Source organism: Elgaria multicarinata, chromosome 8 (genome assembly GCF_023053635.1).
Source record: "Elgaria multicarinata webbii isolate HBS135686 ecotype San Diego chromosome 8, rElgMul1.1.pri, whole genome shotgun sequence".
In the NCBI taxonomy this organism is placed as follows: domain Eukaryota; kingdom Metazoa; phylum Chordata; class Lepidosauria; order Squamata; family Anguidae; genus Elgaria; species Elgaria multicarinata.
This window is the reverse complement of record NC_086178.1, coordinates 80,701,368-80,845,546: the sequence shown is the minus strand read 5'-3', so window position 1 is coordinate 80,845,546 and position 144,179 is coordinate 80,701,368. Positions and strand designations below refer to the sequence as shown.

General features: G+C 41.3%; 1 protein-coding gene across 1 annotated transcript; it reads right to left on the bottom strand.

The window, feature by feature from the left end:
- Window positions 1-89,851: 89,851 nt before the first annotated feature.
- LOC134402239 (gamma-aminobutyric acid receptor subunit pi-like) lies at window positions 89,852-136,314 on the bottom strand. Its single transcript, XM_063131604.1, has 9 exons — window positions 136,262-136,314; window positions 129,904-130,007; window positions 121,748-121,815; window positions 119,269-119,486; window positions 117,237-117,319; window positions 108,714-108,851; window positions 99,555-99,707; window positions 95,428-95,621; window positions 89,852-90,160 (listed from the first exon to the last, which is right to left on the bottom strand). Exons 1-9 carry the CDS (start codon window positions 136,312-136,314, stop codon window positions 89,852-89,854), a joined length of 1,320 nt encoding a protein of 439 aa, XP_062987674.1.
- Window positions 136,315-144,179: the final 7,865 nt, after the last annotated feature.

The following is a 144,179-nucleotide window of genomic DNA, read 5'->3' as shown; positions in this document are numbered from 1 at the left end:
AAAACAGTTTGCTTGCCATCAGAAAGACAGAGATGGAGCCAACCTAGCATCTCATGTCAAGGAGTTCCAGAGCCTGGGAGTAGGGTGACCATATGGAAAGGAGGACACAGCTCCTGTATATTTAACAGTTGTATTGAAAAGGGGATTTCAGCAGGTAAAATATAACTGTTAAAGATGCAGGAGCCCTGTTCTCCTTTTCATATGGTCACCCTACCTGGGAGCAGCCATTGAGAAGGCCCTCTCTCACATCTCCACCAAACATGCCTCCATGTTTATTATAAATACTTTGTTTTTCATATATTAATATAAAACAAACAAAACAAAAAATACATGCCACAATGAAAATTTTCAATGAAGGTACCAGTAAGATATGACATACTTAAATAGAACCAGACACTCTGTTATGTAGGATGAGCCAAATTTGTGCTGTTTCTATTTCTGATGCTCTCTTTTGATTGTCCAGCTGTTTTTGCTATTTGGTTAGGCTCCTTGCCTATTAGATTTTAGATTTATTTTGCCAGTTTTTATTTAATTGTGAATTTAAAGTAATATTTTCATTGTAAACCACCTTGGCAGCCATTACAATGAAAAGGCAGTTACAAATGTAAGGATTAAATTAAAATAATGGGTGTGCCAAAGGTCAAGGATTTGTGCTAGACATCAGCCTCCATTCTCCATGCCTCACTGGAAAGGTTTGAATATTACTATGCCTGCCACGAAGCAATCAAAAACATAGTCAAAAGATAAGAGTCATTTTAATAGATCATTTCACACAGTCATTAATGTTAATATCAGGTTGGGTGCTGACTTCAAGATCATCCCCGAGCCCCATTTAGAAAATATTTATGTTTTAAACTATCATACAGTTGTTTGGATATATGTACATATGAGAATTATTCTGATCCACAAGTTCAAGCTTTTGTCTGCTGTCTAATATAGTAAACCGTTATGTTTTACTGACTCTAATATTGACATTTCTACAAATATCAGGACCCTTACAACAATAATGCACTGCTTTGCCCATGTAACAGCCAACTGCTGCCAATTTTATTTGCCTACTCTTAAGTTCTGGATCCATAAAATGCTCCACATGCAATCTTCAACAGATGTGCCAACAGTATGCAGCAGCATTTGGAATTTTAGAGAACGAAGAGCAGAAGAGAAAGCCCTGCATGGACTTATCAGGACAAAATCCTATCCTTTTTGGCAGGAAAAAAGGAGGCAAAAACCAGCAGCTCCCCTAATTGCCCCCTAATTGCCTGCAGTCCCAAATACCATAAAAACTGTTTCTGCTACTGCATTCTGGCAGAACAGTTTGTTTTTGAGTACTAGTATAATAGTTTGCACATTGTCAAAAAGAAGTCAGCCAGGTGTTTCACATTGTTTCCACTGTGCCCCAGTGATTTAAAATATTGTAGCCAGTTTTCTCCATTAGTACTTAATTTAGAACCCCATAGGTAAATAAAATTTGATGATTATACTTCATCCATAATGCTCCAAGGCTGGTATAAGACACACACACAAAATGACAAAAAGCAAGTCATCTACTTTGATTATTCATTATTTGAATGTTCCCTTAAAGACTTTTTGTAACAGTGCCATGCAATCTTCTCTTCACCTTTTTGGTTGAAAGTAGCCACTGTCCCTGGGCAAAAAGCTGACCAGTAACTGCATCATTCTGCAAAACCAAATACCGTTGGCGGACTTCTGCTGAATCTTTCCGTTGCACAAGTATAGTGCACAACTGCACTTGTGGAAAAATAACTTTAGTTGGATTCTCTTTTTGCGCAATGTTTGGTACCTAATTTCCAAGCTTTGATGTGGGCCTGGAAACACACACAGTGGTGCAGAATTGGTGTAACATGGTCTGGTCATCTAGCCCCAACAAAGATGCAAGCAGACACATTCTATACCAGGTGAAGTTTCAGACTCATCTTCAGAGGCAACCCCGCATAGAACTTATTACAGTAGTATAGTCTTGATGTAACTTGTGTGTCCATAACTGAAGTTAGGTCTGCTTTCTCTAGATAGGGTCACAGCTGAAGTTTGCAAAAGTTCTACCTGTGCTTCCATAGTCAGCAATGAATATGTCAGGGGGGGAGCTACTTCAGGGGGAGTGCAACCCCATCCAATACTAGTTGAATCCCTCTATCCAATTCAGCTGATTTCCCCATGCAAAGTACTTCAATCTTGTATGGATTGAGCTTCAGTTTCTTCACCTTTATCCATCCCCAAACCACTTCCAAGCGCTTATTCAGGAGTTCCATTGCCTCCCTAAGATTAGTAGGTGGGAAATGAAGGTAGAGCTGCTAGACATCTCTGTGTTGGTGACATTGCACACAAATCTCTGTATAATTTCTCCTAGTGGTTTCATATAGATAGTTAGCATAGAGGCCAAGATGAAACCTTCTGTTACCCCACAGACTCAAAGCCATGGGGCAGAGCAGAAGTCCCCAAGCACCACCTTCTGAAACTGACTGGTCAGATAGGATCAAAGCCATGATAATATGATGCCCCCTTAACCCAGTCCAGCCAAATGATACCGAAGAAAAGACTGGCAGACTCTAAAATCAAAAAGGGCAAGATACAGAATACAATAGTAACCCTCAATCCTCCCAGTTTATACAACCTTTTCCTCAGGTTGTAAAAGATCAAAATGTATCCGTAGCAATAGGACCAGGCAGTATCCTAGCTGCATCCACCTCTAACTCTGTTTTTAATCATGTCCACTTGCGTTCTCTCATATTCACTACAGGTTTTCCACCAATCTAATGTTATTTGAACAGACTTCTGCTTGCACAGTGGGCCTGTTCAGACAACTCACTAAGGGCGCTAACCCTTTTGCAGCAAATGGTTAGTGAGTGTGTTTAAACTGTGGTTATGTAGCCACCATGGTTAAGAACGGTTCACATAACACACTAAGCCATAATGTTTAGCTCAAAGGGCTTAACCACTGTGGTTTAGAGTGTCATCTGAACAGGGTCGGAGAAATTTTTTATTCTCTTCCTACCCCTTGCAGCCCTCCAAATCTGCTCCAGAGGATCCCTGAATCCTCCAAGGCAGATGTGGAAAACGCACAGGGAGTTGTGGCAGGGGAGAGGATTTGATCCACCAGCACTGCCTGTTCCACTGGCAGAAGGACACCATTGGATACAGTCCATGGTGCTTTGAAGGATGAGTGGACTGAATACATGAAAATAAGTAATTTGTTTCAAGTGAATATACTAAAAACTGGATTAAGCAAGAAGAGAGTTCAATATCTAAACATTATAGCATCATAAAGCCAAAAAATACATGCACTACTAGATGTTTAGTGATCGGGATTTCCTACATCCAACAATGTTTTGTAAACTGCAGCTTTGACAAAATTCTCAAGAATTCTCAGCCACAGGCAGCATTAATAACAACATTCATTATTTCGATTTAATTAAGATTAAATAAAATTGTTAGACCGTAGAGAATGGAGCTTGCTGGACCACAGACATGAGGAGTAACTGTCTATTGAATTTTAGATTTCATCTGCATGTAGAAAAGTTTGCTTTCCTGGCTCACAATAACAATATTTCCTGAGGGGAAAAATTCCTTGTTTTACATTGTTTGAATATGTTTGGTAGCATACTGCATTTCCTGTGGCCCTAGCGTGGGATAGGAGAAGCTATATATTGTAAAAGAGCTCAAGGGTCAATGACCCTTCATCTTTTTTTCCCATCCTGGATAGAGAAAGCAATTGGTCACTTCAGCTGACAAGGCTCAGCAAAATGAAGGCAGATGGAGTGCAGTCACTTCAGTAAGGGATATCCTTAGCAGGAGGAGAAAAGTGCCTGCAACATAACAGTTCTGTTAAGACCAATCAGATCCTGATCAGATAAGGAGAGAATCAAGGTGGCTCAAAATAGGAATCCATGCTGTTAGGTTCAGTCCAACTACCAAACTAGAGACCAGAGCTGGAAGTAGACAGAAAATGAAGCAGATAACTGAGACAAGAAGCAATTACAGGGAGCAGAGGACACCAGACTAACAGGAATATAGAAACAGAGCAAAACTGAGAGGGGTGAATGTCACCAAGACAACGGGTGATAGAAAGTAAGTTCAGTGAACAGTAGAGCAACAAGAATAGAGATGGCAGAAAGCAAGAGGAGATCAAATTCTTAAATAAGGAAAGAGTCAAGATGTAGAGGTGGTGAAGAAGAAAAGTGTAATGGAAAATGTCTTAGGCGCAACCACAGTAAAATTGGGGAAACAGCAACAGATGCGCACTTTCAAAACCGTATTTGGATTGAATCAGCTGAGCCAATCATGTACCAGCTGGTTGTTGAAATCTAGAAGAAACCAGGAAGAGAGTTATGAATCAGGAAGCACCCAGTTTGAAGCTCACCTCTGCCATGAACTCATGTGTAGCCTTAGGCAAGCCACTCTCTTCCTGCCTCATTGCCCCCAGCTGCAAAAGGGGTGGGTAGGATGGGGATAATAATACTGAGTTTCCTTGCAGGGTTGTTGTAAGGATTACAACTGGATAAGGAATGTGAAGTCCTTCCAACACTTTCTATACAAATGTTAAGTATTATGTGGACAGTAGATTATGTGTGTAACAAGACAGTGGCTGAATCTAGAAATCACTAGATTTTTCCCAAGTATCAATCCAAATAACAATCAAAATAAATCAGAGAACGGGTGACTGCATTCAAAACCAAAATATTGTCTAACTAGTCAATTACACTTACCGTAAGGCAGTCTTCCCCAAAGTGGTGTCCTCTCATTATTCCCAGCCAGTCAGGACACCGTCTAAGCCAGTGGGTTTCAACATTTTTTGCTCCATTCCCCCCTTTCACCATTGAATATAATTCCCCCTTTCCCAAGATAGTCTAACTCAAAAGGTGCATTCCAAATAATATATAATATTGAAAATCTTTTATGTATTTTTCTATATTAGTCCCATTTAAAGGGGCAACGCAAAGCATGGCCCCTTTTACATTCTCAGCTCCCATGCTTTGCGTTGCCCCTTTAAATGGGAACCTTGAAACTTCTAGGATTGCGAGGGAGGGAGGGAAAAGAGAGCAAAGGCCTGGCTTTTGCAGACAACATGACACTTTTCTGGGACGTTTTTAATAAAGTGTAGGAAGACATAATCTACAGGACATCATACTTGCTGAATAGTGGTCTCAATTCCCCCCCCCAGAACCCTAAAATCCCCCCCGGGGGGAATTCCCCCCTTGTTGAGAACCCACTGTGACACGCAGACAGCAGCCAACCTTTGAAGCAATACTGAACACAGACAGACATTGCCATGGGATATCATACTCACAAACTCACAGCTGTTAATGAAGGGTATTATCACAAACAGAGTAAAATGGCACTGCCCTTTATCTCCAGAAGTCAGCAAGTTCTTCTTCCACCCACAATCCAGGAAGTCCTTCTGCCAGTCACAATCCATAATAACATGTTCACAGTCCTAGCCTGGGACAACGTAGGATTGACAAGTCTCTCATAGGCATTAGGACATGTCATAGCCTCAGTGGCAGTTCAGTACAGAGAAACTGGACCATTTCTTCCAAAATCTGCTCTACTATGCATTCCAAAACATATGCAATAAACTGTTTCCACAGAAGATGAACAGCTTCCACCATAAGTTACTGATGAACAAATATAACCATACCCTTTGGTACTCAAAAGTAGCCACAATGAGAGCTCTGAAGCAGGAGAAGTTGCATGGGACTATAATCTGCTTTGAGTGCTAGCAAGACAGGTAAATACAGAAAACAAGGAAAACCTAGGCTACAGACTGGACAGGATTCAATACATGTATTTATTTACTTATTTACAATATTTCTTATACCATTCCCTCTCTGAGGATTTCGGAGAGGTGAACAAATAAGGTAAAAGAATTAAAACAGAATACAACACATTAAAATTCATTTTTAAAAGAAACAAAGTGCAAATAAAACCATGGCTGGTCATTAAGGGAAGGGTTTCCTGGAAAAACAATGTTTTCAGGAGGTGCTGGAAGAAATACAATGCTGACACCTGCCTGACTTCCAGAGGCAAGGAATTCCAAAGGAAAGGGGGCACCACACTGAAGGTCCTTTTCCTGGTCGGCTCCAAATGGACCACAGGTCCTTGTGGGACCACCAGGAGCATGTGTACAAAAACATATCTGAAGGAAGGTGTGAGCATTACCTCCCCACCACCAATGCACCAGCTACTGAGTTGTTCACTGTATCAGAAATTCTGACCCAGTCAGAGATGACCAGAAGAGAACTACAACTGCAAAGTACTGGTGTAGGGACCAAACGCTGTACACAAAAGCCACAGAAAACAGCATGGAATAAGGAAGACCAACACACCAATGCTATCCTAAGAATGGGGCATTTCATCCAATCTGTAATGCCCTGTCCATCCTAGTGACGTGCTTTCAGGATGCTCATCTCAACGATATATGCAAAGAATCAGGAATTTTTGCAGAAAACTATTCAGCTAAGTCCTTGATGACAAGATGTGTCATCATGGGCTCAGGGTGTACAAATGCATCTATGGAGCTCTTATGAGACTGCCATAGACAGAGGTCATTCTTTGGACTCATGAGAAACCCTGAGAGAAAAGTCAGACATTGATCACGTTTTGAAGAAGGTGATGGCTGAGGACTTGTTCCAGAACAACTTTGAAAGCCTAAGTCTTCTCTGACTTGAGCCTGTAGAAAACATTCTTACAATGCCTTTATGGAAGGAACGGAGAACTACAGTACTTTAGATGTCATATGTTGACATGATGGGCAACGTTTTGTTTGCCCTTCTGCATGCTTCTCATCACAGGAACTGGAATTGCATCTCTATTTCATTAGGTAAATGGGGAAAACTGAGAGGAAGGACGTAGTATCAAAAGAATCAAGAGGCTGGTGGAGGTGTGGAAGATCAATGATTTTAGGAAAAAGGAGGGAATTTCCAAAGACCAGAGAAATACAAAGCTTCGCTGGGCTTTCTATCTTAGCCAAATAGATAGATCTGCAAAAAAAATATGTTTGCATAAAACATTTTCATTGGATGGCTATAATCTTTTTTTTAAAAAAGTACCACCTTGGGATACGTACAATGTATTATTGACTGTGCTAAATATTAACAATTCAGCCACAGTCTGTTCAACTGTATCTTCCAATAATGCAAAGGAACAAAATTAATGCTAAATATATTTAAGTATATTTTAAATACTTTTACAATATCATGCATAAATATTCCCCATGAAGTTTCAACTAATAAAAAAATAATATTTCTTGAGGCTACTTTCTAAAGCACAGTCTCTGCATTCTTCTGAAGTGGTATACCAACTGCGCCCTTATCTGGACAGAGATGGCCTAGCTACAGTTATCCATGCTCTGATAACCTCTCGTTTGGATTACTGCAATGTGTTATACATGGGGCTGCCTTTGAAAACGGTCCGGAAACTTCAAATGGTACAAAACAGGGCAGCACGGTTACTAACAGGGACTGGCCGACAAGACCACATCACGCCAGTCTTTTTCCAGCTTCATTGGCTGCCAGTCCAGGTCCGGGCCCGATTCAAAGTGCTGGTATTAACATTTAAACCCCTAAACAGCTTGGGGCCAGGCTATCTGAAGGAACGCCTCCTCCCATATGTACCTGCCCAGACCCTAAGGTCATCCTCAGGGGTCCTTCTTCACGAGCCCCTGCCAAAGGAAGTGAGGCAGGTGGCTACCAGAAGAAGGGCCTTCTCTGCTGTGGCACCCCAGCTGTGGAATGAGCTCCCTAAGGAGGTTCACTTGGCACCTACATTATATGCTTTTAGATGCCAGGTGAAGACCTTTTTATTCTCCCAGCATTTTAACAGTCTATAAATAAATTTTAACTTGGTGTTTTAAATTCGTAATTTTGCATTGCTGCTGTTTTTATCTGGTTGAGCTTTTATATTGTATTTTATATTATGGTTTTATACTGTTGTTTTATACTTTGAATGTTTTTAATTTTTGTGAACCGCCCAGAGAGCTCCGGCTATAGGGCGGTATAGAAATGTAATAAATAAATAATAATAAATAACACATGGTGCAAACTTCTCAGTTAAGATGTGCTCTTAAGCACTAATGACGTCTATCAAAAAACAGACGGCAAAATACCATATTATTATAATAATGTTAGTCATTAAACATACACTGCAGCAGTTACTTGTATTACCAGTGTTAGAAATAGCTGTTGTCATAATTCAACACAACATTTGCATTACCTCTATTTTGTTAGATTCAGTAAGATTATATCTACAGTCTATCACTTAATAAACAATATATGTAGTAACAAATTAATCATCCAGTGGAAACGGCTTCCTTCAAATGCTGTTATCAAAAAAACCCAAAATGCTTTTGAAAACCAAACTGTTAAAACTGCACAGTTCCCATTTCTAGGGACATGAATTATTAGTCAGAATGGCATGCATGGAGAATATTTTAAACAAAGTTCCCTTTTAAGCATCAATAAGAAAGAGCAGCTGCTTAATCGTCTCAGTTGGGTTCAACTGCCAGTGCATGTCTTTAATTTATGTGGCACTCACATTCAACAGCCCAGACAATCATAAGATGTACAGCTTCTAAAACCTGTTAATACAAATCAAGGCTGAGGAGTTCTCTCTTGACACTCACCCACAAAATAATGGCCTACATTTGCAAAGCATCTAGCTACAGTTAGGCTTAATCCTGCTGTGTACATTTGACTCAATTTTAAACAGAAACTAAACTATGGTCTTCCTTTCCCTTATTACACCAGTCACATCAGCTGACTAAGTATGCTCCATAAGCACACACTGGTCATAAAGTGTATGCTTACGTGTGACTACTAATGTACAATACAATTGTAATCCCCATAGATAAATGCAGGGGTGCAGCTAGCTTTGAGGGGGTCCCAGAAAAGTTGCTTGCCGTGGGGGTGGGGGTGAGGCTGCCACTGCCACCTGTGCAACCAGCCCCCACCCCTACTGCCACTGCCACCCAGTCCTCCTTCCTTTCCTTCCTTCCTTTAAAAAACAAAATAAAACCTCAGCAGCAGCAACTCCTTTTCCTTGCCTGGCGCACCATTTCAAAAGTAACAGGGGTTATTTTTTTTAACTTATGCTTTGAGTAGCAGTGATCTGAACCAATCAGATACTGCCTTTGGGCTGCCATGGCCAATGATAGCACAGGAACAGCAAAGGGACAATCTTTATGTTGCTCCCGTGCTGTTATTGCTTGTAACCCCAAAGACAGTATCTGATTGGTTCAGATCACTGCTATTCAAATTATGTTTAAAAACTTTACTTCCAAAATGGTATGCTGTGGGGGCTTAAGGCTCATCTCCTGGCTGCTGCGGGCTTCATTTTGCTAGCTCTGGGACCGGGCCGAGCTAGAAGGAGACAGAAAGGGGGTCATTTGGAGGCTCTCTGGACCCCAAGGCCCTGGGCCTGTGCCGCATGGTCAGGCCCTGGCTGTGCCACTGGACAAATGTGTTAGTCAATGGCAAAAACAGCTTTTATTGGCAAATATTACTGTCCAACACAAAGAGGGCTTTCCACATTCTTCCTAACCATTTGCCAGGGACACACCTGTCTGCAACATGGAAGCAATAATTCTACCATATCAGTTATTTGGTGGTAGTGATACAGTTGTCAATATACCCATCAGAGACCAGTTATTTGCTGATGCAACAATTTGGCCAGTCTTGTTTTCCATGGAGATATCATCCCAAGAAAAGAAATCTTTATTTATTACCAGCGCATTGGAGATTTTATCACTGGATAAAATGTTTTTTTATGATTTTAAAAATATGTTATTGCACATTTCTTTTCCTCACCCCTCTAGTCTCAGTTTGTTCAAACAATCTGAGAAGTTATGTTCCGTATGCTGCAGCTCTTTCTCTATGGGCCAATAAAACTGAATGGAAGCAGGCAATGTCTACATCGAAATGCTCTTTCCCAGGTCTTCCATGCAGCTAGAAAAACATATCTATGAACTCTGATGTTTGTGCTTTTTATCACCAATTTCTGCAGCTGGCCAAATGTCACACAAGTTTAATTTAATTCATCATAAACACGTTCTCTGCAGAAAGTATTTGACACTCTCAATCAAACTGTCAGCTACATGGTCAACTACTGAAAAAGGCATTTCCCCTTTTTTCATTTACTTAGATTCTTGTTTTAAATCCTGGCTTGTTTGTTTAACTGTTCATTTCAAAGAAATTAGAACATGCAAACTACAACCCATATTATCAAAATATGAAAGAACTAATTTAAAAGGCCCAAAGGGATTTCTAAATGTGAAAATGTATAGTGAAAGTATTTGTCTTTTTCATAAGGCATTGAACTTTTGAAAAAGTAGTATTATTTTGGATAGTTCTAAGTGTCAGCAAATGTACATTACTATTTGCTTCACTTTCATCTTAGTTAGGAGTTCAATTGATTTTCTCCATCATTATTTTTCTATAAGTGCACTTGCTGCGTATTATAGCAGCCCTATGATATAAATGATACCATAATATAACAGCCCTATGGTATAACAGGCCTATGGTATACCTCAAAAATGGTATACACTTTTATAAGGTAAATATGCCTGAAACTGCATTTGTGAACATGCTTATTTGAAACTAAGTTCAACTGAAATCAATGGGTTCCAAGCAAAAATTGTTTAGGATTGGAATTTGAAGAGATCTGCCATAATGACTCTGTTTGCTTTTTAGGATGAAGCAAAGAAAGTATATTCTACATGTGATTTTTCCTAGAAGTAGCAGAAACTCATTAATGGTTGGAGAAAACTCACGTGTAGCACGAACCGGTGCATATTTATTCAGAAATAAGTCTTATTATGTTCAATAGGATTTTCTTCCAACTAGGTATGGAAAGGATTGGGCTTCAGTCTCAATGTAGATGTCTTTCATATTGACATGCAAGTCAGAATGCTCAGTTTTTTAGATAATAAAACCACAGAAGTAATACTAAAACATACATACAGTGCTGTATGGAATATTTCTGAAAAGTTGTAGTTCAAAATGCAGTTAGCACATCTGTGCCTTAATGAGGAAGAGACTCCCAGATGAATAATAAGAATAGAGTAATTCAACAGCTTTCATAAAAGTTAAGCAACAGAACACAGAGCACATCTGTATATACTCCACAGATGTTGTAAATTACTATCTTTTCCAGTTTTCTCCCTAAAAAGTGTTGACTTAAGAGAAAAGTTCAGCAAAGACTGGAAATTTTCACAGCATGAATTGTCAACAAATAAATTCAGCAGTACAGGATCAGTTGGGTAAAGGTATGATTTAGGGAGCAAAATCATACAGCTGGTAACTCTTCGGTCCATTTTAAGTAGATTACGTTAACCTATTCTTACAGTTCATTCAAGAATCCAGAAGCTTTAAAAATGTGGGACTTTCTTCTGAATGGACAAGCATTGGATAGCATAAGCATCCTGTTGAAATTAGTAGTGTACATTCACTTAAATTCTAACACTTTCACTTAATTGAGCTGTAGCTCAAGCTGTAAACTTGGCATATCTATCAACAAGACTATACTGCTATTGAATTTCTAAGTACTTTACCTTGTCTGTGAACTGGATCACTCTGCTAATTTCCAATCCAATCCTAACCACATTTGCTTAGAAGTTACATCCCTTTGGTTTCAATGACTGACTTCCAAGAAAATATACTTAAGAATACAGATTCATGTATTCACATCTTCATTTTTGTTATGCAACAGGCAACTGTAGCTCAAAGTGTATTTAACATATCAAAGATGATGCTGGGTCAGAAAAAAATGAAAGTTTGTGGCAAAATCCAAACAGTTAACAATCTAAAAATATAAACAGTATATCTCATTTCTCAAATCCAGTTAAAGGAAGGCCATCAATTTCAGTAAACAGCCCTTATTATGCAGTGCATTTTTGTCTGTTAGCTTTAGGGTCTGAAATTATCCTCTGTCAGATTTAAAGATGCCTCAGTTGATATAATCTGTATTGTGGAAGTATTATTTGCAAAACCACTGGGCAAGGCAGTGTGCAATTTACTTTACAGTACACATTGCTCCCCCAAAAGCAAACAAAATGCTACAGAGAGTTTCCAGAAAGGGAGGAAAAATCAGACTTCTAGTAGACAAGCCCTTAGAAAGAAAGGAGACTCTGAGTTCAAAAATCACAGTCTGAACTGAACTGTCCATCATTATTTGTATTTCTGAAGATGCCGCAGGCAATTGTTCATTCCATTCCTCTTTCACACCAAAACATTACCTACAGAATCTCTTCCTGTCAAAGTTCTTTAACAGGGAGGCAAAAGACAGTGGACTTTTTAGGACATGCTGCACTCAAACTTGGCTTAGCCGCTCTTTGTTAGGTGAGCTTGTCATTTCCCAGCTGGAAAGGAAACATGTCATTTGGGGAGTCAAAGTTTTCCTGTGACCCAGAGAAAACTAGATCCTTGAATCAGAATTTAGGATGTGATTGGGTAAGAAGGGGCTCCAGATCTTTTAGGATTGGCCCGGTCCTCCTCCCCACCACTTTCTTATGAACCCATAATTTCCATTAAATAGATCCATTCTGCTGGGTGAAATGCAATGAACAGGTCCTTCTTATTGGCTTTAGTTAAGTCCTTGTGTCTTACATCTTGGAAGACTGGACTCCACTGCTCAGAGTTCGGGCCCCTGCAGCCCTCTTCCGTCTGTTCCAGACCCTGGACAGCTGGATTTCCTTTCAACACTCCCCCCCGCCGCCGCCCCACCACAGTCCTCACAACTAAACCTGCACAAGCTGGTTTAAGCGTTAAAAGACCGCACGCCTTAAACACACTGCCTTGCAACTGCGTTCCATTGACATCAAGGGAACTCAATCCGATACAGTTTGTCCACATGTCAGGGGCTTCTATGAGCCCATTCTCTAGCCAATCCAACCACCCGGGGCGTGAGCTCAGAGGGCTTCCAGAACCTGCCTCCAGCGCCAGAACTCCATTTTAGAACCTGGGAGAAACCAGACGCTTGCCTCTGACCATGCGCAGAGTGCCTGCTCCCGCCATTGGGGATTATCACTTCCCGGGTCCTGCAGGTAGCCTAGAGCTCTGCCCCAGCGGCCCGAAGCGCCCCCGCGTTCTTGCCTTTACTCACAGGGACACGGTGCGGTTGGGCAGCAAGGAAGGCTGCAAAGTTTCCACCAACTCTCCTCCGCTGCAAACAACTTTGATGCGGACGGTTTGCCGGCCGGGTCCCTTGGAGCGCTCGGCGGTGCAGAGGCAGCTGTCAACGACGAGGTCCGGGCAATTCCTGTTGGCTACCGAGAGTCCCAACGCGGCGGCGGCCGCCACCAAGCAAAGGCAACAGCACAGCCCGTGCATGGCGAGCGGGGGTGGCGGCGGCGGCGGCGCGGTGGCTCTGCTGCGTTTGGGTGGCTGAGGAGCAAAAGGCGGCGGCGGCGGCGGCGGCGGCGGCTGTTGCTGCTGAGGCGCTCATGGCATGGTCGGCGCGCACAGCCGCCCGCTGCAAGCCAAGGAGGCTCGCTGTCCACCACCTCCACCACCACGCCTCCTCCCCGCTGCAGCGGGGCACGCACGGGGAGGCGCCCCCTGCCCTGGCAGCGCCGTGTCCCGCAGCCGTGCCGCTGGGCGGACCCCACCGAGAGAAACTGTCCCCCCTCCGCGCCCTGTTTGCAGCAGGACGCCACGCCGCCCGCCTCGCGGCCACTCGCCCGAGTACTGCTTCCCCCGCCCCCCCTTAAATTACATATATATATATATTTATTAAAAGTGTCGCTGAGGAGAGAGAGAAATTGGCCGCGCCTCCTCCCTTCTCTTCCCTCTCCCCCCGCCCCCGCCGGGGGAATATCCCGCCAGGAGGTGGCAGCAGCTGATGTCAGTCCGGGCGTGACCCGCCCCCAGCCGAGGCCCGCGGGCTCGGCCAGGTGGCGAGAAGGACGGCGGCCACCTCCGTTGAGCGGGGCTGGCCACGCCACCACCCGGGTCAAATGCCGCCCTTCAGCCGGCTTGGTGGCGTCCGTTCCCCTGCTGCGAGCACCGAGCAATGCCCTCCGTGCCTTCGAAAAAGTCCATAGGGCTCACTCAGCAGGCGAATGAACAAGAAACCCCCTGCCCGCCCGCCCGCCACCATGTTTACACGAACAGGTATTCCTAGCCCTTTAACAATGCAATCCTATGTCTACTCAGATGTATGCCCCATTGAAATGAACGCGACTTACTTCCAGTGGAAGCACAAAAGAGGGAGATGCCAAATAGCTACAGCAAGAGCAATGTCTCCCATCTTTCCAAAGTAGGGACTGATCCAGGATCCTTCGAAAGCCGTTCAGTATCCATGCGTGCATGGTAAAAGGCCCAGAGACAGTTGGCAGTGGGAGTCCAGCACCACATCACAGCCACGCATAGCAAGAGTCTGTGGCAACGCTCCATGCTCAGCAGATATAATAGCAATAATAAAAAATGAAGTGAAGCTAACAAACTTTGAGGAAAGGTTACAATAACTGGGATTGTTTAGCTTGGAGAAAAGGTGAATAAGGTGTACAATGATAGAGGTGTACAAAATTAGGCTTGGTGGATTGTTGTTGTTTATTTGTTCAGTCGCTTCCGACTCTTTGTGACTTCATGGACCAGCCCACGCCAGAGCTTTCTGTCGGTTGTCGCCACCCCCAGCTCCCCCAAGGTCAAGTCCGTCACCTCCAGAATATCATCCATACATCTTGCCCTTGGTCGGCCCCTCTTCCTTTTGCCTTCCACTTTCCCTAGCATCAGCCTCTTCTCCAGGGTGTCCTGTCTTCTCATTATGTGGCCAAAGTACTTCAGTTTTGCCTTTAATACCATTCCCTCAAGTGAGCAGTCTGGCTTTATTTCCTGGAGTATGGACTGGTTTGATCTTCTTGCAGTCCAAGGCACTCTCAGAATTTTCCTCCAGCACCACAGTTCAAAAGCATCTATCTTCCTTCGCTCAGCCTTCCTTATGGTCCAGCTCTCGCAGCCATAGGTTACTACGGGGAATACCATTGCTTTAACTATGCGGACCTTTGTTGTCAGTGTGGTGTCTCTGCTCTTAACTATTTTATCAAGATTTGTCATTGCTCTCCTCCCAAGAAGTAAACGTCTTCTGATTTCCTGGCTGCAGTCAGCGTCTGCAGTAATCTTTGTGCCTAGAAATACAAAGTTTTCTCCCTCTATTTGCCAGTTATCAATCAAGCTGGTTGCCATAATCTTGGTTTTTTTGAGGTTTAACTGCAACCCAGCTTTTGCACTTTCTTCTTTCACCTTTGTCATAAGACATTTTTCTCCCTCTCTCATAGTATTAGAACCCAGTGCTTCTTCGCACAGTGCGTATTAAACTATGGAATTCACTACCACAAGATGTAGTGATGGCCACCAATTTGGATTGTTTTAAAAGGGGGTTGGATAAATTCCTGGAGGCGAAGGCTATCAATGGCTACTAGTCCTGATGGTTGTGTGCTACCTCCAGGACCAGAGGCAGTAAACCTGTGTGCACCAGTTGCTGGGGAATATGGGTGAGAGGGTGCTGTTGCACTCGTGTCCTGCTTGTGGATTTCCTGTGGGCACCTGGCTACCCACTGTGTGAACAGAATACTGGATGGACCCTTGGTTGATCTAGTATGCCTCGTCTTTTGTAACTTTATATATCGATACCCTCATTCTCCGTGACTGATACACATCTTACTTTACAAACACTGTCATACTTGTAACACTTACATCAGGGCTGCCAAACTTTTCCTGGGCTGGACAGTGGCCAGATGACCCCTTCCCCATCATGGCCTGCACAGGTAGAATGGCCTCAGGGGCATGGCCACACACCCTGATGTCAGTGGGCATCATCATGTCCCCTAAAGTCATTTGGTTTCCTGCTGAAGTGCCAGCTGCATGAGAATCAGTTGGCCAGTGCACAGAGGAGTGGTTCGAGTTGGATACCTCCTTCCTGTGTTGTATCCTGTCTCTATGGGGGCAGCTCACAGTGCACCAAGGGGAATCTCCCTGCATGGGCGGGGGAGGAAGGGGCTTCTGCAGGTCTCACTGGGCCTGCTGGCTGGGGGTTCAACACACTTGGCTTATAGCAAAATGTAAATACTTTTTACATAAAGTCACATTAAATATTAAAACATATCTTTTTGAGGGTAAAGGAAGAAAAGATACTCTAAAGATGTGGGGTTGGGTGGGACCAGCACCTGCAAAATGAAACAAAGAGTTTCAGGCTTTTTTTAAAAAAAAAAATAGACACAAAAAGTGAGCATCTTGAGGAGAGGACACAGTTTCCACAGTATGGGATCTGCTACAGCAAAGGCAAAATCACATGGTGATTTATAACCTGATCTTATGCGGCAGGGTCTTGCTATTTACTGTTTTACTCTGTACAGCACCATGTACATTGATGGTGCTATATAAATAAATAATAATAATAATAATAATAATAATAATAATAATAATAATTATGTGTGGTTACTCATACTGTATTTATCTCCCACTGGTTTCTATGAGTCTTACTCGCAAGGGTGTGCATAAGATAATGTGCAAAGCCTTACAGTGTGATGTTTGAAGCACTAGACAGCAGATAGTGGTAAATGAAAATGGCAGGATGTAAGGTGGTTTCAAAGGCAGCAAGAGCTTAGACCATAGTTGAGTCTTCTCCAACCTGACATCCTCTGGATGTGTTAGACTACAACTCCCATCAACCCCACCCAACACTGCCAATGGCTGTACTGGTTGGAGTGATGGGAATCGTAATCCGACACTTATGGAGGGTGCCAGGTTGGGAAAGGGCTGCTATAGATAAAGAAAGTAAAGCCATCTCAGTGAAAGAGTGAATGAACCACACATCACATGAGGGCAATATAACATTGATTCCGCTATAGGTATATGCAGATGTGCCATGTCACAGAGATATTAATGCGGTTCTATAGAATAATTAATATGTATGGAGGTGAGAGCACAAATACCTTTAAATTCATATCAGCGAACTAAACTTAGATCATTCAGTCTGAAGCGAGAATGATGTCCTATTACTTCTCACAGAAATTACTTAGCAGCTTTTGAGTAGCACCTTCTTTGCTAGTGTTGATTTCGTCACCTCATCTTTTTTTATCGTGCTTTTATTGTTTCTTACTACTTTGTTAGCCACCCTGGGAACATAAATTCATGCTGAAGGCTTGAAGTTATAAATTATGTAAATAAATAAATCTTTGAGGCATTCAAACATTTCCCAGAAGTCAATCACATCACGTTCAATATATTCAGCAAGTGTCTTGTGAAATACGTACATTACATTTGTCCATTAACTGGTAGTTGGCTGTAAGAACATTCATTTGTAGCTCAGTGGTAGAGAAGAGGTCTAAGGTATCGACTTTCTACTACACATGCACAGAAGTTGACTGTTATCATTCCATCTTAACTGGCCAGAAAGGTTCAGCAAGTACCAGCAGCAGCAATTAATAGGGGTGAGCAAAGGAGGCGGAGGTCATATGACGGGCCAGGCTAAGGGCTGGTACAGTTGTGCTGCTGGGATCTGGAATCAGATATCACAACCTGTAGAGTTTTGTTGCTTTTTCTTTTCTTTTTTACTTTAAAGCAGTGATGATAGGGTCCAATTTTGGCCATAGCAAGGGGTTCTGAGGGGAGAATTTTAACATTTTCCCCCTGCGCTGTTTTCTCTATCTCAGAAGTGTTGAACCTTTTTCAGCCCATGGTCCAAATTCCATTTTGGAGAAACCCTTGGGACCTGCATTCCATTGGTTGGTGGGACCGAAAGTGAAAAAGGGCTGGACTGGAGGCAAATGCCTGCACATTTTAGCTTAAAGCTCTTAGTAACTAAGTCTTAGGAGAGGCTGCTTTGGGACAACAGGTGGGCCAGATTTGACACACACACACCGAGCCTAACATTCTTCATCCCTGCTTTCTCTGAATCAGCTATTTACTACCAATCTTGGAGTTCTGCTGGTTGGGATGGAGACATGCAACCGGTTTAGGATGAGTTTGAGCTGTCCCTGAAGTATGGAGTTTGTGTTTATTTGTTGCTGATTTTCCACTGGATCTGGCATTATCTATGGATGACTAGGAATGTCTTTAACCTACTTCAGCTGTTTTGCCAACTGAAACCTATCTGCAGAAGGTGGATCTGGGCTCAATTCTTCATGCACTGGTTACATTTAGACTGAACTACTGTAACATTCTCTATGGGGCATTGCCGTTAAACAATTGGTTCTAAATCAGGCCACCAGATTGTTGGTTGGAGATAGGCAGTCTGGAAATTCATTTCTAGACTTAAGTTAAATTAATGATCTTAATCTTCAACACCTTAACTAGTCCAGGACCAGGTTGTCTGAAGGACTACCAGCACCCATATGAACCTGCCCAATCCTTAAAATCATCTTCTGAGCCTTTGCTCCATGGCCCATTATTAGCAAAGAGCAGTTTGGCAGGTACCAGGGACAGGACCATCTCGGTGGTGGCACCATAATTGGAATTCCCTTCCAGGGGAGCTTCACCAAAACCTGTTTTTTAAAAGCCAGAAATGTGTTTTTATCTGAATTATTTAATGAATTATTTAATGAATTTTTAATGAATTATTTCCTGATGACTCATGTAGAATTATTCCTATGCTGATGTGTTTCTACTTTTTAAAATATTGTTTGAATATCAATTTTTTACTAAAATTAATTTTGAATATTTTTGAACAATAAAATGTAAAATAATTAAAAACACATTTTAAAAGGCTGCATTGAAAAGATGCATCTTTACACCCTTTCTAAAGGCCAGGCCTTTTCGGTGTGTGTGTGTGTGTGTGTCTTTCTCTGCCTTTCTATATGTTCCATTACACAATTACTAAGTGGTGGTGCGGTATAGCAGAATTGTGCAATTACACAAGGCTTCTATAATGCCACTGAGAAAAATACCAGAATTTTCTCGTAATAAAAAAGAACAACAACATGATAATGTTTGCAAAACGCAAGAGAAGCTCTGGAGGATGACAGTGTCGTGTAAAGGATGCACAAGCAAATGTGAGTGAGGAATCATGAGTGCAAAAATAAAAGCCTCATACAGAGAGGCTTTGAGTTCAGTGGGACCTGCTCCCAAATAAGTGTGTGTCTAAGCCTTCAGATTACTGTTCCAATTGTTCTTTCAAGCATTGTACACAATGATTCACAATACAGGGAATATGCACATCCCCATTCTGAACCCTATCCCTCCAAAAGGATCACCACTTTGGATAGCTCCATTAGAGTTCCAGCTGGTTCTGACTAAAACCCAGATTGGATTCTCAGCAGCCCCAAAATCGGAGTCACCAGCCTCCACTGATTAGACGTGATGGCACAGTTCAAAATAAGTCCTGCAGCACAACCTCCTTGCCCTGATTTCTTGTTAAACACACACACACAAACACACACTTCTGGTTTATGCATTATAGCACCAGTTTAGCTATGTAGAGGATTCTGCTTCTGCTAATGTAGCCTCAGTCCATAACACTGCATAACATAAGGACTAAACAAGATGTGACATGGAAAAGCTTTGATCAGCTCTCCTGACAGCTTTTTCTTCACTTTAAAACTGCCATGGGGAGGATTTGGAAGGGCTCCACAGTGCTTGGGGAGGATGGTTGAACCCCATATAATTTCCTTGTTCTGATACAAGTACCTGGTTTGTTTTCCCCCATGTGTCTAATATCAGCTTGGAGGAGGGATTTAAAGTAAGAGAATAGTGGAGACCGAAAGGTTTAAAATAAAATAAACCTCCTCAGAACCATAGCCCCAGTTCAGAGCTTGCACAGCTGCTTTTAAGCAAAGGGAAAAAAGAATACTGGGAGATCCAATCATGTCCTACCTCACTGCTGCTTCACTCTTATCCTGTATTGTTTAAATATTTACCTTTAAGTTTTGCACTCTGATAATGTGTGGCAATTCTTTCCTGCCCATGGCTGCAATCCTGAAACGCTTCCTAAGAAGTTAAGCCCCGGGAACACTGTGTGGCTTACTACTGAATCAATATGCCAAGGACTGTGCTGTAAGACTTGTTTGCAAAGCATGGAGTCGGTTCATTTGGACCCATGGCTAGACTTTGTAACATGATACCATTTGTTATCTGTTTTTTGTAAGGGGCCTTTTCAAGGTCAAACGTTAAATGTATTTTGCAGTGATTTTGAGGTGGCCTATATGCAAGAGCAGACAGAACAGGAATGGCAGGAAGGGGGAAGGTAAAGCTCAACTGGACCCGTAAGTGGCTCAAGGCCATCAGGTCTACTGTACACTTACCACACAATTCACCCCTTTTGCAAGACAAATATTAAACACATTTGACATCACCAAAGCACTCACATGTGCTAGTCTTTTCCCTCTCTTGCGTGATTCATTTAAAAATGAAACTTCCTGCCTGGATTCCTGGAGAGCCGCTGCCAGTCAGTGTCAACAATACTGAGCTAGATGAGCCAATGGTCTGACTTAGTATAAGGCAGCTTCCTATGCTCCTACCGTATTTCTTCGATTGTAAGACGCCATCGATTGTAAGACGCACACTAATTTCAGTACCACCAACAGAAAAAAAACACCTAAGACACACCCACGATTCTAAGACGCACCCCATTTTTAGAGATGTTTATATGGGAGGGAAAGTGTGTCTTAGAATCAAAGAAATAGGGTATTTTAAAAGATTGTAAGGGCCAGTCCAAATGGCACCTCCCCACCCAAATCAAGATACATAATATCCTGAACCAGCTAAGTTGGTCATGAGACAGAAAATCTCACAAGCACTTTCCCCTATTCCTGACAGTAAAAATACTACTACTACTACTACTACTGCAAATTAAATAACTAACTATTTGCTGCCCTTTCATGACACCCACCATCTGATGCCTGAGGCAGCTGCTTCACACTGTCCAATGGTAGGGCCAGCCCTGATTAAAAACAAGCTTTTGTAGCCCTTATGCAGATAATAAAATCTCAACAGCTTTACCGTGATGCTTTCTTAAAGGAAAGTAATTAATTTGGAAGGATACATACTCCCTATACCTTCTTTATATTTGCAGCCAACAAGGATGTTGACAGTAACTTTAAAGTATATCTACATATATTCTTAAAACACAACCATTCCTCAAGGGCTTACCTCTGACTTAAAAAGTCTTACAATCTTTTGGAAACCAGCTTGAGGTTTGGGCCTTGAGTCTCTAAGGGAAGAGCGTTGTAGAGCAGCAAAAGAAAAAAAAATGTTTCACTACATGTCCTCATTAGCGAAGCGAGGTAGGAAGTGGCCATCTCAACTCCCAGTGTACAGAGCAGACTTCAAATGCAGCGCCAGGACCTCAAATGACAGAGAAACTGAGAGGGAAATCACAATTAGTGAGAGGATTAAGCCATCCTTCCCATGTGGGGGCTCCCAATGGACCCCTCAATTGTTAAAAAAAAGAAAAGAAAAAGCTGGGGAGATGCAGGTTCCCCCCCATGGAGAATGTTTCCATCTCTGCTTCCCCCTGTTTGTGTCTCCTGCCATCCCCCACTCAGCTTCACACGCTCAAAGGAATGGAAGTACAATCTGTGTCCTTCCCCCACCAACTCCTGTTCAAATAAGAACAAGAGCGACACATGATTTTAGGGAGACGAATCAATAAGGGATGAGAGACACAGCCTGTGTCTGTGATGTTGGGAGGAGCACCACCCCCATGGAGAGCAAGGGGCGTAGGGCAATGGGGCAAAGTAGGATGGGAAAAGACACACACACACAAGGATTCAGAAGCAGCCAAAGGAGTTCGCTTGAAACTGACAAGACATTTGGGTGAAACTGATCAGCTTTATGTTGTGTTGAGACCAACATGTTCCTTTGCAGTGGAAAACTATAAACTGCAAGGGTTTAAGGGAGGAAAATTTTAAAAATCATATATAATTAATGGATGAAACAATCTGATAAAAATTTGGTATACCGAAAGCCCTCCATAAGACCTTCCACTGTGCCAATTTGGATCTCTTTATCTTTAAAAATGAGGGTGCTGCTGGCCAGGAGGGTACATTTTCCACATGCTTTGAAGCAAAGACTCCGTTAAAAACACACACAGATCTAAAGAGTCTATCTCCCCTCCCCACTTCCTTTCCTCTCTCACAGTCCTGTATATATGTGGGTGAGGGTTGTTGCTGCTGCTTTTTGCTTGTTTAACTGGGGTTTAGCCAGTCCTGTTTCCCCTGCAAGGAGAGAATTGGGGATTTCAGAAGCAGGAGAAGGAAAGGTTTTCAATTGGCACACACCTCTCTTTCATCAGCAATACCACCACCCCCACTTTGAAACCACACCCACAAAACAGCACAATGAAACAATATTTGAAAATACATGTTAAAGTTTGAGTGATGTACTTTCAGATGACTGGAAGAACTGGACTTCCTGCGAACAAAATTATTTCACTATGAGGGGAGGAAAAACCGCAATCACAGCAGGACATAGTCGATGTCATCAGAGTCCTTCACAGGGAAAGCAGACTATAACATCCGCGTCATTTGAGTCCATTGCATAGAATTCGCTGCAGCAGCACATATAAGTCTGGTGGGATGAAGCCTTGTATCTTGTCTAACAACATTTTCCATTGAACCGCAATCACAGCAGGACATAGTCGACATCATCGGAGTTCTTTGCAGGGAAAGCAGACTATAACGTCCGTGTCATTTGTGTCTTTTGCATAGAATTCACTGCAACAGCACAATATAAGGCTGGTGGGATGACGCCTTTAGACCCATCTCCCAAATCTTTCCTCAACTTTCATGCTGTGAGATATGGGCTATTAAAGCTCCATCACACCAGGGGTTACACGCTCCCTACCTCGCTTCTCTGCCTGTGTTTTCCTTCCTCAGTTACTTCCTCTTTTCAAAAGAGGAAGTACCCAACGAGCATGAGGCCCATTGAGTCCGCTGTTCTAATGGCGCTGCATCTCCTGCACACAGCAGGAGAGAGCAGCAATTCCAAGTTTTAAAAAACATCAGATTTAAAGAGGGTTTTTTTGTTGCGCAAGGAAGGCCAGAAGGGGCAGAAGGCACGTGAGAGGCAGACGACGTCATGTGAGGGACCTAAGAAAACTCTGTGAGTGCCCAGTAACAAGCATGCAATAAAACACTTGTCGGATGGAGCTTTCAATAGCTGGGATGTTAGTTGCAGGGATGCTGTATGCTTCCCCGATGTTTTATTCCAGTTCCTAGTCAGCAGAACATATAGATTGGACAACCCTAGTTGACTCATGTCCAAAAAGAGGACTTCTCCCTTCCCGTGTTTTTTGTTCCCCTCTGTCTTCTTAGAGAGATAACATGAGCCCCAAACTACTTTTCTTTTAAACATCGCTTGAACCTTTTGTGCGATCTAGGGCCTCAGCTAGACCTACCTGTTATTGTGCAATGGAGGGGTGAAGATCTCGCAATGTTTTTATCATGAGATCCCCCCTCTGTTTACACGTGGCTCATGACGGCCTCAGAAGGAGAGGGCATCGCACCTGCCATTTTGGTTTTTTTTATAAAGAAACAGAAAATGCACATGAGCACTCATGCACAAAAGGTAAGGTTGTTGTTGTTGTTGTTTTAATTAATTTCCCCCGCCCCCCCCCACCCCACCCCCGATGGGTACAGAGCTCACCCCACCCCCATGTGCGGGTCCCGGCTCTTCATGAGGAACCGCAAGGAACCGGGATGAACCACGATGCCTGCACATACGTTCCACAGTCTGACATGGTGGAAAAAGCGGGCCTAAAGTGTAGGGCAAGATCCCGGGGCAAGAGAGGGATCATCCCTCCCTGATCCCAGGATCCCCTGTGCATCATATGAATGCACAGGGACGATCCCGGGGATTGCCCCGGGATTTCGCCCCATCTAGCTAAAGCCTAGAACTAAAGGCTGCTAGGCCAGGCCAACATCAAGGAACTATGTAGAAAGAAGCTTACATTGCCATTTTTGTTTTCTTATCTTTGTACTTTAATTCCCTGTGAACTTTGGTTTTCTTAAATAAATGCTATTTTACTTTTTATTTATTATTATAAGGCTTTGATTAGGGATATTTTTACACTTGTCTTGCCCATGCTACTGAGAGTTTCAGCCTCCCTTCCCGCATGCTCCCATCCCAGTGAGAACTGGTGGGGAGCACTATTAATTCTTCCAGATAAAATCAGGCAGGCATGATTGTTAACCACATAATAAAAGCAACATATAGTTTGGCCCTGAATCAGGCTGCAAGGGAGCTTCCAAATGAGGCTTTTATCCCACCATTCCCCTGGCTCATTCATGGAATTTTACACAGGTGGGTGATTTCCCCCACACACACTCATAATTCTCCTGTGTTTTCTGTCATCTTCCATGTTTTTCCTTCCCAGAAAAGAATCCGTTAAGAAGGAAAAGATGGAATCACTGCACAATGCCTTTTGATTGGTAGCACTAGGAGTCCTCCATCTGGAAGCGCCCCCAAGTCTGAGTGGTGGAAGGTGTATGGAGATTGATCACCTGTCGTCATTTTTCATCTCAGAATCACCAAGATCTTTACCTTTGCTGAAAAGGAGCAGACAGCTGTCACATTTCTCAGCTCATATCAGTCCCAGATAGCAAGAAGAATGGCAAAACACCAGGTGGGCAATGTTGAAACCGTTATTTTACTTTAACGTTTGATTTTTGTAGAAATAGGACACGTGTTTAGAAAGATATATGAAGTGAAGCATCAACTCTGTTTCACGTTTCCTCAAACCCTGGTCAGGAACACATATACACAATTAAATGCTTTTAAAAGAAATGGAGGTAGGTGTTTGGCAGGGAACTTTGTATTTTTTCATGAGTGTTTTGTGAAAGAATATATGAAAGTCACCGCATTAAAATGTATTATGCCCCATTATTTCCTAGTCTAGCTTACCAGCAAAGTTTATTTATCTCATTTTTTCTATTTTACTCTGATAATGCATTTACTGAGCAAAGTAATTGCAGCTGGTTTCTTGGCTTTGAGTTTAGATTTTAAAGAAAACTACTGTGTATGAGAGCAGTTGCTAGCCCCTTCCTACCTAAAAGGTATCACTTGTTTTGGCATTCAGTAGATGCCAAATTATTCTTTAGCTAGGGCATACTTTTTCTTTTTGAAATATTACTAGAACCAAGGGCCCCTTCTCATATGCTCCCACCAATTCTACATGCTACAGTTCCACACTACAAGGTCACATGTGTAAACAATGCTACCAATTGTATGGGTCTTTCCCACACACTAAGCATCTCCAAAGTCCCTCTAGTATAGTACTGAATGAAGTAGCATATCCCATACAGCCTTCCAGGATACGAAGGGCCCCCGCGTATCCTGGTTATATAGGGCTACTTTTCTAATAGTGCAACCTATGCATGTTTACTCAGAAGATGTCCCACTATATTGAATGGGGCTTACTTACTCTCTAGTAAGTATATTTGTAAGTGTATTTTTGTATCCACCCACCCCACAGCTAGTATCTTCTCCAAACATATGTCAACTCAAGTTTGGGATGTGTTGCACAACAGACCACAAAATAAGCACAACACATGAACATATGAAAATGTGGGATTTTTTGCCTTCACCGTGCCACACTAAGGGTATGTCGTTTTCACACTTTTGGTAGTAGCACAGAACTTGGGGTACGTGGCACAAAACAGCAGAAACATGGCACAAAATTTTGGCATAAGTTCAGAGGAGATACGTAAATCTTGATGTTTCAGTAATCACAATGCCAGGCCTAAGAGTATGTCATTTTCATGCTTTTGGTAGCAGCACAAAACTCAGGATTTGTGGCATAAAATAACACAAGGTATGATTTTACCTGTACGCTGCCCTGAGATCCTTGTGATATAGGGTGGGATACAAACGTTTTAATAAATAAATATAAATAAAATCAGTGCAAAACCTTGGCACAGTTTTATGACAATTTTCGGGGAGTTGGGTTTGTATGTTGAATGAGCTCTGTAAGGAGGTTCGCTTGGCACCTACATTATATGCTTTTAGACGCCAGGTGAAGACCTTTTTATTCTCCCAGCATTTTAACAGTTTATAAAAAAAAATTAACTTGGTGTTTTAAATTTGTAATTTTTCATTGCTGCTGATTTTATCTGGTTGAGCTTTTATATTGTATTTTATAGTATGGTTTTATACTGTTGTTTTATACTTTGAATGTTTTTAATTTTTGTGAACCGCCCAGAGAGCTCCGGCTATTGGGCGGTATAGAAATGTAATTAATAAATAAATATTAATAAATAAATGTTAACAATGAACTCACATTTGATGTATCAGTACAAAGTTGTGGGTGATGGCACAAAACGCAGGGTTTGTGTCACAAAACAGGCACAAAACCTTGGCATGTATTTGGAGGAGATAATAGTTTAGGGGAGGGGGAAGGTCATAGTTTACAGAGTCCTAAAAATGACCTTGTAAAACTATTTGTAAGTGTTCAGTATTGTGTAACTCAGTGTGACTCACTGGGACAGAACAGAATATAAAGAGAATAAATAAATACTAAAGTATTAGATTACTAAGCATTTACTTTACTCACTCAAAATGTAATATGCAAACTTGGAGCAGAGAGGGAGGACAGACGGAGAGCTCATTCTCACAGTTGAGAATTACCATACTTCTTTAGATCGCCTATGCAAGGAAATGAGGGAAGAAGCACACTAAAGTCTTGTTTTTATCAATCCTGAGGTATGATGTGCTGAGTGGGCAGGCAGCAAGGCTAAAGGCGTCACTCTGAGTTTTATAACCATAACTTTTCTTGCATGCTTCTCTTCATGCTGTCTTTGTGATACATATTCACACCAATTTGTTAAACTGCTGGAGCCTGGTTTAATATGTGAGGCAACCCCCCTCCACACACACACACAACTTGGTGTACTCCTGAAATGTTTGAACAGTACCAGTGTGGACCATAGTTACCAAAGCAGAACTATCGATAATTACTGGTCCCATGACATCAACCTTGCTAAAATAAGGAGATCTGGGGCTAGGAACATTATAGGAAGCTGCCTTATACTGAGTCAGACCATTGGTCCACCTAGCCATTGTATTGTCGACACTGACGGGCTGAGGCTCTCCAGAGTTTCAGACAGGATTCTTCCCCACTCATACCTGGAGAAGATCATTATTTTATTTATTTATTGCATTTTTTATCCCACCCTTTAGCCAAAAAGACTCTCAAGGCAATTTATAAAAATAAGAAATATGACAGTCCCTGTCCACCGCTTTACAGTCTAAAAGTGATGATACCAAAGGAAAAGGGATTGGTAGGGAGGAAGAAAAAAGCAAATTCAGGCACTAGATCCTTGGTTGCAAAGTTCAGCAAGTCATGGACGCAGTGGGGGAGCTGCTGCTTCCTCTCCCTCTGACATTGGCCATGTCTACACCAGCTGTTTATTCCAGGATAATATTAAAGTCATCCTTACCAGCCACATGATGCACAGCTGATCCGGTATGATCTCAGGTCCACCCCCACCCCCAGTTATTCAGGAATATCACTCACTGCTTTTGTCATGGTTTTTTCAGCTCTCTTGCTACACTCCCAAAGTCTGCGGCTGGTGTGCCCCCCTTCATGAAGCTTTTGCTGTTCGGCGTGAGCTCCTGGCTCAGCAAACAGCCAACCCACTACGAGGGGCATGTGCATCAGCGCATTTCATTGCTGAGTGTGTTTTTTTAAAAAAATCTCTGCACAGCAGTGCATTTTCGACACAGTGCCTATCCCCCCTTGTGTTGTTGCATGTCTGCACTGGTGCGCAGCTCTCAGGAGTTATTAAAAAAATCTGTGCCCCATAGCCATCTGCCTAGTCCCACCCACTTCCACTGATACATGTTCGGAACCGTCATCACGAGCCACACATCCTCCCGCAATGACTCTCCTTTACTTGCAGGAAACATCGGTGCTGTGTGCCCCATGAGCACAATCACGCAAGCTGGGAACCATCGCAATCATCCCTCCTCCGTTGCAGAAGGGCTGTAGGTGTAGATTAGGCCATTGTCAGCTGTGAGAGCTGGAGTGTCATCAAATGGGGCAAAATCATGTTTGCTTACCGGCACTGCTCTGACCGTGCATTTGTCCCTCATTACTTGCTCTTTGGGGAAGTAAACAATGTGCACATGGCCCATTCAGTGGGCCGTTTGATTGCGCTGCTTCTCCTGCACACAGCAGGAAATAGCGGCAACTTCCATCTTTAAAAATAAGTCGGACTTACTGCAGTATTTTTTTGTGACACAAAAAGGTCTAGAAGGGGTGGGAGGCACACAGGAGGCAGACGACGACATGAGAGGGACCTGCGAAAATCCGTGAGTGTCCGGTAATGAGCATGCAATAAAATGCTCTCCAAATGGAGCTCTTGGTAGCAGGAAGGAGCAGGAGCTATATCCAGGCATGATGCCGGGGATTGAACCAGGGAGCTTCTGCATGCAAAGTATGTGCTTTACCACTTAACTACAGCCTTCTCCCCAATGCCCTTAGATGGGAGGCTGCCTGTGAAGCCAATGTATTCTGCCCCACATGCTATAGAAGAAAGGTAGGATATAAATGTAATAAGTAAGCACCTCATCAATGTCAGGATGAGTGTTATCTATTTCTGCAACAACTGAGAGTATGTCAGGCTTTGTGTCTTACTTCTGAATTCTCCAAGTGCTGTTTTGGATTATGATTAAAAGTAATTTTAGTGTTTAGAATAGTCTTTGAGATCACCTCTTCGTGATTGGTAAGCAATGAGCAGTCTTGAAAATAGATTCAGTCACTTTCCATAGCAATAGTGTCCTCCTTCATTTTGGAGCAACATCCTTTTACAATTTTCCAAATAGGTATAAAAAGTTCCTGGAGATCATATTGGGAATTTCTTTCAACCAGTGAAGAAATTTTGCTTGCCAAAACGTCATAATTTTGCTTCCTCTGAACGATATATCATATGCACTTCTAACTATCTTTAAAATGTGCTCCGGTATTTAAATTTCAGCTCTAGGAGTCATGATGAAAACAAGTCTTTGCATTTCATCTTTGAAATATGCAAGGTTATAATTTGCTTGTGTTGTCAGCATTTAGTTCTCTGCAATGAGCTGTGTACATTTTGCTGAAATCAGCCGCCTTGAAAACAGTTGCATTATCTGTATCATTTCCTTTATGTTCTCTATACAATATAAGTTGGGCAAAAACAAAGCCATGTAATATGCTATTGCTATTTCCTTTCTGGAAGTTGGCCTTGAGATTGACATCTCTGTAGAATTATTTAAGGTGTATGAGGTTATAAACTACATTGCCACTAAATCACTACTTGGCGACACTTGTGTAAGAACTTCAGACTCTCTACTCTGTTGTAGCTTTTCACACTCAACAGTTACACTTGAATGTTGATACCTTTTTTACTTTCATCACAGAAAGTAGACTTCTTTATTAGCAGTACAGTCTAGGGTTAGACCTAAGGTTTATCCCAGGATTGTCCTGGGGTCAAACCTGTTCATCTAAGTGCCACACAGGGCATCCAGTGGTCAGGCAGGGATGATCCTGGGATAAACCTTAGGTCTAGCTACGGCCTAGATCTTTCTAGTTTGAATGGTACTTGCTGAAAATGCCGGTAGATCTCACTGTTCCCTGTTATTAAATGAACATAGGATGCTTATTGTCGGTGAGATCTCTGCATAATTTATATCGCAAGGCTTATAGGGAATCTAAATTTGTTAATTTTCCTGGACAACAATTAATTTTTTTGAAGTTTAGTTCAAATGATAAAACATCAAATTTGTGAACATCCAGTATATAAATAAGTAACACTATCAGAGCTTTATCACACCAGTGTTATACTGTGCAATCACTGTGAATTGCTGCAAAGGACTCTGAAGTTTTCCAGTTTATAATCTGCTTTTATTGTGAAGTACTTCCATGCATCCTACTTTAATTGCGCTTCTTAACCAAAAGAAGTGCAATATTTTGCTACTAGTTTTTGAGCGTATCATTTGTTGTTTTCCGAGCGGCCACTGGGGCGCAGGAGCAGGATTTGAAGAAAAATTAAACAAATTTTTACATCTGTGTAAGCTTTAAAGATAAAGACATCAAAATTGGCACAGTAATAGATATTAAGGAGAGCTTTAAGCATACCAAATTTGAATCGGATTGGGTCATCCGCTGATTTTTTATGATTTTTTTTACTTTCCCCCCCTTAAACCCATTTCCTGGTATGCAAAGGATCTAACCTCCTGGTAGCCACAACAACAACAACGGCAACAGCTTAGCGCTGCAGGGGATAATTCGAGGGAAATAGGTATATGGGATGAAGCTCTCAGTCATATCATTCTATTTTGATCTTGCTAGGCTTTAAGGATTTTTTGTTCCCTTTACACTGACAAATTGCACAGTTGGGTCTCATCTACACGAAGCAGGATATTGCACTATGAAAATGGTATATAAAATGCAGGAGCCACACCAAGCAGGATATAGCGGTATGGAAGCAGTATATGGTATGTGTCAATGGGCCCCAAGTGCATTTCAATACCACTATAAAGCAGTAGTCTAGGTCCTACCTTTTATATACTGCTTTCATACCACTTTCATAGTGGAATATCCTGCTTTGTGTAGATGAGGCCTTGGTCCATACAATTGGAATAGTATTATCACTGCTTGACTGATGTACTATATGATCAATTCGCTTGATGCTTTTTGCTGTAGATGCTGTGCTGATTTGAGAATGATGTTACATATTAATAAATCACTTATTTAGGTTGTAATCCTATGCCTGTTTAGAAAAAAGTCCTACAACTGGGGGATACTGGTAGCTGTAGGACTTTTTTTCTCTCTAAACAGGTATAGGATTGTGCTCTTAACTGCAAACTGAAATTGTAAAGACATTAAGAAAATTTAGAAACAAAGAATAGTATATAACTGATTAATATACAATAAACATTATTGCCAATAAATGTTATTATTAAAATTATAATTGGTATATGTTGTCAACAGGCAAAACACTATATTTGAAGTATACCAGGTTGCAAATTTATCTCCATATTCAATTTATGCAAGTTGGTTACTTGGAGCATTAAAAAAAACCAAAAAAAACCCAATGCAAATTGACCATTGGAATTGTAACCAGTCAGCTTCATTTACAAAATTGTACTCCTTCTGCATTTTAGCTTAGTTTTTACATAATTCATATTTTATTGTGTGTGTTTAAATATTTTATTGTAAGCTCCCTGATAAGTTGATTGAAAGGTGGTGTATAAATGTTAATTAATAAATAAACATTGGGTTGATGTTTACCATATTGAGGATGGAAGTTAATCTGTGATCAGTATGCATTTTAAGCAACTTTGAATACATTTGACCGCAAATGCCATGCTTCTAAACCACAGTGAGCAATTTTATACCTTAGTTGCTCAGCTATATGGATGTTGAGATATTCATTCAGGCTATTCTGATTTTCAGTTGCAGTGCCATAGGCAGCTGACATGCAGTCATATCCGTGTCAATGGGACATGATGAAGTCCCTGCCTATTTGATTTGGCCACGTCACAGCAAGTGCCTGAAAATTTACTTCTTGCAAACAGCCTAGCTCAAGCAGAGCTTCTTGTGTACTTACATGACTGTCTGAATGCATGGCAGCATGGCTAGGAGTTGAGAGAAGCTGACTTAAAATGGTGACTGCTAAGCTCATAGGGTCCAAGCATTAGGATAGGGTACATTTTTCTAGGGTCTGAAAACTAGGGGGGCAGGCTGCATCCTCATTACAGGTGCGGGGGGAAGTTGAGGCTAAATTGGAGATCGTGCTTGAGGATATTTACAGAAACTCAGTTCCATGTATTGATGTACCTTTTGTACAGATCTTATGAGATTTTCTGGAACCAATCAAAAACGGTGTTAGAGCAGAACAAACAACATTCTGAACAGTAATCTACTGGACACAGGTCCTTTTGTAGAACAGAGAACTGCTTATGCAGTTATAATAGGCCTCGTAGTTTGAGAGAGAGAGAAAAGATTTGTGCTTTCCCATGTGATGTACTCTTTTGTGAATGGCCAGTCCCAAAGTTCCTTGTGCATATGCAGGAGGGAGAGACAGTTAGTGGGTGACAATCACAGACATTGATCCCAGCGACAGTGAGAGCCATTTCTCCCGTCAGAACGTAAAGGTCCAAAATATATATGATTATTCTCTAGTTTTCTCTTTCTGCCTCAGACATACACACACATGATGCTACAAAGGAGGAGTCTACACCAGCCATTTATTGCAGGATTGTATCGCTGTCATCGTTAATGGGGCACATGACGTTCACCTGCTCCCATGGTGATCTTGGCTCCACCTCTCAGTTTTCCTGGAATATCCCTGACTTCTTTTGTTGCAGTTTTTCCAGCCCTCTTGTTTCCATTCCAAAGAATGTTTGTGGTTTGCTCCCCGTTTGCTGTTTGCCACAAGTTCCGGGCTCAGTGAACAGCCAAATAGCTGTGAGGGGTGTGTACATGGGTTTCAAGGTGGGCAGGAGTGGACCTGTCCACCATTGCCGCATGTTTTGCTTGACTGTCAGTGTGTTTTACTGCCAAGTGTGTGTGTTGGTTTTTTTTTTTTTAATACAATCATTTCTCTGCGCAGGAGCACATATTTGATAGAGTTCCTATCCCTTCCATATGTTGCTGCACGTCTGCACTCATCCACATGCCTCACAAGTCATTAAAAAAAATTTCTGCCCCATAGCCATGTCATCTGCCCAGCACCGCCCACTTCTGCACAAGAGGCATAACGGGGCACATGTGCTCCTGCAACGGCACTCCTGAAATTGCAGTACACATCAGTGCCGTGTGCCCCATGAGTGCTGATTGCAGAAGCGGGACACATTCGGAAGCATGCCTCTTCTGTACCAAACTGCCTACAGGTGTAGTTTAGCCCAAAGTCTATGTTTGATAAAGGGTATGACCTTATTAAATGAGATTTATAACAACAACAAAATAACTGTAGCTACTTTTTAGTGAAATGTGTATAGCTCTACAGATTTTTTGCACACTAACAGTGACTGTGGCAGAAATGGAAAAGTTTCAGGAAGCTAGTTTTCATCCAAAATTGTGGATGTTCTACTATGGGACAAGAATGGTTAAGCCACCTAGATAGATAGATAGATAGATAGATAGATAGATAGATAGATAGATAGATAATTTAAAATTAGTCCACTGACTAATTTCATTACTTTGTAATTTCATTACAAAGTAAAGGAAAATACACATGCACACAGAAATATATGATCGTAGCAGTGTAGGGACAGCAATTGCATACACCACCTAGCTATTCTGTCTGTCAAAGGTGAGCTTACAAGAAATTGTCTTTGCCGAGATAATTAACGGTTTTACAATGAAAAGGGCCAGAAAAGTAAAACTTTTAAGTACATTGTTCTACTTATAAAATGTTTACAGCTATGTTGGTTTATTAGAATGAAAAAAAAATTGCATCACCAGGACAATATTTTTATTAGGACCAGCAAAAAGTTACAAAATAGTCAGCAAACTTTGTAGGACTCTTCGGTCTGGATCTTAATTTAAACAAAAACAGATAAAAGGGTGTGTGCATTTGGGGGCATGGTAGAAAAGCCTCGGTGTGGACCACGGTGTAATTTCAGAAATGTAGAAAATATAATTTCAGAATTAAAATAGACATTTCTCTTCCATGACTCATGAGATTGCATATATGGAATGAGATGTGTGTGGGAGAAGGTCTGAGTTACAAGTTTGTCTTGGGCCTGAAAAACCATCCTTGAGCTCTGCAGTTACATGGCTACCATCTACTGAGAAGCTTGCAGGAATATGCCTTGGATATAACTCTACAGCTTCTTCTATTAATGACTTCTGGATTTGTACTGCTCATATCAAGGGGTTGATCAGAATGATATGGACAAATTGGAAGTGACAGTACAACAACCTAATTATAACAGTGTGAACAGCTGTGCAACAGTTCGAGCTAACTGCAGCATCTCCCCCTTTTTCTTCAGGCTGTTAGCAAACCACTTCATCCAATCTTTCTTAAATGTATCCTCTTCACCAAGTCCCTGCTGCCTTGACACAGGTTCATGCCCTAGATGAATCAAAAGAATCTTGACAGCTGCAATTCTGCAAGACCTTTCCCTAGCATAACATTTCTGCTATTCTCCACAACACCATTCCAAGGCCTGGTCTACCTGGCCACTTTTTTGCAGCAATTATAAGATATTGGTAATAATTCACTGGGTGCACAAACCTATGCATATTTAGACAGAAAAAGGTCTTACAATTCCCAGCATGCCCCAGCCAGGACTTTTGTAGGACTTCTTTCTGCCTAAACATGCATCAGATTGTGCCTTAATAATATTAACTAGAAACGCAGGAAGCTGCCTTATACTGTTTGTTCATCTAGCTTTGCATTGTCAACTTTGACTTATAGTAGCTCTCCAGCGTTTCAGGCAGAGGTCTTTCCCATCACCTGCTAAGTTGATCTTTAACTGGAGTTGCCAGGGAGTGGACCTGGGACCTTCTGAATGCAAAGGATGTGCTCTACCACTGAGCTACAGTCTCTCTCCAGAGAAAGAAGGGGACACAAAGCAACCATTTTAAGTTTCACAAGAAGACACAAGGCTGCCATTTTGAGATTTTTCACTTTCACAATATCTAGATATGAGAAATTTGCATGCCTAATCATGTGCACAAATACTTTATTAGAAGTGATAATACCACCATGATAACTAGTGAAAAATCCTATGCATGTTTAAACAGAAAAACCTCCTACAAGTCCCATCATGTCCCAAGCAGCATGGTTGACTGGGGCATGCTGGGAGTTGTAGGACTTTTTTTCCCCTAAATGTGCACAGGATTGTAGCCTTGATTGCAAAAACCACACTGTATTTAAAAAGATTCCTGAGCCACTGCTCCGTAAAAGGGGGGGGGGGGAAACAGTCAAAATATAAAAGAATAAAAATATTTAAAAATCAAGTTATACCAATAAAACTGTGGCTGGTCATTCAGGAAAAGCTTGTTTAAATAAAAAGAACTTTTTTGTAGATGCCAAAGGCTTTTATACTGATGATTCTGTTTAAACCTGTGGCTGTTTCCAACAGTAGGAGTAGAAGATGTCTATTGCACAAGTATTTCCAAGATGGAAAAAAGAGAATTAACAGCAATGGCATCACAGTGAGTAGAGGAGTAAAGATGAGCCTGGAGGTGGAACTAGATATTGTGAACGACATGGAGCTGCCAAAAAAAAGTAGCGAGAAAGCAAGGCAACAAGCCTTGATACACCTGCTCTGTATGTAGGCCTCTGTATGTAATTTGGTTCTTGCAAGTGGACTGCATGATGGGGTTGTAATGATGTATGTGCCTGAATGTGCTGTAATTGGAAGGAAATGCTTAACTGGAATTTCTAACTGTCAAGATGTTTTGATATAGTATAAGAGAAATAAGCTAGCTTGATAAGGAGGACTGACCATCCAGTCAATCTGACATTTCTAGAAGGGTTATGGACCATCTGTTGATAAAATATAATGAAGAAGTTTTCTTTGATCTGTCTTTGTTTTGCTTTAGAATTTTGCCAACTGTTAATTGGTTAAGATGCTGATATGTGTAAATATACCTGCTTTTCACACTGCCAGCAGAGAAGTTCTTCGTCTGCAGAACTCTCTCCATACAGCTGCATTACATTCAATAAAACTGAGTTGCCTTACAACCAGAGTGGATTTTTATCCTTGACAGTAGTATCTGTCAAGAATTGACTTAGCAGAGATTAAGCAGCAACACTGCAGCTTCAGCGTTTGATTCTTCTGCTTGGTTAGTGAGCACTGTCCCTTCAGGAAGAAAATATACTCACAACACATATAGCTTTCTTCAGCAAAGATTTTACTGAGGCATATAACGTCTTCTGTACAAAATACATCCAGCATACACAATATCACCAACCAGCATCCACCCACACCATTATTACATCTGTACAACTTTATATACATTTCATACATGGTATTGCACACAGTTTCATCAGTCCAATTTTTTCTTCTTCCAGGGCTTAACCCTCTGTGGGTAAATTTTCCAACCCTGATAGTATCTCCCTCTTCCTTGTGAGTTTCTCCATCTCACAAGCAGCAGCCAATAAAGCAGAGTGGGAATAGGGAAATATGCAGCATTAGTTGGGTTTTCCTTAACCTTCACTCATTCTCTTATGCAGGGAGAGGTGCCACTCTCAATATCCTTCAACGAAGACATCAAATTTACCCTCTGCTCTTTCTTACCTTGGTATAATTCTACCTTCACACACATAGAATGGCATCACTTTTTAAACAGTGGCTGTTTTCTTTCTGCATTTCATTATTCTCCACTCTTTGTTTTCTTATGCTTGAGCTCCTGTGGGTGAAACATCTAAACATCTAAGGTTGTAAATTGTTTAGCAGTCATCCCACTTGTTTAGCAATTTAATGAGTGTTTTACTGCATCAAAGAAACAAGGCATGTATATGCAACCACTTAAAAGGAAAATTAGGTTTTATATTTTGTTCTTATCTTGATTGTTCAAGCAAGGCCAAACCAGTTGGCTGCAGGGATCATTAATTGTAAGGATGTTAAATTTATTATGTGAAGGAAACCAACCATGATCTATACTTGTCCTAATATGTATTTTAGTAAAAAAGAAAAAGAAAAAGAAAAAGAAAAAGAGTTGTTTGAACTATATGAGATTACCATCCCAGACTAAGGCCATAGCTAGACCTAAGGTTTATCCCTGGATCGTCCAGGGGTCAAACCTGTTCATCCAGGTGACACACAGGGGATCCAGTGCTCAGGCAGGGGCGAACCCTGGATGATCCCAGGATAAACCTTAGGTCTAGCTGTGGCCTAATACATGACAAGCTTTTCATATATTATACAAAAATGTATTACATACTGGGGCCCAACTTTCTCTATTCCAAGTTCAACACTCCAGTTCTTCCCCATGCAGTGGATATTCCCCAGGGATGCTGGGAGAACTTACATGTCCTCTGTTCCATTTAGCTTGCTTATATCAAATTTCAGCCACTCTTGTTTTCGCTTTTAGAAGGTCCACTGTGGGGGAGCACTGAATCTACACTGCGGATTTCTAGCAAATTCCAGTCATACGCAGTAATGCAGCTAGATGCAACATCGAGGACAAGACCAGCAGCATGGCCCTGCTTCCCCTTAAATGTATGCTGCATCCGGGTCTCTTAATAGGCAGGGCTGGTTCCAGAGGGTGGCAAGGTTGGGGATTTGCTAAGGCCCAAGACCAGCAGAAAGCCCACAACCCTAACAATGCTACCATGTCCTAGAATGTCTAATAAGACTAGATGCAGCCTAAGAGAATTTTCAGTTTGCATTTGCCACCTCTTCTAGGTTGGACAGGGGAACTGGGGGTACTGTGCCCAAGGACTCCCCCCCCTCCACTCCAGAGCCAGCACTCATAGACACAATGTAAAAGGAAAATATAGGTGGGAAAGGAAGAGGAAAATAAACAATTTCAGGTACCAACTCACAGTGTTGGATAATAGTTATGTAATGGCCTGGTAGAACGACCACAGCAGGAGATAGTTTTATAAATCAATGAAACATTCTCATTTGCTATTTAACATGGTAATGCTCCGTGAATATTTTAACTGTTTTATTACAAGATATTTATGATTCAAGAAGCCCTAGGTCTTCTATGTATCTGGTTTTTAAAAACGCACATTATTTCGTGTTTATTTTTCTTCAAATGAATGGCGCATCCTATTTCCTCATACTTTTGGTGCCCTTTTGTGTCTTCTGTAATAGAAATGTGTTCGTATTAATGAATCGCCTTCCATAATGGAAAGAAATGGTGCACATAAGGCATTATATAAGAATCACAAAATCCTTTGCCCAAAGGGTATGATTTTTTTATGAATGTGTAAATAGAAACAAGTGTAAATAGAAGCACCTTTAGAAGCACCTTTTGTACAATAGCATGGCATGTGAAAACTCCTTTCAAATGGATTGAGTTTACCGAAGCAATATTGCTAAAAGCTACTACAAATAAATAATTTAGGTAACTGTAATACTGCAGGACCCACTCACAACAACCAAACAAGTGAATGTGTTGTCTATTGGTCCCTCTATGGGTTTTCATCTTTTGTATCGGGGTGAAGAATCACCAGAGTGCAACTATAACTTGGTTTTCACTAGTTCAACATGTTACCTATTTCTTGTATATTGTACCAAGCCTTTCTACAAAGCCATCTAAGGGTAGAACAACCAATGTTTATGACATAATTTCTGGCATGTATAATGTTTTATTTTTAGTATATCCCCTTTACCTTTTAAAAATGTACAGATGTTTAATTTAAAAAAAATATATACAGGGCATATTTTATTCCTTTTATTTATTGTTATATTCTCTTTTTTCAACCATTATAGTCTGCCCTTGAACCATAAAGTCTGAGAATCTACTCCTTTATAGCAGGATACACCCTCCTCTCTGTAGTATTTGCTCATCTGAGCTCTCTCTCTGGCCTTAGCTAGACCTACCTGATAGTCCGCGACGGAGGAGGGAAGATCTTGTGTTGTGATTAACGCAACATCCCTCCTCCGTTTACATGCGAGGCGCGACGACCTCAAGAAGAGAGATGTTGTGCCCGCCATTTTTTATTTTTAAAGGAAGAGGAGTGCACGAACACTCGTGCGCTAAAGGTAGGTGCTTTAAAAAAAATAATTTCATTTCCCCGCTCCCCCCACCCTACCACTGATGGGTGCAGTGCTCCTGAGGAGCACTGCGCCCCGTGAGTGGCTCCCAGCTCCACACAAGTAATTGCAGCAAGGGCCACACAATCCACGGTCTCAGGCTCAGCCCAAGACCATGGAAAAACCAGGCCCAAAGAGGAATGCTCTATCCCGGGGCAAGGGAGGGATGATCCCTCCCTAATCCCAGGTTCCCTTTTACATCATGTGGACACACAGGGACGATCCCAGGGTTCACCCTGTGATAAAGCCTGGTCTAGCTAAGGCCTCTGTCTCATGTTTCACAGCAAAGAAGCAAACATTTTTCTTCTCTGTTAGGTGCAGAGAGACTCTTTAGGCTAAACTTTACAACTACAACCAAGATGGGAAACAGATAGTATTGTGCTTTAGTTTTTGCTTTTTTCAGAGACTGAAAATGCAGGCAAATTATGGCCTTGCAGTGCCAAATTTAGTGTTATATTACACTGTTGCTCAACTCAGATTTCTTTTAGGATGGATGCATCTCTCCTCAGCCCACCAATGGACATTCATAGAATAGACAGTGGGCAACTACCTAGAGCTATACTTTTTCATCGTTTTGAACCTAACGACCTTGGATTCCTTCATAAAGATCTTCTTAAGCAGTTTAGTACTGCTGCAAAGTATGTATATCATGCAGTTGGAAGACTACAAAGCAATAAAATAAACAGCAGTGGGTTGATAAAATGTGTAAGACTACAACTATGTATAAATTTACTCAACAAATGTGGCAAGCAAATCTCAGTTTTAAGAAAGATATCATGCACAATGGTTTCCATTTCTTTCCTTTGTTGAAGATCTTCACATTTTTTATCAAATCTGAACTGAGTATTATTATTATTATTATTATTATTATTATTATTATTTATTTATTTATATAGCACCATCAATGTACATGGTGCTGTACAGAGTAAAACAGTAAATAGCAAATAACATTGTGCATGCATGCGCACGCACACACACTAACTAACACACCCTCACGTACACTCCTTATATAAGCCATATAATTTGTATATTAATTCTTTCATTAGACAGTGGGCTCCGAATTAGGCTGATAGATAGATGCTCCACAAGATAGATGCTCCACAAGCATATTAGTGGTAGACTAAAAAATATAATTAGTAAATTTCTTTTTTAGTGATCTTGTTATATTGCTGTGTAGGTTCTTTTTGTTGCTTTTTCTTTTAAAAAAAACTTGATTTAAAAATAAAATATAATTTAATGATTAAAAACGTCTGTGTTGGATTGAGGCAATAGGGATAAAGAAATGAATGTGTGCATCTCAATGACTTTGTCATACTATTTTCAACTGTTTAAAAAAAATGAAAAGAATAAAGCCCTGTCTACAACACAAGAGGAAGACTTAACTGTTTGAAAAGCATATACTAAAATACTGTCCTCACCAAGCAGATGTCAAGTGTGTTCTCCTAAAACAGGACATGATGTCCACAATATTGTTCATAGAAATATTGTTTCATCGGATATCTTTATCTCAATGCCTACTGCGGTATGTTCTATTCTGTTCTTGTCTGTGAACTTAAGTTTATTTATATTTAAAAAAAATCCTGCCTGATGCCAAATACTATTCAAAATAAACTGCATGGATTGTTCTGATGTTTTCTACCCCTGTGCCTTTCCTCTCCCAGCCTCATGCTAACAGGATGGACGATTAAAACATGCTATGGGGATATATCTCTGTGTGGAGGTGGAAGGAAGATAGAATATACAAAAGATGTATTTTCAAAAATGTGGAGGTGGTATTATAGAGCTTGTCTTACCATGGATACAATGTGGGACCAGAATACCTCAAGGAATGTCTCCCCTGATACCAACCTTCCAGGCCACTGCAATCTCCAGGGAAATGCATGTCATCCATGAGAGAGCCTTTGGATTCCCATTTGGCGACAACACAGAGACGAGCATTCTCTGCAGTGGCACCTACCCTGTGGAAAGAGCTCCTCTCTGAGGTACCTGGAGCCTCAGCACTGATGTGCTTTACTCAAGGTTTTCCTCAGCCATGAGCTGTCTCCTATAGCTGTCAGATTTGCAGTCTCCTTTGAGGGGCCCTAATTTATTCACTCCTCTCTACTTATGGCACACTTACCAATGTTATCATGATTAATCTGTAAAGGCCTAATAATGTGAAGATCCTGCCCTAGAGCAAGGGTGTTAATTTGATCACCTTTTGGGTCTCTGCCAGTGCTATGAATCTGTGTGGTAGGAAAAAACAGGGTGGGACCCTCCTAAACTCACACTAGTCATGTAATAAGTGCGTAGAACAGCAATCAGCCTCCAGAGTGTACGTACCGCTTTTCTAAGTATATAGTAAAAATTCTTCAATGTATTTATAGGAAGGTGGGGAGAGACAAGGATATCCTCTGAATTATTGTAGATCAAAACCCTGAGAGAGCTTCCTGCTTCCAACTGTGTAACTAGGAAACAGGAAAAGAACAAAATTGAGATTTATTTATTATTATTTAAAAAAAAGTCTCTCCAACTTAACTGTCATGTTAATGCATTTTTATTTCTATTCCCATAAAAAGTATTAAGTCTGTGGGCTCCTGCTCTCAAAAGACCTAATGCAGCCTTGTAGAATTATGGACACCAGTGCAAACATTCTGATGCCATCAAAGACTATTCTTTAGACTGCTATATATACCTGTGTAGTCAAAGGAAGGAAATTAAACAATGCAGTAAAAAAAAGTTAAAATAAATTCCATCTCACACAATGGCCAACTACTCTGGGCCCCTTCTTGTGTCATCTTTGCATTGTTGGGAGCTGCTCCACCGTGTCTCTTTCTCATGTTGCAACGGTAACGTCAGGACCCCTGGACCGTCTGGGAGAAACAATGCTCCCTCTCCCCACGCTGGCATTGCCCTCGTTTTCAGGAGGGAAGGAGGCCACTGGCATAAGAAGGAGTTGCCGTAAGGGCTGCACCATTTGCTCTGTGGCTTCCCGCATTATCTTTGCAGTATAGAATGCAGTAGCTCCTCTACTGGGATGGTAATATGAGAAGGGCTTTTAAAAGTGACAGCTAAACCCCCCCAAGTGATGTCAGGGTGGTCGTGTGTCCTACTTTACAGAGGATATTCCTCTACTTGAAGAATTGTTAGAGGACAGTCCTCCAGTTGAAGATAGCCTCTATTTAAAAAGGTGTCCAATCCAAGTCCGGTTTAAAGTCATAAGGACGCAAAGCAGCATGGGGCCTGACCTTGCCCATCAGCTGAGAGTACCTGGACAGCAACTGAGCAGACAACAGTCTTTCCCACTCTGGTGAGATATGTTTTGTTTTTAATTCTAAATTATTATTAAGATAATTATTATTTAGATTATTATTATTATATAATAATTATTTAGATTATTATTTAGATAATTATTTCTAAATTATTATTTCTAAATTTGCAGCTCTACATATAAATTTGCATGTCCAAATGTTATGCAAATTGGTGACCTCTATTCTCTCTCCTTTATTTTCATTTCTATACCTAAAAATGTAGCCAAAAGTGTCTGGGTGATTTACAAAGATTAAAATCCTTAAAAGTGCAATATTATACATAATACAAGAACAGTTTAGCTCCAAATATATAAACAGAGCAGGCACACATATCCAAACAGTATTCCATGACGTGATTATGATGCCAAATGCCTGGGAGTAGAGAAAGGTCTTAACCTGGTGATGAACAAAAATAACCGAGTGCATTGGCTCTAAACTTGAGAGTGCTGATCAATTATCCAACCAATTTCTTTATTGGCCCATTTCCCAAACTGTCTTTAATTACTTACAGTGTGGTAAGGTGTCACAGGCAGGAGCAATAAAGCAACAATATTTTGAGTGCGGTTGCCAATAACCAGGGGTAACGCATGACCTATTGTAAGATCTTCAAAACCTCATCCACTAGTTCTGTTCAGACGTTATAGTACTTCCATGAGTATGCATGGGAGAGGGGTGTGATGTTGTGATAGCAGATCCCTCTCCTATCCTGCATACATTCATTAGGATGTATGGAGAGAGCCCCATACATATTACACACAATATATGTGGGGAATGAGCCTGCTGCTGTGATGCTTCCACCTCCCCATGGTAATTTATAGAAAGCCTATAATGTCTGGAAATGGTGAATGAGGTTGCTATTCAAGCTTCTCTGGGGTGCTTCCAGATGACGCTTTTACCCAGAAACCACTCTGCTTCAAACATGGAATTTTACATGGAGTCCAGATGATTTCCCCTTCCATTTGTAACCTTCCCGCATTTTTCCACTCCATTTATTTATTTATTTATTTATTTTTCTTGACATGAAATAAGTGCACATTGCCTTTGATTGGCAACACTAGGTTCTATCCGTTTGGAAGCACCCTGGATTTTCTCTGAACTTGACTACATTGCATGCTAGTATCATTCTGGTCTCTGCCTACTACCACACCTCCGTTTTGAGCCAGTTCCATAAGTCTCAAGCAATATTTAACTGAGCAGGGACTAGTATACACTTGTGAAAAGAGGGTAAAATCTCTGCTTTGGGATTGGCTGGTTGGTTGGTTTTGCATTTTGTTCTATGCAACTTCCTTCCACTGACATAGCAACCATTACAAGAATGCACCATTCACAGTGCTGTGGCCTTTTTATTTTTTTAGCATAATAGAATTAATACAGTAGTGTCATGATATATCTGGACCAAAGAGTAAACTACATGAGGTAAACAACCATGAGAGCAACTCATCAGCCCTCTTCTGGTTTTCAGAAATCCTAAACATGCAGGGAAGATGGGAACATGTACGCTGGCCACACCCCTTCCTCTCCCAATTTCTCTGTTGATGGAAACGATCTGGAAAGAGGCTGTAGTTATGTTTGGAGCAAGAATGGGGCATGCAAGACATCTTCAGCTGAAGGACAGTGTAATAGTCCCGGTAGCCATTGTATCAACTAAGGCCCTTTCTACATCTAAGGATTATCCCAGGAAAATGGAGGGATCATCTCTGCCTGCTCCTGGGATCCCCTGTGTGTCATTTGGATGCACAGGGATGATCCCAGGACGATCCCAGGATAAGTGGCTGGTGTAGACATGCCCTAGCTCAGGCTTCCCCAACCTGGTGCCCTCTATTTGTGTTTGGACTACAACTCTCAACTGGTTGTTCCGGCTGGGGATGATGGGAGTTGACACATCTGGAGGAAACACATCTGGAGGAAATCAGGTTGGGGAAGGCTGAGCTAGCTCATCTATTGAGGCCATAGAGCAAAGGTGTGGGTGCTATATTCCACCTATCCAGTGGAAATTTAAGAAGTTTTTAAGATGTTTTAAAGATGTTTTTTGGATGTTTTTAACAATGTATATTATGTTTTGAGTATTATGTATTTTATTGTTTATTGTTGTTCCCCACCTCGATCAGAATGGAGAGTCGGGCAAGAAATAAATTATTATTATTATTATTATTATTATTATTATTATTATTATTATTAGGGAGGGGAGAAAGAGGATACTAATGACTCTCCAGGGGGATGTCAGTTTGATTAATTAGAGGCCTAGCAAGAGAGTGTGGGGCATTGTTACAAGATTTTACCCACATGTGTTTGAGTTTTTGGAAACTCCTAGACTCTTTGTAGATAGTCCTTTTGCTGTACTTTAGTGAGACTGTTTGATGCCTTGCATCTTTTTATGATAGCAGCTTTAAGAAATCCAGATACTATTTCCCACACTTATTTATTTATTTATTTAGAATATTTATATACCGCTCCCCATTGAAAAATTTCGGAGCGGTGTACAAGATAAAATGAAAATAAAAACAGAATAAAACAGTTAAATCAAAATTTAAAAGAAGCAAAAAGGCTGCATATTAAGGAAAGGCTTCTTGGAATAAAGATGTTTTTAGGAGGAGCCGAAAGGAGCACAAGCTTGGAGCCTGCCTGACAGGAGGGGAGCCACCACGCTGAAGGCTCTTCCCCTGGTGGATTCCAATCGGAGGATGGATCTATGTGGAACCACCAGGAGCAGGCCCTCGGATGACCTCAGTGACTGGGCAGGTTGGTAAGGGAGACGGCGCTCTCTCAGTTTGCACTTGGCACTTTTGAGGAACAGACTGTTTATTGTATTATTTTTAATATCTGACTAACCCAGAAAAGTTTATCTGATTGATAAACAACATTAATTGACATTGTGTTTTAATGATCAATGCTCATTTGGTAATGAGATTAATGGTAAACACAATAAATAGATAATGCTTAAAATTGGGTCCTTATTTAAGCTATACTTGTACTTGCTTCTCTTTTTTGCCTTTCTCTGCCCCCCCCCCCCGCAGTGCATATGGTCTCCTCTGCTCTTCAGCTATCCCTATTAAAGAAAATTACACCATGGCAAGGAGCCACTAACCCATAGCCCTGAGCACAAACCATCCCAATTTGCCCTCTCCATTGCTTCTTCTGAGCACTCGAACATCTTTTCTCATTTGCTGCTTGTGGCGGATACCTGCCTTTTGCTCTCTGCCCTTCAAATCAAGCTAAGAGGAAGGGCCGGCCTGCATTTGCTATGCGGCAGAGTCCAGCACCCTGGTGTAATATCAGTCATCCATGAATAGCAAAATGTTATGATGGAGGATGAAGCAAGTGAGGTAGTTAGGAGAAATTCAGTGGACTCAATAGAGACATAAATAGAAGATACGGAATTTCATTATCTCATTTATGAAGCTAACCTTAAAATATATGAATCTAAGGGTGCAATTCTGTACTGAAGAAAAGGGGATATAGGATTGAGAGGATATAGGATTCAGTGGAAGGATCCACTGTACTGAAAAAAATGCAAGATACACTCTCTCAGTAGAAATACACCAGCAGAATACCTCAGATTAAATATGACAGTGAAATGTCCCAAATGTGGCAGAGGCAGAGAACACACTTGTGCCCCTGTCGGTGACACAACTTTATACCAGCTCCAGACTTTTTGTTTGAAGAAAGATAAACCCACTATTCTTTTCCGGCTGCTATATTCAAGTCACTTCATTGCCTCAGTTTGTAATCTTGTCATTTGTCGCATGCAGCCAAATATCTTGGGCTGGGGAAAAGGTGGGAAAGGGAAAGTCACAATCAAGATTTGTTCTTGCTATAGCATCTGCTTTGCGTACACTGCGTATTGTTTACAGCTGTATAAGAAAGCAAAGTTTAAGGGGGGGGTTGCTGCTGAATAAATGTCACTTGGCAATATCGTATACATTCTAACGCATGAATGATTCTGACAGCCAGATAGTCTCTCACTATCAATCTGAGGAAATAACATGATATATAAAAGATGAACCTGTTGTAACCTTATTTATTTATATGGATCAATGGCTCATATGGAAAAGAGTTCTCCCCCCCCCAAGTTTTGTTTGTTCTTTAATCTGCAGTGTCTCTAGTTAAAGGACAGTATAGTAAATGTATGAGACAACTTCTGGGATGCTCTTACCGTGCTGTGCAAAGGTAACCTTGTATGGTTATGCCTCTCTGTTATTTGTGATCAAGTAGTTGCATGATTATTTGCAATTGAATATTTGCCCAATTGCCATGTTGCATACAACTCCGTAGGTTCCTCTTCTGATGTTCTCATGACTGATTCAGCAATGAAGGAAGATGTGCTAGAATACAATGGAGTGTCATGGTGTGCACATTTTCAGGAGTTTCAAGTAGGGATGAACGTCATTTTCACATGTATTCAAACATGCCCTTTCCCACCAATTTCTGCACCAGTCTGCAAAGTTTGATTTAGAAAATGTGCATATAAATTCATACTTACTTCACATTTTAAAGTGCATTTTAGCTCCTGGGAGAAATTAAAATGGGGATGGTGACGTCTTTTTAAAGTACAAGGCTATTTCATGGACTGTCAGAATAACTGTGCATAATGATCAATTCAATTTTACTTGGATAACTGCATTTCAAAGATGGAAAGAAATAATGAGGAATACTTCTACATTTGGTTAGACAACAAAAAACCAGAGGGACGGGGATCGTTATACTAGCATAATGCAGTGGGAGTCTGTAGTCACTCAGAATCAGCAGTCCTGCCATCAGACTTTTATTAATTTCATTTTCTCTCTTCCCCTGGAGTAGCAGCAAGCTGCCAGTCAAAAGGTTTATGATGGAAAAGACTAGGAGAAAATTAGATGAGTGGTAGAAGAACCACTACCAGCCAGATTAGAGAATACTAGACTTGGTGAATAAATAGCCTGACCTGGAATAATGCAACTTCCTTTGTCCCTATGCTGTTTGACTAAATTTATACTGTGCCTTCATAGTTGAATATAAAATGTGGTATATCTCCAGTGCTCTCACTTCTCCAAAGGAAATCAAACCCAAGGTAGTGTTGCCCATGGAACATCTTACCACTTGAGGAAGGGAGGGGACCATGAAACAATATTCTAGCAAATTTTTAACTCTTTAGAGTCTAAGCACCCACACATACACAAACCCTAATCATTCAACCCAAACTTAGAATCACAATTCTGCACCATTCTCTTGTGACAGTCCTTGGAACAGACTATGCTACGCAGATCTTCTAACTTTGTTTCTCCCACCCCCCACCCCACCTTACTCCATTTTCTCAGTGAAGTCCTATTGTTTTGTTCATTTATAGATCCTATTTTTGTTCCGTAACAACACAGCAGTGGCATTTAAAGAAAGCGACACATGCATACCTTTCAAGTTAAATTTCAAGTAAGCGGGAATAAAAAGTAAGGAGAGCTGAATAATGCATGGAACAGAGCACTTAAAAAGGTTTAAAAAACGAGATAGTGATAGTGTAGTAAAATATGATGCATAATAGATAATTGAAGGACTCTTTCTTCTTATGTGATAATTTACTAGGTTACAATCCTGTGGTGCAGTTAACAATATGCTAAAAGTTAGGAGTGGATGCTACAAAAATGTCTCCCTTAAAAAAAAAAATCACTCAGATGGGGCCCACATTAATTACAAGGAAGCATATGTGGGAGTGGGGTAAAGAATGAGCAGAACACATAGATGTAAACTCATACATTTTGGGTTAAAAGTATGAAACATGGCACATTTATACACTGACCCATACTACACATTTTTGAACTTATGCCATAAACAGAACAAGTATGTAGATTTTCAGTTTAGCTTCTCCATGAAAGAAGATAGATCATCATGATCATGTTTATTTCCCATAAATCAATTTATAGCCCTTATAGCATCATTCAAATGCATAACCTAGAGGTTTGCAAATTTATTTGGGTGTTAGTAAAGTTTGGTAATAATATAATGTCATTAATAGTTATAAAATGTTTTTTCAGAGACCGTACCTTGTCTAACAACATTTTCCAGTGAGCCACTTGCATATATATTTATTTAAAGAAACGTTATAGGATTCCATAGGACATTGTGAACACACAGTACCTTTGTTTTCTGCTTATTGTCTATGTACAAACAAAAATGAAAAGGAAGGCACCAAAACCAGGAAAAATACAAAAAGAGAAACTACTTCCCAAAAATACCAACAATGAAAGTGCATTACAGTCCAGCACGTTTTCAAATCTGTTCTGAAACACAACAGATTGCAATACATTTTCATTGTTGGCACTTTTGAGAAGTAGTTTCTCTTTTTATACTCTTTGTGCACCCATGTTACATTTGTCATCTAATTCTACTTGGACTGTACAGTCACATTGTCTTGATTTTTGTTGTTGTTTCTAAACAAACAGCATAAAAAGTTTAACAAGTTTATATCAAAATAGAAGTAGATGTGAGGGTGGATCCATATCAGGAAATGTTTAGGAATTATCATTGCATATATGTGGCAAGTTTGATTCCTTAAAACCAAAGTGCATGAATTGGTCAGTTATTTTGGCTTAACCGCTCTACTAAATATGGTGGATTGAATTAATATTTGGAGGAGGAGCCATTGGCCTCCAAGAAGAAGCCTCCCTAGGTGTTTTGCTGTTGGAGTTAAACAATAGTTAGAGACTCCAAGTCTCAGTTCTGTAACATTCCAAACTAAACAGATTGCAGTAAGCTTCATAAGAAGCTGGTATTTGTCCTTTGGTGGAAGGTAGGTTACACCTTTAGAACACTATTAAACAGGGATGAAGTGCCAAAAAAAAGAGGCAAACTACATATTATGCTGATCATGTAATTTTTGGGGGAAGGGAACGTTTAACCCTTCCCTTCCAGAGTGGTCCAATTTGCATTTAAGCCATACATGTTTACATTCAAGTAAAGAAAAAGACATGACTCAGCTATACACTATGCAATAAGTGTAACGTGTAGATTGGCTCAAAGTACACATAGATAGACAAATATACTTATAGTTTAGTTTTATACCTGTCTACTCAGAGGTAAGTCAATGGGACTTACTCCTAAGCTGCTTCATATAGGATTGCAGCCTTAACTGATTAATTCCTATTTTGATGAAGATTATGATGATGTATAACTTCCCAGAACTAAAAAAAAATAGTCTTGAATGACACACAATACAGAAATCCACGATTAGTATAATGGGAAAAATCAATATAAACCATAATCAGCTCAATAATAAAAATAATATCCTAAAAAGACAATCTAAAACAATACAATATGAAAAATGTTTACCCACAAATATAATTTCCCCCTGCTTACAGCCTAGAATGAGCACCACAAAAGCAGCCCACAATGATTGGGTCACAACTAGTTTATATTGAGCCATAATTATTTTATAGTCAACCTACTTTTCCCTTTATGTCATCTGAAAGGAGGAGTAAATTATGCAACTACACCACTGCAAATATTTCAACTGCACCATGGTACAGCACTTCAACTAATAGTAGTAATTCATTACTGTCCTAGAGAGGTGCTAGTCTTTAAACACCATTATTATCCTTTTTCTGGTCAAATTATGCATTCTATTTCACTCACTTTTATTTTCTCAAGTGGAAGATGAGTACACTAATACCATTTAAACATTAATGAAAAAGCTAAGCGAATGAACTCTTCTCGCACAGGAAAAGTTAAATTGATTTTTTTTTTAAGTGTAACAAAATGTAAAAACAAAGTATGGATGCATCAATAATAGATGACTTCATCTGTAGAATGCCCCAAAACAACCAGAAACAATTGTTTCTGGAAGGGGTAAGTTGCCCGCAGAAGCACTACATGGCAGCTACCAATGGTAGGGGCCATGCACTCCCTGGGACGGATGGATCTGGCCGCCTGCACAAGGGCACCATTAGGTCCTGCCCAAAGATTGGAACACAGTTATCCTTTGGTTTTTGCACTTCTATGAATTTTGTGATTCCCAGTTCAAAAAAGTACAAAAGTGCATAGTTTAGGATGAAATGCATAGAAAAATGTGTATTTTAGGGTAAAATGCATAAATATTAATTCAAATTTGCAGAATGATGCTGAAATGGGATGCAGAAACAGAGTGATCCATCAATCCATACTGCTAAGCTAAGTGCAGCCCACTAACTATGTATTGTGACCCACTGGAGGCTCACTAAACCTGTTTATGCTGAAAAAAGCACGGCTATGGAATTGAACAGCAGGCAGGCCACAACGTTATTTTGATTAGTATTTCTGTACCTATTTTCAACCCAAGGGCTTCCAAAGCGACTTACAAAGTAAAACAATTTGAAACCAGAATGCAACAATCAAACATCAAGTAAAACATCAACAAAACTAAACTCAAAGCATTAAAATAAAATACCAAGAAATCATTCCAGATGAAAAGCAAAACCAAATAAAATGGTCTTTGTGGCGTTACACCCCACAAGTCAGTTCCCTAATGTATGTCAGAAATTGGTAAGTCTGTGGTGCTTAGAATGTTGACCTGGGTGGGGGGAGTTAGGAGGGGGGAGGAGTGATATATAAGGGAATGACTGAGGGGATTGTGGGAGACTTTTAGGTACTCTGAGGCCATAGCTAGACCTAAGGTTTATCCCAGGATTGTTCTGGGGTCAAACCTGTTCATCTAAGTGCCACACAGCGCATCCAGCCCTCAACCAGGGGAGCGAACCCAGGATGATCCTGTGATAAACCTTAGGTCTAGCTACGGCCTTAGAGTCTTTATCCTTTAGTGCTTTAGCTCTCTGTGTGTAGAGTACTTGGGTTCTGGAGAGTTTGAGGTTCAGTATAAAGAGTGGGGTCTTTTGAGTGGGGTGTGCAGATAGACAGTTTGTGTAAAATAAACAATATTGATAATAAAATTCAAGAGTGAATGTGTGTGTGACAGGAAAGCGTGTATGTGAATAGGTGAAAGGATTGGATGAGAGGTTTCAAAAAGGGTTTTAAATGTTTTATTTTGAAACAAAGCTTGTGAACTTTTAAAATAAATTTTAATTATTTTGTTTTAACTACCACAAAAATCCCACGTGTCTGTTTGGCATTTATCATCTGAAGTTTATTCATTTAACACCCACTCTGACAATAATTCACCTCAGCACATATAATTCACAGCGCATTATTTTATTATTGAAATCCTTCTCCATTTAACCCTTTTCTCCACATAGTCTGGAGAAAGGCAGTGTTTGTCCCTCGCCTCAGGCGTATCAAGCGGTGGTGCTTGGCTTGAGCAGGGAGTGTCCACGGCCGGGCCTGTTGTTCAGAGCCTGTGTCTTGGCAGTCTTTACAGACAACTTAAAAGCCTGTAGTGGAGGAGCCACATGAACCTCCAGAGGGAGGCTGTTCCACAGCCTGGGCCCGACCACTGAAAAGGCCATGACTTTAATACTTGGCTAGTGGGCTGCGTTGGTCTTAGCGGGTCATAAATTGTGCAGGTATCATAACTTCAATACCAGGTATGCAACAAAAGCTCTTAACGGCGCAATCTTACGCATATTTAGCTTAAAAGGTCTACAACTCCCAGCATGCCCCAGCCTTTTCTCTGTCTAATTATGCAAATGATTATGCCTTTAGACAGGTCACTTAAACAAGCAAATACATTATAAAAATGCAATAAATACTAATAATAATTATGAGGAAGATTATTTCCCAATCAAACGTAAGTGAGGGCTCCATTGCTCATAGACAAGGAGCAGAGCTTCTAAACCCAAAACGTGGGTTTTAAAATTATTGCCAGAACACCCGGCATGGGAGTGAGGATGTTTAGAAACATGTTTAGATACTATGGAGACTTTTTTCAATTGCTGCTAGGACCATAGCTTTTTAAAAGTCTGTGATCCCCTTCGGGGAAATAGAAAGTTGCTTTATATCAGATCAGCCCGTTTGTCATTTTAGTCCAATATGGTCTACTATGCAGGCATTTTGCCACCTGCTTTGAGACAAAGAACAGAATCCCTTCTGTTCCACAAACAGAAGCTGACTGGTCTGGTAGATGAATCTTATTTCAATACTGGCAACAGGACAACATGCTCCACCATACCTGAACGCAGCAGTCTAGCTTAGGGGGTGCAGGACAAGCAGCACAGTGCACACAGCTGTGTCCTCCAATATCTTGCTGCTACTCCCTACCTACCCTCACTATGCATAATAGTAGAGACAGCCCTGCTACTCCGACTGTCTGTGGCTCTACAGGGTCAGAGGCATAGGTCTTTTCTATCACCTGCTACCCGATCCTTTGAACAGGAGATGCCAGGGATTGAGCATCTCCTCTTCAAAGGATCATCAGCACTACCACTGAGCTATGGCTAAAATTCATTTTTGTAAACTGGAAGCTATACAATATAAATCCAATGTCTTACAACTTAAATGAATAGCAACTCATTTGCAAATCAATTTCAAGGTCCCAAGCTTTGAATAATGCAGGAAGAATAAATTATTCAGCAGATATAGTATATCCACAATATAAGACGTTTTTCATAAAACATGTTCTTAGGAAGCAAAGTTGTCTTTACCTTAATTCTTCTGAAAATGAAAAAAATAAGCAAAATAATAGTTCAACCCTAAATCAGTGGGGATTAGCATAGGTGTATTTCCTCCAGCAAAATATAACAGCTTTTAACAGCTGCAGCTGCTTCTTGATCTAAACTACATGTTTGATAATATGAAATAAATGTTTTTACACTTTTTTCACTTTCACTTGGAGTCTAGCCTTAGATTATTGTATGGAAATGAATTTCCAATAGGAACATACAAGGTTCTCTTTCAAACAAGATTGGCTCCAAGGGCAGCATCCACAAACTCAAATAGCACTAGCAGAGCTCTGCTGAATCTTTCCTTTGTGCAAGCAGTTGCACATTACACTCGTGAAACTGGTTGTGCAACCACTAAAGTTACATCTGTGCAAGCACTGTTGCACAAACAGTTGCGCATTATGCTTGTGCAATCAGTTGCACATAACTCTTAGGAAACCAATTGCACAACAGGTCCCACAAGAGTCATGCACAATGATTTGCACAAGTATAATGCACAATTGCTTGCACAACCATGCTTGTGCAAACTTACCTTTAGATGGATTCTCCCCGTGCGCATAGTTCAGAACCTAGTTTCTGCTAGCACCACATCATTTGCATTAATGGGATGACACAGTTGGATACTGCCCTGAATGAGTTATTTGTGAAAGCATGAGATCTCGTGGTATCCAAAAGCATGATCTTGACATGTTTACTCAGAAGTAACTCCCACTGTATTCAGTGGGGCTTACTCCTTAGTAAGTTGGTTAGGATTCTAGCCTTATTGATGCCAGTCACAAGTGGGGATGTCCTTTCCGTCTGTAGCTTCTGTTGCCAACATTATTGTCATACCACCATGTCTGTTTTCATTTAGTAGTCTTTTTATGTTTGCCAATGAGCATGTAAGTCAAATTAAAATTGGCAGTTCCAATAAAATGTTGCTGTTAGGGCAATGGGAACAGAAGAGGGAACAGGGAGTCATTAGAAAGATATTAAGGAGAAGCAGTTACTAGCTCCATTGCCCGAATCTCATTGAAGTCTATGGCAGGATCTACACTACTGCTTTAAAACAGTTTATAACAGTAGTGACAACTGTTGGGGCCCAGGACACACTCCCTATATAGTCTTCAAAACGTTTTCGAAGTGTTATATCCTGCTTAGTGTAGATCTGGCCATATTACCCTATCTATATTACCCTATCTATATCTATTCATATATCTATATGAACCCAATTCCATTGAGAGTGCATATAGAAAAGATAACTTTCCCTATTACAACTAACTATTTGAGACTACAACTGCCATCAGCTCCAGGCAGTACGGTCAGTAGTAAGAAGGATGGGAGCTGTAGTCCAAAACATCAGGTTGGAGAAGGCTGCATTAAATACTTAATAAAATTCTAGCTAAAATAATTACTAATTCTATGTGTTGGATCCCAGCTAAGTGAGTTAAACTTGGGTCCCAGTGAAACCATTGTGAAAAGTTAGTTATGTCACATATCCCAATGATTTCGAGAGGAACTAAGTGCAACTAACATAGGGCGCAATGCTATGTATGTTTAGACAGAAAAATGTCCTAAAACTCCAGACATGCTGGCTGGGGAATGCTGGGAGTTGTAGGACTTTTTTCTGTCTCAACATGCATAGGATTACACCCTTAGTCTTCCAGATCCAACCCTTTATATAATATATGCACTCACATATAATTTGGAACTCCAGGTGCTTCTCAATCTACAGGGAAATATAATTGCACTCCATTGCACCAGTGACCTCCAAGTCTAGTGTATTCTTTTCTCCTGCATGGATGGGTGGCATTTTGCAGAAGTAAGTTCTTGGGGAACCCAGACAGCGTTATGTTTTGCTTCCTCTCAATTGTATCCTAGATTGCAGCCGGAGAAATGAACTAGTCCCTAGCCGCATCCTTGGTTCCTGTGATACACCAAGTTCAATGCAGCCACTCAGACTCTCCCCAAAGATAAAAACAAGCCAAAGTAGATCAAGCCGCATAAAGAAATTTGGGAAATATTTTTGCAACCAAAGCATAATTATAGAATTAGTTCCTTATTTCACTCAACGTGTCTGTCTTTTACTGAAAACAGCTATACCTTTTTGTCCCATTTTTACAGAGAGCACAAATAATATTTGCACGACAATTTCTAGGCACTAAACAAACAGAAAAATAATTATCCTTTTGATTGCCTTTCTACTATACATACAGTACATCCTTTCTTTTTAAAAGATGTGATGGCATTTCATGAATGCCCACAGGAGCACAAATTTATATCCTCTGTTATTAATTCTCTTTCACATTGTGACAACTTACTGGCTGGTTTATTAATTAGGCTGTTTAAAACAACAACAACAATTGTTTCTTTCTTGTGACTCATAAAAGCATGATGTTTTGAGTATTGCAAAGATCTGAGAGCTTCCTGGACAGAAGGAAAGAACAAAAGAAAGTGTACAATTTAGAAAACAAGGTGGTTGTTTTTTCTTACATACATCAACGCAGCAATAGTGCTTTGGGTCTATAAATATAACTAACATTATTATGCAGGACAAGTTAGGCATGCTCAAAGACTCTTAAGATTAGTGGACATTGGGTTGTATCCAGTGCTGGTTTTGGCATAGTAGAAAGCACTTCAACTCATTCAAGTTGGGGCACCCATTTTTTTCTGATCTCCTCCAACCCTCATATGCCACCACCCAAAAGATATATCTGTAATGGAATGCAGATATTCCAAAGATATATCTGTAAATATATTTACAGATATATCTATATATCCCCCAAAGATATATCTGTAATGGAAATAGGGTGTACCAACTTAAGAAAGAAGATCTATCTACTTAGGCAAAACTATCATTGGATACAATCCATTATGCTGAAAACACATATATCAAGGCCAGCAACACATGCACTGTCAGCACATATAACATTTCTCCCTTCTGTAGTTACCCGATCCATTAAGAAGGTCCAAATAGGGCTCTTGTTGCATCCCCAACAGTAGGTGATCATGGGAAGTGACACAGCTGATTTATTTATTTTATTTATTTATTTTATATACCGCCCCATAGCCGAAGCTCTCTGGGCAGTTTTAGGACTACTGGATGCCGGGAAAGGTGAAACCAACTAGCAGGAGGTAAATATGTTTTATTTTGATCATTATTTATACCAGATGCTTACATCTATATAAATAAAAATGTAAATGTTCGTTCGAAACAGACGTTATATCTCCGAAAGTTCTTCACCGATTGCTTTGAAATTTTGACACAATGTTGCATTCGAATACGCGAGCGCTGTTATGTAACTATGTCCTATATGGGGTCAAAAGTTTGTCTTAAAATCGAAGAAATAGGCCACCTCAAAACCAGTCCTGCTGATCATTGTGACATCGCCAACCAGTAGGTCAATCCACTGCCTCTGCCTCCTCTCCTATTTGCATGTTCTCTCCTATTTGCTCTTATAGGTCATTGTGACATCGCCAACCAGTAGGCCAATCCACTGCCTCTGCCTTCTCCCCTAATTGCATGTTCTCTCCTATTTGCTCTTATAGGTCATTGTGACATCGCCAACCAGTAGGCCAATCCACTGCCTCTGCCTTCTCTCCTATTTGCATGTTCTCTCCTATTTGCTCTTATAGGTCATTGTGACATCGCCAACCAGTAGGCCAATCCACTGCCTCTGCCTCCTCTCCTATTTGCATGTTCTCTCACAATTGGCTGAGTGAATATAGATGTCACACCTGTGACAGTTACACGTTCTGAAGAAAGGTAACTGCCAGGAGTTTCCACTAACCTCCTCACCGTAAAAACATCCTTTTTTAAAACCAAACAATAGGCCAATCCACTGCCTCTGCCTCCTCTCCTATTTGCATGTTCTCTCCTATTTGCTCTTATAGGTCATTGTGACATCGCCAACCAGTAGGCCAATCCACTGCTTCTGCCTTCTCTCCTATTTGCATGTTCTCTCCTATTTGCTCTTATAGGTCATTGTGACATCGCCAACCAGTAGGGCAATCCACTGCCTCTGCCTCCTCTCCTATTTGCATATTCTCTCACAATTGGCTGAGTGAATATAGATGTCACACCTGTGACAGTTACACGTTCTGAAGAAAGGTAACTGCCAGGAGTTTCCACTAATCTCCTCACCGTAAAAACATCCTTTTTAAAAAACCAAACAGTAGGCCAATCCACTGCCTCTGCCTCCTCTCCTATTTGCATGTTCTCTCCTATTTGCTCTTATAGGTCATAGAAGCAACAATCTTGACAGGACCTTTCAAAGGTGAAGATGTCCTCATTCCTCGCATTCCTATGATTCCAACAGATATGCCATTTCAATTTAAGAGATTGCAATTCCCAATTCGATTGCCGTTTGCAATCACCATCAACAAAGCTCAGGGCCAGTCTTTAGAATTGTGCGGTTTAGATCTAGACACAGATTGCTTCTCACATGGACAATTATATGTTGCGTGTTCTAGAGTCGGCAAACCAGACAATCTCTATATCTACACAGACAATGGAACAACTAAAAATATTGTATATCCACAAGCATTGTGAAATTAAACATATTAGAAACATCCGCTTTGTCTTTTCTTTCTTTTCAATTTAACCAGACTGAGCCACAGCAACGCGTGGCAGGGTACAGCTAGTAGGACATAAATTGCTGCCATTTTGATTATCCTGCTTAGAGAGAAAATAAATAACAGGTGCTATAAGCTGTTCCTACTCCGCTTTCTATTTACGTCAGTTAATTCTGCAGGCCAGTAGATTTGCTACTGTATATAAAATCTAAGATACATATCTCTTGTGCCTTAAACTGATCATGCTGCACAATCATGCAATAACAGCAAGTCAATATGTTGAGTTTCTTAAGAACTACATAGCATATGTTGTTATATTATTGTCTAATTACTTTCCCCCAACCCCAAACACAGAGGTTTTACTGATACGACAAAGGAACGAGTGCAAATATATAAATTCAGTTTTCATTCGGCACAGGGGGAATGTACTGTTATTTTGGCCTTGTCATAGGGCTAGCTTGACTTTAACCTGTTACAATAAAAATAGCTATTTGATGAAGGCTATGACAGGCACCATCTAAATCTAGACATCACCCTTCATGTCATGGAGGAATGTGCAGTATATTAAGTGTGTGTGTATGACACAATTAAGTATATATAATTGGGGAAGGGGCATAGCTCAGTAGTAAACTACATGGTTTGCAAGCAGAAGGTGACAAGTTCAATCCTTGGCAATTTCCTGGAATCTGAAACCCTAGAGGGTCACCACCAATCAGTGTAGACAGATGGACTGGTGGTCTCATGCAGTAGAACAGTATCCTGTGGTCCAATTAAAAATGAGTTCCACTGAAATCACTGGGGCATATTTCCAATGCACTGTGTCAAGGTGTCAATAAATGGTATGCAGGCAACTAGGGCGTAATGTTTCTTTCCACAATAGGTTTGTTTTTCACTTTCCTGTGGATATGTGCTAGTAATATCATCACGTGATGTGTACCCTGACCTTTCCATAATCTTCTGTTTAGTTATAGGAAGTGAGATACTACTTTTCAGCTGGACTCAATTAGATTGCATTCAGAAATGCTTTTCTTTTTCACCCAGTACTCCCTTACCTAGTCCTTTCATATTTTATCTTTATTTTCAGATATTTCTGCCCTACACCCCAGCCAATAATTTCTTTCTTTCTCTCTTTCTTTCTTTCTTTCTTTCTTTCTTTCTTTCTTTCTTTCTCATTGTGGATTCTGCAGATTCCCATATTTATTTCTTGATCAATAAAACATTGCGATACCAGTCTTTGGCTCTAAAAAGAGCCCCCAATGCAATTTTCAAAAACAAAACATTAATACAATTTTTTAAAAAAACTAAGCCAAAATAAAACAGATTTGCAAAACTAGAGAAAATTTGGATTTTGCCCACACAGACTGCAGGACCTCCTAGAAGGCCCCAGATGTGAGGAAGCACCAGTTGTCATCTCCTTCTCTATTCAGCTGGCAAGGTGAGTGGTAGGACCAGTCCCCAATTTGAACATAATTGATGCTGTTCCAAACTGATGTGCTCCATGTAATGTTGCCATTGAAGACTGTCAAGTTTCATTTGGTGAAAAATGCAAGAGCCCCTCTTCTAGTGGGAATGGATGAAGGAGCCACATTACTTCCCATGGAGACTTAACAAAGGCCTCATCTTCACCAAGCAGGATATTGCACTATGAAAGAGGTATATAAAAAGCAGAAGCCACACCAAGCAGGATATAGCGGTATGAAAGCAGTATATGGTATGTGTCAATGGGCCCCAACAGTTGTCAGTGCACTTCAATACCGCTATAAAGCAGAAGTGTGGCTCCTGCTTTTATATTCTGTTTTCATAGTGCAATATCCTGCTTGGTGTAGATGAAGCCAAAGACTTAAGCTGCAATCCGACACATTTTCCTGGGAGTAAATTTCATTGAAAACAATGGGAGTACTGAGTAGACATGTAGAGGATTGCACTGGATTTGGGGAGACCATAAGATATTTTTTTCGGTATGACTTTTGTTAATTGGTACTGGTGGTGGTGTGGTGACTTCATACTTGCTTTGTTTTATTTGCTTGACTTTCTCTATATATATTTAATTGAAGCATTATTGTGCTTTGGGATTAGGCAAGCCTAAAATCTCTAATGAAGCAATATAATAATAAGTGGTATAAAACTCTCTTTGGACATTTCCATGATTCATTGCATACCCTTTGACTGCTGTCAAGCACAACTGTATCTTTCCTAATAAAGCCAAACAGTTTTTATTCTTCGAACAAATACCTTTTGTTAAGTTTGGTTAGGAATGGGTTGGCACATCTGCAACTGAAATTTGAAAGTCACAGAACAGGATGCAATTTTTCATCAGGAGTGCAGCCAAGGGACTTGGTCCAAAGCTTAATGAAAGTGTCAGGCACAGAAATATATATTAATAAACTACCTTTCATGATCCATCTCTCTTTCATTTGACATGTCTGTTACCTGACAGAGACAACTGTCTTTTTCCTTGAACAGTTTCAGAGACCACAAAGCAAATATACCATATACATTGCAGATACTTCTCAGCAGCACCTAGTTACGTAATCTCTGCAAGATCCCAAGTACAGCCACATCATTACTCTGTAAGGGTGTTGGGTCTTCTCATTTGCACTACAAAATATCCCTCTGGAAAATAATGCCATGGCTTCTGTTTTGTACACACCTATGTTACACAAACCTCATGTGCTGACTTTTCTGCATAGACTGGATCTCCTTGCTCAAATTTGATACTGTCAGGTAACATTTAGAATCATCAGATGGGGGGAATTCATGTTTCCTTACCGTCGCTTTCCCCCCACTTCTGCCCCATGATACTTCCACTTTCTTCACACTAGTGAAGGAAGAGGAAGTAAACAATAACCAAGTGGCCTATTCAGTGGGTGTTTTTATTGTGCCACTTTTCCTGCACACAGCAGGAAATGGCAGCACATTTCGCTTCCAAAAAAAATGAATTTACCAAGGTCTTATTTGCGGCGGAAAGAAAACCAGAAGGAGCGGGAGCTGCACGGAAGACAGACAGTGTCATCAAAAGGACCCATGAGAAACCATGACTGGGCAGTAATGAGCATGCAATAGAACGCTCATCTGATGCTGCTCATTATCTTCCCCTGTGAGTCTTGGGCCTTAGCTAGACCTAAGGTTTATCCCGGGATTGTCCCGGGGTCATCCCTGCCTGCTCCCGGGATATCCTGTGTGTAATTTACATGAACAGGGATGACCCTGGGACGATCCCGGGATAAACCTTAGGTCTAGCTAAGGCCTCAGAAAACCACAGAAAGGGACAAGATCATATGCTAAATTCCCACTACTGTATATAAGGTTCTTGTTTTCCCTTGAAGTACCTTAAGTCTCTGTAAACCTAATGAGAAACAGGTTGTTTGTAGGACTGAGTAAAATTTGTTATCTCATAACAATTTGTTATCTCATTTGTAGATAGAGAATTGGAGGGGGGGATTATTTGTATTTTTACTGTACACTGCCCTGAGATCCCAATGATACAGGGATAGAACTCCTTAAATAAATAAATAAATAAATAAATAAAGGGTGTAAAAATGTCAGCTTCTTAGTGGTGGTCCTTCTTTCACCCCACCCTATGATTCAAGATATTATTATTATTATTATTATTATTATTATTATTATTATATTTATTTGTATCCCGCTTTTTGCCCAATACTGGGCCACTAGCATTTGTCGTGCCTAAATTGCCATAGGAGTGTAATAATTTGCAAGCTTGTAAAATGCCCAGAGAACTGTTGCTATTGGTAGTATCTAAATATTGAAAATAAATAATAAAAGAGCTGAATATTGCATAGCACAAAATACTATTATAATGAAAACATTCTAGATGGTGTTTTAATAGCTAATTGGGATGGTTGACCAAATTGTTTGGCGGGCGGGAATGAATTTAGGCATGTACATCTCTTGATAATATATGTCATAAGATCTACAGGCCAGTGTGGGTGATGTAAATGCTGAAAGGATAGATCAGTTTGAGTAAATCAAAAAGTGGTTTTAAGCAATCTTGGTGCTGATCAGCCCTGTTCTTGTCAAATTCATCTAAGTAAAAAAAAAAAACTTACCCAGCTACGAAACAAAATTAATTAGCGCTTCAGCAGCCAGATTATATATCCATTCTGATGTGGTTATAGCTTCACAGAAACTGCAAAGATTGTGGTGTCTTAAATTCCTTCTTTGACCTTAAAAATATGTTTTCCTTCTTTCTTGTCTTGTTTTATGCTCCTCATTGGATGAAATTAATGGATTTTTTTTCTTTGCTTTTTTTCAAAAAGAAAAAGAAAAAAAGAAGGAAATATATGTTACTAGCTAATAGGTTTTAGCTACAAAAAAAAAGTCACAATAACTAGGAATCCGGGTCTCCTGACTCTCAGTCCAACACTCTAACCACTATACCACACTGGCTCTCAATGTAACACAAACATACTACCTAAGAACACGGGACATGTAAAGACAATACACAGCTGCAAGAACACACCAGTATAGTAGACAATGACATGAGGGGTTATGATTCAGTGGTGGAGCACCTGTTTTGCATACAGAAGTTACCCAGGTTCAATTCCTGGCATCTCTAGGTAGGGCTGGGGAAGAATCCTAGAGAGCTGCTGCCAGTCAGTGTGACCAAGACTGGGCTAGATGAACCAATAATCTGACTCAATATAAGGCAGTTTCCTATGTTCTTATGAAGCCTTGGGCACATGGTAGCTGCAATGAAGGCACGCATGGTAATAGACTGCATCACTCTGTTCCCACACAGATCAGATCAATTATTTATTTTTTGAAATTATTTTTAGGCCACCTTTAAGGGTAGAAGCCTCTTGAGGCAATGTACACGATCAAAACAATACAAAACGAAAGGGAGAATCCATCTAAAATACCTCAAACACTCAGTACACAAGGGGAAAGAGAGGGACACGATGGTCCAGAACACCTGAAAAGGGGCTCAAAGCACCAAGGGCAAAGGGGAAAACTTCAGCAAGAAATAGATGCCCCTAAGAGCAAAGTGATCCGTAGAGAGGCTCGTGTGTGTGTGTGTGTGTGTGTGTGTGTGTGTGTGTGTGTGTGTGTGAGAGAGAGAGAGAGAGAGAGAGAGAGAGAGAGAGAGAGAGAGAGAGAGAGATTGAAAGAAAAAGAAAGCAAGTTATTTTGCAAACTACTTTGAGTGCACTTACAACATAAAGGTGGAATATGAATGTTTAATTAAATAAATAGGTCCCTACCTAATGTCTCTGAACAAAGTGTGAGACTGCAACAGTAGGTGAAAAGACAACTCTGATACACAACTCTGATACAACATCACAATGATCTGGTTCAATGCTGTAGCATAATATAGAAGCACTATAGCTGGGATGGCATGACATGCTGAGTTGAGTCCCTGGCCTGCCACTGGATAAAAACACTCTCAAAAGAGAAATATGAGAGGGCTCTACTGTTGGAGAAAAAGGAAGGGGCAACTAACAAAAAACAATGATCCTTTCCCCCTCCATCTCCTTTGCTGAGGGAGCTACACTGGCTGCCTATTCACTACCGGGCTAGAATTAAGGTTTTGGTACTAGAATCATAGAACAGTACAGTTGGAAGGGGCCTATAAGGCCATCAAGTCCAACCCCCTGCTCAATGCAGCAATCCACCTTAAAGCATATCTGACAGATGGTTGTCCAGCTTTGACTAGTGGTCAAAGCCCTAAACAACTGGGGATCAGGATTCTTTCCTTACCAACCTGCCCAGTAACTGAGGTCATCAGAGGACATGCTTCTGATGGTTCCATACAGACCCATGGCCTGATTGGAGTCCACCAGGAAAAGAGCCTTTAGTACGGTGGCACCCTTTCTGTCATGCTCCCTGTCCCTGGAGGTCAAGCAGACGCCAACACTGTGTTGTTTGTGGTGCCTCCTAAAATCAAATGGATTCCATGATGCGTTCCTTAACTGACAGACACCATTTATATTGGCTTTCTGTTTTTAAAAAGTATAATTATATATGGTGCTCTATTTTTTTTTTAAATTTTTTTTTTACTCTTTTACTTCTTATGTTCACCGCTCCGGAATCTTTTTAAATATGGATATACAAATTTTGTAAATTAATTAATTAATTAAATACTAGTACAGATGGGATGTGAGAGGTTTTGGAATGTCAATGGCAACACTGTTGTGCTGTTCCCTAGCAACTTGGGTGAACTCTGGCTATTGGGTGGTATAGAAATGTAATAAATAAATAAATAAATAAATATGGAAGACACACTATATTCACCCCAAAAAAAGCATTGGGGTAGAGCAGGAGTGGGCAACTTGTGGCCCTCTAGATGTTTTGGCTTACAACTCCCATCATCCCTGACCATTGACTCTGCTGGCAATGGATGATGGAAGCTGTAGGCCAAAATATCTGGCGCACACAAGTTGCCCACCCCTAGGGGAGTTCTATGAGCTGAGCTGTACTACAGGAATTAGATACGCTCGGTTTGGGCTTCCTCTCTGCCCTCAAACCACCAGTGCCCACCCCCAAAATTACTCCAGAAAGTTCAGGTATCCTTTGAAACAGTATGGGAGGTGTCATGGAGGAGACAGGGGGAACTGGTGACTATTGCCTCCACTATTCATTCATGGGAGTCTCTGCTCAATCCAAGCCTCTTCTGCAAATGGAAGGACTCTTGCCATTTGTAGAAGAGCATCTTCAGAGATAAGCCAGAGTCTCTGCCTTTAGAAGTGACACAACAGGCAAAACCCAACAAGAGCAGCTTGTAGCAAGCAAAAACATCCGATTTCCCCCTTTCCCTGCAACCTCCCAAGTTATTTCAAAGGGTTCCCGAATGACCTTGAGCAGGTTTTCCATTCACTATGAAGATATATGAATGCATCCTCTGAGAGTTGAAGTATGGATAATGGGATGGAGTGGTGGGTGAGGTCTTGATTATGATACGCTCATGCTTCATCACTTGTGCAGTGAGACATACTAGCCAAAAAGCCTTTAGAAACATTTGTGACCATGAAAGACATTTGTAATGAGACACGTCATTTTCTTAATTTTGTTCTTATTTGTCTCTTTCCTCTTTTGTACCATCTACCTCTCTTGGGCATCTACTGTGTTATGGCTACTGTAGAGTTGGCAACCTAACACCTGTGATAATTGTGACAATTGAAGAATTATATCAACTTCTGCAAGTGTGTGTGTGTGTGTGTGTGTGTGTCATTATAGCAGTCAGTATGTGTTAGATTTTTTCCCATGTGTTCCTTTTTTTTTTTTTAAAGGAAGTAATTGTGAATAGGGGCATTAAGAAGCTATAGAATTAAATCTGGCTTTGGAATGCTGCAGTGAATGACTCTGTGGGAAAACTATGTATTTCTAGCTGTGCAACAGTTGCTTTCCACCTTCAAACTCTGCCTAAAATCTGCTTCTAATTAGTCTTCTAGACAAGGCATGGGGCACGAGCCACTGGGAGCCATTCGTTGTTCTTGTGCAGTATCCATTCATTTCAATTGGAGCTGCACACACACACACACACACAAAAGACCACACTGTGCATTTTGCCCATGGTGGTGGTAATCATACAAAGACAGTTCCACCCTGATGCATCGCAACTTTATAGAAGTGCATGCAATAATAACACATTAAACTACAGATTAAAAATATTAAAAGTTGATATTAAATAATTTATCTCAGAATTCAGGTGAAAGGAAAAGTTTTTTTATTTTGAATACCATGTCTTACATTTTAAAATAATTATGCTTGTTTGCTGGTCATTAAAAATAGTGGAGGCTGGTGGCTCCAATTTCAGTGGGACGGTGCATCGGCTCCAGGTTTCAGTCAGAACTTGGATAGCACCTTTAGAGTTCTCACTGGTTCTGATTGAAACCCAGAGCAGCTTCACCACCCCACTGACATTGGAGCTACTAGCCTCCACTACAACAATCAGCCAAGCCATCTTTTGTTGTCAGCAAGTATCAGGTGTGAATCAAAAGTTAATGGATAATGCCCTGGTTTGAATGTTATGATAAACCATGGTGGGTTGTCACCATTGGTTGTTTCAGGATAGCTTGTCATGATGTCTGAAGCCAGAGCATTTTTTTCCATCATGGATTGTTTTCCACAAACAACCCACTTGGAGAACCCATTGCTTGTTTTTTGGTTATTCAGGGTTGCTTGTTGTAATATCCAAACCTGACAAAACTTAATCATGAGTTGTTGTAAAAGATGGAGAGCAAAACAACAACCTGCCACTCCTCACGATCTCTCTAATGTCGCCACCATCCTCCCTCATACCTTGTCAGTGCCCTCCACCCCATGATCCTAAAAATTTAGAAGAAAAGCCATCAGAGTGTGTCCCAAATGTGTTTTCAACCTCCTCCTCCTCCTCCTCCTCCTCCTCCTTCAATGATTATTATTAGATCTTGTGCAAGTGTGCACATTCAAAATAAAATAATGTTCATAAGGGTTCAGAAAATTATATCCATTTGGTGATCTGGTCAGAGGGGGGATTTTCCCTTCTGAGCTGGAAACCCCAATTAACCTGAGAGGATGCTGATGTAGGGAACGAGGGGATGAGGATTTCTGCTGCAAAGATGCCTCAGATATGTTCTGGAACCGGACAAGAGGACTAAGAGGGAAACAACCCATGGCAAGCTTCAGTGTGGTAAATTGTCTTTTGGGAGTAACGTGGGTTATTGATTAAACAACCAGCCCATGGTGGTTTATCCTTAGGGTGGCTTAGCATGGTGTGCGAACCTGCCCATCGTCTACCATAACTTCTGTGATCACACTTGGAAGCATCTTGTTTCCCAATTTTTGAGGTTCCATTCTGTTGAAGTAATGAGAAGCACTGGCCGAACACTGATCTAAACTAGATATGACGTTAAATGCATAATAGCATTTAATGTTTCTTAATTAATTAATTAATTAATTAAACTGTGGTTTTAAATCACCTAATAACTAAAGTTCTCTGGTTATAGCAAAACATTCAGTCCAAACATTAAAACAGAAATTAAAAACAGCACAGAATAAAACCAAGATAAAACCTGCGGCAAGGAATAAAACCAGGACAACATCATAAAACCAAATTAAAACCAGCAGCAGAATAGAGTACTTTCAAAATAACAGCCACATGAGAGTACAATCAGGATCGGGAGCACAGCAGAGAGGGACGGAGGTTAATCCTTGTCCCTAGGGTGACCATACAGAAAGGAGGACCGGGCTCCTGTATCTTTAACAGTTGTATTGAAAAGGGAATTTCAGCAGGTGTCATTTGTATGCATGCAGCAACTAGTGAAATTCCCTCTTCATCGCACATTGGGTGCCTCAATGCAATCCTTTGGATATCTACTTGGTAATCATCCAGTTGAACTCCCTGCGATAATATGTATCAACCTCAGTCGGATGCCTTTGGGCTGGCTCAAAAGGATGCAAGAATACTTGATGGTTGAAATGGTGCAACACGGAGCAGTGGCTTACATGTATAAATGAGGGCCAAAATTGCTATTTCCTCTGAAAGGAACGTTGCCACTGGCACCAATAAAAGCTTCCCTCCCATAACAAATATCAGGTACAGAATGAGGAGCATTTTCACTGGGCCTGTGGCATGGAAGGTGAGAATTAAATCCTCCTCTCCATATAGCATAGCCCCAATTCCAGCTGCCCCAACCCCAGTAGCTGCATTAACGCTGATGGCCCTCATTTATCAATTGGACTATTTTCAAGTAGATATCAAAAGGAATGCATTGTAACAGACTCACCTAAACTAGTTAGAAATACTTCAATTTCAGTTTTTAAATCTCGCTTGAAAACGTTTCTTTTCTCGGAAGCTTTTCAATCGTAGCGTGGTCATACTAGTCTATATTTTAGTTTTAATGCCCCCTACTCCAGTTGGTTTTTCTCCTCCCTCCCCTGTCTGTTACTGTGATTTTAGATTGTAAGCCATATGGCAGATGGTCTTGTTTTGTTTTATTCTGTACAGCGGCATGAACATTGATGGCACTTTATAAATAATTTTTTTAAATATATATATATAATAGGAAAGTTAAAAGCAATTCACCCAACCATTTTTGGAATGTATTTTTAATCTTAGAAAATACTTAACACCTCCCTCTTAGATGTGACCTGCCCACTTTGAATTTGTGCAAATTTTCCCTCAGCCATTTGCCATGCAGTGGAACTCTTGGTGCAGCATTGATGGACTGTGCTGATTTGTCTGTCCAGCACAGCATGTCTCAATTAGCCCATAGTTAGTGGCGGGGGGGGGGGGGGGGGGAACAGAATTTTGCATTCAAACAAAATGGAAGTGAATACTCCCTATAACCTGAATGCTGTCGAAAAGCTCCATCCGACGAGCATTTTATTGCACACTCATTACTGGCACTCATGGATTCCTCAGAGGTAGCTCACATGACGTCGTCTGCCTCTCGCCCGCCTTCCGCGCCCTTCTGGTCTTCCTTGCTCCACAAGAAAAACCAGAAAAACTCTGAAATATTTTTTAAACCGAAGTTGCTGCTCTCTCCTGCTGTGTGTGGGAGAAGCAGCATGTTCAAAAGAGGGACTGAATGGCCCTCGTACGCCTTGTTTACTTCCTGTTTAAAAACAGGAAGTAACTGAGTGTCCACACAGAAGCGACAGTAGCCAGCGTTTCTTCCAAGGTGTGATGGAGCTTCAAGACAGGGCCCTAGGAAGCTGCCTTATACCTGGTCAGACCAGACCATCGGTCCACATAGCCTCATATTTATTTGTCTACTGTGACTGGTGATGGTTTGCCAGTCCTTCCCATCATCTGCTACCTGATACTATGAAGATGCCAGGAACTGAACTTGAAACATTCTGCAGGCAAAACATGTGCTCGGCCACTGAACCTTCCCTTACGTATCTTCTGAGTGCCATATAAAAGATAGGCATGAGTTGTTAGAAGAAGCCTCATCTTTCTAATGCATCCTCATAATGTCATACATCATTCAGTTTCCATACACCGTATGTGAATAAAACCGTGTATAATTGTTGCAATTAAAATACAAATAGAGCATAAGGATTTCATAATGTCTCTTAATGTAAAAAGACGGTAGTTCATTCTGAATTTGATTAGTTTCTGGCACCATACCTGTAATTACAGTAATTAGAGCTAGGTGCAAAATGAATCTCAAACCAAGGTGAATTCATTCACGTAGAACAGACTAATCTATCTGGTTGGTGTTTTTTTAAGTACTTGTGGACTATAGGTTCATTATAAATACATGTCACATTATCAATTGGAAATGAATGGAAACCGGATGCCAAATAATTGTTTCCAACCCCCATCACTACCACAATTTCATATCTTATATCTCCATCTAGTGATCAGATACACTGCAAGCAGGTTGAATATTTATTCACTCTAATTGTTTGCTATGGATATTTAGGCCTTAGCTAGACCTAAGGTTTATCCCAGGATTGTCTCTGCCTGCTCCCAGGATCTCCTGTGTGTCATTTACATAAACAGGGATGACCCCAGGACGATCCCGGGATAAACCTTAGGTCTAGCTAAGGCCATAGTTTCCCTTCAGGAAGTACACAGTTGGCACAGAAGGCATTAACTAAACACAAAATTCTACACTTCCATTCAAAAGGGTTGTATTACCTTTCCGCCCTCCCCAGTAAATATTCTGCCCCTTTGTGATTATTTTCTCCCTACCTTCTCGCTTTGAATACATACCTTTTAAATATGCTTTAATGAACTTGGCTTAGTGTACCATCTACTATTATCCATGTGTTGTTTAATTTTAATGGCTGCTTTGTTTTAATACATATTATTTTTCTGGAGTGAAAAATATGTCTGGAGTGATAAATTTATAAATCAAGGCTTTTGTGAAACTCATACAGAAATGCAATAAAATCAAAATGAAACAGCAGCCTTGTAGCATATAATATCCCCAAGGATGAAAACTGTATAGCTAGCTTAATATCAAAGGATCACTTGGTGATATTTGTTATAAACAACCTAACACGTCAGTTCAGCCAAAACCCCAAATTTGATTTATTTAAAAAGGCAAAAATGGATGGATATATATAGAAAAACCTACATCTGGCAACTGACTAAAACTGCACACATTTTGGATCTAATACTCTTAATAATACTTTTGAGTTCAATGGGATGTTAGATGGGGCCATCTAATTCACCACTGTTGCCTTCAATAATGCTATGAAAAGGTGCCAAAGTCAGTGATTTTTTTAAAGGGCCAATGTATCTATTTCTGTTTTTGAAGTTGCCATTTCTGTTTCATGTGTGTGCATGTGTGCTCACTGTGTGATTAAAAACTATAAGCTGCTTGAGTAGACTATATAGACTCTGATGGTTGGTTCAGATGCAACATTCATTGAAGAATAAGCCATGTTTTCTTAAACCAGGAATGAGCATTAGGCCTGCACACTCTCCGTTTCCTGCCAGCTTTGGTCCTTTGATGCTGGTCTTTTTAAATCACAGTTTCTGTGAAATAGGAAATTGAACCTTAACATTGGATTCATTAACTGTGGTTTGACCCTGGTTTCAGATCCTGGTTCAGAAAAACAACATTAAGCCACAGTTACCCTTTAGGATGTACTGGCAAAATGTGAGACCAGAACTGAAGTGCAAAACTCGGCACATACCGGGGGGGGGGGGGGGGAGGAGGCAAGTGGGGAGGGGCAAGGGGAAAGTTCATGGGCCTAACACTCACTCCCAGCTTTATAAACCATACTTTATTTATCCAGGAATGTTATGTCCAAACTGGTTATATAATCTGTAAAGTGGTGAAAGATTAAAGCTAAATCATGGCTGAGCTGGTTATAGGAACAATTTCTAAGGATGAAATGTAGAGGTCATCCAAGCCATGGATGCTAATCATGTGAATAAAAAATGTAGTGAAGGTAAGAAAGAGAACTGGTAGCATCTATATCAAACAAAGCTGTCTGAAACAACCCCTGCGCTTTTTGAAGGTTATAAATATGGAGGAAGCATTGTCTGTTGTACTGGGATTTGGGAGAGCTCGGAGCTATTGATGCCTACACAGTAATTTGCAAGTGCTGATCTTTTAAGTGAAATGAAAGCATGAAATAAAAACTACAGCTGCAATCCTAAGCATACCTACTTGGGAGAAAGTCCCACTAAAATCAATGACATCAACTTTCAAGTCAAAACTTTCTCATTAACAAGAATTAGCAGGCCAATGGTTATGCTGGTGTACTCATGTTAATGCTCGGTTTCAAAATTAGAGTTTCTGGGACTCAAAGTCTATGCAAGTGATATAACCTGTGACCTGGAGGGGATAGAGAACTTTTGTTCTATGGCTTACTGTAGAATCCAAGTCTGGTTTTGGCTAATCCTCCCCCTTTCCCAACAACACCCATGCTCCATCCCACATTTTTCAGGAGGGGTCTTTGACCCTCTAAAGAGGGTTTTTGGGAGGGGCACAGGTGGCTGCAAGTGGGAGCAGTGGGTGGTAAATTCACCTTCCATGAACTTCCTTATGGTATCCTATCTTAGGATCCAAGCCTTTGTTTTTAAGAAGCCTGTATGATATCTATTGACCTTTCATAAGTATTCTGGCCTGGAATGGACTAAAAAGGTCCCTGTGAGTCAGTGGATGGGAGATGTGACCGTTTATATGAAACCTGTATGTAATATGCCTGCAGTTCCATCTATAGTTGACTCATCATACATTAGCCCTCCTGTCAGCAATTACTATGGCTGTCACATATGCTTTAAGGTGGATTCCAGCATTGAGCAGGGGGCTGGATTCTGTGGCCTTATAGGCCCCTTCCAATTCTACTATTCTATGATTCTATGATCTGTTCTGTCACTTCCCTTGCTTGGGCACCTGAAATGATGCTCATCAAAGGCTGGGAAAGCAATGTCCTTTTATTGTGTACAATATAGCATGGCAACAAAATGATGCCTATGACTCTCTTACCTATGAACCATTCCCAGCTAATGAGACAATGGCTATGTCCCCTCAAGAAATTTGTCATTCAGAACAACGGATAACTCAGCATTGTAAAAAGTGAATTGCCTGTACTCCCTATCCATTCAGACAGAATCACGGAATTATAGAACTGCCTGCAATTAAAAATATTCTCTTAAGCCCAGAAACATTCGAGAATTTATTAAGCCTGCAAAGTTCTGTACAACAGTGTGCCTTGGGAGTAATATTTTTGAAACATGCCCCTGTAACCACTTGAAGTAGGCTGTTTGGGTTGTCCCAGCACTGCTGCAAATGTCACTGCATTATTGCTCGGCATTTGGAAATCCCATAAGCTCACTCCCAAGGAGTTAATTTAAGTGTTACATTAATGATAAATCTGATAGTATGAGCACATTTAAGGGTGGAACAGGTATAGCAAGCTAAAACCAGTAGGCACCTGCTTTTCCAAGATGCTGGAAACTGAAGCTTCTACATGTTAGACATGGGTAACTAACCAGTGTGCTGTATGGCCCAGCGCCTGTCAACACTAAATAAATACCATCCAGTCTTAATTTCCCTAGCAAGCAAGTTAACGTTTTGTGGCAGACACATTATTACTTTAGAAGAAGGGCATGCTATAGGGTGTTTTTTGGGGTAAAAATACTATAAATCATTTTAGCACAGAGGGAAGAAAGAGAGAAATCATTTCCACACATAAGTAAGTTCAATAACCTCTCTTCAGCCAGTAATAAAGCCAGTTAAATAAAGACACAGGGGAAGTGTTTCAAAACCAGTTGGATGCATTGAAACGGTTCGCTCAGTATCATGAGCTATGTGTTTGTGCACAGAAGGAATTAAAAAGCATTCAAAGAGAAGGTTGGGAAGCATTCCCTTGGGAACACTTTGTGTTAAATGGTGCATTAGGGAAGTAAATTTAAAATGGACCAGGCAAGTAAATCTTTGGTGGGGTATGGGGCGTACTGGCTTACCTTCATGGCAATAAGTATCACTTTTCTTTCTTTCCTGAAAACCTAACGAGCAATCACGGTGCATTTGGAAACCCATATTGCTTGTCATCAGGGACCCCTTACAGATAGAGATATAATGCTTGGAGTGTTAGATTACACAAATTCAAGGCCAGAATTCATAAGGAAAGTATAGGCTTTTCTACATGAGACTTTTAATGTGCTGTATCTACTTGCAGTTTCATCACAGAACTGAGATCTGAGCACTACTTGAAAAGCATTTCCTTTCCTGTTTTTCCACTATATAACCTTTAGATGAAACAGTGGTATAGCAGGATAGTACAGATTCCCAAGTGGAAAAAGTGTTTTCTTTTGCTTTCAGAAATAATACCACATTTCCCCTGCTCTAAAAAAAACCTCACTGAAAATGCTGTTTTAAAACAGAAGCGTCATGACATCATCTAAAGAACCTGTAACATCATCTAAAGAACCTGTACAAAAGTGTGAGTAGGGAATAATGAATGCACAATAAGTGCCTCATGTAGAAAAGCTCTGAATGTGCCAGTATCATTTAGGAAACAAGAAATAATCTCCTACACAAATAATGGCCACATTTGCACATCAAACGAAACCATAATTTAGTCCAACATGAATGAACAGGAACAAACCATAGTGAGCCTTGGACTCATACACTCCCCCCTACTTTTTCAGTATGGTAAGAGAATGAGCTCAAAAACATCCCCTTTTGATTAACCACAGCTTGCTTGTGTCATCCACACCCACAACTGTGGATATCCTTAACTATGATTTGTTTAAACAAGCCAGCTCGAATAATCAATGGTTTGAAGTTGGCTTGTTTGCAACTTCCTATTTTTAACAGTTTCCCAATTGGACAACAGTTTACACTTAAGCAAAAGCAGAGGAAAAACTGTTCAAACTCCTCCTCCTCCTCCTCCTGTCTATGTGGGAACATTTTTGGTACTACGTTTCTGGGTTGGCAAAACTGTCACAAGGTTATTCTATCCCGACCGGGAAAATGGACTATTTTTTCATGATTTGTCTGAATACTCTCTTTGACATTTCTTACACTCTTTTTCCTTTTAAAGTTGAAATGCATCTGATCCCAAACCAGCCACTGAAATTCCGGGGAAAATATTACCTGCTTCTGCAAAGATGTCATTTTAAAAATGCATGATCCATTAACCAAGGAACGTACCCAACTGTAGTGGTATAAATCAATAAGGCTGAAGTCCCCATTGCACCATCATTCTGTCAACCTTCTCCCCCAAAATTCTCAGAGCTGTGGGATGCCTGCCAGGGAAACATAATAAAACAGTTGGAACATAAATAAATAAAATACAGTTCTTGACCCTAGAAGTTTTGGTGTTATTTTACCTTCTTCTTTAGTTTTTAATCTTCTCACTTTTTGCATAATTTCAAATTTCCCTTAACCTTCTAAGTTCTTCCTTGTTCTTCTATAGTATCGAAGAGCCCAACTGGATCAGATCAAGGGTCCATCTAGTCCAGCACTTTGTTCACACTGTGGCCAACCAGCTGTCGACCAGAAACTGCAAGCAGAACATGGGTGCAACAGCACCCTCTCACCCATGTTCCCCACGCTTCAGGTCATCAGGGAACAGCTCCCATATTCTGAGTTGCATTATATATCTGGTAAGTTTAATTTAATTAATTTTAAAAAAAATTACATGCACTGTACCACTTAGCACTCCTTCCCCTGAACGAAGGAAAGCAAAATGCACTTGCTTCTACACTGCAGACTTAGGCCGTTGCTAGACGAGGGTCTAGCCCGGGCTGATACTCGGGCTCACCCCTGTGAGTCCAGATGACACACAGGGGATCCCGGGGTCAGCCTGGGCTAAACCTTCCCTTGGCCTGGGATAACCAAGGCCAAGTTTGGTTATCCCGGCGGGAGGGCATTGGACATTGCGGGGGGGGGGGGAATCGGGGGCAGGGGGAGCGGGGAACACTTTTTTTTTTTTAAAGACCAATCTTGTTGTTGGTGTGCTCCTGCACACATGGCCCCTTTAAGATTTTTTAAAAAATGTCTGATGCAACGGGGCTTTCCCTTACCCTGTCACATGTAGACTGGGGCAACGGCCCGCGCTAGCTGCAGCGTGGGCTCACCCCTACTCCCCACCAGATTAACAGGTAGGTCTAGCAAAGCCCTTATACTAGTTTATACTAGTTCAATGGTCTTTTTTCTACCCAAAGAACTGTAATTCTGTGATGGGCCTAAGGATCTTGAGTGGAGAATTATCAATGCTCTTTCTAAATGAGAGCCAGTATAGTGGCTAGAATGTTGGATTGGGAGTTGGGAGATCCAGGTTGAAGTCCTCACTTGGCCATGGAAGCTCACTGGGTGATTTTGGGCCAGTCACAGACTCTTAGCCCAACCTACCTCATAGGGTTGTTGTTGTGAGGATATATTTGTGAGGATAAAATGGAGAGGATGAGGAGGATTATTGTGTTCCTTGGTGGAAAAAAGGCAGGATATAAATGTAATAATAAATAAACAAGGAATAAGTAAGTAAATACAATTGCTAGCATTTTAGGAATTATTAAACTGGTATAAAACATATACAAGTTTGTGAGGTAGCTAGGGTGACAGTTAAGGCAACTTGATTCAACCTTGGAAGGATACAAGGAAGTCAGTTCAAATGAAAGTCAGATCTATTTTATTGTGTCTGTTGAAAACTGTCCATCCTTTTACAGTTTGAATTTCAGTTGGTGCAGCTCGAGGATGTTGAAAAGGTGCTTGGACAGGTCCATGCAACCACCTCTGTATTGGATCCTTGCCCCTCTTGGCTAATTAAATCTAGCAAGGATGGAACAGCCTGCTGCGCCAAGGAAGTGATCAATGCCTCTCTGCAAGAGGGAGTGGTCCCGGGCCGTCTGAAAGAGGCGGTAGTGAGACCACTCCTGAAGAAATCTTCCCTGGATCAGGAAAATCTTAATAACTACAGGCCGGTGGCAAATGTCCTATTCCTGGGCAAGGTCCTTGAGCGGGTGGTTGCTGGCCAGCTTCAGACACTCTTGGATGAGACTGATTATCTGGATCCACTTCAGTCGGGTTTCAGGCCTGGCTTTGGCATGGAAACAGCCTTGGTCACCCTGTATGATGACCTATGTCTGGAGAAAGACAGAGGGAGTGTGACTCTGTTGATTCTCCTTGATCTCTCAGCAGCTTTCGATACCATCAACCATGGTATCCTTCTGGAGTGACTGGCTGAGTTGGGAGTGGGAGGTATTTATTTATTTTATTTATTTAAGGATTTTTATGCCGCCATTCAGCCAAAAAAGGCTCTCACGGCGGCTTACAAAGGTATTTCTTGACAATCCCTGCCCACAGGCTTACAATCTAAAAGACATGACACAAAAGGAAAGGGGATTGGGAGGGAGGAGGAGGAGGGGGGAAAGGAAAGGAAATTCAGGCACTACAATCTTAGTTGGAAAGTTCAGCAGTTACAGTTGTCAGCAGGAGGGAGGGGGCTCTCAGCTGGAGCTGGACCCAGGCACGGTGGAGAGGTGCCTGGCTGCTGCTTCCTCCCTCACTGGTGGCCTCTGCAGAGACAGTTGGTAGCAGGAGGGAGGGGCTCTCAGCTGGAGCTGGACCCAGGCACGGTGGAGAGGTGCCTGGCTGCTGCTTCCTCCCTCACTGGTGGCCTCTGCAGAGACAGTTGGTAGCAGGAGGGAGGGGGCTCTCAGCTGGAGCTGGACCCAGGCACGGTGGAGAGGTGCCTGGCTGCTGCTTCCTCCCTCACTGGTGGCCTCTGCAGAGACAGTTGGTAGCAGGAGGGAGGGGCTCTCAGCTGGAGCTGGACTCAGGCACGGTGGAGAGGTGCCTGGCTGCTGCTTCCTCCCTCACTGGTGGCCTCTGCAGAGACAGTTGGTAGCAGGATTACAATGATTCTGCTCCTACCTGACTGGTCGGCTCCAGAAGTTGGTGCTTGGGGAACATTGCTCAGCTCCATGGATTCTCCAGTATGGGGTTCCACAGGAGCTCTGTGCTCATTGGGGGTGGGGGGTGGGGAGGGCGAAGTGTTGTTGTTTTTTAAAAAAACACCTCACAGTTTTCACATGAGTGCTCGTGCACGCATTTAAAAAACAAAATGGTCTCCGTGATGTCACGTGCTGCGTGTAGATGAGGGTGACGATCTTGTGATTATAAAATCATGAGATCATCACCCTCTGAACCCCTCGCCTAGCCATGGCCCAAGATGGTGGGGGAAAGGAAGTGAGTATCTTGAAAGAGAGCAGGACTAGCTGAAATCCTGAACAGGAGCACTCAATACTGCAATCTTTTATTGTAGGGGGTCCCAGTTTATTTTGATCTAAATGCACACACACACACACACACACACACACACACACACACACACAGGATGGTGTAAAAGCCAGAACGGAACAGGCTGAAATAACCCCTTTATATTAAAAAAACAAAACAAAAAAACAAAACCATGCCAAAACCAAGGCATGTGCTAGAAACACTTGAGAACAATATTTTAGGACTAAAACTCTTGTAATATTATATAACTATTAACCCCATAACTCCCAGAACAACATCTGGAACAGAATGGATGGCCTGGAATGGCCACTTCTAAATGACTGAAGTCAACCAAACCCACCAGTCACACATAACTTCATGGCAGGGATGCAATAAGCACCAAAACCTCCAAATATTACAAGGGTTTTAGACCTAAAATATTGTTCTCAGGTATTTCTAACACATGCCACTGTTTTTGGCATGTTTTTTTTTTAAAAATATAAAGCAGTTGTTCCAGCCCGTTCCATTCTATTCCGGCTTTTACACTGTCCCCACACACCCCTCTTAAGTGAATGGGCAAAAAATTAAAAATCTTTATCTAAGATTATCGGGTTGTTTAAACCTCTAACAAGTCATAATGAAGGAGATATAAGCAGCAGTTAATTAGCAAGTCTCCTTCATTTGGTTTTTCTACTTTCTAATCTGTGAAGAATTACAGGGAAAAGTTCTCTCTTCACTTCTGATGCTGAGTTTCTTCCTAAGGCAACCTTGCAGATTCTCTATTAATTAGAAAATGGCAATACATGAGTGCCATTTTGTGGGCTTCTAATTATTATTATACTTCTGCCAGATATCTACGGAGTGTCTAATTCCTCCTCTACTTTTTATTTACACAGCACCCAAGTACAGATCAGGACCAGCGCATGTAGAGAAATGCCATTTAGGGCATAGCTAGACAGGGCGATATCCCAGGGTTCGCCCTGGGATCGTCTCTGTGCATTCATATGACGCACGGGGAATCCCGGGAGTAGGGAGGAATGATCACTCCCTTGGCCCGGGATATCGCCCTACGCTTTTAGCCCACTTTTCCCGCAGTCTCGGGATGATTCCGAGACCGCAGAACATGTGGCCGAGAGTTGCAGATTGTCCCGGCTCCTTGTGAGTAACCACAAGGAGCTGGGACCCAGGCACGGGGCATAGAGCTCCTCAGGAGCTCTGTGCCCATCGGGGGTGGGGTGAGTAGGGAGGGTTTTTTTTTTAAAAAAAAACCCTTACATTTTGCCTTTGAGCGCTCGTGCGCTCCTTCTCTTTAAAAGAAATGGCGGGCACAACGTCCTCTTCCTCCTGGGACATCACACGCCACATGTAGACAGAAGGAAAGATCTCACGATAACCATATCGTGAGATCTTCCCCCCTCCGTCGCGCTAGACCCGGTAGGTCTAGCCATGGCCTTAGTCCTTCCCTCCCAGAATTTGGCTCCCACTGTATGTAATGCCTTTCCAACTGAGATCAGGCATGCACTTATGTTACTTTGTTTTTGGCATTTGCGGAAACTTTTCTTTTCAGACAGCCATTGCCAGACTGTTTCCAACATTATCCATCCCTGGAGTAGTCAACCCATGTCTTACTGCAGCAGGGCTGGCTCTAGGCTCGAGGGAAGCTCTGGTAGTGGTGAGCAGCAACAATGCTCTGATTAGTGCCTGCTGGCAAGCCACCATTTAAATTTCCCACAATGCCCACAACCCTTCCCCTGCCTGGGTCTCTCTAAATGTTTGGGGCTGGAAGTTCCATCAGTCTCAAACATGACAAACGGTCAGAGAAATATGGAAGTTATAGTACAAATTATCTGTTTAGCAGCAACACTTCGTTGGGAACAGAGCAGTTACTCAGAAATGCAATATGCAACTTCCTCTGAGGGTAAGTAATTCTACTGCATTTCTGAAGCAGAATAATTGAATGATCCAGTCACACCCAGTGCAGAAACAGGGCTGAATTACTTTTTCAACACCTTGCAGAGACACTGCAGAAGACCTCCTGTTCAGTAAGTGAAGACAGAGGGTTCACAGGAGTCTTTAATTAATGTATTTCTCATGGTGTTCTACAAGTTCCTTCCACATAGTTTGGGAATTCCTGCCCTATGGCCACTAGCAACTGTAGAATATATTCTTGAAACTCGAATGTTTACATCCAGCACGGAGAGAAATGGAACTTTTGACAGCTAAATTGCATATACAAATTTGATTTGGCTACATATGCTTTCCCCAGTAATGTCTACCAAGAGCTATTTGAATAGTGTTTTTGTCTTTCCCCTGCATTCTTAAGTCCTTCCTGTGGAATATTACAGCAAACATAAGATCTCTAGAGAGGAGTCTGACTCCACTAAATAAAGATGATCGGGGTGATTATGGTGCACGGCAGCTGTGAAAGAACAGCTGGTAAAGAGGAAGGAGATATACTGGCTGTTCCAAAACAACTCAAATGTGTGTGGGTTTTAAAAGCATAAAATGAAATGAAGAGCCAATTCATGAGTGGCTGGACAAGCTTGCAAAGGTTTCTGGGTAGGAAGTGCATATTGGGAGGTCGGATATGTCAGCGAAGAGGAAACAGGAAAATGTCCAGCGTCAGTGCTGCTGCTGAAAAACCTTGATGTAGAAAAACTAGCTAAATACACAGACTATGTTTATGTCTTCCAGCACTGGTATCTCCTTGCCAATACAAATGAGAGCACACGCACAATATTGCTGAGAAAAATGTATTTCTTTGGGCAGCAGTCAACAACAGAGCAATCTAGGCTGCAGTTTAGTCTTGTTTCAGCATGTATAAGACAATGGGACTCTCCAGGGCTTAAGCTGGGCAAGGGTTTAGTAGTGGAACCCTAAATGCCACAGTTCAAATCTGGAACATGTGGAATACTACTAAAGAAAAGTGCCCTTAAGCAGGTGCAGAGTATTTTCCTATCACTGTGCCTGAGGTTAAGGCTATGAGCTTGAGATGACATAGTTCAGGCAGCCTTCGGTTCAGTCGTCATCCACACTTTAGGCATGCTTATAGGAGAGGCTTTGAAATCAATGAGGCTTATATAAGTTATGATTAAATTAAGTCAAATTTATTTCAGTGGGGCTGCACTAAGTAGGACTAAGTCTGGATCGAATCCTGACAGTACAAGGGAGTGAAAACAGGTGGCCCACATTAGACCCACAGGCAGGAACCAACACTTCAGCAGAGCCTAGGTGGGCCAGACAGACTGAACAGGCCCCCAGGACGGCTTGTCTACTGTGAGTGCCTGGGAGAATGTCTCAGTGGAACCTGAACATTAGGGTTTATTTATTTATTTATTGCATTTATATACCGCCCCATAGCTGAAGCTCTCTGGGTGGTTTACATAGGCTCAAGTTTGGGTTAGGGATACCTGGCCTCCTGGGCAGAAACTGGGGCCTCAATAGAGCCTAGCCTGGCCAGACGGACTTAATGGGCCACCAGGATGGCTTGCCTACTGGACTGGCCTGCCAGAGGAGATTCATCAACTTAACAGTCTTTTAGCATTTAAGAAAGCTATAAAGACTGATCTTTATAGGCCTATCCAGTAGAATTTTAGGATGCTTTTAGTATGCTTTTAGGATGTTTTAACAATGTATACTATGTTTTTAATCAGTATTTTATGTATTTTATACTTACTGTTGTTCCCTGCCTCAATCAAAATGGAGAGGCGGGTAAGAAATAAAATGATGATGATGATGATGATGATGATGATGATGATGATGATGTTGGGGGAATGTCTCTATAGCATGTGAGGGTTAGGGTTGAGGCTCAGGTTAGGGTTAGTGATGGAACTAGGGCCTCAGTAGATCCTTGCTGGGCCAGACAGACTGAGTAGGCCACCAAGATGGCTTGCTTACTGTCTTTGAGTAGCTGTCGCAGTGGCCCATGAAAATTAGGGTTAGGGCTCAGATTATTATTATTTACAATATGTAACACTGATTCCAGAGTGGTGAACATACTAGGTATAAACAGTAAAAGAAAGAAGATTTAAAAATCAAATTAAAATTGTTCAATACAAAGGAACCAGAAAAACACTGGCTAGTCAGTTGAGGATTAGGATTAGGCTTGGGGAGGCCCAGTTCACTGGGCAGGAACTGAGGCCTTGAAAGAGCCTAGCCTGGCCAGACAGACTGACTGGGCTACAAGGACAGCTTGCCTTCTCTGAGTGGCTGGGCTGTGGAGATGGCCCAGATTCCTGGGTAAAAACTGGGGTCTTGGTACAAACTAGACAGGCCAGACAGATTGAGTGGGCCAACAGGATGGCTTGTCTACTGACTTTCAGTGACTGGGGGGTGTCTCAGTGGGACCTGAGGCTTAGGGTTAAGGGCTGAGGATGCTCCGCTTCTCAGGCAGGAATTGGGGTCTCAAGAGAGCATAACCAGGCAAGAGAGACTAATTGGGCCATCAGGACTGCTTGCCTACTGTCTTTTAGTAGCTGGGGAATGTCTCAGTAGGACCTGAGGGTTTCAGAGATTTGGTGGCTTGGCTCTAGAGAGTTGCTGCTACCTTTCTACAGCTATTGCTTTTGGATCTAAATCAGAATTGAGCTGTACCCTGTAGCTGTCTCCTTTGATGACATCTCCGCTTTGGAATGACCTCACCATTTATGTTTTCTGTACCAGACATTTTAGCATGTTGTACTTGAAGTATAGTAACCGTATGAGTGGTTAAAATGGTGGAAGTGCTGATATGAAAGGCAACAATTCTTTTGCAGCAGGGCCCAGTATTCACCACAAACTTGATCTTAAATGTTACAAAATTATGGTTTTGCAATTGAGCACCCTAACTGTAGTTCCCAAGTAAGCCCATGAATTTCAGGCAGTTTCAGGCTGCCTAATTCTACATAGGATCAGTCTGTTGTTGTAGCCCCAGATATATTAATTCAGGCCAGCAATGAAAGTGGATTGTGGGTTTTGCTGGCACTCTTAAAGTTAACCATAGGTTTGAGTGGGTCGGTGTTGTTTCCTTAGAACCCCTTCCCATAATATCTTATTAGTGCTGTTGACTACTTTTGCCCTAGCTATGCCTGCTGTTAGGATATCAAGTGTGATGGGAAGGAAAGACCTGTGGACCAATCATTCTGCCATCATGTTCAGGCCTAAAGTTGAGTGTTGCTGCTTGTATGATGTCCTTCTCCACCTTTCCTGATTCCATGTTTTATTATCGCTTTCCCCAGCTGCTGTGCATATCTTCCTGTGGTGAAAGGGGATTTAAATATTTATTTACCCATTTAGATTTATATCCCACTGGAGGTGGATGATGAAAGTAAGGCCCCTCCCACTGCAGAACAGAATACAAATGTAACCAGTTTGTGAACTGAGCTTTGGTCAGCCCCCACAGGTAAGCATTACAATCCTTCTGAAAGGTGGACTTCAGTGAGACTGCAAGAGAAAGAATTTTGTTAAGGTGATATCATTACCTTTGGTGGTGGATCTAGGACAAGGTGGGTTTTTTTTTTAATAAGATCTTTGGAACTTTATAGAATATAAACAGTACCTTCAATTATTCTTGGGAAAGAACAGGGAGCTGGTGAAGACACTGGGGCCAGATCTACACCAAGCAGGATATAACACTTTGAAAACATTTTTAAAACAGTATATGGAACATGTCCTGGGCCCAAACAGTTGTCCAAACCATTATAAACCATTATAAAGCAGTAGTGTAGATCCTGCCTGGGCCAAATCAATAGAGCAACATGAAAGTCTGTTCTCCCTTCTTTCCAGAAGCAGTAGCAATGGTGGGAGACGAGTTTAGGGTCATCACAATAGATTCAACACTGGAGCGGCTTCCCTATTTGTCAGCCACTATATGAATGCCGCTTGTAGCTATGTGAGCTTTTAACAGATATTAATGATTCAATATGCTTTTAGCCTAAATACTAGATATTAATTCTATTCTGTGCTGGAATTATTAAAACAAATTATGTGCTATCCATTTCATCATTAGATAGATGTTCAATGAACTATTATTAAATTGTTGCTTGTGCAAACATAAAACAAAAATAATTGCTAGAACACCTCTCCGACAGCCACCCTCCTTGGCTTGGATCCAGGAATTGCCTTCTATTGACAGAAGGGCTCTGCTTACAGAAGGTGCCTCTGCCCGATTTTGGAAGATCCACCGCCCACCCCCCACCCCCACCCCAGCTCACCCCTTTCCATGGTGCCCTGACTTCTGTGCAGCATTTTCAGGGGTCCGGAGGGGCTACCATAGGGAGGAGGGGGCCAGGAAGTCCACTTCTGCCAGCCCAGTAGCTCATGCCTAAATCTGGATCCAACCCTAGCCTCCAACATTCATACTGCTCACTCCATATTCTTAATAGCACAAAGGAATGTTTGTAAATAGCAAGTACACAAACTGCTTGTGATCTTAACCCAACCAAGTTCAGTGGTTTATAAAATAAGTGAGTTTTTCTAAGGACTGTGGCACCAATGCGAGCTGTAGAACTAATTCAGTCAGATCCAATCTTTCATTCACAGTGTATATTGAGACGAGAGGTTGCAACGTTTAGTGTATCAAACGAAAGCATTTTGTTGCATCTAATATATTACAAGAAAAAAAGTCTTCAAAGACGAATACAAGATGAAAACAAACCACATCTAGAGAGCAACCGTTGATCTGAGAGCGCCCTCTTCTGCTCTGTAGAGAAAACTGTAGTTTCTTGCTGGAGCGAATTATGAAGGGACGTTTTTGGTTTTGGTTTTAAAGCCAGCCGGTGCTTTTCCTCCCATCCGTCTTGCTTTGGAAGGGAACCTTGGTTTACCTCCTCAATTTCTTATTGAGGAGGCAAACCAGGGTCTGGGCTGGAGCACTTCAGATTACGGGAAGTTCATATAAATGGATGCTCGTCTACAGAAAAATCCTGGAGAGATATTCTGGAAGGTCTCATTTACCTTTCTGTTCCAAAAGGTAGGAAGATCACAGGATTTATTGACAAGACAATGGGATTACATGAGATAATCAGTAGGTTCCTGCTTTATTGATTTACTTGGAAGAGGCCGGGAAGCTAGATTTGTGAAATTCTATCTATTCTCTGATAGTTTGTTTTATTTATTCATTTTTCTTTCCACCTTTTTTTATCTGGCCGACATCCATAAAGTGACATACAAAACAGATACTTCCTCATAGCCAACAATATTTTTATTACTAATTACTAAATAGTAGTAAAATAGTGAAGTAGTCAATATTCCAGAGCACCCATTCCTGGCATCTCTGTTTTAGGTATGAGTTTTATTTATATTTTATTTATTTATTTATTTATTTATTTATTTATTTATTTATTTATTTAAACTATTGCTTGGCTGCCTTTCAGTGCAGAAACCTTCCCAAGGTTGCATACAATAATAAAACACATAAGAACCAATATTATTTCCTTCCAAGGTCATATTGGCAACCAATATGGCAAAGAAAAAGAAAAGTGGGAAACCATGAAACTAGGGCCGTGGCTAGACCTACAGGGTCTAGCGCGACAGGGGGAGGATCTTGCAATATGGGTATCGCGAGATCTCCCCTTCTGTCTACACGTGGCGCATGACATCCCAGGAGGGAGAGGACGTTGTGCCCTCCATTTTCTTTAAAAGGAGGAGCGCACAAGCGCAAAATGTAAGTTTGTGGTTATTGTAGTTGTTTTAAAAAATCCCCATCCACCCTCCCACCCTGATGGGCACAGAACTCCTGAGGAGCTCTGTGCCCTGTGCCTGGGTCCTGGCTACTCGCAGTTACTCATGAGGAGCCGGGACAACCTGCAATGCCCGGCCACACGTTCCATGGTCTCGGAATCATCCCGAGGCTAAAAGGGTAGGGCAATATCCCATGCCAAGGGAGGGATCATCCCTCCCTGCTCCCAGGATCCCCTGTGCGTCATGTGAATGCACAGGGACGAACCTTGGGGATCGCCAGGATATCACCCCATCTAGCCATGCCCTAAGAGGCCACCAGTGAGTGAGGAAGCAGCAGCCAGCCACCTCTCCATCGTGCCTGGGTCCAGCTCCAGCTGAGAGCCCCCTCCCTCCTGCTACCAACTGTCTCTGCAGAGGCCATCAGTGAAGGAGGAAGCAGCAGCCAGCCACCTCTCCATCTTGCCTAGGTCCAGCTCCAGCTGAGAGCCCCCTCCCTCCTCCTACCAACTGTCTCTGCAGAGGCCACCAGTGAGGGAGGAAGCAGCAGCCAGGCACCTCTCCATAGATACAGAATTACAGCTAGGAGGAGCAATCTTATCCAGGGGAGAGTTGGGATTCTGTGACAGAGCAATCCCTACCTCCCTGGTCCTGCTAGCTCAATGTGGATATAGTGGAAGATGGCAGAAATTTGAATTTTCCCTCCCACTGACTCCCAACAGGAGGGAACATTTCAGGCCAATTTTGTAGGTTTATTTAGAGAATGAGCAGCTTTGAGTCTTGTGGACGTAATCTTAACCCTATGTGTCTGGATTCTGAAGTGCCCCGTTGTACACCACACACACACCCCAAAGCTGGCAGAACATCACTGGCAGAACATTTGCACCAATAGAGCTTTCCATGGATGTACTGGGAGTCCTCTGGTGCCATCGGTGCCATCCTGCCAGCAGACTTCTCTCTCCACTGGCAGAGCAGCAGCCCTTCAGCTGGCTCCTGAACAAAGATGGGATTGCTTTTTTCATCACTTTTATCCTGATAATATCTTCGTACAACTTTTGAAATAATGCTGACTAGTGTTAGATGAACATACAAGGAATAGCACTATACATACACTCTAGATTTTTTATAAGGGGGAAGTAGCAGTGGATCTTTAGTAACCCAATCAACAATGTGACATGGTTTGCTTGTGCTAATTAAGCCATCATTGTCTAAATGACCTAATTGGAGAAATGTTGGGTTATATAACAGCATTCTTCAAGGGTTGTCCTGAAAATGTTTCCCATTCCCATTTAAAATAAGCAGTTAATTAGCTCCATCAACAGTGTATAGAAGGAACTAATCTACAAAATACTTCTGCAGCTATTCTAATATTCTGCTTTCTCATTAAATGTGGTGGGCAATTACATTTCAAGAAGACTAACAGAGGTGATAAAAGAAAACTCTTTTAAAAATGGTAGTGGAATCTTGAAGTACATAGATCAAACACAAAGATGTACAAGATCACATATTTTTGCCTGGACTTAATTAATCCAGAATCACTACCCTTCCAGAATCTGTACCTATGTGCACATGACACACAAACCATGCATTAAAAAAAATGGCTTCCACATGCTGACCAGGGGATTTTTTTCCTCTGCTCATGGGCTTTGCAGGTTAATTTTAGGCCCCAAACCAAGTCTATGCAATCCTTGCAGGTTAAAATAGTAACCATGAGCCACACAAAATCAAGCAGTTTGGTACTGGAATATAGATTTCAAAGGATAAATATAAATTATAGCTTTAAATATTAACATAAAAGTTATAATTGTGTTTTCTGCTCCAGAAGGAAATAGAACTCATTCACACCCATAACAGAACACAGCTCTAATGAATGGGTAAAAAATATGTGGGCATAGTGATACTATATAGTTTATTAGCTTATACAGTATACCTGGCATTGCTTGGGCCCACTAAGATATATGTCTGCAAGGTAATCATCTTAAAGTAGTAGGCTGGTGCTAGGCCTGTGAGTTAACTTTTAAACAAATTCAATTGCCCAAGGCATGCTGGGAGTTGTAGGTGTAAGCTGAGTCTAGAATGGAATGATGGGCAGGGTTAGTGGCAGTTGGAGAAACTCAGGTAGAAGGAGACCAAAGTCAGTTAGTGAGAGGTCAGGGAAGTGGGAGCTGAGTTAGGATTGAGAGATAGTGGCCTGGTTTGCTAACTCATGCTTTATTTAATATCAGCCACTCTACATGCCAGCACTACACCGGCTAGCATGCCTTTGGTTGCCCGCTGGTGTCCACGTCCTCTGAGAGGCGTTTCCCTCCTCTCATTGCCGATGTTGCTCCTTGATAGTGTCGAGGACTAGCATCTCTAAAAAGGGGAGGTAAGCGGCTGTCAGTGGACACACTCACCTCTGGCCAAATCCTGCCAGGTTCTGCCTCGGCCTGTGCTTTTCATCCACCAAATGCTCCTTCAGTAGCCTGTACTGAAGGGTCGGGGCCAGCCCGTGTACTTCCCCCTTCATGATGCCTGTTTTTGGGCATGCACAGAGTGCCTCCCCTCCCTCCCTCTTAAGGGCGAAGGCTGCATGCACACTTCCCCCAGATTCTGAGAAAACAGTGATATCAGGATGGGTTGCCATTGAGCATGTTCAGAGTTTGGCCTCTCAAAGTCACACTGTTGTACCTATTTGATTTTAAAACCATGCATGGCAGATGGGAGGCACCGCAACTGGACGCAGCCCTTTTATGTGGGTTGTTTCCTTTTATGTGAAATTGGGTTGGCTGCTTGAGACCGACCTGAGGCGTCTGGGTTGTGAAAGGCAAACAGCAGCCATCAGCCTGTGCCCTCACAATGGCCACCAAAGGCTCATAAGTCTGGCCTCCCACCCAAAGCATGCTGGGAGTTGTAGGCCTAAGCCTAGCTGTTTTTTTTAATTAAATTCTTTAAAAATACTTCAAACCTATTTTGTTGGTTTTTAAAATTCTGGTACATTGTACAGCCAGACCTATCAGCGTGCCAAATTTCAAGTTTCTAACTCATCTGAAAGTGGGCAAACATTTCCGGACACACATCCCACATTCAGCTTCATGGGTAGAGATGAGGACTTTCAGACAGGGAGGAAATCACATTTCCTTACCATTGCTCTGTTTCCTGCTTCTCTTCCATATTTAAAATGAGCTGAATTACACAGGAAGAGGGCAGCAACCACATGGCCTGTTATGGAAAACCTCCCAGCCCATACAGTTTAATGGGGCAATGCCCTCTAGTGGGCATTTTATAGTACTTCAACTGCACATGGCAGGAAATCCTGACAAATCCCAATGTATTTCAGAAGATTCAGGGTTTCTGAGATTTATTTTTTATGGAAAAATGGGGAAAGGAACAGGAGATGCCCAGGAGGTTCATCAAAATGACCCACAAACATCTGTGAGTGGCCAGTCACAAGCATGCTATAAATCACTCATTTAAAGAAGCCCTGTATGTCAGCCATGTTTGGTCTTTTTGTTACAAACCATGGCCACAGCCATGTGGGGTGATGTTGAAAGAGAAAAGGAATATGAAATATTTATTTTTCTATTTAAGGGATGTCTAGGTTGAAATAGTGTGCCATTGTAACCTGGGCAGGGGATAGTCTTGGTAAAGTTAGATTTGGGATACCTGTGTTCAGTCACCATTAAGTCTATGGAGAAATTGAATGTCATTAGTATTTACAGAATTCTGATAAGTCATTCCAGCCATACTTTCTTTCCTTTATTTTTATTAGACATTTGTATTTATTTGCTTGATTTGTACCCCACATTTCTACAAAGAAAATTGCTCTCAAGGCAGCAATCTGTACAAAAGTACCTAGAGTGGTGCATTTTTTTTATTTACCTTCATAGTACTATCGTATCTTAATCAGTATGAGCTGTGTGTATTAACACCGTAAATTCCAAACACGAACATATTCTAATGAAAAATATATTCATTCAAACAAGTTCCAAAGCCACCTGTTTTCAGAATCAATTTCTCATATTCTGTGGCCTCATACAGCTGCTGTAAGGATGAATCAGCTAATGGTGACAGACTTTGCATATCTAAAGTGCAAAAGAAACTATTCATAATAGAAATAGGCTTCCTTTGGTACATTTATCCAGGCCAGTAGTGCACAGCCTGGACTAACCTACACCTAAGGAGTGTAGCATATTACAACAATATATAATAGCGTTTGTAGGCAATACTAATGTATATTTGCATTTGAGCCAATTTATGAATGCCTATTACTTGGAGGAAAGAATAGCAAGGGGAAAATTGAAAGTATAGGGTTTCATAGCTTTTGGTATGTAGTTTTGTTTCCGTTCCTTGGTTTTAAGATATTCTTTGCTCTGTTCTTAATTTTTTTTTAAATCAGGTTTTAATGTTCTTTTTGGAGGGTTGTATACTTCCTTGAAGGCCCTTGTTAGGGTATTTTGATACAATAATAAATATAAAACCTACAGTATTAAAATCAATATTCTGTTAGAGAAAAGATGCACACCTAAGTTTTTCCCTTAGGAAAAACACCGATTTCTGAGTAAACTTATTTGCAGGCTGTGGGAAAATGCTATGTATATTGTTGATTTTCTAGTTGGGGCCTGGATCAGGCAAATTCAATTTTATCTGGGAGACTCTGGCTCGGAGTTCTAGCTAGGGATAGGGGGCAGTTGGAAAATGACAGTGGAAGTTAACTGAAAGTTGTCAGTTTGGCAGTTGGTGGAATTAGAGAAAGTCTGCTGATTGGTGTGTGGTGTGTGAGAGAAGGAGTAGGAAAAACTGAGAAGGGGAAATAGCTGATGCCTGAATATTATGCTAGTCCTTATTTATTTATTTATTTATTATATTTCTATACCGCCCAATAGCCAGAGCTCTCTTCCCTATGTGGTAACTGTACACTGGTAATAAAAATCTGGAATAGGGAGCAGGTGGTTGTGTTATGCTGGGAGGTTTCCCTGTGTTAAGGTCTTACTAAAAGGAAGTTACATAAGCAAACCTTAAAACCAGATAAACTGACCAAGTAACCAGTAGTACAACAGGAGGAGCTTTGGTGTCAGAGGAATAATGTACCAAAGAGTTGGTTGTGAATAAATTTGCTTCAGGTGGAGGTTTAGGGAATTTGACCTGAGATGATAATGATGATAATAATAAGGCTTTTATCAGCCGCAGTGTCACGTGTAAGCAAGCATGCTTTTAAAACCCCATTATTCTCTCATGTAAGTATCCCTTTAATTAAACAAACCTGTTAAATAGTTTCTATTTAGTGTTGGTGCCTACCTCACACCGAAGCCTCTTGTAACAAACTACAAGGAGGTTTTAAAGTATTCTAAGATTGTGAAATGTAAACATTGCTTAAAATAAGGTACCCCTTAGGTGGGGTCATTTTCTGCAGAGGTGGTGGACTTAGCACTGGGATGCCCACATACCCTCCTCCCCCATACAGGCTTACAAAGAATTCTCTACCACATTGTTTGCATTCATATTTTCAAAGTAGTGATTTATGCTCTTCACTGAAAACATTTAATTGGCACTGATAAAGAGTTTCGTTACATAATATTCTTCAGGCCCTATGCATTATTGACAATGCCAAAGGGAATACGATATTGAATCTAACTGGGGGATGGGGGTGAGATAAAACCTTCTGGGTTTTATTTTTAAACATATTAACCATAGCCCAGACTAGTGTTATATACCTCTCATTGTACAAAGTTTTACAAGTAGATTTTTAAAAAGTGTTGTGCCATTCAGTAAACATTACAAACCAAGATTAACATGCGTGCTAAAAATTAGGTCCATTTAAAAAAATACAGTCATTGAACATATGACCAACAACAGATTTTATACTACAGTAGTCTTACAAATGAAAAATATTTTAACCAGAAATTCAACAGAAATATACTCAATAAAATGACAGTTCTCTTTTGATATCCTAATGCAGTGCAAAATAAAAGCTTTTCTCTTGACAAAAATCTTTTCACTTGCTATACCCATATATTTGCATGAGTTTTAGAAGCTTAAAAATACAAATAATACACCCAGTAAAAAACATTTATTATGATAAATGATAATGGGAAAGAAAGACGTGCATAATTGTCTATGTGATACGGATTTTTAACATGGAAGCAGTCAAATATACAGAAGAGTCTTTTCATCACTGCCATTGGTGAGTGGCACTTGCTGTGTTTACTTTTTTCATCTTTTCTTCCACTAGAGGTTTTGGTGACTTTGTCCGAGTCAGCCTTGTTAATCTTATCAGCTTTGCAACTGTTGGCAATTGCTGACAGGACTCCATTGATTTCCTCTTCAGCCTCTTCATCCTCCTCCTGGTAAGAAACACAGTTGGAGAGAGCCACTTTTGTCATAAATCCCATCACAAATGTACTATAAACACAAAGTTTCTCCTTGCAATTCACTTAAGTAACAGGTAAGTTATATAACAGGAGAAGGTTGCACAACCCTCCAAGTACAAGCCAACATGAAGTTAAGACTTGGTTCAGACAGTCAGCAACCCCCAAACACGTGGAGCATGTGGGGTTTCAAGTGACTCACAACATAGCAGGGACTGAACAGAAGGACAAATTTTTATAAATGACTGCCTCTGTATGGAACACCCATACTTGTGGCTCACACAATTGTGTGATCACAGCAGCTCAAAAACCACAAGCTGATGTACTCACCTCACCAGCCTTCAAATTAACTTCTATCTGCTGCTTGAATTTCTTGGAGCCCCCTAGAAATTCTTACTTCGCCTGCCTGCTTGTTTCGCATACTTTATGTAAACCATCACTTTGTGAATGCACAACCCCAGCACATTTGAACATGGGAAATCAGGGTTCAAATCTAAACTCAGCCACGAAGCAAACTAGATTGCCATGGGCAAGTCTCTCTCTCAGGCCTCATCTACACCAAGCAGGATATTGCACTATGAAAGCAGTATATAAAAGGCAGGAGCCACACCAAGCAAGATGTAGTGGTATGAAAGTGGTATATGGTACGTGTCAATGGGCCCCAATAGTTGTCAGTGGACTCCAATACCGCTATAAAGCAGTAATGTGGTTCCTGTTCTCCCCCTAACCTACCTAACCACAGTAATCTCAAGTAGTGCAATGCCATGTAAATAATAAAACCACCATTCTTTATTTCCACTATAGCTCTGAATTTTCTTTACTCCGTTGGATTGATGTTTTGGTTTTCAATATTTCATTGGTTGTTTCCTGCACTGGGCTGATCCCAGGACTATGGTCCCTATAGTCTTCTATCCTACTCAATAGAAGTAGGATACTTCTATTGAGACTACTATGGCTTATTTAAGCCAAGTGGGCTGTGCCATGTGCCAGCAGCCATTTTGAATAGTCAAAGCCCAGCTGCAGTTTGTCTTGTGATGTCATGATAATCTGGGTGGCAGGGGTTGTGCAAGGGTTAAACAACCCTCACAGCAGCAGATCGTGTTGAATATTCAAATCCTACCCAGAACGTGCTGCAGCCCAGCTGTTTTAATCATGTAAACCTGTTCCTTCTTAACAATTGTGAGTGGGTTCATGATTTCATTGAAGCTACACTCTCTGACCTGTAAACATCTCCCAACTAATCACAGATGTTTGTGGGGGCTGGCTGCAGGTAGGTACTCAATGGAAAGATAAACAAACAAAAGCCTAATACCCTAACCCTGCATACATTTCATGGTGTGAACTCAGTGCTATTTATTATAACCTTGTTGGTGTGCGGAGGATCACTAATAAATTTAATATAAATTTGATTCCACTGAAAAATGGGACATCTATATATCCCTGACGCTGCAGTGGCGGCTCCTCCTCCTCCCTCCATCGGTCAGCTGGGAGACTTGGCTGAACTAATGCGAGAGGTCTCAAGAAATTTTGAGCAAGTCTCACAGCCAGGAATCCCATCGCTGGGGCAGAAAGTGGGAGCCGCTGACTGAGAGAGGGAGGAGGCACTGCTGGTGGGTGGCTGCAAGCTGTTGGCTGGTTGGCCAAGCAGGCAGGCAGCTAGGGAGTGAGTGGCCAGCCAAGCAGCGGTGGGCCCTTCGGGTGGGAAGGGTGGAACAATTTGCCACTCTTCCCATCCTACTCCACCTGCTGCACTCGCATCCTGCGGCTTCATTATTGGGCCGGCCCTGTTCACGAAGCTCTTGGTTACAGCAAATATGTTTAGGTTCTGGATGCCAGATCTGCACTCAGATCACTACACTGCACTTTACTCACTAACATTCTCAACATGCAGGATAAGAAAAGAAAGAAAGAAAGAAAGAAAGAAAGAAAGAAAGAAAGAAAGAAAGAAAGATCGGCTTCACTTGCGATCTTCCATTACAACACAATGATTACAGTGACATTCCTTTGAAAATGCAGAAAGCTGAGAAAAGAAACCGTACTATTCCAACATTCTCATTCATTATAAAGGGAAACAGTACAAGTTATCATCTATAGATGGGCTTGTGTGCAATTTTCAGTTTACGTATCGACTTTTCAATGGTAAAAAATTGTACTAAACAGCAGGCTTATGGCACAGCAGGAAAGGATGCTGCACACATATTATTTTTCTTCTGCAGCTTTCTGAAAGTTGTTTGCAGGTGGCTGGTGCTTTATCAGATTGCTTTTAGCTCCTTGATGTTCCTTAAGAGAGAACTAAACAGTGTGTGAAAAATCCAGCATCTGGCATGGCATGGATCAGCCTATCGTTTGTATGTTACAATATCTTCTGCAAGGGAGCTTAACAAGATGTGTTTCGAGCACAAGTTTACCGACCCTATTGCCCTAGTGAAGAGAAGGAAGAGAATCTATAATAGAACTACAAATACCTATCTGCTTTACAAAAAAATCTGGAATATCAGGGGGCATTTAAAGGACTGCTGAGAGGCTCTGCGAGAGAAGAAAATTAAACTCTTTCAGATTATGAAAATCAACCTTGCCTATCAAGAGGGAGATCAACTTTTGAGTCAGTTTTGCAATAGTAATGCTATTAGCTCTGCTCTCAGTTCCTGCTCTTAAGGAGAGAATAGCAAGCAGATGGCAATAAAAAATGGGATATAAAAATCAGTTTCAGGATCTATGGAAAGCAACTGTACAACAGCTGAAACCTACAGGAAAATGGCATCTGCTCCTGCTTCTTGCTTCTATTAATGGATGTGTCTGTTCAAATTCAACAGCCCACGGGATGGAGGAAAGATGTTGTTTTTGTGGGAAAGCTATACGTGTGCAAGATGTTCAATACTTCCTACTAGAGAGTGCCAGAACATCTAGCAGGTCTGGGAATTCTTGTGCAAATACATTTTTAAAAAGGTTTATTAAGGATCCGCTGTATAAAAGCAGTGGGGATGTAAAACTTGTTTCCTCATATAAACTTTGACCATTCTTCTCTTTCTGTCACACTATGGTAATCTGGATGATCCGGGTTAATGTTTTCTCAGCAATTAAAATATATGGCCTTAGGTTTATCCTGGGATCGTCCCAGAGTCATTCCTGTTCATGTAAATGACACACAGGGGATCCCGGGAGCAGGCAGGGACGACCCTGGGACGATCCCGGGATAAACCTTAGGTCTAGCTAAGGCCTATGTCTCAAGCCAGGTCCCTAAAACATTTGGAAGTTTACTCACTTTTGGATTAAATACTGACTTCTATTTCTTTCATTCTCTCTCTCTCTCTCTCTCTCTCTCTGTGTCTGTCTGTGTCTTTTAAACTTCCTTCTTTTGTTATGGATAATAAGGGCATTGCAAAATTGTGTAATGTCTCATACTGATGCTGAAGTGCTTATGATATCATACCATGAAGAATGCTGTTAAAAGAATAACCAGTAGCAGCATGCTGCATATGCAAGCATGTCAGGGCCTTCCAAACTTTGTCAACTACATATCTCTCAGTGAACATCCGAAACAGCAGCAGAGCGGATGTATGTCTGCAAACATACTGTGAACTTATGGTGAGTAGCTCTGGCCAACAGCATATGCACAGCACTTGTCTACCATGTGTGCTTGATTACAGACATGTGTATCCTCTAGATTAGGAGTGGGAAATCTGTGGCAATGTCGGTGAACTGCAACTGCCATCATTCCAGATAATTGACCATGCTGGCTGGGGCTGATGGGAGGTGGAGTCAAATGACATCCAGAGGGCCACAGGCTCCCTGCCCTTGCTCTACAAGTCTCATGGTGTTCGCCAGGAGGCATGTAGTTGGCAAGAGGTAAACATGACTTTGCATGCGGCAAAGTCAACCAATTCAGATTGTAGGTGGGAAATGGCATTCTTCATTGCTGTCCTACAAGCAACACCCCCCGCCCCCACACACAACCATATAATATATGTAAGGGACAGTTCAGAACTAGTATGCCCCAATCCACACTCTGAAATGACACAGTTTACCATTCTGTTGCCCAAGATCCATGAGCTCCTGGGGAAAAAAACCCATCAGAAACACACTCCAATCAGGGCATGAGGCAATATTAAAAATCCATCTAAAAAGGACTGTTTTTGCTGTCTTTCAGAAAGCTGAGAGGAAAGGGGCTAGACAGACTTCTCAATGGGGTGTGCATGGCCAAGGAGGCACTGCCCTGTCTGCCCAACGATTTATTCTCAGAGAGTGGTGGGACATGGAGCAGAATGTTCCCTGAAGATCTCAGCAAATAGGAAGAATCACATGGGAGCAAGTAGGCTTTTAGCTCCGTGACCCCAAACCTTATAGGGTTTTAGAGTAAGGAGCATCACATTGAATCGGGTTTGGAAGCAAAGTGGGAACTAATCTACATTTTGTTCAGAATAAAATGCACCAAATAACAGCCCTCCTGCCACAGTTTTGCAGCAGCATTATGTACCAACTGTAGTTTCCAAACATTCCTCACAGGCAGCCCCATGTGGAGGGCATTGCAGTAGTCCAGCCAGGATGTAACCAAGGGATGTGTGACCGTGCTCAGATTTGCCTTCTCCAGGGAAAGCCTCCACTGTTGCAGCCAAAGAACTTCTAGCCACAGCTGCAACTGGCTACCAAAGAGCAATGCAGGGCCCAGAAGCATTTCCAGACTGATGCTAGACCCAAAGCAAATGCTACTTTAAAGACATGGGTAGCAGCTATGTCTTTTCCCCCCCTTTTTTTACTCTGAAACAATTTGAGAAACTATCCTGGGCACCACCACAAAATGGCTGCCATGGGAGGTGTGGCAAAAGTAACCCGCCCCAAAGACTATTTATTCCTTTATTACATTTCTATACTGCCCAATAGCCAAAGTCGTGTACAAGGCAGAGGTGGGGTCTGTACCCCAACACACTAAACAATTTCTTTGAACCCACAATGTTCAGCACTAAGTGAAACCTATTTCACAGCAATTCCAGCTGCTGGTTAGAAACTGTATTTTTTAAAAAGGGTAAAGTGGAAGGGGTAGTATGTCGGAGGGCACCAAGAAAGGTGTCTGGGGACGTAATAGGTCCTAGTCTTTCAGAAGTAGAGCTACATCAGATTAGGAATATTGGGGTAAACAGCTGCTCAACATTTGAATCTAGAGGTGCCCTCACAGCACAAAGCACAACCGACACAATGGTTGAAGAGGAGACTGAAGAAGTTGGTAGATGAAGGAATTAAACAAATACCTTTGTGAGTTTTTTCATACCAGATCGATTAAGGGTACAGAAATGAGCCACAGCATACTCCAATAAAGCGCCAAAGATGAAACTAAAGCAAATACCCAGGTAGACATCAATTGCCTTGATGAAGCAATTAGCATTAGGAAGTGATGTCCTGGCTCCCATCATAAGCGTTGTCATGGTGAGTACTGTTGTAACACCTAGAAAAAAATGAGAAACCAGAGATAACTATGCAAGACTGTCAACAATATCATATCCAGCTGCCTTTGAGTACCAGCTGTTCTGTATCTCCTCATTTATGAGTCTTTGCACCTCTCATGCCAATCTACCTCTCTTTTGAATAAAATGCAAAGTAGTTTAGAATTTGAAGAACTTGGATGACTAGAAATGAAGAATATTTTTGGCAATGTGTTCTTTTCAACATGGTAAGGACTACAGAAGACTATGGGTGGCTTCACACATCACTTTAAGCCATGGTGGCTTATTAACCATGCACAGTAGCTTATTTTGACTACTGTCACACAATTGGACAAATAAGCTACTGTGCCTAGTTTATTTCTTTTTTCCCATCACCGCTTCTCCCTCTGCAGTTCTCCCATCTGGGCAAGCAGGTATCCCAGCTTCCTTTGCAGTGGAAACCATATCCCACTGTTTCTCAAACTGCCACTACAGCATTTGCCTGTCTCTGACTGGCCCGATTCACACTATATGCTGCTTCTTCTGTCACCTGTCTCTGCTGGCTCTCCACCGTTCTCTACATGGTGTCAATCCTTTGCCTCTTCCCTGGATCCCCACCGCCCCACCCACCCTGCATCAACCCAATTCCTAAGGCCTTCCTTCCTGCTCTTGTGCCCCCTCCCACTGCCACCCTGTTTTCAAAGGAGCTGTCTGCATGGTGCCGGGTTGGTGCCGCTCTGCCACCAAACCCCACACTATTGCTGGTGCATAGCGGCGGCAAGTTGTCCTTATGAGGGGAAGCAGCATGGGCTTTCCGGCAGCCATCAGGCTCACCAGGCCCACCCCCTCCCCCTCCGTGGCTGCCAGCGACCAATAGGAGGTCGCCTTCCACCTGGGAATGCTCCTAGAGTGGCCCCAAGCAAGGACAGACCAGCAGAAGAGCCTGGCTGACCTTGCTTTAGCTAGAAAAGTCGGGGTAAGTCCCTGACTTTTCAGCCGCACATCTTCGCCTTTTTGCCCTGGGGTGGCTTCGAATCTGCACCTGCATCATCTAGCCAACACAGTGTGGATTCGGAGCCACCCCAGGGCAAAGACGATGTCAAGACAGCCCCCAAGTCCTTCCCTTATATCCAGCTGTGTGCACAAAAAAGGGGGTCCCTAAACCCTTGTGAGTTTGCAGGAATGGGGCAAAATATTATACACAAGTGGAGAGGCACCCAACACACAGCTAAAACCCTGCATGGCTATGACATCCCTGCGAAACGTGAGGATTGTACCACATGTGAAAGTCTTGGGGAGGCGCACAGATGAAAGACACTTTGGCAGTTTGCAGAGCGCTTCTCCAAAGGCTTCAAGAGGATAGTGAGGAGTACCATATATGTTATAAAAATTTTTTTGCCTGAGATAAATGTCTGCAAGTCCTTATCAAGCCTACTGTTTCTTGGGAAAGCTGAATGGACTCACCCTGACAAATTATGTGCACTGAGATTTCTGTAAGGCTGTGGCTGGTACATTCCATAATTGGTCACTTTTTATGCAGTCTGCAAAGTTTGCTCTTCTAGTTAGCTGCTTGCTTGTGTGAAACAACCCACACAGAAAGGGAAAGTTTCATTCTAAAGGGGTTTCCTTGGCTTCGTTAGAATTACCCATGGGTCTGCTTCAGAGATGTGACTACAATGCGGGTTCTTGTTGGCAACTAATTTGCAATGATAACATGCAAGCTTTTGCTACTTTTCTTGGTGCTCTTTTTTTTTAAGCAATGGTTTTAAAAATCATTCTGAGCTTTTAACTATGTATGGTGTTGTTAATATAAGCAAAGGCCACTGCACCGAGGTTGCAACTGCTTACAAGAAAAGTAGCTGCTTAGGATCTGAAAGTCTTCCTTCTCACAACTATCCCTACAGGCATGAAAGAGTGGGAATGGCTTGAAGCACTGTTTTACTCATCACGCCTCTTCCAGGATCGAGGAAGGGCTCCAGGCAAAACACAGGAGGAGAAATAGCTCTTTTTCTGAGTGAAGGCATCACACTGCCATATTGCTGCTGGCTGATTTTTTTAAAAAAATCTTCCAAGGTTCAGTGGAAAGAACCCGTTAACTCACAAATTACAAATACACCCCGCTCAAGGTGGGAAATCACACTTTCCGCAGACAAGGAGCTACTCATACTCCTTTTAGTATCAGATTTTTGTCCCTGACTGAGAGACAAAGGCCTAATCTACACTTGCAGGCCTTCCGTGACTCGGTGGGGAGAATCTCGGGCTTTCCAGCTTCTGGGATTGTCCCCAGGGTCCAAACGCCAGCGCGGCATCCCAGAAGAGAAGAGGGACATTCTGGTGTGGCGTTTTGTTTGTTTATTGCTTTAAAGCAGCCTTCCTCAACCTGGGGCTCTCCAGATGTGTTGGACTGCACCTCCCAGAATGCCCCAGCCAGTCGGCTGGGGCATTCTGGGAGTTGTAGTCCAACACATCTGGAGCGCCCCAGGTTGAGGAAGGCTGCTTTAAAAGAATGGAGACGTTGCACAATTGCGCAACCCTGGGCCAAAAGTAAGGGCGTTGTTGTCGTTTTTTAAAAAAGATAACCTTGAAATTCGGTGGCAAAAAGTGCCAAGAGCCATCACTGGGATGGCGAAAATGCTCACCCCCGATGGGCACGCCCCCGCAGAGCCCCATGCCCATTTGGTGAGCCCTGCTACTCGCGGGGAGGAGAGAGGACCTGGGAGTGAGCAGCACACCACCCATGGATCTCGGGGTTGTCCCTGGACCGCGGGAAAAATTGGGATAATTGCAGTGGCATTTATCCCGGGACAACTGAGAGGATCAGCTGTGGGTCATTTGGATGCACAAGGACAACCTCGAGTTGACCCCGAGATAAATGGCTGGTATAGACACTGCCATTGATGAGGGATGGAACACTGCTACAAGCTGCTCCCATCTGTTGAGGTAGTTTTGAGGGGGAGATGTTCCAGATTCGAAATAGCCAGTGTCTTCTCATATGAGCTTTCGTAACAGGTAGCTGGGTTGTTAGGGTAAGCACATGTTTTTCATATAAATTCTCAGATTTAATTCCCAGTCTCTCCAGTTAAGGACGCAATCTTATGGTTGCTTAGACAGAAAAAAGCCTTACAAACTCCCAGCATTCTCCAAAAAGCCATGCTGGCTGGAGAATGCCGGGAACTGTAGAACTTCGTTTTGTCTAAACATGTATAGGATTGCTTCCTAAATTATCTTCAATAGCAGGGCTGCAAAATCTATCAAGACTCTGGAGATCTAACTGCGAATTAAAGTAGAACTTGCTTATTTATATGAACCATTCGTCTGCATCAATCTGTTTCTTTATGTTTTCTTCTTATTTTTAAGATGCCATCTTTCCCACTTTTCCTTGAGATATCTTACTGAGCTTTATTTTTATGATTAATGGGTAGGACGGTTTAATATATGTCTATGGCCCCATCTTCTTTTTCAGGTAGTTTATGTCTGTATTGAAATGTCTGCTGCCTACAAGACTCCTTACGGCTCCCTAGCACATAATATACAATGACAAGAATCCAAAATATCTACTGCAAGGGGGAACCCAGAAAAGGAATGACATTGAACGCTAGCCCTTTTCAGGCATTCATTATGAAATATGTGAAGGGACTTTCAAGCATGAGTGGGCAAGTTTCTGATGCTGTTTTAATTTGTGTTTAATTTTATGTTCATTTTGTATTTTTTAAAATATATTTTATGGTTTTAATCCCTCCCACCCCACAATATACTGCCCAGAGAATTTACTGTTAATTGGTGGTATAAAAATCATGCAAATAAGAGATATTTTAAAATATGGTAATATCCTCATCCTCATCCTAATAGACAGTAATAATAACAACAATGCTGTAAATAAGTAAGTAAGTATGACATATTAAGATCCCTTTTGTGTGTAGATGTATATGTGTGTTTATTTTATTTTATTTTCTCACCTATGCAGATTCTGGCTGGAACTGATGACTGGCTTATCCAGAATGACACCCAGGACAGAACAACCAGTAAGCTGGATGGTACATATGTCTCAAGGATGAAATACAGTATGTTCCTCTTGAGCTCAAAATAGAAGACTAACTTTGGATAGCGTCCTGTGTAACAAAATGAAAGGAACATGCAACAAGCCATTTAGCGGAAAGCATTTTGACAGCACAACTTAAAGACTTTCTTCTTTATGTGCAAGTTTAATTATTTTTAAGCTTAAAATGCTTGTAACAAACTTTGCCAACTTATGAGTTCAGCAGTCATACCAATATATCATTTTCAGTTGGGGGCTGGAGACGCAGCGCTGTTAACACTTTTGGGATTAGTGCAGCTGGTTGATTTGGACATTATTTTAAAACAGCCTTCCTCAGTCTGGCGCTCTCCAGATATTTTGGACCATGACTCCTAGAATTCCTACCCATTGGTCATACTGGCAGGGGCTGATGGGAATTGAAGTCCAAAACAACTGGAAAACATGAGATTGGGGAAGGCTGTTTTAAAATAATGTCCAAATCAACTAGCTGGGCTAATCTCAAAAAATGTAAATAGCACTGCATCTCAAACCCCCAAATGAAAATTATACATATGGCATGACTGCTGAACTGGTAAATTGGCAATGTTTTGCTAAAAGTATTTTCAGCTTAAAAATAATTAAACTTGCACATAAAGAAGAAACTCGTTTAAAAACAGCGACAACCCTGCCCTGGTCTCAAAGTGGTTTACAAACAAGAACAAAATAAAATTTACCGAAGTTGCAACACAGAAGCCTCAGAAAATCACAAAACTATAACCATAAATATAACAACAAACTCATAACAAGAACACAACAGACATCCGTCACAATCTCTAGAAGGCCAGATCAAATGGATAGGGCTTATCCAAAGCCCCCAATCCAGCAATTCACGTTGTGTTCGTGCAAGGGATATTGCCAGCACAACAGGGCTTTTAACTTTGTTTTTGTTAACATCACTTAGAGCTCCTTCAGACGGGGAGGGGGGCATCATGTTCCCTTACCGTTGGCTCTGAAGCTGCAATTACATGGAGGAAGAGAGCACGAAGAAAAGCGACCATTTGGCCCATTCAGTTTAGTGGGACAGCACCCTCTAGTGGGCGTTTTATAGCAAAACCTCTCCTACACACGGCAGGAAATTGTGACAAATAACGTTATAGCTCAGAAGAGTCGTGTTTAATGAAGATTTTTTTATAATGAAAGAAATGGCAGAAGATGTAGGAGATGAGTAGGAAACGCACAGGAGGAACACAGCGTTGTTAGTCATGGGCATGTTTTAAAACGCTCATCTGAAGAAACTCTTACTCTCCCATGTCTCATATTCAGGAACTGGTTCCAGTGTTGTAGTACAGAGTAGGAGCCAGAGATGGGGAATTGCTGCTTAGGAAGAGAGTTTAAACCCCTTGCATATGGAAATCTTTCCATGTACTTCTCTGCATGAAGTTCCAAATGACGAAAGTCAAGGGGAAGAGATTGGCCTTTCTATTCATCCTCAAAGTTGGAAACTTGTATCAGAAAAGGCATGCTGGCTTGTAAAAACTAATACGACTGACTACAATACTTAGCGGGGGGGGGGGCACAGGGTCAATACAGCCACACAGCTATTTTGTAAAAAGGCTTTGGCACAAGCTGTTCTTGCTTTATTTAAATGGATGTCCCATTTGCCACTTTTAATCCTGTGCTCTGACAGCTACAAATGCTAAATATAAATACATTTTAAGAACAGGAGTTGACAACAATATCTCTACAAAAGTGGGGATTTATGTATCGTTTATGTGACCACGCAGCCTGTTTGATATGGACATTACTATCAGAAAACCCTAAAGAACTCTCAAGGATCTCTTATTATAATTTTGGCTTAGCTTAGTAGTCAGCATTAATTGTGGTCACCCCAACCACCACCACCACCCATGTTTCCCCAAGACCTTTGGCATGTAGAGTGGTCTGAGAGGCAAGGGCTTCTTTCAGTTGGGCTGGGAGTGCAGAGACAGTACGAAATGGACTTCTGCTGCTGCGAAGAGATTCCTGCTATCAATAATCTGAGTGCTAGTCCTTCTGTAGCCAAAATGGTACCACCCACACACAAGAGGAAGGTATATGTAGGGTCACGAGAACTCAAAGGTTTACAGAAGCACAAAGAATCTGGAGAAAATAAACACTAGAGAAGGATGGGGAGAGACCCCAACCCACTGAAGGCTAAAAATGCCCAGGGGCCACAGAATGCTGGCTTGCTGTGGAGGGGGTGGGAAGAAGGAAGTGGCTGGTAAGAGGAAATGGAATGGTGCGGAGTGGCTGGACTCCACACCAGACCATCTTGTTGCAAGCCCCACTTATTTCTTACAATCCTCAAATGGTGGTGCAAAATGGATTTGCGTGCTGCTAGGCGTCCTCCTTGCCAGATAGCCTGGGGCTTTCGTACCAGAGGATTTGCTTATTAGGATTTATTATTTAGTTGTGAAATTTACTGCCTGCTTTTCATGATAAAATAATCCCAAAGTGGATTATTACTACTAGATTAGATTCCAATTCACTGGTTTTTAAGGTTAAATGACCGTGATGGGAGACAGGGAATAATAAATATGTAGTCTGTCTGCCCAACAAAGAGCAATTAGGAATGGAAAGAGAAATGTGGTGTGAAAGCATTAAATATATTTTTTCTAGGGCATCTTTACTATTAATAGTAAGTTAGAACAGGAGTTCTTTCCTTTCCCCTTATATAAACAGTGGATATTCCACTTAGTATACTGCTATCTAGTAGTATTTGTTTACGTACAGACTATATTTTGTTTATTATGTATTTACCGATTACAGATGTATTTGCATAGTTTTATGTGATTTGTATAATTGTACTGAACTGTTTTTCCTGACGTTTCTTATCTTCTCTGTCTGGTAGTATTAGCATTTTCTTTTTTGTAACATAGCTTCAGCTAGTGGTCTCTCTCTTTCTCAAAGACGCACACAAACATGCTAATTGCTTATATAATAATTAAGTGGCAATAGCCTATGGCTAACAATACAAGTAAACTATATTAAATAATTTACCTTCCTGGGATTTGTATGTCCCATTTCTCATCCCATTTGTGAACTTTAAATAAAATGCTGTATGTCAGCATTTATAGAAGATGCACTTTTCTTATGCCACAAAATTCCAAAGAGAGGTGTGTGGGCAGCCTCAAAAAAGAGCATTCCATTTCCTGTCTTGAAATATGTATACAACAACTCTCCTTAGCTGTCATTATGGTTGTAGATCCTTCATAAAGTACACCACTGTGTGTTACACTTGTTATCGTCTAGTGCCTTCAAAGACATTGCCGTAAGCATGTGGTGGTCTTGATGTGAAGAAGATATCACTTAATTTTAATAAGTACTTTCAAGGTTGCTGAGTACAGATTTTATGAGCTATGGTAGGTATTCAACATGACTATTTCTTGTTGCTTATAGTGAACTATATTTGAAAGGAAGGTTGGTAATCCTTGTAAGTAAACTATTTGGGATTTAGTCTCTACCAGACTTTAAATCTATACCAAGGTTCTGTTCTGGGATCTCCTCTGAAATGCACAGTTCTCGAAACATAACCCCTTTAGCAAGATCCAGCAGGCCTGCTTTCAGGCATCGGCAGGCACCATCATGCTGTCAAAGACTGCCCAAGTTCTCAGTAGAGTCTATCGCCAACCCAAAATGCTGTCTACAGCTGCCAAACCAGTGGTTCTCTCCGCATAGGATAGCTGCTGGATTTCTTTTGCCCAATACTGAAGCCTGGGTAGCAGTGGCTGGTGTCCACTAGTTTAATCCTCCCACAATGCCTTAGAGTTCTGACACAGCGATGCTTTGGAGCAATGCTACATTGGAGCCCCAAAGGCACCATGGGAAAATTAAACTGGCAAACACTTACCGGCAATGCTTAGCAATTAGGCAAGTTTAGTTTTGCTTTGATTTAGCATTTAAACTCCAACAAATAGGGGTATCACATTGCCATTCAATAGTTTTTTTTCTCTGGATCTCTCTTTCTCATTTGTTGCACGGAACTTTGGTAAAGTTAATTCCACATTTCCCATGACTTTGGTGCAAATGACAGAAAACAAAATAACCTCTCCTAATGTTTTTATGGATAACTTCTGAACCCCTGCAAAATTCTCACCTTTGGGCACCCCTATGTTTCCTAAGGTTCCCATGTACATTGGCCAAAAAACACATTGCATAACCAACAGAAACCTTTTAAAATTATCAGAATCAAAATGGCCACTAGAACAAACAAACAAACAAAATGCCTGTCATCTATTTGGATGAATTTTAGCATGATTTGTCCCCTTAACTGGAGATTGGGGATGGGGAGGATTGCATCCCTGCAATTTTTTTCTCATTTTGAAAAGAACTTTTAAAACGTTACTGTGAATTGAAATTTGGCCATGGAAATCACTGAGAAACTATTCAAAACAAATCAAAATTGAAGTGAAGCAACCACTCAAATCAGGCTCACAATGAAGCAAAGGGTTGAAATGAGCTAACAAAACAAATCAAGCCACCACGTGTAGCAATGAAACAATATTTTTATGCTCCTGGCTATATTTCACTTGTTATTAGAAAATAGTATTCCATTTAAATTAGAACAATGGGTTCCCTCTGTGCTTTTCTAGTGATGTTTAGATGTTCTTTCCCTGAAACAGGAGAAGTAAACATGTATTTTATTTTCTGATGGATAAATATGCCCTCCCTTCTCTCTGGGCAGAGCAGCAATATGGAATTATTAGCATTCTTTGAGCATAATGGCTAGCTGAGAACAGAAGCCATGAGGGAAGCAAGCAGATGTTCGTTATATAAGAAGCATGAAGCCTGCTAATGTAGCTCTGTATTTTTAATACCTATTTCTGGGCATTTGATGTTTTAATGCGAGTTAATATGAAATCACCTCTCATAATATTTCCTTTTCCAATATTCACCATCTCTCATAATGTTTCCTTTCATAATAATGCCCTGAAAGAGAGTGAGAGCAAGAGAGCTGTATGTTCTTTGAAATAAAATCCACAGAAGTGAATTCTTGAGTCCTGAAGTACAAATTCAATAGCGGCGCTGGAAGTCCTTATGTAAAAGAAGCTCCTACTAATGTCTTGTGCAGAAGAGAAAATCTGCATAGCGTCAACAAGAAAAACATTAAGAAAATAATTCTTTAGAGCATTAAGTATATCTGACAGTTCTTCTGACCTTTAGGAGACCCAGAAGCATCTCTAGAGTAGTGATGCAGGAGGCCACATGCCTATAGAGATATTTCCTCTTCTCTATCCTCTAGCACATTGAGGTATGCAACCAGGAACATACCCTGGCAGCCTTACACTGTGCTGATCAGGCTTTGCACAAATATCACATTTTTATGACATTTGTGCTTGGGTGTTTGCCATCTTCCACTATTATGTTTAAGGTACCCTTCAGTTACTTTCTGATAGTTTCTCCCTCACCATCAGGAACTAGTTTACAAGTAGGCTCACTTCCAGATACCTATTTATTTACTGAAAAGATTTTAAAGCCGACTTCCAGAGTATATTGCCCTCACAAGGCAGCATACAGAAAATCCATGACAAAATAAAGCATATAAAACCACCAAATTAAAACCACATTGCACTTCCTTAAAAATAAGCAATAATAATTAATCAGGAGTACAGCAATTAATCAAACGTAAATTGAAATAAGTAGTCTCATGAGTCCTCTTAAATTCCTGGAGGACAAGTGGGCCCACCATCAAAAAGGCCCTGTTCCTTGTACTTTTCAACATGACATCACCTACTGAGAGCAAGGCTGCAGTCATTGATTTTAAAGCTAAGGCAGGTTCATATGAATGCAGGCAGGCTTTCAAATAACCAAGTCCAGAACTCTTTAGGGCTTTAAAGACCAGAACCAGTACTTTAAATGGAGTTCAGAAACAAATAGGTAGCTGGGTTAGCCCGTCTATAATCGAGCAGTATCCAGTGATGTCATTCCACTAACGCAAATTATGTTTTGCTAGCGTAAGGGACCTCTAGCACAACACTAATAGTGTCAGCTTGCCCAGTGGGATTCCATGGAAAACTCCTTGTGCAAGCTAATACTATTTGCACTGTGCTAGAGGTCCATTACAATAGCACAATGTAACCCACTTTAGCGGAATGACATTGTTGGATGCTGCCCTTGGTGTACTATGTTCCAACTACCTGGACCCTATAAACATTCTAGAGAGAATTATGACGACAACCAATTGGTATAGCTACTGAGAAGGAAGATATATGAACAGAGAATCTGTTAGAAAAAGATTATCAGTACCACCCAAATTTGTTTTGGGTGGTTTAGTTTGGAGGTTGTTATCTTCCAAACTGGGATGCCTGATGCTACGAGAATGACTTGTTACCACTGTGCCAACATCCCTGAAGCGTCTCCTACCATCTTTATATTGTGATGTGTACCTACAAGCCTGAGTTTTTACATTTGATCCTATGATTACATAGTTGCCTGTCATATTTGCTTTATTTTTAGAATGCATGTTTTTTTTATTCTTGAATACAAAATATAAAGGAATAACTTATTTTCTTTAAAAAGTCAGATGACAAACAGTAAAACTGACATCTTAAAAACAAATTAAACAGCATTCTGCAAATAAATGCTTGTTGACTTAAAAAGAATACTTGATTAAAATGTGTTAAGTTTTGCTTCTAGTCAATTACTTGCATAAGTATACACAAACCAACAACCGTAATGATTAAAATCAGAATATAAAGAGATTGCTTAGAAAAACAAAAGGAACATTGTTTTCCAACACATTTTTATAACGATTACATACTTTCCTTTGCTATCAATATTTACTACATTACAATACAGCCATATGCTTTACTGGTAATATGAGCCTTTACAAAATAAATTCTAAAGTTTAACACTCCCTTGCTAGGTCCATTTGTAAATAAAAGGCTTGTACAATATACTGCTGAAATTTAAAATATAGTTTCTTAAGTGCTTTGCTGTAAAAAAAACTAAAGGTCGTGTCAGCACTCCACCAAGTTCCTTCTATGAGATGAAGATATTTTTAGGCCTGGTTCGGATATAACACTAATCTGTAGTTTAGTACTATGCAAATGAACCTGCTCAAGCCTTAAGCTCAAGAGGGAGCTGGACAACTATCTGTCAGGGATGCTTTAGGGTGGATTCCTGCATTGAGCAGGGGGTTGGACTCGATGGCCTTGTAGGCCCCTTCCAACTCTGCTATTCTATGACTCTATGAAGTGCTCCCCAACCCCGGTTCTCCTCTGCTGCAAGCCAGGAAAAATGGGGCTAGAATCATTCACTTTTTGGTTTAAAATGTCAACAGTTTGTCATTGTATCTGAATCAGGAACTGAAGTTAGTTTAAACTAGGGTTTATTGGAACAAGCCAGGATCAGAAAAAAATGATCTTGGCTTGTTCCAATAAACCCGAGTTTAAACTATCCCTTGCCTTTGTCAAATGTAGTAACAAACTGCATTTAGTTTAAAATTGGGACCTGATCTTGTGGCTGTGCCAGAGGACAAAAAGGGTACAGGGGCTCATGAGTCCAAGGCTTGCTCAGGTTTATTCACATATCTGAACCACTCCTTATTTAAAAGTGCAAATTTTTCAGTATCCCTACAAATCTAATCCTATCTTTATACCACACATTCCTCACTTAAGCTAGATAGATATATGCTCTCCAGATAGCTTCGGAATAAAATACTGATCAAAGCTATTAGTCTCTTCTCAGTAGGAGAACTGTGTCATATAAGAGATGCAGTAGCTGTCCCATATGTACTGCTTTGACCTTTAAGATGTGGATCAAAGAAGCTACTGGTGGTTCCATCATCTGTTAGACTGGTGGACTCTGCAAAGAGGACATTCTCGGTGGAGGTCTCTAGGTTATGGAAACAGCTGCTTGCCAATTACTGCCTATTTCAAGATTCAGGCATTTTAAAGAAACCTTAAAATATGTCAATTCTGACAGGCTTTTGAGGTCTAACTTATTTAATTGACATTATTTAGTTTTATTGGTTGTTATATTTCATTTTATTTGGATAGCCTTTGCCTTGACAGTTTTGTATGAATATTCTTTGCTTTACGAATTTTGTATTGATATTCCCTGAATAATAAAAAATAATATACTACTAGCATAGCAGTTTAGAAATTTTGGTAAAAATAAATCTCTCATGTCAACGGTCAAGGTCCTGTTCACAACCAAGTTCATCTGAGATACAAGGAGTTTTTAAGCCTTTCTGACATCATTACAATGCATCAAAGTTACTCACACTGTGCATGGGCCTCAATTTTTAAAACAACTGGAATTTGAGGCTTCATTGCTAGACCTAGCCATCCTAAGAAATGCTAAAATGACACCTAAAATGTCTTCTGAGCATCAAAACATTCTCTGCTCTCATTGTCTCAAATGGTATTTGCTCTTCCAGCCTTTTTGTTTTTTAAAGTTTCTGCAAGAAAAAGGTTATCAAAAAATTCCCATTCTGCAAACTGTTTATACAAATATCAATTGCTACAGCAGAGCAAACCCATTATGGGAACTAGATATTCTAATTCATTTTTGTTGTCTTATATTTCTTAAAGACAATGATAAATTAATACAGCTAATCTGAAGATATATCCTGCTAATCTCTCTTACTGGAATATTTATTCATCTATATAATGCCTTATTTATTATTTATTATTTATTTATTGCATTTCTATAGCGGCCAATAGCCAAAGCTCTCTGGATGGTTCACAAAAATTAAAACCATCAAGTACAATTCGAGGTATAAAACAAACCACAATATAAAAGTACAACCAGGATAAAACCGAGCAGCAATGCAGAGATTTATACAGATTTAAAATGCAGATTTAAAACCGCAAACTTAAAAGACTTTCTTCCATGACCTCGAAATGGCATACACAGAGTTTCTGGGCAGTCTCCTATCCAGCTACTGACCAGACCCAGACCTACTTGCTGGCCGCTACATTGTGTGCTTTCAGACCATGCCCCAACAGTTTTACTATAAGCAACCACAAAACAAACAGAATAAGAAGAGCGAGTCCTTGGCAGGGCTTCTTAGAGTGAAAGACCACTGATAGGGTTTGTTTCAGAAATTATTTACCTGTTTCATAGACAGCTTCAGATACAGAGGTATAGTAGTCTTCTACTGTGTATTGTGCCAATCGAAGGGTATCCAAGCCTTTGACAGAGTCATTTCCTCTTGTCCAATAAAACATGACATCATTAATGTTATAACCCCCTGCATTTGGACAGGGACAGAAAAAGAGATTTTAGTAAATGCAGAAAATTAGTTTGATGTGTCTACACAGTACATGTCTTATATACACTGACAAAGTTCCCATTCTCTTCACCTGGGCCGTAGCTAGACCTAAGGTTTATCCGAGGATCATCCCAGGTTCGTCCCTGCCTGAGCGCTGGATGCCCTGTATGGCACTTAGATGAACGGGTTTGACCCCAGGACAATCCTGGGATAAACCTTAGGTCTAGCTATGGCCTTGGTTTACTGGTTGCCCAGAGAGTCCAAGATTTGGACTGTATTACATGCTTAAATAAGAGGGAAATAAAATTAAGAGGCAGATTGGAGACTAAGGTATCGCAAGTGGAGGCTACTGCTTGCAGAATGGGACGTCTGCATCCTCTCCTCTCCCAGCCTTGCGCACCCTCCAGATCTGCTGTAGAGTCCCCAATGCTGGATCCATCCTTAAGTACTTTGTACTTTTACAGAGCTACACAACATGGATTGTTGTGGCTACAGGCTGACCATTCCTTTCCTAGAAAGACTGCATGACATGAGGCCAGAGAGAGTTACCTCAGGCCACACACACACCCTGTCATCGGAACTATGGCCTCCCTGTGTGGGATTTATATACTGGAGATGGTGTGCTATGGCTAGGTGCTGAGTTACAATATATCCTATGCTCTGACATGGTGCTGTGGAGGTGGGGGAGACTGTCAACGTGGGAGCAGCTCACTGAAGTCTCATCAATGGTGTTGTGCCATAGTCTGAAGTAGTCTCGAATATAACCAAACCATGTTTCCGCATCCCGCCCGTGACACTGCCACATTTTGGCCATTCCGCCGCTGAATCTTTGTCAGAACAACTGCACTACTGGAGCGTTCTGTTGGTGGATCTGGGCAGTTCCTCTAGCAAATTTTTCCTGGTGGCCGTGAATCTTAAGTTCCACCGGCACAGCAAGGCTACATCAAATCCTACAGACCCTCGGTGAACAGATCTTGAGTATAGGTTTGCTCTGTTACTCACTTAGTAAAGTGAAGAACAGGAAGGCTCCAATGCTAGAGTTGCAAGTAGTAAGTATGCCATGACAGTTCATACTGTTAAGAGCCAAATGACTGTGTGGCATGTAGTTGAGACGTGTCATTTGTTTTACTCTAGTGTAAATGTCCATGGCCCAATTCGCATTTTGGGAGGGGAGGATTAAACCTTCAGAGACACATGGAGGGGGAAAAAAGCTTCCACTGTGATTAACAGATAATTTTATCCTTTTGTCAACCACCCAGCCCCCATGAGGAGGGGGAGATTTTAGGAAGCAAATGTGGTGAAGGTTTAAACCTCCCCTCCTAGTGTGCAGTGGTCTCAATCCAAATCTAGCACGCTTACACTAGAGTAATGCAAAAGACAAGCCTCAGCTACACACTATGTGGTTAGTGTAATGTGTGGTTTGACAGGAGTCTTTTGGTCTGCTGTCCACTCATTGATGGATTTAGATTTTTTTTTCCCCTTCGGAAAAGTCTGCAAAGCAATTGATGGAGCTTTCACGGGCCTGTACATTTTTCTTAGCTCAGTGTACAATCAATGAACAAAGCATATACAAAAAAGCTTGCTACACAGTAGAGGCTGAAGACAGATAGAGATGTATAAAATGTTGTGTTTTTTACACACACACACACACACACACACACACACACACACACACACAAATATTAGCTTATTTTCCAGCTATGTTAATATTTTTGTGTGATGAAATTTTCATAAAAATCTGGAAATTTCAAAAATGATTCAGAAGTCTATGAAATCCATGTGACTCATGGGGAAAACCAGTCCATTGTGAAATCTGGGAGGGGGGGGGAACAGTCCATTGTGAAATCCAAACCTGAAGTAATTTGGATGCATTGCAGAGTTCTCAGACATCCCTACTCTGAAATACTTCCCACTGAAAGCTATCCATTTTCTTGACTACAAAGGAGGTCTTTTTGTTGTAGCAACATATTATAATATAGTCCAATCTTTGCACATTTTCCCCTTAACTTATACAAATATCTGCTGTGACAAGTGTTAATCATGAACATGCATCTCAATACTGCTCCTTAGTGCCCTGCAGTGAGCACTGCTGTCTGCAGTACAATGACTTTAAGCTATTTTAAACATCAGTGTAAAAGTGCCACATCAAGCAGATTATAAAATGCTTCAGATTCCCTCACCCCGACTGTGCAAATCGGCAAAGGAGAAAAATACATTTGAAGCTTTTGAAAAGGAAAAAGAGTGCTTCTCATCCTTTTGCTTCTAAAATAAACGTATTTTGTTTTCTAAAGAACAAAGACAAGCAGAATAATGAGTGAATTTAAGGATATTCTCCTGTGAAAATTAATTCAGGATGATAGTCCTATTAATTCTCTTTTTGACTACCAAGCAATTTCAAACACACACACACACACACAAAGGGCATGTTTACACAGGGTGATATCCCAGGGATTGTCCCTGTGTGTCCACATGATGCACAGGGGATCCCAGGAGCAGGGAGGGATGAGCCCTGCATTTCCCCGGGATATTGCCCTACACATTTTTCCCTGTAATACTAGGATGATCCCAAGGTCGTGGAACGTGTAGGCAGCTGTTCCAGTTTGTCTCGGCTCCTCGCAAGTAAACGCGAGGAATTGGGAACTGGGCATGGAGCTCTTCAGGAGCTCCGTGCCCATCAGGGGTGGGGGTGGGGTGGGGAGAGTGGGATGATGATGATGATGATGATGATGATAATGATGATTTAAAAAAACTTTCACTGTGTGATGGAGTGCTCGTGTGCTCATTTTCAGTAAAAGAAACCACACACACAAAATGGCGGGCGCAATGTCCTCTTCCTCCCAGGACGTTGCACGCCACGTGTGGACTAAGGGGGAGGGTCTCATGATCATAAAATTGCAAGATCCTCCCCCCTCCCTCCTGGAACACCAGGAGGTCTAGACACACACGCACGCACGCACGCACGCACACACAGAGGGAGAGAAGATGATAACCAAAGAGTTGGCTACATGTGAAAGGTATTCCTTATTCCCAGCTTCACCCCTCCCCTCACTGTCTTATTGGTCCTTGTGGGGCTGCCAAATCACAACAATGCAGTGGTGGGAGGAATTACAACAGGCCAAACTCCCTTTCTATGCACATCTGACAGTCACAGCAGGTCTGTTCTGAACTATACTCAAGACCTATCAAGCTCATGCCCTGTGACTCTTTGGCACCTTCTCTCACTGGCTCTTTCTTGCCTCAGTTTCCCATCTCCTCTGCTCATTTCCTCAATCCTGAAAATAAAGAGGTTTATTTTTTTTAAAAAAAAGTTCTGGGTATAATTTCTTAGCTTACAGAATTTGGCTATTTAACCAGGAAAAAGTCCGAAATACTTAAGCCATCCCTTCCTTCACCTTCCTGTTTCTCTGTTCATTTGGTAACTGCTTCCCTCTTGGTTCCCTGCCCATTTCCCTCCCACAGAGCTACTTCCATATACAATACCCATGTTCTTTTTTTTTAATTCCAGGCTATACTGACAGCTTCCCTTTCCTGACTGAAGGTATTCCGGCAGCTTTGATCTCTGAGCATTTGGAATGTCCATGAACATTCTGTGTCATCACACCAGCTCAGCCAATTGGTTTCAGAAGCTTCCCTACCCTAAGATCAATGTGCTAATAAATACTGGAATGAAGAAGGTTGAAGAATCCAAAAGAGGCCATGAAAATATTCCTTTCAGCTGAAATCATGTATTCACTCACATCCAATGAAATTGATTTGAGTTTACTTCAATAGTAAATCCCAGTTTTAAGATCTTAGTGCTAAACATATATTCTATGGGGAAAGAGCTATTGTGTTCCTACTCTGAAATATTCCTATTTATCTGAAATAAGCAGACATTAAAAATGTAGCACATGGTATTAGGACAATGTGAAGTTCTATGAAATTTCCATTGAAAATTGGATTTAGTGCTGCCATTTTAGAAATCAGCTCTCATAACCATTATTATCGCATTCTGCAAATGACAGGAAAGCTTGTCATGGTGTTTCCCAAACCTTTTATAATCTGCTTCTTATTAAGCGTTACTTGGCAATATTACTTGCTTTCCTCCAAATGTGCACATTATTTCCAGTTAATCTTTGTGATGCTAGGAATTCTGTTAATTCATAGCAAATGTTTTGACAAGCTCACACCGCATATCTCTAAAAGACAACACTATTTATCCAACAACAGCTATTCCCCTACCCCCATCCTCCAACACAGACAGACAGAAATGGATTGGAGAATGAGAGACCAGTTCAGTTATTTGTGATGTTTCTCCTACTCCCTGGAAAGCTAAACAACAAATGTCATGTGACTCATTTTGATTGCATTACTATGTTTTCTCTTCATTCAGCCAGGAGACACTTGCATGCTTTTTGAATGACAGATGGTATCATTCTGAAATCCTTTGTTTTCAGGTGCACAGGGATTTATTTATTTATTTTACTTCCCCAAATGAAATCCTGAGGGAACTGCATAACTACAGGGCTCTGTTAAATTGTGTAGAAGAAATAGTTGATGCAAAATGCATTGTACATAATTTAATTCAACAGTAAGCTTCATTATTATTTTTTAAAGATAGAAATCATTGATTAAATTCTAACCGTTAACCAATTATCATTATGGATGCAATCTCACCAAATACTGGTCCTATGCATGCCCCACTGAATAAAACTTTAAAACTAAAACTGCTCCTATGCATGTACTGTCCTATTCATTTCAGCTGGAAAAAAATTCAAAGATCTTTTGGTGAAAAAAAACGTGCTTTCTGGCTTTAATATTACACCACATCATTACTGGTCAAAGGGCACGTATGTTAAGGCATCAGCCTAAAAGTCTAATTTCCTGTCTGTGTGGAGCCTGAGTTAAAATAAGATAACCTTAATTCTGGTCTTAAACAGGCAGGTTTCTTTATCATTGAATTTTATTTCTAAAAAAAACCCAACCCAAAACCACAAACTAAAAAACAATATACAAACAAGTTATTAACTGAATAGATGTGTACAAACGTATAGATCTGTGCCTCTATGTTCAGAATAGCTAACTATTGAATAAGCCTGCACAGGATTCCAGCACAGCTTTTTCGTTTTCTACCCTCTCTTAATCAGTGAGAGTGATTCCCTTAGGCTTCAAAATTACCTCACGGTTATCTCAGTTGACAGTTCCCTGATACGCACCCACACCCACCCCGTCAGATTGCTGAAAGGATCAGTAGAATTCAAAACACTGGAGTGTATTGGCAGCATTTTAGCTTCAGAGTGAAATTGAGCATGCCCAACGTAATTTTGCCAGCAGTTGCCGCAATACGCTTTCAGGTGGCAGAAAACCTTAATAATTTTAAAACTGCTGCTCAGCCTTTCACCAAACCAATTCGCCCACTTCTTCCACAAGCCTGGATAAAGTATATCAGTAGAATCCCACAAAATTTGAAATATACGATATGCCGAGCCACCGCTTGAGTAAAAAGTCCAATTTTTCAATTTTCAGCACTTTTAAACATGCTGTGGCAATTTGTATTGGATCATTTTGAAATTTTGCAGGATTGTAGACCTCATCACCTAGATCATGGATGCCAAGTTTCAAGTTATTACCTTTACAAGTGTTATTTGCTGTAAGGTGGCTCACAGCAATGAAATATATAGAAACAGTTAAAATGTTAAAAGCGATAAAATGTGAATACAGTCAAATGGCAAGAAAAACAACTCCTGTGCCCTTTCAATATTTTGAACAGTTGCACAACAAGTCGCTATTTGGTTAAAAGCTTATTTTGTTTACTTCTCTCATTTGAAGCATTCCTGATTCTGCACCTCTTTTATATCCTATATTAGATGGTTGTGTTTATAAAACTGGCTATGATACTACAACTTTTAATGGGGGGGGGAGGGCAAATGGAGTCACTTTTTATGAACAAACTTCATGTCCCGAGGAGGCGTCTAGAATAGATATGCAACACTCTGCTAAGGATACAAATGTTGCCTTGGACATTCTAGAGACCATAACAGGTCGAATTCTATAGAGGAAAAATCCAATAAATATTTGCTTGGTTTTACAAAAACAAATGTATGGCTCACTTTATGAATAATTGTGCAATTGAGTTTTACTTGCATGAATGGTGGCAGAAGTTCAGACTAAGCTGGAACACTCAGCTATTATCTGCCAGTAATATATCAACACACACCCTTTAAAACCTAGAATGCAATACAAGATTGGGACACAGCTTGATGGAAGGAGGAATCTGACCTGAAACACATCCATTTTACACTGTTAGAACCCTTGAGTTGAGTCTAAGTATTTCCCTCAATAACTAAAGACTATAATCCTGCATAGACTTGGACTGCTTACATCCCATTCCTTAATGGGATTTAGAGAATCTAACTCTGCACAGAATTACAGCCAAGAACTGTATGTAGAATTACTTTGCTTGACTGTGAAGTCACAAGCCAAAATTTGAACATGGGGCCTTGCCAATAAGATACGCACTAATGTTTGTTTTTCTCCCTATATGAAAAATGCTCCGGGGATGGCATATGCAACCAAGCAAGGAAATGCTCCTCTGCTTTAAATATTTATTCATCTTATTTATGTACTACTTTCCTTGAGACATTCTAAAGCCCAGTTCAGACATAATACTTGGAGTGGAAAAACTATGAGCTTCAGCGCTCCCTCTTCCCCTCCTCTTTCTCTCCGTCTTTTATGCACTGACTTGACTTTTTCTGTGACATCTGAACTGGGAAACAGAAGTTTAAGCATGGCCTACAAACCAGGATTACAAACTATGTTTTGATCCTAGCTTCCAAACCAGAAATGTAGGCAGTGTTTAGTTAAGTTTTCCCATTTGGACATCACAGGAAACTGATTTAGTCTCCTCTCAAGCTGGGTACATGAGAGAATGAGAGAACAAGAGGGGAGAAGGTCTTGAGCCCTTCTTTCACTCCAGGGATAGCCCAAGACATTTTGCTCCCTTAGGTAGAACAGCAAATGGTGCCTTATCCAAGTCAGGATGCATAGTCCTCGATTATTTTGACATGCAAGACAGAAAAGCACAGAAGCAGTAATCCAATTCATTATTATTGCAGTATTACTGTTCCCATCCCTTGCAGTAATATTACAATAATAATGAATTATATAACTAACAATGTGCTATCTTTCAGAACACCCAAAATCTGCTGTCTGAAGCGTCCACCGCCTAATGGTAAGGACTGCCTTGGTTCACTCCTACTCCAACAAACTATCATATGTTGGAGTGGAAGTGTTATATCACAATCGGACATAAAACCTGGGTATCCCTGTCTCTGAAGCTTAATTTAGACTCTAAAAAGTCAACTCAACAAAGAAAATAAACTCCATATGTAAGTATAGCCAGATAGCATTCTGTTCAACTATTATCTGCTATGGGGGTCTCCAACACAGTGAACACTGGAGCCACTGTGCTTCCTTCTCTGTCTGTTTCCCTCCTCTCTTTCCACTCTCTGTTTTCCCCTCTGTTTCTGCCCTTTTCTCTCTCTCTCTGTGTGTCATGTGTGTGAGAAAGAGAGAATGTAGATAGAGGGTACTCCCAACATTTTGTGACTGAGCACACACCCTATAGCAGCCATTTTGTGCTTGCAGCCACAGCACTTTTAAAAAATGCCAAATGTGCCCACAGGCTAATTGGCTGGGTCATACGTCGTGAGCATGACATGAAAACCTGGAGCACTAGTTTGTTAAGGGGCTAAACAACGCAGTGGTTAACCCATAGTTAGCTGTAGGGTTAACCACTAGGCTGTTTAGCCCCTAAACAACTCAACACTCCAGGTGCATACATCACACTCAACAAGCTATGAACAGACAGAAGTGGCAGGTGCACAGGAGTCAGCGCACTTACTCTCTCCCATTTGTCCCCAACAGCTCATGGTTTGTTTAGCCCATGGGCTATCATTATGTGTGAACCAGGTCATACATTCTCTATATGGCGGTATCTTCAGGCCCAATTCATATGCTCCTACCAAGAAACCGCCACTATGTGGTCAGAACTCCAGTTGCAAATGGTAACTAGGCAGGTTGCCTGGAGTTCCATTGGAATGTCTCACACTGGATCAAGTGGCTTCTGTGGAGATTCATCACTAGCCTGTGGCAGCCTATATGGCTGTTGCTTGCTTAGGAGATTGCAGTGTGGAGCTCTGACCACTGTTGTCAGCAGCACATGTGTGACATCACCAATTCTCACATCCCCCTTCAAATGTTTATAGTATTGCTGCCGACCGGGATGGAGAAATGGAGCAGTACATCCAGCAGCACAGCACCCTCTGCCTAATGATGAGTCTACCAGGTTTTCCCCTTTGTTACAGAAGCAATAAAATCACTTACAGCTTTCCAGTTGCAAGGTGCACGTCTGTTTGTCCATAGGGTATTTAGTCAAATCCATACTACAGGCAACTGTTGTAGTTATCCTTTAAAAGCAAAGTGCAGATGGTTACCGTCTATGCATAATACTGAGCACCAAAAATAGAAACCAATTATCCTACTTATTTGAGCTACTTTTTTTAAAAAAAGGCAAAACATATGGCTAGGGGGAAATATCGGCTGATGTTCTATGAAAATAAAACTAGGCAAAACAAAGACCCAGATTTATTTATTTATGCACTGCTTTTCAGAACAGCTAATAAAAACAAAACAGTAAAACAACAACAACCCCAGTATCCTTCAAAACAAAGACAGTGCAATAAAACAATGAAATTAAACAATAAAAGTTAAAAACAGCAATCAGCAGTTAAAAAAAGTCTTTAAAAATGTAATAATTGCCATTAAAGCCCTGTTGGAATGAAAATGTCTTCATCTCAAAAACAAAGAGGGAGGGAGCATGGCAGATCATCATTGGGAAGCCATTTCACAAGTTTGACAACACCACTGAGGAGACACTGGCCTGGTTTGCATGGCACAACAACCCATGGTTGCTTAATTTACCCACAGATGCTGCTGTTTTGTGTTGGACACCCTTCCATGCCATGTTGTGGCTTCTGGAGGCTGCAGGCACCTTGTATGATACAACAGCCCCCATGGGTAAATCAATCCACAGTGGGCCGTCGTAACATGCAAACAGACTCCCTGTTTCTTGTGCCCACCCATCTCATCTAGGATAGAGTTGGATGTTGGACATCTTAAACTTAAGCAGATTCATATGGGAGGACGCATATTTTGAATTAAGTTTGTGCAGCCTGCTTTACAAGAAGCTTTGGCAGTAATAATAAGAAGATAAAAAATAAATAAAAAAACATTCCTAGTCCTGATACCTTGCTGCAACTAAGGCCTAATCTACATCAAGCAGGATATTGCACTATGAAAGCAGTATATAAGAGGTAGGAGCCACACTAGTGCTTTATAGCAGTATTGAAGTGCACTGACAACTGTTGGGGCCCATTGACACATACCACATACTGATTTCATACCGCTATATTCTGCTTGGTGTGGTTCCTGCCTTTTATATACTGCTTTCATAGTGCAATATCCTGCTTGGTTTAGATTAGGCCAAAGTCTATATCTGAGTAACTGAATTAGCATCTTTTCCTGTTTTCCTCTGCATCCATTTTCTGCCCCTTCTTCTGTTGATTCCCTTGCGTCTATTTTTTAGATTGTAAATATATTCTTAAATTAATTACACTGAATTTTATTTTAATAATTTAGTAATCTTTCATATTTATAAACCGGGACTAGACACTTTCATTTGCTTATCTGAGATTTCTTTTCTTTATTTTCCAAAGCCTGAAGATAAATTACAGCATTTTAAAAGAAACAACTAAATTATGAACATAATTCAAAACGCATCCTTTCAGTTCTTCTGCTCTGGGTATAGCCATTGACACTATAAATGCTTGCACGAAAGAGCTTTCTATCTTAGAAGTGACCTCCTTTTCCAAAAAAAGCGTCTGTAAGCGCAAAAAATGGCACTCTTCTGGGGATTTTTCAGGCAAGCTGTGAATAGGGGTGAAAGTGTTGGCCCATTCAGAGCGACAGCAAGAAGCGTTGTCCCCTGAACTTGCTCCACGATATCATCATGTAGCCAAATCCGATTTTCATACTGTGTTTCCATAATGCACCCACATCTCTCTCACAAGCAAGCTTTCCCATTAATTTCAATGGGAAATTACAATGAATAGGGCAGTCCTTACGGGAAAGGGGGGATGGAGAGGATTTCATTTCTTTCTTTCTTATATTTTGTGAACCGCCGAGAGCTGTTGGACAGTATAGAAATGCAATTATTCAATCAATAAATTTTCATGTGGACACCAAAACTCCCATATATAGAACAAATACCAGGATCAGGGATATTAGTCATTAAAGTGAATCGTAGCAGTGTGAACAAGAGCTCTTTGTGAAGGCACAGTCTTAGTCATAAACGTACCGTATGGCATAAAGGACCGTTCCATTGGGATATATTCTTATCAGACGGTTTTCAACAGTGATATCATGAAGAAAAGACTTTTTTGAGTCCACTATAAAGGTGTCTGGTACCCAAAGCATTTCTACAAGGCGGCCATCTAAGCTTAAGCTCTTATTACCCTCAAAGCAAAGGCGTTCATCCGTCCATCGTTGTCTTAGGAATATGGTAGCTGTGTAATCCTAGGAATGGAGAGCACAATTTATTTATTTTTTTAAAAGAAGTAATTGACAAGTTCTCCCTTCTTGTTTTACCGAATATGTTATTTACTATGTTCGGAAGTTAGAGTCCCACAAAGCCACCTCAACGCATTCCCATTTCTGCATCTCGCTGGTGGCACAGAACTGTCGTGTTAGTTGTGCAATGAAGTCACACAGACTATGGTCAGTTACACGGTTACAGCCTGTGCATTTTCCCCACTGTTATTCATTCTCCCATTGCAATGATTCTTTAGTACCAGCTAAGTGATGTGCGTTCTATTGGCTGCATGAGATATTTGCGTCCTAAGCCAAGTTTTGAAGAGATTGTCATAGGGAAAGGGCAAAGAAAATCAATTAAAATGATTATAAATCTATATTGCTATATTTGTGCCCTCAAGCAAAGGATCGGACATCTCCTATGCATGAGAAAAGCTTATAAAACGGAGTAGGACTTACTTCTGAGGAAACATGCATAGGATTGTGCTGTCAGGCCTCTCAGCATTATTCTTCCCAAGATCCAAAGAACATCAGTTTTATCTTTAAAAAGAAAGATCCCTAAATGCTCGTGTTTGTGAAGACAAAAAATGTTTGGCAGTGTCTGCCTCATAGAAGAGGATAGAGATAGAGGAGGACTAGGTATGTATCAGTTGCAAGAGGGATAAGATTCAAAATCATCTCCGTCAACAGCACTCCTTCTATACCAGGAGTGTTAAATCTTTTTCAGCTTGAGGACCAAGGACTGAAGGCAAAATGGGTGGGGCCGAAGGTAGAGGACCAAAAATACCAGGATGTTTGAGCTTAAAGGTCTTCCTGCCAGTCACCAAACTTTCAGAGAAGTATTTCAACCTTTTAAAATAGGGGGAAATGTAAAAAGGCTAGAAAGCAACCCAGTGGTGATGGTTGGAAGAAAGGGAGTGTGGCCATTTGGGGAACCCCAGAGGACTAGATTGGGAGTCTGGCATGCCAAATCCAGCCTGTGGACCTGAGGTTCGCACCCCTGCTCTGTACGTTGTTTCCTCATGAAGCTTCAAGGGCCCCCAGAACTGCTTTGGAGACTGCTTCGTCTTGGACATTTTCTGAACTTCTCCAAAGCAGCCCACATCAGTTTGGGATTCACCCAAATCCGATGCTTAAGCATATATGGACCTGATCAATAATCTGGCTGTAAGACACCTGGACCCCATGTAAGAGCAGGCTATAATAAATTAATATGTTTTCCAAAAATATTCACAGGCTAAATTTTCCCAGGGCACAACCCTATGCATGTTTAGGCAGAAAAAAGTCCTACAATGCCCAGAATTCCCCAGCCAACATGGCTGGCTAGGGAATGCTGAGAACTACAGGGGCTTTTTTTTATTAACACAACACTGACAGCAGTGGGATTTTCTAATAATTTACTGCTCTCATAAATTCCTGGCTTAACAGTGGAATGACCTCAATTATCTGAGTTTGTTCAAAGAAATTAAAATTAACTGTGCTCCACAAAGTCAATAGATTCTTATATAAATAACACTGGCATTTATCCACATTTAAGATTACCTGAACATTTTGGATTCTTCCAAGCTAGTGAGATAAATGAATGCACCTTAAAAGCTACTAAAGCATATCATTTTAATATAGTACAATTCTATATGTGTCTACTCAGAAGTAAGTCTCACTGAGTTCAATTGAGATTGGAAAGGAAAGGAACCTCTCGTGCAAGCACTGAGTCATTACTGACTCTTGGAGGGACACCAACTTTCACTGACGTTTTCTTGGCAGGCCTTATAGCGGGGTGGTTTGCCGCCGGCCGTTATTACCTTTCCCCCAGCTAACTGGGTACTCATTTTACCAACCTCAGGAGGATGGAAGGCTGAGTCGACCCGAGCCGGCTGCCTGAAACCAGCTTCCGCTGGGATCGAACTCAGGCCGTGGGGAGAGTTTCAGCTGCAGAAACTAATGCTTTACCGCTCTGCGCCACACGAGGCTCTTTCAATTGAGATTACTCCCAGGTAAATACATATAGGATTGAAGCCTTGATGGATTTGTAGGTGTATAACTTGTACCTAGTTATACTGCCTGAATGTTTGCTTGTGGATTTTATTTTCATTTCTTTGCTTTGTTGTCATTTTTAATTATGATTAGATTCTGAAAATCAAGGCACAAGCTAGATATTGGAAGCAAAAGAAGAATGGAATATTTTTCTATTAGAATTAATATAATATGAATCTGAAATAAGAAAAGTGTCTAAAATACTACCATACCATGTTTATTTCCGATATTGTATCAATGCTTGCTATATCCAAACTCATTCCAACCGAGACAGGGCCATCTGAAATAGGTGCACAAACAAATGCACAAAATGAGCGGAGAACAGAATGGCATAAGATGTTTGTGCAATATGGGCTACGTTTATGAAACTAAAAGAATATAAGTGATATAAGCCATTTTGGAATACTACAAAACACAGAATGAATAACTATAGCCTCTAATTTTCTTTTCCCTAAATAGCTTTCCATTATATTTAAATCATACAAATTTAACAGGAACATTTTCAGAGTTAATAACTTTTAACCAATGGAAGATATTTAACCATATGCTTAAGAACACATTAAAATCAGCGCTACATTTTACGTGTGTAAAGTATGCACATATAGATGTGGTTTTAAACATCTGTGTACATGTCTGGGTAACCCAATTGGCCCACGCTTCACAGATGTAAATATGACTTCTAATACTCATGTATTTTATAGTACTATTACCCATTTGTTGCAGAAAATGCAAATATAGCAGAGGTATCTCCTACAGTTGTGACACCTGACACACATCCTAAATTATACTCTTTGTATTTTATTATATCCTAATCTAGATGTGCCCATCTTTGATATTTCAGAGGAAGGTGAATTATCTTATTTATTTATATATTACATTTCTGTACTGACCAACAGCTAAAGCTTTCATAGGAACATCTTAACCATCATTTAAAACCCTTCAACATCTCTGCTATAAAACCTATTCAATTGCTATTTTAATACACATGTGGAAATTTGGTACATTTCAAAAGTTCCCACGATTCAACAACAATCCATACTTAATCTGTACTCCGTTGTTATGTGCAAACCAGGTGAATAACTATGCCTCCCTATTTTCCCAACCTTGTTTAGAAGTTTCAGAGTGTTCCTAATCCATTTTTAAGTATCCAACTTCCTAATATGCTGGAAGGTTAAATGTGATTAGGGGAACAGCAGAACTGCTGAGGTCAGGTGATGGGTTTCCAGGAAAAGAAGGGTTTAGTTTCCCAGAGGTTTCTGTGAAAACAGAAGTGGTTTCAGAGCAGTAGATGTGAGAACCTAAATTGAATGCCGTCTCATTGGGAGAAGGTCTTCATGGATAGGAAACAATGCAGAAGTCCCTATATCACAGGAATACAGTGCAGGACATTTTCCAATTAGGCCAGAGGAATAGGCATTACAAACCGGTACAATTGGGTCAACTATATTTGGTAATTTAGCATGGGTGGATTTCAACAATAAATCTTATAATGACTTGGGAAGAACCTATTTGACCTAATCCAGCAAGGATTATCTGCGCATCAAAGTACCTTAAACAAGTATAGCTGGAATCTGGATTCCAAGATCCTCATTCAGCCTACATAGAACTTCCTGGATGCAGTTTTTAATGTGGATGAGAATGAGTTGTAATATGCGATCAGTGCTGGATTGGGGGCATTCTTTTATTAAAGCCCACGTTGACAGTTTATATTTCTCCCTTCATGTCTGTGAAACCTTAAACAATCCTGCTTCAATTTAATTCAATTTAGTTCAAAGTTTAGTTCAATTCAATTCAATTGAGTTCAAAGAAATGATGCCTATTCCTTTGGTTGTGGGAGCAATAAAAAATGTGAAAGATTCAATGAAGGTCCCCTTCCCTCAGAGCATTGCATCCTTCTGCTTCCTCCAGATGTCAGTCGGTGGTAGAGTTGCTTCTGGGTATGTCACGTAAATCTGCAAATGTGTGTCATCAGCTTCCTAATCCCCCCCCCCCATTTTTAAAGAGTTTATTCGTATTCCAGAACAGGGCTTCTCAAATTCAGTCACAACAATCCACCTGAAGATAGAAGGATACTAGTAGCCTTCCCAATTTATTTGTGACAAAAAAAAAATAACTTCGATGTTAGGCAAGGGAAAAAATAGTTCCTGCATCTTGTGGGATTTCCACCCCCACCCCCCAGAAGGGTAGCTGTGTTAATAGGTAATCAGTAAAAAAAAAGAGGCCTCATTTGGATATAATGATACATTTTAGTAATATAGATATCATCCTAGACTCGTGCTTCCCTCACTAGGGTGGCCGTGAAGAGAGTGGAAACTCTTGCTTCTGCTTTCGACTAACCACAGTTCAGAGTTAGGCTTACCTATTTGTAATGATACGAACCAATTTCAAACCTTGGTTTATAAAGCTAGCTTGTTCCAGTAAACCACAGTTAAGATAAACAGCTGTGGTTAACTGAAAATGGAAGTGAAAGCTTCCAATCTCCTCCTACTTGCCACAACAATGGAAGAGAGGGGAGGGGGCACATGAGCTCAGGGTATACCTAGGTTCATCCCCATAACCATAAACTATAGTTTATCATTACATCTGAATAGAGCCAAAGAGTCTAGCGGCACCTTAAAGACATAATAAATGTCTTAGCCTTTGTTGTTTTTGATTGATAAAGTAACTAAACTGGATCTAATAAAATAAGCAAATAACACTTGTATGATTTATACTTCGGTTAGGGAAATTCAGATTTCTTTATCGTTTCTTATGATGAACCTGCAAAATTCGGCCATCCAGACAGTTCCCCCCACCCCACCCCAAAAAATCAATCCCAAGGTTCCTGCCATTGCATCATTAAAGAACACTGTGAAGTTGTTCCTTCTTCTCTCCAAGAGATGGCAATAGAGAATGCTTGCCTTTTTTCTTGCCTTGGAAGATCATAGGGCTAAACCAATAAACTTCTACTAACCGATAAGAATGTTTTACTTTGCAATAAATACAGGATCAATACATATAAACTGAATTATTACTTTTAGTCAATCTTATTGCTTTAAACAGAGCAGCAGATATATGCAGTGAAATAGCATTTGACAGAAGATTCAGATGCATATACTACTGCTCGCCTATAAAGTTTACATCTTTTACTAGGCAGAGGCCAGAAATAACCACATTAAGATACTTCAGTATACTGAGCACTCTTCAAATCAAAGACAATGCACGTCAAACCGCAGTAGCAATATGAAAAAGTGAAGATTAGGCTCAAATGCCCAGAATTCTATTTTATACATGTACAGACTACCAACTTGGGCAAATAGCCCAACAAAACTGAGGTAATGGTTATGATAATAAGGTGTTCATAACCGTGAGAATTTGGATGTTCTCATTCCAAGACGAACAGAATGTCATCACAAAGAACCTCAATGGCGGGCCTACTCCATAGCGGCACCTACCCTCTGGAAATCCCTCCCTTGTGTTGTTTGGGAGGCGGAAAATGTAACATTTATTTATTACATTTATACCCTGCCTTTTTTCCTCCATGGAACCCAAGGTTGCGTACATAATCTTCCTCCTCTCCATGTTATCTCCATGTTATCCTCACAACAACCCTGTGACGTAGATTGGGCTGAGAGTCTGTGACTGGCCCAAAGTCACCCAGTGGGTTTCCATGTCTGAGTGGGGACTAGAACCCGGATCTCCCAACTCCCAGTCCAACACCTTAGCCACTACACCATCCTTCAAATGCCTCCTGAAAAAATACCTTTTTAGACACATTTTCCCTAAACTATAACTTATTCTAGCCCTTTAGGCAGAAGTTTCAGATCCCCTCAAATACAATACCTTTTACTGGAGGCTATTCACATGTTCAGTTGCAAGCCATCAAGTGACAAGTGATCATATGATTATTATTATTATTTATTTATTTATATAGCACCATCAATGTACATGGTGCTGTACAGAGTAAAACAGTAAATAGCAAGACCCTGCCGCTTAAGCTTACATTCTAATTAAATCATGGTAAAACAATAAGGAGGGGAAGAGAATGCAAACAGGCACAGGGTAGGGTAAAACTAACAGTATAAAGTCCAAACAACATCAAGTTTTAAAAGCTTTAGGAAAGAGAAAGGTTTTTAGCTGAGCTTTAAAAGCTGCGATTGAACTTGTAGATCTCAAGTGTTCTGGAAGAGCGTTGCAGGCGTAAGGGGCAGCAGAAGAAAATGGACGAAGCCGAGCAAGGGAAGTAGAGGCCCTTGGGCAGGCGAGAAACATGGCATCAGAGGAGCGAAGAGCACGAGCGGGGCAATAGTGTGAGATGAGAGAGGAGAGATAGGAAGGAGCTAGACCGTGAAAAGCTTTGAAGGTCAACAGGAGAAGTTTATATTGGATTCTGAAGTGAATTGGAAGCCAGTGAAGAGATTTCAGAAGTGGAGTAACATGGTCAGAGCGGTGATGAGCCATAAGCAATACATAAGCATGTGCACATCACTGGTATGAGCCAACCCTTTTGTTGACCCAGTGGTTCTTTACAAGCACAAGAACTCCGATTCCATATGTGGAACTCCCTCATCTGCTCATACCTCAATAGGGATTTTTTTTACTGATCAGTTGTTTCACAGAAGATTTTGTCAATACCTATCAGCCTGATGAGCTGAGTTAACAGCCCAATTCTGCATTGCTTCCATTTGTTCTGTCCCAGGAGATGGTCCCCATCTGACAGGGTTCCAGCCTGGGTGGCAGGGGCAAGGGGCATCTAGACCAAGAACTGAGGTTCCAGCCAGACAAACCAATGTTCAGTTTCGAGTAGGGCAAGGCAAAGTTCAGCTTCTAGGTAGCAGCACCCTGGATAGCTCCACGTGGCCTTCAGGCTGGAGATTCATAGAGTAACCTCAAACTTTGCTTCAGCAACAGACAATCCCAAACTGATATCTAAATAGGGCCAACTCAGTCTGAGTGGTTTGCTCTAGCTCCAGCGGGAGCAACTCTTTTAGTTAAAAGGTGCCTTGCATGCTTCAACAGCCGATACGTCCAACAGTGCAGGGAAGACCTTGACTCCATTTCTAGGCCAAGTCCTCAAACTGAGGACAGCAGCACAACATCCTCAGGCCAGGGAGATCGCAGCAAGACGAGGAGCTTCGCTGGCTGGCACTGAGAGCAATTCCCTTTCCATTCTGACATTTCCTGAGTCTCGAGGAGTCATGACACCCACCCAACTATACTCATAAGATGCAACTGCAGTGGTATAACCCCAAGATTCTGTGCACATGCTCCTGGGCAAATAAATTTCCCACCCTCCCAGTCTAGTCAGCAAAGAAAAGGAGAGAACTGAGAGAAGATCAACACAGGGACAAAGACGCGTTCAATTCCAAGCATCCTGTTTGGGATGCTTGTCCTGACGATACCATTTTCCTTCCAATTTTATGTTGATATTATCTGTGCTATTGTCATGCCTCCCCCAGAGTCCTCAACATCAGAGGACAAAGGGGAAGAACAAGCTACAGCAGATCCTGGGGATAGGACTAGCTGCCAAGTTGAACAGGACCCCACACTTTCAGGGGGCAGGCAAGACCTGGCTGAAGCCCCTTTAACAGAGACAGACAATGATGAAGGGGTTCACGAGGCTCAGCTAAGTGCAGGTTAATGAGTCAGGGATCAGCCTCAGAGCCAGTGTGGTGTAGTGGCTAAGGTGTTGGACTGGGAGTCGAGAGATCCGGGTTCTAGTCCCCACTCAGCCATGGAAACCCACTGGGTGACTTTGGGCCAGTCTCAGACTCTCAGCCCAACCTACCTCGCAGGGTTGTTGTTGTGAGGATAAAAACGGAGAAGAGGATTACGTACAATGCCTTGGGTTCCTTGGAGGAAAAAAGGCAGGATATAAATGTAATTAATAATAATAATAATCAGCAGGCTGCCAGAGCTCAAAAGCTAAGGAGCTAATTGCCAGCTCCTGGTGTCAGGAGTTAAAAGGCTCAGAGCAGCCCAGGGAAGACACTAGAAACAACACACACAACCCAGTGTTTGGCCCAATGGCCCATCCAGCTCCCCGTGCATTTGGACTCCCTGCTGAATGAAGACCCCATGAACTGCAACCCCAACTCTGCCTGCAACCAGAATCCCTACTCTGTGAATCCAGGACTGCATCATTGGACTCTGCCAGCATCCCAGCTAACTAAGGAATCCAGCTGCAGTTTCTCTAGCCCGGCCTCCACACTTGATAACGACAGCCTAAAATCTCTGCTCCTAGCTGGCAAATGCAGACAGTTATCATATTTGAACACTTAGGAGTGAAAGGAGGAAAGAATGATATTTAACATCCTATAGTGCTACCCCCATAAAATATCCTGTTTTAATATCTGCCAAAATGCCTTTAAAAATGGCTGGCAATGGGAACAGCTTTGGCTGGTAGTGGCTGTGTGTGGAGGCTTTAACCTGTGAAAGCTGTTCACTCTGTAGCGTTCCCTGATCACAATCTGGAATGACTTGGGAGTGAATATACAGACTTGAGTTGGAGTTTATCAGCGAGTCCCTGGAGTGTACTTTGTGGGGTTTTAAAAACCCTACCAATATTTTTTCTTGATTGATGGAAGGGAAAATCTATAGCTCCACATCGAAAATGTCCATTGACTTGACGGAGCCAGGAATTTCACAGCTTTGGTAGTAAGTCCTGATAAGTCTTGAGAACTAGCATGCCATGAGAGACACCCTGTTCATCAGCCTGTGGTATCTTTTGATGTTCCATATTCATTCTCTGTGTTCAAAGCATCTGTCTCCCAGGGCAACAGGAGGTAGAGAATTCAGCAATAAAACATCTGTCTCTACTTTGTATAACTAATTTCACAATCATTAAAAGGAGAGATTTAATGTGAAACTCAGTGCATCCCTTTGATTTGTAGTAGCTATAAATGCTGTTCAGTAACCTACTTTAACATAAACACGCCACTCTAAATTATTAACCCAGCAGATGATACAAAAATGTGCAACTCCAACATCCAGTATGCATATATGAAATTTGATTATTTATAATTATGCAGGATGTATGCATGGGAGAGAACTGTGCAGATAGCAAGGGTTTCTTTGAAGCTGCTACTTCACAGCTGGATTATTTTTCTTCCAAAGTATTTTAAAAACAAACACACGAACAAGGAACAAAAACTGGATAATGCTTCAGCAAACAACCAAGAAACCTCTGGTTCTGAATAATTTTCCTGTGTAAAAATGCACTGGGAGCCACTCGTGTTCCTTGAGCAACACTGATCTAATCTAATCTAAACTTCAATGATTCAAAGTGCTGGTATTAACATTTAAAGCCCTAAACGGCTTGGGGCCAGGTTATCTGAAGGAACGCCTCCTCCCATATGTACCTGCCCGGACCCTAAGGTCATCCTCAGGGGTCCTTCTCCGCGAGCCCCTGCCAAAGGAAGTGAGGCAGGTGGCTACCAGGAGGAGGGCCTTCTCTGCTGTGGCACCCCGGCTGTGGAATGAGCTCCCTAAGGAGGTTCGCTTGGCACGTACATTATATGCTTTTAGACGCCAGGTGAAGACCTTTTTATTCTCCCAGTATTTTAACTGTCTATAAATAAATTTTAACTTGGTATTTTAAATTTGTAATTTTGCATTGCTGCTGTTTTTATCTGGTTGAGCTTTTATATTGTATTTTATATTATGGTTTTATACTGTTGTTTTATACTTTGAATGTTTTTAATTTTTGTGAACCGCCCAGAGAGCTCCGGCTATTGGGCGGTATAGAAATATAATAAATAAATAAATAAAATTAATAATAATCTAATGTACAAAATATGTAACAATTAGCATAAGTGGCATGTAGAAGGACCAGCATGACAGCAACACATGGTGTTCTGTAGATGTTGTTGAAAGCCAGCTTCCACTAGCCCTAGCCAGCATAGCCAATGGTCAAAGCTGATGGGATTTATAGTCCAACAACATCTGGAGGGCCATGGGTTCTCCATGCTTGTACTATATAGCATGGAGAGCAGATAACATAATTCCCTTCCCGCGCATGGTTGGACTACTTGAGACAATTGAGTTGTCCTACTGAATGAATACTTTGCCCTGGAGGCACTATAACTTCTCCTACTTTGCTTCACTTGTGTGCCAGTGTGAATTAGAATTTTGATTCCATAGGCCTCTCTTCTCACTTCAGTCAGATATAGAGGATCATGGCTCAGAATTGTAAGGGCAGAACTAAATCTTCAGATTCCTTTCTAAGCCCTGCAATTCATGGTAGAGATCATCATATCCTTTCAAAACAGCATGATCGTCTCAAAAATGGAGGGTCAACAATGCTCTCATAATGGGTTCATTTCTCATTCTCCCAATGCTGCCTAGAATCAAAAGAGCTTATTCCTGTCAGAACACTGCTTCTACTTACTGTCAAAAAACGGCCGCAGATACTTGTTATATCCTTTCATTATTTTCTGTATAGTTGGAGGAAGAATTTCACCTTTTCCTTCAGCTGGGGAAACTTTTGTTAATCTAACCAGGAAGGAAGGGAAGAAGAAAAAAAGAACAGGAGGATTATTCGAGGGCTTTTGCCACAGATGTAAGATTGTGCTTATTGGGTGCTTTCTAACAGAAATACTAGTGTTGATATTCATAACAGCTGCAAGAAGCAAAATCATCATTACCAGAATGTCAGGCTTGACAGAACTCTTTATCCCTCAGTAGCAAAATCTATCAATCTTATGTCTTTCCCAAATTGGTTACAACTGCCCTGAGAGCTGAACAAATTTCTAAAGTGGTCCAGTTTCTTCTCACTGCTTTTGTGAGATATATAATAGTAGACCTTCCCTCATTCGTTATAATGACGCTTCTTTTTATATACCACAAAATCCGCTTAATCAAAGTCCCCCAAGGGAGAAAATGCAGAGGAGGAGATGTTTTGTAGAAGGAACATTTGTGTGTTAATCTTCCAGTCTTTTTTTTTACTGCACTGTTAACACAGATGAAGCAGAAACAATGCTAGAGAAAATCCATGAAGCACCATTATGAAAACACCCTTTTTCATAAACAACCCCAGTTTTGCTAAGATACACAAACAAAAAATTAATATAACTGGGCTTTTATATATCTGATGAAGTAAAGGCTCATGCCTTTGGAAGCTGATGTCAGAATAAATATATTCCCTTTAAAATGCCATATGATTTTCTGTTGTTTTGTTACCATGCTGTGCATATGAGTGGTAATGTCCTGGTTTTCAAGCTTCTTCATTATTTTAACCCCAATCTGCCATAAGAACTTAAGAACCATGCTCAATCAGACCAAGGGTCCATCTAATCCAGCACTCTGTTCACACAGTGGCCAACCAGCTGTAGACCAGGGACCCACAAGAAGGACATGGGTGCAATAGCACCCTCCCGCCCATGTTCCCCAGCAACTGGTGTATATAGGCTTAATGCCTCTGACACTGGAGGAAGTACATATGGGATTTGCTTTACTACATGGCCGAGTTTGGATTATCATCTCTCAGTTTAAAAAAATATTTTGCTCCTTAGCTCTTCACCTAAATAAGCCAGGAAGTTCATACCTTCCAAACTGAGAAACTTGGGTTACCAGTTTCAGAACAAACCAGTAACTTAAACCAGATCTTCTAATTGTGGTTTAGGATCTTGACTTGTTCTGAAGCTGGTAAACCACAGTATCTCAGTTTGGAGGAAATGAAAACTACATTTAATTAAAGACTTCCTGGCTTTTTCAGGGGTGCCACAAAGGGTGAAGCAAAGGGTCTGTACAAAAGGTGTATTAGGCTGAGATCAGATCATCTGAACACAGTCTAAACAGTATTTGTCTATCTCCCTCTTTCATGCCACCTCTGTGTCTACCATTCTTATATTTTAATTTATAAAGGCATTTGTAGACTACCTTTCAGCCCTAATAGGGTTCCCAAGGCAGTTTACAACACAACCTAAACCAGCGGAATCACATAGATAGATAGAGATATAAGGAAGCCATAGAAGGTGAGTCAAAGCTTCAACCTAAGTGCCCCATTTAACTAAGTGCCCCATTTAAGGAATGCCCTCCCTAAGAAGAGTTGCCTGGAGTTTAAGTTATTATCTTTTTGGCATCAAGGGATGCCTCTTTTCTCCCAGGCATTTTTGAGACTTTGTTTTTAGATGCTATAGATGTTCTTATATGTCTTGTATTGTTTGTTATTTTATATTGTCCTGTATTTTATTCTTTTAACCATTTGTTTGGTGTGTTATTCTTTCAACCGTATATAAGATAGCCAGATTGTATTTTTAATGTCCCCAATCAACCAACCAAATTGAAGATAGCACAGCTTTTTCCAACCTGGCACTTTCCAGATGTTTTGGACTACAACTCCCACTATCTAAGTCTTCTTTAAAGGTGCATTGAACATATTCCTCCTCAGATAAAAGTTGCTCATACGTCCTTTTCAGATGCAGAGATCCTGATTTGTTTGGAGCCAGAGTTCCCTATTGTATCTCAAATGGGGAACTCTGTTTTAATTTCGGCTAACTAAGCAGGATAATAAGCTAGGGTCTGATTTGTATGATCTGATCCTGGCTTGTTATTCTGCTTAATTGGCCAATATTAAACCAAAGATCTTCGTTTCCAACATAAAGGGGACTCGGGGGTAAAAAATAAACCAGGATCTGCATGCTGAAGCTGCACAGGGACAAGTGTGTGGCCACAGTGTTCATTCCTGACTTCTAAAGCCATGATTTATGAAGCTGGGAATGTACGTCTAAGCCATGCCAGTACATTGTAGAACTTGAATAAATAGTACAAACTGACAATAAGAGTTTCAACTCTCATTCTTCCTGACCACCATACTAACTAGGGCTGATAGGAGTGAGTCCAGAACCATCTGGACAGCCAGACATTCTCCACTCTTGACCTAAATCATGGGCCTAATCTACACCAAGCAGGATATTGAACTACGAAAGTGGTATATAAAAGGCAGGAGCCACACCAAGCAGGATATAGCACTATGAAAGTGATAAGAAAGCGGTATATGGTATGTGTCAATGGGCCCCAACAGTTGTCAGTGCACTTCAATACCACTATAAAGCAGTAGTGTGGCTCCTGCCTTTTACAAACCGCTTTCATAGTGCAATATCCTGCTTGGTAAAGAATAGGCAATGGTTTAGGTGACTTGGTATGAGCCTTGGTGAACCACAGTCTCCTATGCTCCTTTGTGTGCAAGAGAAGAACTTAGTGTACAAATTAGAAGCAGCTTCATCACATGAGAATTGTCTGTCTGTTTGGCGAGCCTTCTGAAAAATCCCCCTGAAAAATCTGTGCAGGGATTATCCTCCCAGTTACAAGATACAAATAAGATGCAAACAATTGTGGGCTAAGGGGGTGGGGGGAATCAAATGTTATAAACACCATCATATCCCATGCAGTTTATGAAAACAGGCAGGCAGCTGATAAAACAATGCTTTTAAACACCATTCTTCTCCCAGAGCCTTTTGGTCACTAGCAAAGAGGTCTTTCATGCCAGCATGGCCTGCTCTGCTGTAAAACGCATGGCTGAACCCATTTGATTATTTCCAAATTAGGTAGTAAAATTCTTGAGACAGCAACCACTTTCCTTTGTACGTTTCTATAGAAACTTGCACAGTATATTCAAACAGAGGAGCACCTAGCTAAAGTCAGGAAAGTGACATACACAATAATCAACATTCTAGACGTCTGGAGTTACAAAAGACAAGAAGGCAATTATGCTGAAGACAGCTTGTGCGGGGCAATGGGCAGTACGTCGGATTTAGGCCCAAACTATATGCAATGCTAATCATGCCATCGATCCTTGCGTAGTTGTCTTTTCTTTACTCAACAGGAGCTATCGGATAGCAATCCAGATCAGGACCAGAGCTTTCCTTTTCAATGACAGCCTTCTCCCCAGGTCAAATATCAACCATGAGAGTGCTATGGATCGGGGCCATGGTGAGGGTAGAAGGTTAAAACCGCCTTCCCCCCACATCGCACTCCCGATCCAATCCGCCCTTCTGCTTCGACTGTGGAGACCCGCGTTCAAATTTCCTGCAGCTGTAAAGTTCATTGGATGCCCTTGAGCCAGTTATTACTTCTCAGCTAAACGAAGCTCAAAGCACTACTGCAAGAATAAGATGGAGGAGGGGGGAAATATATATGCTGCCCCAAGCTCCTTGAAGGAAGGGCAAGACAAAAATGTTATAAATAAATACACTGTACATGAATGTCTATTGCTGTTAAGATCAGCCTCTCCCCGCATGCGAGCTCTCTTGAGCCGGGAATGAGAACAGGTGCTGCTGCATTGTACCTCTTTGTGCTACTGTCACAGCCACATCAGCTTTATCTTGACATAAGAGAAGCCATGTTGGCACTGGAGGTGAACTGTTCATTCTAAAAGTCCTGCACAGTGCAGAAATAACATTCACTTGAAATGGCTGATTGATAAACAAGTTCCTCTTGCAAGACAGACAGGAAAAGGCTCGACTTCCTTTTTCCCTAGTTGCCTTAGTAACAGGTCTGCTGCAGGAAAGTTGTGGTCAGCTAGAATTTCTATTTTGGTAAACAAGCTTTCTGCGCATGCTCCAGTTGCTTCTGCCGAACTAGCTAATAAAAACAGCTGGCACACCCAGCAATCCTTAGAGAAGTGTATTCCCTGGAAGAGGTATGTCTTCTCTCCATTGCAATGTGAATGCCTTTCTATCAATTAAAGATGTGTTGGATCATAAGAAGCGACTTCGTAATGTTTGGGCCACAGCACTACCATTGCACTGTCCCCCCCTTCCCCCATCTCCCCTACCTTTTCTGCTGATGTGTCAGCTTGTGGAGAGCCCACATGTCTGGAAGGAGCGGCTCTTCACCGAGCTGACATGGTGACAGCAAAAGTAAGTGTGTCAACTAGAGCGATGAGGGAACCAGAGCAGGAGTGGCAGTTCCAGAGAGCCCTGCCAGCCGCTCTCTCCGTAGGGCAAATGCCACAGCAGAAGAGCAGCTGGCAGGGTTCTCCAGAGGAGGCAGGCCCTCCTGGTGGGGGCAGGAGGTATACAGACTCCACCAACTGATGCCGGCATCTCATTCTGCTTCATGCGAGGGCCAAGCCTTGATTTATATAGTCCATGCCATAAACAAGCCCCTTTATTGCTTTGGTGGATCTTGATACGTTTCCTCAAGAGAGATCTTCTTTTGCTAGGAAATAGTAGGGAGTCACTGGAGGGGAAAGGGACATCCAGGAGGATGTCTGAAAGTTTTTTCTTCTTTAATTTTTTTTAAAAAAAAACATCTGAGAGTGCTGTCATGTTTTAGTGCTTCCAGGGGGTGCTCCGTCATTAAAGAATTGGAAACGTTTGCAAATTTGAACCGAGTGGGGATGCGGGGTAGTCATGGCATCAGAACTACCCATGAAGGGCACAAGCACAGACTGCACGTAACAGAGACACTTGCTCTTTTTTCCTTCTTCTTCCTTCCAGCACCAACAGTAATTTTTTAAATTCACATGGTCTCTGGAGTGATTGCAACCTGTTCCTCCTCGTGCTAATTACAGAACGCTACGACATTACAAGTGCAACTTCCTAGCTTTTTTAAAATTAGTAGTTTTGAGTACTGAGCAAACTTCTCTTATTAAATAATTAGACTTGCCAGGTTGCAACCTGAAGAATGGCCATGGCTGGATCTACACTACTACTTTATAGCTGGACTGAAGTGCACTGATAACTGCTGGGCCACATTCCACATAACACTTTCATGGTGTTATTTCCTGCTTTTTATTCCGCATTCGTAATGATTTGACCCAAGGTGTAGTTCTGGCCCCAGCCTCTCTTTAAAAGCCATGGAGGAAGAACCCGCCACTGCTCCCCCATCCCTGCTCTTGCTGCCCATCCGTTACACCCGCCTGCAGTGGGACAGGACTAGATTCCTACTTACTTCAGCAGAGAGAAGGGGAGGTGGGCAAGGAGATCAAAAGAGGACCAAGGCTTCTACTGCAAAACCACGCCCCATCCTAAGCTCCACTGCAAATGGGTAGGATATCACACTAACACTGGATTTGAACTCGTACCAAAGAAGATAAAAAGGGCTGTGCCGTAACAGACCCAAGGGTTATCTAGTCCAGCATTCTGTTCCCACAGTGGTAGGGTGACCATATGGATAGGAGGACAGGGCTCCTGTATCTTTAACAGTTGTGTAGAAAAGAGATTTTCAGCCGGTATCATTTGTATGCTTGCAGCACCTGGTGAAATTCCCTCTTCATCACAACAGTTAAAGCTGCAAGAACCTGCTCAAATGACCAGATACAAAAGAGGGCAAGGTTCCTGCAGCTTTGTTGTGATGAAGAGGGATTTTCACCAGGTGCTGCATGCATAGAAATGACACCTGCTGAAATTCCCTTTTCTATCCAACTGTTAAAGATACAGGAGCTCTGTCCTCTTTTTCACATGGTCACTCTAAACAAAAGCACAAACTGTTAAAGATACAGGAGCCCTGTCCTCCTTTCCGTATGGTCACCCTACACAGTGGTCAACTAGAGATGCCTATGGAAATCCCACAAGCAGGACAAGAGCACACACCCCCCGCTTGTGTTCCCTAGCATAAGACATACTGCGTTTTGATCCTGGAAGTAACGTACAGTCATCAAGACTTGTAGCCATTGTTAGGCTTATGTCCTACAATGATCTGAGTTTTTGTTTTCATTTTCTGGAGGGGCCCTAATAATCTTGTTTCATCCTACCAAACACAATCCTGCATGATAAAAGAATATAATAAATATCATCTCTTACCTGCATAATATCATTAGGAAAAGGGCTTTGAAACCCCAGCTCAAGCTGCACATCGTTGGAGTTGGCTCTAAAAATCCTATTATTTCCTAGAAGCAAATGAAGCAAAGCCTTACTCAGATAGCACTATGTAACACACACACACACACACACACACACACACACACACACAGAGAGAGAGAGAGAGAGAGAGAGAGAGAGAGAGAGAGAGAGAGAGAGAGTCTTAACAGGTTACATGAGGATACTCAGAGTGAGATTTTGAAAGCATCATTGGAAAATTGCTAACTCTACTTACTCCTGATGAAGTTCAGAGGGGAATAGTGTAATCCAATTGTGCAGGGATCTGTTTTTACACTCAAGTCCTAAATGAAAGCAATTCCCTTTGAATTTAAGGGAACTTTAAAGTAAGTCCGCTTAAGAATACAGCCCCAATGCAGTCTTAGTAACAATACTGTGACCATATGGAAAGGAGGACGGGGCTCCTGTATCTTTAACAGTTGTATAGAGCAGGGAATTTCAGCAGGGCCGGATCTACACTACTGCTTTAAAGTACTTTAAAGCACTTTATAGCCGTTTTGATAAAGGTATATGGAGTGTGTCCTGAGCCCCAACAGTTATAAAGTGTTATAAAGCACTTTAAAGCAGTAGTATAGATCCGGCCCTGCTGAAATTCCCTGCTCTATACAACTGTTAAAGATACAGGAGCCCCGTCCTCCTTTCCATATGGTCACAGTATTGTTACTAAGACTGCATGTGTCATTGGTATGCATGCAGCACCTGGTGAAATTCTCTCTTCATTACAACAGTTAAAGCTGCAGGATCCCTGCCCTCTTGACGAGATACAAAAGAGAGGAGGGCTCGTGCAGCTTTAACTGCTGTGACACCTGCTGAAATTCCCTTTTCTATCCAACTGTTAAAGATACAGGAGCCCTGTCCTCTTTTTCACATGGTCACCCTAAACCAAAGCACAAACTTGTGCTGTTACCACAGCTGTCGCCCATCCTAACCCAGGCAAGTCGGTAGGTCTGATTGTTGCCCTCATAGAGAAATACTATCTAAACCCCCTTACTATTTGCCCTACAGCTTTCCCTATCTTGTGAGCTTTTCCTCTCTTTTCTTCAGGAGCAGTAAGTACCTGCTGGAGCAGTAACAGCCACAGGTGGGCACTGCTGTGCCTGGACCTAGGCCAGAATTAGGTCTAGCCACTCTGCAACTTGAATTCCACATTGTGCCGATATATTTATTTAATTAATTAACTAATGTTATCCATAGGATGCCTTATAATAAAAAGTTCTCAGGGCAACCTACAGAATAGAAAGACCACATTAAAAAGCCAACAATAACAACACCTAAAAATCAAAGTAAAATATTAAAATCAAAATCCAAAAACAAAACAAAACAAGGAGTAGAGAATAAAAGCCACAGAAGGAAGACAAAAGTTTAAAGCTACAGCAAGATTCAAATGGCCTGAAACAATAAGAAGATAATCCTAGTGCTGACAGTATCCCAAATTTAAAAATAAATAAAACAGTACCAATATTACATTAAAATATCCAGAGCCTGAATGAAATTTTAAGAAGTATTTAGGGCCCCCATAAAAGAATACAGAGCAGGAGTCAAATAGTACTTCTTGTATACCTAATGTATGATATTGCAGGAATCATGCTACTTTGTCTCATACAGATCTCTCAATCGTTTAAGCCCAGCAGGTGAATCTTAGATTCCTAGTACAACAGGGTCTGTGGGCACCTGGACGTTTTTCTCATGGCACCAAAGTGCTGGAGTTCCCTCTCAAATGCGGCATGCCATGACATTTTGACAGGGAAAGCAATCCTATGGCCCCTAGATAGCGTTGGGGCATAGGATATTTCAGATTCCTGAATCCAAGGCCGGAGACACTAGTCTAACTTCAGACCCAGGAGTCCAAGCTCCGTAGCCCTTCCTCCACTCCTCACACACTCCATCCCTCCCCTCCCCAAAGCCTCTGCTAGATGCCCATCTAGCAAAATACCCATCTAGCTAAAATACAAATTGGGAGGTACAATGCGTCTCCTGCTTTGCACTGGATACTTGTAAGCCTCTAAATTCGGAGGCTTATGAGTACCCAGGACAGATCGCATAGTATTGTGCCCTTAATTGTAGATGTCAAGCAGAATCACCAGGCCAGTACATACTGTAGACCAGACAAGAACCTAGAGGAATTTGACAGGTTGGAGTGGAATTAAAATGCTAAATACTTGTGGTGTTTCAGGTTAAATACATGCGGTATATTAGACAAAAATTAACATGGGGTACTTTTTTAAAGCTTTGTTGTTAACTCCAATGTCACAATAGGTATTGTCTGAAACAAAAACAACATTCTTGGTAAAACATTCATCTTAATTGTAGCAATTCTCCCCAAAAATGACAGTTGAACCTTATCCCATCTTACTAAAAGTTTTTTAATTTCATCCCACACCTTAACATAGTTGTTATGAAACAGCATACAATTCATATTTGTTAGGGTAATACCCAAATATTTTACCTTCTTTTCTATCTTAAAACCTGTTTTTTCTTTCAACTTTATTTGCTCTTGGGTTTTCATATTTTTTGTTAACATCTTTATCTTCTGTTTATTCACCCTAAAACCTGCTACTGCACCGAATTCCTTCAATTTATTCATCAACATTTCAATTCCCTTTAAAGGATTTTCCAGGGTAAACACCAAGTCATCTGCAAAGGCTCTTAACTTGTATGACTCTTTTAAAAACTTTATTCCTTCAATTCTTTCATCTTGTCTTATATCTCTGTTCAATACTTCCAACACCAGAATAAACAACAAAGGTGACAAAGGGCAACCTTGTCTTGTTCCTCTTTGTCTTTCACATGGTTGTGACAAATCTCCATTAATAATTATTTGGGCATTTTGTGAAGTATAAATCAATTTGACTCATTTTATAAAATTTACTCCAAAACTCATTTTCTCCAAGATCTTAAATAAGAAATTCCAATTAAGGTTGTCAAAGGCCTTCTCTGTATCAAGGAAGATCAGCACAGCTTGCTTTCCCTAACTTACTAAGTGAGTTAATTTGCACTGGTTGCCTCATATGACAAAATTTATCTATGCAAATAACTTAATTTTCATGAAGAAAATTTCCCCAATTCAAAATTTCCATGAAAACCTACATTGTTATTTGCTGGATCGGAGTGCATCTTGTGTATCTCGTACAACATGCTGTTTCCAACCAGCCAGATAACTCCAGGAAGACACAAGCAGTTTCATAAAAGCCCAAGGGCACCAGTGAGCTTCCATGGCTCAGTTGGGACTAGAACCTGGATCTCCCAATTTCCAAAGTCTGTGACTGGCCCAAAGTCACCCAGTGAGCTTCCATGGCCAAGTGGGGACTAGAACCTGGATCTCCCGATTCCCAGTCCAACACTCTAGCCACTACACCACACATTTGTCTACTGACCATTTGTGCGTCTTTTGGAATCCATCTTAGCCTTTGAACTTTCAGTCTCTCTAAATAGCTGCCACTTCTTTCTATAACCTTGTTGCCAAGCTTAGTCACAGCCTTTCCCAACTTGGTAACATGCTGATGTTTTGACTACATCTCCCATCATCCCTGACTGGACAATACAGACTATCCCTGTACTGTTCAACTAGCATCAATCTCCATCTAAACTCCCAGCATCATTACAGGCATTAGAGTTCTCCCACCACACAGAATGATCCTCCCATTTCCAACAAACCCATTTATAAGAGCTCTTCCTTCCTTTTAAAGAAAAAAAATACCATCCTGCTATTCTGCTCCAGACTCTTTACAGTCTCTGATTTGAAGTGTTTGAAGAATAAGTGAAGGTACAATCCCTCAAGAGTTTATTTTCCTTCCTCTCCAGAAGCAACACCCACAGGACTGCTTGAAGCTAGGATGCGTATCATATTTTCTCAAGGAACTATAGATGCAAAAACATCTAATGTAATTATATTTGCTTGCAAATTGCCCACCTCATTATCACCCATTTCTTCACCTGGTTAGGTGCCTTTTACCAACAAAAAATTAAAGGGAAAAAATACTAGTACTGCAGGGAGAAAATGCATGATGCTTTTTACATTTATTTACCAACTAGTTAGTATAACAGGTATAACTGGGAGTTTCTAGTAATACTATGCATATTTTTTAAAAAAGAAAACAAATATTAAAGGAAAAGGAAGATAAACCCAGCAGGCAGCAATGCTACAGGACTTCCAGGTCCAGCTGACGGATTAACTCTCCAAATATAACTAATTGATGAGAGCAAGCCAGAAGTCATGTCTGCTTTCTGTTATAAGCTGTAGTTTTACTGCGTTCATTTGGCTGACAAGTTAGCTCCTGGCATGCCAGTCAGCCAACTTCTAATTTCCATCAGCCTCTGAAATCTTGCCTACCAAAAGCGCAGCACAGGAAGACAGCTGAGACATACATGGGGTGGGGATATCTCAGTTTAGATGGGGATTCAGCTTGTATAATTACTGTTCATGTCCAGAGAACATTACCATCCTTCAGCATCTCCTCCGGGATTGAATATTATTCCTTGTGACCGGGATGCTTGACCAAAAGAATTTAGGCTGGTGTCACTGACTGAGTTATCATTAAACTGAAATATTGGAGGTTACTTTACAAAGTGATGTTTGTGCTGTGCTTTTTCCAGAAATCAAGAAAATTAGAGTTACTCTTGGATAAAGAAATTTGCAGTTGTTATATGGATGCTTCTGCCAGTAGTTCTACCTAACTAAGGATGAAAATATACCTGTGTGTGAGAGCCAAACAGCCAAGGGTAGCCAATGACATGTTGCTACTTGAAGTAAAGGCTAGTGTGGCTTACTCCTGCTCCCAGTTCCAACACTTAACTCTTCTTCATTCCAGATCTCATGCACTCCACGTCTTTGGAGAGGCCACCATGACTTTGACACCCCACATGGGAGAAAAGCAGCTTCGGAGGGGGAATTTGGAGAAGAAGTCACAGGCCAAAAGAGGGTTATGCATCTCTTCTCATCCTGTCTTTTATTATGTCCAAACCCTCCTCTCAAAACTTCTTTTCCTAGGAAGAGGATCCATCAGACTGTTGATGTGCCTGTTTATATGTAACATGTAGTTCAGCTTTCAAAAGTGTGCATATATTTCTAGACCATCAGACACCGGTGCAATGGCAAATTATCCTTAGCTGCCAATACTTATAATAAAGGAAGAGGATTATAAGCACACTCTAATGCTCCACTGTATTTATTTATTTATTACATTTTTATACCGCCCAATTGCCGAACTGTATACAACATTACCTTCTAGGCCAGGGGTGTTTAACCTGTTTCAACCTAAGGGGTGAATGCAACTTTGCAGACAATCTCAGAGGCCATGTTCCAGCAGGTGGGACCAAAGGCAAAAGGAGGAGGGCCAAAATATGATGAAATGCAGGCATATTTTAGCTCAAAGCTCTTACTGCTAGTAACCAAGGATTTGAGAGCCGTTTCAACTTTGTAAAATGGGGGGGGGGGAATGTGCAAAAGTTTGGAGGACAGCAAAATATTGGAAGTCAGGAAAAAGTGGCCGGAGCTAGGGGAAAGACCATCTGGGGAACCCCAGCAAGGCAGATTTAGACCCCAGGTAAGCGGGCCTGAGGTTCAACACCCATGTTATAGACAAATAATACTCCTCTGTGATTTTAGGAAACTATCCAAACAAAATTAAGTAAATTATGTATTTTATGGCCTGACCCACCAGCTAACAAAGCTCATGCACTTATGCCATTCCTGGGACATGACCCCAATTCCACCAACAGGGTAGAAGCAACCATTGATCATCCCAATGCCAACAGCAGCTTCTTGCTCCGCCCATGACCTCTGATCTCCTAACACTTGAAGTTCTTCGGTCTTAAATGACTCCTCCTTGCTTTCGCCTATACCTAGAATATCCTCCTAGTACATCTACATCAGTCTTCGCCTACAAGTCCCATCATCCTCCACCACCCAGTCCAACATATCTGGAGGACAGCAAGTTGGGTAAGGTGGCTCTCTCTTTCGCTCTTGCTGTCTGTGGGCGGGTGGGTGGATGGAGCTGGTACAGGATGTGACTGTTCAAGTCCTCATTGGCACTAGACAGCCAGACTATATTACACAAATCCTGTACCACCTGAACGGATTGCCAGTGCAATTTATTGGCCCAATTCAAAGTACTGATTTTGGCCTTTGTTTACACAGCAAAAAAATGCTGCCTGGGGAATGCTGGGAGTTGTAGGACATTTTTCTGTCTAAACGTGCATAGCATTGCAGCCTTAAGACTCCTAAACAGTTTGAGTCCAGGCTATTTAAAAATGCCCATGTTTTAAGATCCATTTCAGACCTTACACATTGGCCCACTACCAATACCAGTAAGGCTTGCAGGCACTAGAGATAGGGCTTTCTCAGTGTTGGCCAATCCCCAGAAGAACTACGAATCCACTCTGGAATTCTGACACACTGCAGAACGTCAGGGCTTCCAGAACAGTGTCCCTTGGGGGTTATAGTCATTCCAAGGGACACTGCAATTACTACAACTCCCAAGGAACACTGGTCCGGAAGCCCTGATGGGCTGCAAAGAGTGTCAGAGTGACAGGGAGTGGGAAGGAGAGGGCAACTTCCTCTCTTCCCTCACCTCTTTTCGGCACTACTGCCATAGTGCAGTTCTCATTCTACAGTAAGTAAAAGGGGAGAGTACTTCAGAGATGGCAGTGAGGGGGACCTTCCTTTCCCAAACTACCCAGCTTGGCTCCAGAAATGGTCCAATTTCACTCAGGGAGAAATTGATTCACTTCCGGGTCAGCCCAGTAAGAGACTGGGAGTGTCAACCCCACAAAACCATTATGTTGTCACAGGAGATTTTTGATGTGACATCCGCTGAGCTGATGGTAGCATCTTTAAGCTCCATCACACCGGGGGTTAACACACTCCCTACCTTCGCTTCTCTGCCGGTGTTTTCATTCCTCAGTTACTTCCTCTTTTCAAAAGAGGAAGTACACAACAAGCACTAGGCCCATTGAGTCCGCTGTTCTAATGGCGCTGCTTCTCCTGGAGAGAGCAGCGATTCTGAGTTTGAAAAACATCAGACTTAATGAGGGTTTATTTTGTCATGCGAGAAAGGCCAGAAGGGACGGAAGGCGCTCGGGAGGCAGACGACATCTGAGCAAACTCCATGAGTGCCCAGTAACGAGTGAGCAATAAAACGCTCCTCAGATGTAGCTTTTTGTGATGCCAATAACGAATCATTTGGGCAGGAGTTAGCACAATCCACATCTGCCTTGCGGGCCTCAGGTGTTGTGAGCTGACACCCTTATCATTTGGAAAATTACTTTAGTTGCTGGGGGAAGAGAGCAGCCTTCTAGAAATACCTTTCCAAATATTCCCATCACCCTGAAGAATCTTAGACATGAGAGTAACTTGCAGAAGTGTTTGCAGCTTAAAAACACAGAACAGGTAGCACTCATAGAAACCTATGTCGTTCGGATAAATAACCAACAGAGTATCATGGTAATTGACTAATGGCAAGGCTAGACTGTAGAATCGGCAACCAATGTATTAAAATTGTTCTCACATGGGGCTTCAATCACCTTCTTTGCACTATTTATGCAAACATCTGACCGCTGTTGATGAAAGAGAAATCAGAGGACATTTATAACATGAATGAGCAATCTGGCCAACAAGTTTAACATTTCACAAGAGAATAACTACAGATAGCTACAAGGGGGGGGGGAGGGGAAGACTCACATGCAAAAATAGCTTATGTCTATGAATGAAATCTTACATTCTCAATCAATAAACAATTTTAAGAAAAGTGTGTCTATTGTTAAACAGTGACTCATACAGATGTATGCCAGCAATCAGATGAATGCCTGGATAATTTGTGCCATCCATGAATCTCCAGAACAGATG

Excerpts from the sequence above, each read along its gene's own strand:
- LOC134402239 (XM_063131604.1), bottom strand. The coding sequence starts at position 136,314 with ATGTGCAGCTTGAGCTGGGGTTTCAAAGCCCTTTTCCTAATGATATTA. Across the intron at positions 121,816-129,903 it reads TCTGCGGCCGTTTTTTGACA|ATGGCCCTGTCTCGGTTGGA; the intron begins GTAAGTAGAAGC and ends CACCTATTTCAG. Across the intron at positions 117,320-119,268 it reads ACGGTCCTTTATGCCATACG|GATAACTACAACAGTTGCCT; the intron begins GTACGTTTATGA and ends TTGCTTTTAAAG.